At 52.0% G+C, this 116,363-nt stretch overlaps 6 protein-coding genes and 1 non-coding gene across 10 annotated transcripts; 3 read left to right on the top strand and 4 right to left on the bottom strand.

Moving 5' to 3' along the window:
• Positions 1-1,132: 1,132 nt before the first annotated feature.
• On the bottom strand, positions 1,133-13,808 carry LOC148838946 (vacuolar fusion protein MON1 homolog B-like). The gene is made up of 6 exons (XM_088909395.1): positions 13,372-13,808; positions 11,820-11,922; positions 10,361-10,993; positions 8,513-9,305; positions 5,920-6,067; positions 1,133-4,462 (listed from the first exon to the last, which is right to left on the bottom strand). The coding sequence occupies exons 2-6, from the start codon at positions 11,902-11,904 to the stop codon at positions 4,229-4,231; spliced, it is 1,893 nt and encodes a 630-aa protein (XP_088765521.1). The 5' UTR covers positions 11,905-11,922; positions 13,372-13,808; the 3' UTR covers positions 1,133-4,228.
• Positions 13,809-16,789: 2,981 nt separating this feature from the next.
• Positions 16,790-52,567, top strand: ptpn18 (protein tyrosine phosphatase non-receptor type 18). Of its 3 annotated transcripts, XM_088908502.1 has the most exons (17): positions 16,790-17,067; positions 30,950-31,058; positions 32,616-32,692; positions 33,490-33,585; positions 33,937-33,975; positions 34,546-34,614; positions 35,297-35,359; positions 36,101-36,243; positions 37,019-37,085; positions 39,777-39,854; positions 40,494-40,583; positions 42,505-42,596; positions 44,853-45,229; positions 47,414-47,445; positions 48,291-48,321; positions 49,584-49,673; positions 50,692-52,567. In XM_088908502.1, the coding sequence occupies exons 1-17, from the start codon at positions 16,975-16,977 to the stop codon at positions 50,763-50,765; spliced, it is 1,620 nt and encodes a 539-aa protein (XP_088764628.1). In that variant the 5' UTR covers positions 16,790-16,974; the 3' UTR covers positions 50,766-52,567. The 3 variants fall into 3 exon arrangements, with proteins under 3 accessions (XP_088764628.1, XP_088764626.1, XP_088764635.1); XM_088908500.1 differs by lacking the exons at positions 48,291-48,321; positions 49,584-49,673; positions 50,692-52,567 and having other exon boundaries at positions 47,414-47,720; XM_088908509.1 differs by lacking the exons at positions 16,790-17,067; positions 48,291-48,321; positions 49,584-49,673; positions 50,692-52,567 and adding an exon at positions 19,860-19,929 and having other exon boundaries at positions 47,414-47,720.
• Positions 38,779-38,852, top strand: trnar-ccu (transfer RNA arginine (anticodon CCU)). Its single transcript has one exon. It is a non-coding gene; the product is annotated as a tRNA-Arg (tRNA).
• Positions 52,568-54,537: 1,970 nt separating the features above from the next.
• On the top strand, positions 54,538-61,250 carry LOC148838943 (E3 SUMO-protein ligase ZBED1). The gene is made up of 3 exons (XM_088908726.1): positions 54,538-54,988; positions 57,096-59,157; positions 60,911-61,250. Exons 1-2 carry the CDS (start codon positions 54,839-54,841, stop codon positions 58,857-58,859), a joined length of 1,914 nt encoding a protein of 637 aa, XP_088764852.1. The 5' UTR covers positions 54,538-54,838; the 3' UTR covers positions 58,860-59,157; positions 60,911-61,250.
• Positions 60,140-74,538, bottom strand: renbp (renin binding protein). 2 transcript variants are annotated; one of them, XM_088908727.1, is made up of 11 exons: positions 74,485-74,538; positions 72,479-72,582; positions 72,031-72,106; positions 71,353-71,428; positions 70,592-70,770; positions 70,181-70,405; positions 68,564-68,645; positions 67,564-67,739; positions 66,141-66,272; positions 65,044-65,131; positions 60,140-63,481 (listed from the first exon to the last, which is right to left on the bottom strand). In XM_088908727.1, the coding sequence occupies exons 2-11, from the start codon at positions 72,574-72,576 to the stop codon at positions 63,402-63,404; spliced, it is 1,212 nt and encodes a 403-aa protein (XP_088764853.1). In that variant the 5' UTR covers positions 72,577-72,582; positions 74,485-74,538; the 3' UTR covers positions 60,140-63,401. The 2 variants fall into 2 exon arrangements, with proteins under 2 accessions (XP_088764853.1, XP_088764854.1); XM_088908728.1 differs by lacking the exon at positions 60,140-63,481 and adding an exon at positions 63,885-64,069.
• A 720-nt stretch (positions 74,539-75,258) lies between these two features.
• LOC148838941 (protein FAM107B) lies at positions 75,259-81,286 on the bottom strand. Its single transcript, XM_088908170.1, has 4 exons — positions 81,124-81,286; positions 80,141-80,285; positions 77,392-77,533; positions 75,259-76,892 (listed from the first exon to the last, which is right to left on the bottom strand). The coding sequence occupies exons 1-4, from the start codon at positions 81,233-81,235 to the stop codon at positions 76,779-76,781; spliced, it is 513 nt and encodes a 170-aa protein (XP_088764296.1). The 5' UTR covers positions 81,236-81,286; the 3' UTR covers positions 75,259-76,778.
• A 4,739-nt stretch (positions 81,287-86,025) lies between these two features.
• Positions 86,026-115,892, bottom strand: nt5dc2 (5'-nucleotidase domain containing 2). Its single transcript, XM_088934121.1, has 14 exons — positions 115,362-115,892; positions 106,950-107,134; positions 106,609-106,683; positions 105,710-105,765; positions 104,887-104,980; positions 104,037-104,165; positions 100,588-100,648; positions 97,834-97,936; positions 97,045-97,146; positions 96,433-96,514; positions 91,713-91,799; positions 91,131-91,271; positions 90,612-90,676; positions 86,026-90,161 (listed from the first exon to the last, which is right to left on the bottom strand). Exons 1-14 carry the CDS (start codon positions 115,726-115,728, stop codon positions 89,900-89,902), a joined length of 1,809 nt encoding a protein of 602 aa, XP_088790247.1. The 5' UTR covers positions 115,729-115,892; the 3' UTR covers positions 86,026-89,899.
• Positions 115,893-116,363: the final 471 nt, after the last annotated feature.

The following is a 116,363-nucleotide window of genomic DNA, read 5'->3' as shown; positions in this document are numbered from 1 at the left end:
ACCGAATTCTTAAGATTGCTATTTTAAATTAATAATAACGCTGCAGTGTTAGGCAACTTTGATATCGTCTGTAAACTAGCCAAGTGTGTAACTCTGCTCTCCTTTGTTACCTTTAATATTCCTAAAATGGAAATATTTAAAATACATCAGAACATAATAAGGTTAAAAACGAGAGGAGCCCATTCATCCCAACTAGCCCGCCTAGTAGTTTGTGGCTAATTGACCCGGGGATGTTATCCAGTCCTTTCTTGGAAGAATCCGACGTGTCGGTTTCAACAATATGACTGGGGGGCTTGTTCCACACCCCCACCACCCTTAGTGTAAAGAAAAATGTCTCCTGTTCTCATTTTTAAATGCAACGCCGCGTAGCTTCCGCTTGTTTCCTCTGGGTCTTGTGTCCATTTTGATAACAGAAACGAAAAGCATCAGCTCTGTGAGAGAGAGAGTAGCGGTGCAACGGCCATTGTCCGAGGCTGTGACATGTCACTTGGATTGAAGGTGGGCGCTCAGAAGTCAAAAGGCTGTAGGACGGCGCCGACACCAGCCACAGCGTTAAAATCTCGTTTGTGTAACGAGTGTTCCTCTCATTCATAGATACTTAACCTTCCCTCACGTATACAACTCAGATGTGGCGTCATCATAAAATCAAATTATCCGAATCAATAATCGAATGGTTAGTGGGGCACACTGGGGCAGCGGGTGAACGTGTTTCATCTGTTTAAAAAGGCACTATATGGCGGTTTCGTATATTCGCCCATCAGAACCGTCTCCTCGCCCGACTTCAAAAATTCGTTTGTGAAGCACTAAGAGTTGACGATGTACTTCGACAGAAAACGCACCAGCAGTGGGTGTCAGCTGACCCACCCATTTGGAAATGAGAAGCTTGCCGTAAGCCGCGCCTTCACTGGTGAGGAGACTGGCGCACCGCCTTACAGCGGCCGTGGGCGACGGTGGAAACACTCGCGTTTCCCGTGGCGGGATCTGTCACATTGATCACTCTGCTTAAAAACCGCGACCGCACCCCCGCCGTGAAGCCGAGACAGGATCACTGCACACCGGCAACGTTTAGGTTCTGTACGCTGCAAAATCACAAAGCAGATCGCAAAAATACAACACAAACACACACACACTTCGAAATACTTTAACTTTTAATTTAAAAAAGGGGGGGAAAGGGGCAAAATTCACACCTTGTCGTTTACGTTTATGCAGAGCAGATCGCCGGCCGACCCTGGAGACTGTCGCCCCTTGTTAGCACACGGAAAAAGGAAAAAAATGCCCCTCTGGGCGCTGAGAGTCACGCATCACCATGCGGCTGCACACAGCGCGGAGCAGCTGGGAAGAATGATGAACTCTGGAGCAAGCCTGAGAGAGGACAACAGGGCAGGCGAGACTGCAAACGCGTAGAGAGACCAGATCTGGACTGACGGCGTCACCTGGACTGGACACCAGCCCGCGGCTGTCCCTCGGGGTCAGTGACCACTGCGGGTCAAGCGCTGCGGACTGGCCCCTGCTTTGCGCGCTCACACAGCACCCGCGGGAGCGCCAGGATTTAACAACAGTGCTTCGGGCTGGATCTGGCTCGGACTGGACTGGACTGTCCCGCCCATTCTCGCTCCTCCTCTGCAGGTCAGCGCAAATATGGTTTGGCTCTGCCGCGACCCGGAGCATCGCCGACGCCCGTGCGGGACAGCCAGCCGGACCGCGTCTCCGGCAGGCGGGCACCGTGCCGCCGGGACCCCCGCGGACTGGCTGGCTCCTGCCCCGTCAGCGTGACGGCGGAGAGAGCGATGCTCCAGTTGTGCCGCGCCGTCAGGAGTGCGTCGGGAGTGGTGTTACTGCAGCAGGTCCCGGCGCCGGGTACAGGCTGATCCCAGTGTCTGAGGAGTTTCATCCCAGCGGAGCTCCAGGTCACCTGCGCTCAGCGAGCTGCTTCAGTGGTTTAGACTTTCAGTCTCCAGGTTTCGTCACTCAAGTTTTGAGTTTCAGGCATATAGCTTCATAGACAACATCTGCACACAGGTCTATCAGCAGCCTTGCTTACCTGTATTTCTGATTAAACAGCTATCATTAGGTGCTCAATTTATGCTGAGTGGACACAGGTGAGAATAGTTCATGTAACACTCTCCCAGTAAGCAATTGTTTTCCTTCTTACAGGAGTCTAACTGGTTACACTTCAGGCCAAATACCTGAGTGAGGAGAGTCTGACATTCAGAAACTGGGGACAAGGTTGATACCAAAGACAAATCCCATTCAACACTTGAAAAAGTGAAAGCCAATTTCAAAATCGTCCCCAAACAGAAAACTGAAATCGATTCGCTTGTCATACAGAACTCCACAGGGATAAAAAACAGTGGGACAGTGGTTCTCCTGCAACAAGGTTTGGAGTCACCGCATTAAAACACAAAACACTATTATTTCAGAATGCTTCTCCGCTCCCTGCCTGACCCTTCAGACTTCTGTAAAGCAAACTGTTCGTAAATCTAAATTCACACTGCAGCGGGAAAGCAAATGTAACCATAACAGTACATAATCATAGAGCACATAATCATAGAGCACATTAGTTCAATATCAACCTGTATCCTTCCGCTCTCCGGAATCCATTCAAACCTTCAGTCAGCAAATGAGAAGTTAACAGCTGGAGATCTGAACAGAACCAACATGGGTCTATTTTGAATATATATATATACAACTTTTAAAACTATTCAGTGTGTCTGAGGTTCATACATGGAATTAAGACGTGCAGGGAGCGTTTGAAGTTACAGATTAGTTCAATACTGAAGCCGGAGGTTCTGCCTCTTGCATAAATTAGCACGGATTCCAGTGCAAATCTGAAGTCATGGTAACACTGCACTCGCGACAGCATGGAACTGACCTTTTCAAAGGAATTCCCTTCACTTTCATCAGATCTGAAGACACGTGGCTGCTGTTTCAGATCCTGTTTCCTACCACAGAGCCCTCCAAATTCTTTTGTATATATATACACACACACGTAGAACACCGTAACATACTGCATAAAAGGCAAATTTAGAAAGAGATGTAACTGTGCGTGACTGCAAGACTAGGCAACTCTCACACGTTTCAGAGTATTGCTCAAAATCCTAAACCCACCGTTCATGGTAGGCACAGTCTCAAACGCTCCGGGAGAGACTCCTGCCAGCAGTGGCAGTCACAATACACTGGCAATTTCCTCGAGACCCCAGCTGCAGTGTAGTAAACTGCAGCCCAGTCTAAGGACAAGGGCAGCGGACGTACTGACCTGTGAGGCCTGTCTGCACCGAGGGCGGGGTTCAAGAAGCCTGTGCTATAAAACTCCAGGCTGAGAAAGGGCACAGGGACTGCAGGGAGACGGAGGAAACGGGAACGCAGCCAGAGCAGACAGCTGGGGAACTGAGGATTTATTTCAGCACCGGGTTTGCACACGCACGCTTTGAATTTCTGATCTAGAAAACGTCAGCCTTTCTAGAAAAAGGCTAGAAAACCCGATCACGGGACAATCATTCAAAATAACGCTCGGTCTCGCTCGGAGACAGGTTTCTGTTGTTGTCACAGAAAACATGCTCGGGACAGCCCCTGAAGAGCAGCTGACGGGAGACCAGGCCCCCAGCGGGCACTGTGTGGGGTTCGAGTCAGTACCAGCTCCCAGGGCAATGGTCTATAACTTCAAACATTCGCTCCACAGATCTCTAAAGAAACAAAAACAAGCTTCCTTCAGAGTGTCGAGTTTCACAGAGCAATCAGGCATCTCTCCCCAATTTTATGACCAAGACGCCAACGTCCCTGGCTCTTTAAATTAAAACTTAAGTTGCTTCTGCATACGGTGCCTGATAAGGTCTTCATGTTCAAAGACTCCTGATTTGCAGAGCAAGCTCTTCAGCTCCCGGTGTAAACCTTGCCCAAGGTCTGCACACCTGTGCAGCCCAGAGACATCCTGTAACAGACCTTCAAAGACCACACTCCCAGACCCCTCCAGATCCTCGCTGGCTGATATTTCTGAACGACACCTTTCCCTAGATCTGCTTTCCCCCCCCCCCCATCCCCCAAGAAAAAAGAAATGCGTCGCCTAGCAGTACCTGGACGATTAAAAAGAAAAGAACCTGTCTGAGAGGAAAGGGATCTGTAACAATCCAAGCCGCCAGGAGACCAGCAGAGTCAGTCTGCGGGTGTGGCCCTCACATTAGTGCACGCGGCTCCGCGCGCCCCTGTCCCGCACGAGGAAGGACGGGGGCTCCTACAGGAGGGGGAGGAAGCCGTTGTCAGTGGTGTCCTGGCGCTCCGAGCCCCCCTTGCCCCCCCGCGAGCCCTTGCTGGGGTTGGGCGTGGTGGAGTACTTGGGGGGGCAGCGGATGAAGAGGCGGTCCTCCTCCTTCTTGATCCAGCGCAGCAGCTTGGTGATGGCGTTGATGGCCGAGGCCTTGGTCACCAGGGGGCTGAAGCAGGTGTACAGCTCGAACTTACTGGTCACCTGAAGGGAGGGAGGGAGAGGAAGAGCTCAGCTGACGGGGGAGAGTGGAGGTGTACTCCGAGGAAAGCTTCCCCACTCCGCTCCCGTGGAAACTCGAACAGTACAGGTGCGTGATCCAGGTGGAACATAAACCTTCTGGGACACCTTTACTCCGCATTTTAAACTCAAGCATTCTGTATCCTGAACTGATCTGGTAATTATTTATTGTGCACCACTAATCATCTCAATTGATTTTAGTGAACCTTTGAACAGCACAAACCTGAGGTGCTGAGGGCCTGTGCCGAGCTGTGTAATGGGCACGGATTACAACCAGGGAGATTCCTGGATCAGACTCCAGCTCTGCCACCAACCCAGTGATCGGCAACAGTGATTGTTTTTGCCACAGTTCACCCCCTATTCTCTATAAGAATCTGGATGAAAATGTCTAGAAAACAACAAAATATTAGCACTTCAATGGGCATGGTCCCACGCGCTGGCTGGAATAAGAGCAAATTGCTGAGAGTGACTGCAAGAAAATGTGTTAATGCACATCTTCTAGTCTAGGATTTTACTGGGCAAGTCCACCTTCCAGCACAGCGCAACACTCTGATTGAACTACTTATTGGGTAAACTGGGCAGTTAAAACAGATTTTCTCAGCTCTGCAGGTGCTGCGGGTTTAAAGAGACCTGGAAAACCTGCAGGAATGCAGCCTTTTCCAGACTAGATGGGAGATCCCTGCCTTATCCCATTCGGTCAAAGTGAATAAAAGCCTCTCTTAATTACTTATTATTACAAAGAGGTGCGGGGTGGGGGGGGTGCTACATTGGTGTTCAGGCTGCAGAGGAACAGGCAATTCCACACTGAAAAAGGACAAAGAAACAACGTCCGGAGCCTTCTTCGCGTCTGAATTTGAACATTGTTTTTTTTCCTTCTGCTTTGAAGTGCGGAAGCGACCTCTGCTCGCTCTCAATCACCTGCTGAATGGTTATCAAGACTGCAGTCGTGTTCCTGCCACCAGCTCCTCCAGCCCCGCCCCTTCCCTCCCCCTGCCCTGCCCTAGCCCCGCCCCCACCCCCACCCTGCCCAGGCTTGGCCCACCCCACCTTGTCTCTGTTCCAGCACACCCAGAACACAGCCCTGTTCCTGCTCCTGCTCCAGCCCCCTCCCTGTCCAGGCACCCGCCCCCACTCTATCCCAGCCCCTGCTCACACACACCCATTCTGTGCCAGCCCCTCCCAACCTGCCATAGCCCCGCCCCCGTTTATACCCCACCCTCTCCGAGCCCCGCCCCAACCCTACCATAGCCCTGCCCCTGTTCACACCCCCACCCTCTCCCAGCCCCGCCCCCACCCTGCCATAGCCCCGCCCCTGTCCACACCCCCACCCTCTCCCAGCCCTGCCCCCACCCTGCCATAGCCCCGCCCCTGTCCACACCCCCACCCTCTCCCAACCCCGCCCCTACCCCCCAGCCCCATACCCAGGCCAGCAGCGTCTCCCTCTCGGCCACGTGGTAGATGAGCTTGAGCGGCCGGGTGGAGCTGTGGATGCGGCTGTGCAGGTAGCGGTACAGGTCGAGTAGCCGGCGCCTCTCCTCTTCCGTGCTGTAGGGGGCCTCCAGCTCCGGGCTGAAAGCAACAACACCCACACACAGCAGTCAGCCTCCCCAGGCACTACAGCCACTCACAGGCTCGTGTCTTCCTACAGTGCCTGCGCGCCTGGCATTCAGAAACATCTCGGGCCGAAGGGTAGGTGGTACAGGAACAAGTTTAGAAAAACACATTCTACCGAGACGTTATCAGCCCTTCAGAATCCCAGAAGGACCTTTCAATGTTATCTCAAACATGCCTGAGCAGAAAGCAAACACTGGAGGCAGACCAGCGCTTTAGGAGCATTAGGTTCGGCTCCAGTGTACTTAGGAAACCAGGAGCTGGAACAAGCTTCCTCACCGCGTGGTGGAAAGTGGATCTCTGCAGTCCTCCAAGATGCAGCTTGCCGAGTCAATCTGCTCTTTGCTACCAAATGAGCCAAATGGTCACCTACAGTCTGTCACTCTCCTTCCGGCTCTTAGCAGAACAAATTTCAGATTTCCAGCTGGCACAGCTCAGGCAGGGTGTTTCCTCACTCCGTGCACAGAGGACTGTCACCCAGACGCCACTCCTCTGAATTCTCTCTTCTTCTTAATTCTACCCATGGCTGCTAGAGAGGACCAATGCCGATCCCTGGTTTCTGCAGGAGATTTCCCTTAGTAAAGGGAACTAATCAATAGCAATTGTTTTCATAGATATATGAATTTAGATTCTGGATCACAAGGTAGTTTTGATTTAAGTGCAAAACCGCTTTACAAGTACCAGGGTATTAAATAGAGGATTGGAGAGGGCTGCAGGTCTCTCTTTGAATTCCTAAATAAAAAATCTCTCCAGTTCTGGCTGCACACTGAAGAGTTTCTGTGCAATTCATCAGGGAATCAAGAGTCGGTAAAACAAGATCATTGAGGTTAATGGAATAAAGTTACGAAAGTTTCATTCAGCAACCACATTACTAAAGACCTTTCTTATACCTCAGACAATCTGGTATTATATAATGCAATAAACAAAAATATAAATGAAAGTCATGCTAAACACATTAAACATAACTGGAAAAAAATCAGAGCAGATTTTGCAGATATGCAAATGGTGTTTAAGTACAGGCAAAATGGAAAGAACAGAGAGTTCCAATTACTGCAGGCAAACCAAATACCCCTTTCATACTTGGAACTCGGCCAGAGTCATGTTCCTGTGTTCCTGCAGTGCGTTTCTATCAGAGCACATGACATGATAGGTGGTGGGTTGCAGAGCAAGCTGCTGGCATGACTTTGGCTGATGTGCAACGTCGGGGTGTGCGTGTGTCCGTGCGCACAGAGGACTGTCACCCAGAGGCCACGGCAGCCCTTCTAAACAGCGCAAAGAACCACAATCAACAGGGAAGCAAATGACCTGGGTAACCTTGGGGCCTTGAGGACAATCTGGACGCAAGATGAAAACATAACGGCAAAGCAACCAAGTCCCCTGCTACAGCTCTCGGCTCGAAAACGAGTCTTGATCGCCCAAAGGCTGTGAAGACAAGGAGCCGGACCAAGCAAGCAGGTCCAGAGCCGTCAAACGCCATGCAACTCCCAGCTTAAAGAGAGAGGAAACAGCCTGCAGTCCCAAAAAACTGGGGCTCATCCCTGCCTTTTTGCCATTTGATGTGAAAAGAAGTCTGGGGCACATCAAAGAATAAGATAAGAACAGGGCAGAGAGATGCAGATTGTCTTAGGTTCTACATTTCTCACGAGCAGTACAATGTCAAAGAAGTCTCCGCCACTGATCTGCTGCATGATCTGAATGCACTTCCTCGGGAAAGCAGGTGTCAGAGAGCCTGGAAGCATGGACAGAGGTCTCCGACAGCTTGTTGAAAAAAATTTGATTGTTAATCAAGGGAGAAAACACTGACAGGGTAAAGTGAACTCCACATGAAAGGAAAAATCGAAATCGTTAGTGGTTTGACAGCAGATGCTTTCAACTGCACTTGTAGAGATAAACACTCGGTTGAGTGCGACACACTGCGGGCCAGTTGTTACTGAATTCAAAGCAGAAAAAACAGAGCTTATGCAATCCTCCACAACCAAGCTATAAACACTACATGCTTTACTTTCAGCAGTGCTGGAGCAGAGGAAACAAAACCACCCCCCACTTCCGAGCCTCTTCGTTAAACCCGATGCAAACCTCAGACACAGCGTTGCATCAACGTCTGCACCAGACTTTGTGTTGCACTTGTGCTTCATATCACGGCTACTCACTTCAAGTGGCAAGACTCTGCATGGGATGTTTTTGTGAACTATAAACTCTGCGCGCGAAACAGCGGTTCTGGCACACGGCACCAATTTACTTTCAGATGCTGAGTACTGAACTGTAGGGCTCCAGATCTGCTGCGGATAACTGATAACTGCAGTTGCTTCAGACATCTGCGTTCTGTCTGGCAGCCACACGGCCGCTAACCCGCACGCAGACAAGAGCGCCTTCGCCCTCGAGACAAGACGCGCCGGCACCCACCTGGTGAACTGGGTGAGCTGGCGGTGGTTGTCCGGCACGCCGAAGGGCTTGTACATGAAGTGGCGCAGGTCCGAGACGCCCACCTGCGTCACGCTGTAGGGCTGGGCGCCCGCGATGGTGCGCAGCGCGTTCTGAGTCCGCATGCCCTCCTCGATCTTCCTCTTGCACTCGGCCACCGCGTAGAAGGCCTCCTTGTCGGTGGAGAGCAGCAGCAGGCACACCGTGCACTGCGGGGGGTCCAGGTAGGAGATGTAAGCGTAGAAGTAGCAGTCGGGGTTGAAGAGCGGGAGGCAGATAGGGGTCCAGATCTCCCCGGCCTGGAAGGCGGAGGAAGCGCCAATGAGGTTGAGCAGCAGGTGCAGGTCGGCCGGCTCCAGCCTGGTGTCCTCGATGACCGTCTTCTCCTGCACAATGGTGAGGAGCTGGTTCTTGGCGATCAGGATGGAGAAGACCAGGTTGGGGGTGATGGCCTTCTGCAGGATCTGGCTCAGGGAGTCCCGCAGCGAGGACGAGAGGGGCAGGCAGTGGACGGCCGAGAGCAGGAAGCTGGGGTCGGAGTCCACCATGTTGAGGAGCCCGTCCAGGATCTTCTCGGAGCCGGCGAGCAGCCGCCTCAGGTCGTAGTTCTTCTTGCGCTCGAAGATGCGGGTGATGCTGGCCTGCGTGAGCATGCTGACGATCTGGTAGTAGACATAGAGCAGCTCGCGCCGCAGCTGCTGCTCCGACTGGCGGCTGCGCGACACCGACACCAGCACGAGGGGGCCCTGCTGCATGAACACCACCTTGTGGTCATCTGGCGCACCGCCACAGAGGGGAGACAAGAGCACAAAGGCAGGAGCCGGTTAACGAACTGGACAACTGACTTTCCCCGATTCTCAACACGGCACAGATAATGTCTGCTGTTTCACCGGCACATACTCCACGAGTACATGTCACAATCTCTCTCCTAACCTTTGTTCCTTAGGACTTGTCTTTCGCAGGCAGACTGTAAGGAATATTCTAACGAAACAGGAATAACACCACCATCAGATTTTTAAAGCTAGATGATGTGGTTATAAACTCCCTGTAGCCCAGCACTTGCACAATCCAGGAATATGTTCCCAGAAATGAACCGCAGCCTCCAAAAAAAATGAAACCTCTGTGTTTCTGAGCTGATTTAATCGCACTTGTTGGGTTTCTGAGCACCACCCCTGGTGCTCCTCCACATCAGGGACCCCAAAGATTCCCTGAAAGGCGAAAGGCTAAAACTCAGCTGTTTGTTTCAAGAGGAGATTTTAAAGGTCTGTGTCACAGCACAGCACAGACAGGACAAACTAAGAGCACGGTGAAAACACTTTAGTAATAATAAACAAAACGCACACAGAGCCCAGCCGAAGTCAAGTGCGAAGCCTTGACACAGAACGGAATTCCAAACAACAAGAAGCAGTAAAAACTGAAGCAGACCTGAGCAGGTGACAGCTGCACGGCTGCAGATCTATACCACCGGAGAGGAGAACCCGGGGAGTTCCATCACTGTGGGCTAGTGTTTGTTGTAAAGCAGAGGGGCACTACATAACAACAACAGTCATTTCAATAGCTGGTCAGTCCACGCCAGTTTGAACAGAAAACGGGCTTTCTGCGGCCTGACTGCCTCAGGAGTTTTGCGAAGACATCAGCTCTCCGAGCTGAGAAATGTGTTTTTTTTTTCTCTGCAGAAGTTTCTTTACAGACGGTTTTACTTTGGGTTGGCCTAAGGCATTTTTTTTTGTACGGACACCCGCTGCCCCAAAACCACCCCCGCCACGTGAACTCGTCTCCCGCGAGCCGCAAAGCTGTTCACCGCTCTGCGGCCGCAGCAGCGGCCCTCACCGGAGTAGATAGAGCGGATGGCGTTGTCTCCACTCTGCACGAAGGACACCAGCGCCATCATGACCCCCATGGTGGAGGACAGGGCCTCCTCGTTGCCGTGGCGCGAGTAGATGGGCTTGCCGGCCTCGCTCAGCACGAACACGTGCTTCCTGTGCTGCCGCCACCCCTCGGCCGTCACGTCTTCTTCGCGGTGGGCCAGTGAGGAGGGCGGGGGGCTGCCGGGCTCCGACAGCGGGGAGCAGACCCCGGGGACCCCCGCGCCCACCCCGCCCGCCTCCTCCAGCTTCCCCCCGGCCAGCACGGTGACCGGCGGGGGCCCCACGAACTCGCTGGAGTCCTCCAGGGTGTTGTCGGTGGAGGCCGAGTCGGAGAGCTCTTCCCCGGCCACGCAGTTCAGAGCCCCACCCCCGCCGTGGGCGGGCTCTTCTGGCCCCGCCTCCCCATCCGCCCCCAGCAGCGACTCCGAGCCCAGTGCCGGACAGTCTCCCGCTTCCTCGTCCTCCGGGCACGGCCGCTCCAGCGGCGCCGCCTCGGCTGCGCCGTCGATCCCCGCCCCGTCTCCGTCGGAGTCCCCTTCCAGCCGGCAGTCCGGGCCGTGCTGGGACAGGCGACCGAGAGAGGCGTCCGCAGGGCCTGAAACAAGCACACACACAGTCGCCACCTCCCCTCAGGAATCACAAACGCAGGAACACAGCTCTGCCCATCTCGCTCGACTGGGGGCCGGTGACCAGCTGCGTCTCGACGGCTTGAGGGCGGGGCAGGCTGTTCAACACTGCCTTTCTAAAACAAGGCCGTCCTGTTCTCGGCACTGAAGGGTATACGTCTATGCCAGCAATCGCTTCTCCTGGCCCTGGAGAGCCGGTCAGTGTGTCTGCAGGCTTTCTAGGTCTCTGTAAAGCAGCAGCACCTGGACAGGTGGGAGAAGCTCTTACTCTGATCCAGCAAAGTCAATAATGAGCTGATTCATGGTGATCTGCAGCCCTGCGGGACCAGGACTGGGGATCCCTGCTCTCTACACTGTGCAGCCCCGGTCCTCAGTGCTGCTCTGGCCTAAACTCCTAGTCCCCTCCCCAGCAGGAGATCCTAATTCCACCTCTGGTGCTTTCTGAGGTGCCACATCACACACTATTAGACCAGTGGAAGGACATGAACCACTTTAATCAGCCGCGTCAGCACCCCGTTAGCGACTGTCCGCTGTCACTCCGTCACCTGCGCCTGTCGCTCTCCGAGGGCAACTTCGACCGTTTCTCATTTTCCAGCCGAGAAATGACTACAGTGTCCCTGGACGTGTGGGAACCAGCGGAGCAGACAAGTCCTACGCACCAGCACATCAGAGCTCTGTCGGTGACTGAGAGTCTCTCGCACAGTCCTCACTTTCCCTTTTATTTCGCGGAGGCACAGAGAGCTGGAAATCCTGTCCCACGTCCGGGACAGTCCCGCGGGAACTGGGCTGGCGTACCTGTTAGAGACGGGCTGGGGGCAGGGGGCAGCGCGCCGGGCCTCCCCTCCTCAGCCTCCTCAGTCTCTCGCTGCTCCTTCTCCATCTCACCATCCCAGACGCCCTGCACGGGGGGCAGAGAAAGACAGGCCGGCCCGTAAGGAACAGGGAGCCCACTTCATCAGCAGAACACACAACCCAAGCCGACACATACAACCACACAGCAAAGCGGCTGTACAACCGCTCTAACAGGGTCCGTCATTCTGAAACACTGCCAGGCTCCAAGCTCTGCTGATTCAAACTCAGGATTGCAGATCTGATTTGAGGTCCACCTGCGTCAAGAGATGATCCCGTCTTTCTTTAAACCCCTGGCCGCCGGCAGGTCGGGTCTGTGACCGTGTGGTCCGAGCTCTGGACGGGACCAGCAGCACCGCCGCGGACCAGAAACGCAATCAGTGATCATGCGTATGTCATGTGACGTGCCTGGCTAGTCACATCTGAAAGCCTTAGCTTGCGTGACTCACAACCGGCCTAATAACCATGCAGATTACCCGGAGCGACCTCAAAACACAAAGGGCTTTCTGTCGAGATCGTAAAAAAACCCCCACTAAATACGTCAGTTCCAGCAACGATGCAGAGATTTTTAGGTTTTGGGAGACAGCAGACATGTGGCCACTGCGCTGTTCTTTAACAGACCTGTAACCAGCTGTCGCCTCTGAATTTCTAATGCTCATCACCGTGCTTCTGAAAACGCTTGATTTGTGGCGCTCTGGATACGGGCGTCTGCCTCGTTGTTCAAGCATGAGAGAAACGTTTGCTGTGACATTAATGAAAATGAGAAATAGGTGTTTTCAACCCATTATTTTCCACATAGCTGTTCCGAGCTCTTGAGATCGCGGAAACTCAGACCACTGTCAAGAGAAAACAGATTAATCACACCTGCTGCCTTCCAGGGTCACGAACACGCAGCCAGGTCAGTGAAACGCGTCCTGAAGACCACTGGTCTTACGCGGACTCCCCAACACGGCTCGTCATGCTAACGCCACAGAGAGCAGCCCTGCCTGGTGAAGGGCCGTCGTCGATTCCAGGTTGTTTTTCCAAGGAAAGTCACCTGGCGGTTCCCGTCCACAGCTTCCCAGCTGCTCCTGGTCGCTGGGAGACGTCCCGAAACGCCTGCCAGGGAACTGGTTTGCTCCGCCGACTTAAACGGAGGGGTTGCAGAGCGAAGGGCAGGAACGGGCGAACAACGACGCCACGGATTGGAGTCTTTAAAAACGCTTGGGAGAACGCGAAAGAAAACCCCGTCTGATCCCCCCCCCACCCCTCACTGATCAAAACACAATCGTTACTCCACATCACCTTCCAATATCGCACAGCTGTGGACGGCACATACATAAATAACCGCACAATTTCGGAATGCCGAGACTTTCAGCCGCTCCTCAGGACCGCAGTGTTTTTACTGGTTGCCTCGGCTCGGCCAGCCCGTTGCGGTGATCAAACACCCGGGAAGGAGCCTGTCTTGGAAATACAGGCGATTGTAAACACGGCTGCCGCGTTCACCTACAGCACTTACCGAGGAAAGACGAGATTGTTTTCGGCTTTCCGATGCTGTCAGAAGGTCTGTACCCCCGGGAGGACATTCAACTCTTTTAATTGGTTTGCGCTCGGTTTAGCGAGAGCGGCGTTGCCGGACAGTGAAGGCTTGTTCTTTAATTGGATTTATTTTTTTAAATGCATCAGCAGACAGCATTGCAACCCGGCCTACAGCCCATAGCTGCACATAACACAGCCTCCTGCCTCTGGCTCGGCAAATTATTAAAGAAAGAGCTGTCAACTCCGAAATAAATAACATAAATAAATAAATCACAGACTTAAAAAAGTAACAGGTAATAACTATCTAAAACTAAAGAAAGAAAAGAGAAACGAGGAGTATTTAAATAATCAAACTCTACCACCCCCCAACTGAAAAACTAAATAAATAAAGCCAACTGCAGAGGTACATCCGGAATCGGAGACGCCGGCTAAGTGACACCTCGCACCAGCCAATCGGAGGTGCTCTTCCAGGCAGGGAGCGGTGAAGTGGTGAGAGGGCGTCCTGATTGGACGGGATGTCCCGCTGGCCTTCCAAAATCCTCCAGTTACAAGACCATAGACACGGGGTTCTGGCAAGATAGGCCCGCCTTCACTTCCTGTATTCTGCGCGCGTAGGATGAAGGGATACCTATGTACTGTATTGTGGAATTTCATATATGTGGACTTTATATATACACACTATATATGCATATGTGGAATTTCCTCATTTAAAACTGTTGACTGAAACAGACGCTAACCGAGCACGTGGATACTGCATGGACCAAACACTGGTTTTGACAAATCTGCTGTCTTTCCAGCGCATGCCCAGAAATAATAACACTTTAATTGGTCAATCGTATTTTACCTGTTCTGATATACAAAGAGAGGACACACGTCAGATCATTTACGCCTTCAAATCTGAGTTCAACCGTATTTATTTAGTGAAAGGCAAAGTTCCTCAACCCATTGATAGCTTCTGGTCCAGCTGTGTGGAGGGTGAGTAGTCCCCCACTGAGTCTGTGGACAGGACAAGACAGGACAGGACAGGGCTCTAGGATGTGCTGCAGAGTTTGGACCATGAGCAGTGACCAGTCCTAAAGCAGCACAGAGTGGAGAACTGTTTTCCTGGGAGGTGCGGGCCAGGGGGTTACAGGGTAGGGCATGTGATGAGGTCCTTGTTTGCCAAGTCCAGTCATTCCTAAACGTGAGCCCACATGGAGTCTGCATTGAAGTCTTGCTCGGGAGGGGTTTTCCAGACTGGCTTTCCTGAAGACAGACGTGTCTTTGTGCTGTGGCAGGCGAGGAGCATTTCTGGACCCTTTTGAGCACGTTGTGGGTGATTGCGAGTCGCAGGACAGGTGGAGGAGTGGTGTCTGCTAGCACAGGCAGCCAGGGGACTGCGGTGGAGCGAAATTAAGAAACTCTCGACTTCCAGAACACCAGCTGCAATAATAGTAAATATTAATGGATGTATCACTGGTTCATCTATTTTTAAGAAAATGCTTTCAAACGGATCGCATGCTAATAATAATAATTGCTTACACTTATATAGCGCTTTTCTGGACACTCCACTCAAAGCGCTTTACAGGTAATGGGGATCCCCACCACCACCAGTGTGCAGCCCCATCTGGATGATGTGACGGCAGCCATAGTGCACCAGAACACTCACCACACACCAGCTATCAGTGGGGAGGAGAGCAGAGTAATAAAGCCAATTCATATAGGGGGGTTATTAGGCAGCCATGATTGATAAAGGCTGATGGGAAATTTGGCCAGGACACCAGGGTTACACCCCTACTCTTTTCGAGAAACACCCCAGGATTTTTAATGACCACAGAGAGTCAGGGCCTCGGTTTTATGTCTCATCCAAAGGACGGCGCCTGTTTACAGTATAGTGTCCCCGTCACTATACTGGGGCATTAGGACCCACACAAGCTGTAGGGTGAGCGCCCCCTACTGGCCCCACTAACACCTCTTCCAGCAGCAACCTTAGTTTTCCCCATGAGTCTCCCATCCAGGTACTGACCAGGCTCACACCTGCTGAGCTTCAGTAGGTTGCCAGTTGTGAGTTGCAGGGTGATATGGCTGCTGGCCGCTGTCTTTAATTAACCACTCAGATTCCATACATTACAGCAGAGCTAGTCTGTTCCTCTAATGTCATTCCTCACAGAAAGAGGTCGGTTATCCCCACCTTCAGCAAGTGCAACTATCAAGAATGTCCTGAGTTACACGGGCTGTCTTTATTCTTCTTCATGATGTAAACCTGAAATACGGTATATTCTTGTCGTCACTGTTTCCGATAACCTGAGATTGTTCAGGAAACAGCTGTATTAAAGATCATCGGGTCCATCAGCTGCATACACACCACTCAATGCCCTCTGCTCGTTTGTAAACTTTCTTAGCTTTTTCCCTCGGTAAGGAGCCGAATACCTCTTCCTGCTCGTTGGAAACAGGTTTCTGAGATCACACAGGCGGCCACACGGGGGCAGTGTTGATCCTAATACACTACTATAAAAATTGGACTCGTCTAGACTGTAACTCTGTGAGAGCAGCTGGACAAAAGATTATTGTTGACAAATATTAAAAGCATTTTAAAAATAACCCATGAATGCCCTCCTCTATGTGTGCAATTGCATATTATGCCAACAGGCCTCCAGTCCAGTACCAGGCACTTCGGTCTGGACCAGAGACACTGCCCCTTCGGGCTGAGCGCGCTTCCCGGAGACCGAAGTTAGCGTCTCAGGCTCAGGGACTGTAGCCTACAGAATGGCACCCAAATCCACCTGAGGCACAAAGTGCTTGTTGCACGTGCACCACACGTCTAAAAACCCCTGTGCTGATCTGGCCTTGCGCACTGATGCTGACGGATAACGGCGCTGCACGACCACTTCTGACGCGCATAAAATATCGCCATACAATATTTCTTGAATCGTGCGAAGATTTTTTTCTGTCTGTAGAAACAGAGAGCGCTGGTGGAGTTAAAGAGCCTTCAGGGGTTTGACTCCCTGGCGCTAAACGGGGCTCAAGCCGGTCAGTGCGACGGAGGGTGGTGATTTTACAGGTCAGAACTCGCATTTCTTTCAGCGTCGGTTTATTTTGTCGAAGGTGAATATAGCAGCTTGAGCCGAGACCTCGTCTCACAGCCCCGGGTCGCTGTCCGACCGCGGGGAAAGTGCGCTGTCCAGCGGAGGGTCAGCGCGCCGGACACCGGCCGGCTCGACGCCCCGCTCGCGGGAGCAGGCTGCCGCGCCGCCGGCAGTCCGACAGCTCTGGCGCGTTTCCAGTGATTGAAAAAACACTTCCTTGTCCAGTTGTGACCGAGAGCACCTTCACTCTCGCACGCTCCGACAAGAGGAAGAAACGGCTGAGCCCTGAGCTGCACGGAGAGCAGTCTTGACGCGCAGTGGGCTCCAGCGAGCTGGAGGAGAGCACTTTGTCTCTTTGAGGTGAGGAGGTCTGGCTCAGGCGCGCACAAGAGCAGGAGCTCTTCACAGCCCTGCTGACCATGAGGCTGCTTCAGTATCGACTCGTCTGCGCTTAGAAAGCGTCGGGGTTTCCTTATTTCTCGCCGTTTTTGTTTTGTTTTGTTGACTCCGCGACAGCCATGGACCGGCACCTGGCGGCGTTCGTGGAGAAGACGAGGGCCCAGCAGGCGTCCGACCGCGGCGACGAGGACCGACTGGCGGCGGAGTACAGCGTGAGTGCGCGCGCCGTGTTGTCTCCGGTACCGGCGGTCAGGTTATTACCATGGCGTTAACAGCGAACTTTTATTTTGTAGTGCTTTGAGATAAAAGCGTAGCTGTATCTTACGAGGTTGTACCAAGAAGTAGCACTTCAGAAAGTTTTTAACAGGCTCCGTTGTAGCTCGATGTATGTGCACCAATACCAGTAAGTACTGTACTCCGAGAGCTACAGCACTCGGTATCATTTTGCAAAGATAATTATCATACTTTGCCTGACAATAACAGTGTTTGTAGTGCTAGCAGCCTGAAACGCTCTTTGTAAAATGTTGATATGGCAACGGTTTGCTCAGAGCGGTTTCACTTCTGGATTACCGGGGCGAAGCGAAGTGAGTTGTGTAGACTTAGCTGTACGCTCAAAGAAGCTGGAAGGCAGGACTTATTTGACAAGATGGAGAGAAGCCCGGAGTTCCTCTACAGGTGTCCAACAGGGCAGGACAGTGGGCCTGAGCACCATTCACCTGGGGAAGATTTATTGCTCATTCAAATTCTGCGGTTCTCCTTGTCTTGTAATCGTGTTATTCGTCCAGAAAGGCCTTTTGACCGTCCCGTTTTCTACTTGAAAGCCCCGTTCTGGTCAGTGAGTGGACGCTTGCTGAGCTCTGAGGCGTCTGCTCTAGCGCTCGACAGTGTTTGGTTGATTGAGCCACAGATTAGAGGCGCAGGGCCTTGCAGTCTCCTGACTCGAGCTGTTCTGCTTCTGTTGCATTTGTGTTTGAACGCCTGGAGCTCCAGCACTTTCAGTTTATTGTCAGACTGGCCTTTTGGTTTTGTTATGAGACAAAACCAGCGATGCTCAGGATCCCGATAGCAGAAGTCTTGTGTTTGTTTAATTCTGTTCTGATTATCTTTACGCTTGTGAAAGTGTTCGGGGAGGCAGGGGCTGGAGTTCAGTTCCTCTGTCTTGTGCAGGAACGGGTAGTGCCCAGGGGAAGGCCACTCGAGATCCTTTTGCAGTGCCACTCCAACACACTGTACCCTTGGAGTCAATGCAGCTCCACGCCGCCTCAGGAAACATGACAGATCGAGCCAGCAGACAGACAAGTTCCTGACAGGATTCCTGTTTGTTGTAGATCCACGCGTAGCACCAGCAGAGTCCGAGTGAGTTAAAGCCACAGCATTCCTGCTCTCCGCTAGTGCAAGCAGCCTGCATGCCTGCACACACAGTGCCGGAGACCCCGCAGTGCCACTGTGCAGAAGTGCAGGATTGCAATTCCTAGTGCAACGTGTGAGGCATCCTGGGACCAAGGAAGAAGACCCAGCCAGCCAGGTCTGAGCCTAGCAGCACCCCTCCAGCTCTCCTGGAGCTGCCCAGCCATTTCTAGGCTGAATACTCCTTCATCGCGAAGTGAGTCGTGGTCTTTTATGACTTAGACCCGTGGAGCCGACCTGCGGAAGTGGGTGAAGATGGTAGGGAAGAGGTGAAGGTGGGCAGGCCGATTAAAATGCAGCCGCCTTCTGCTACATTCTTAACCCGCAGAGCCCAAGTCTAAGGCTACTGAGAGCGTGTTAGGACAAGAGCGCTGTGCCAGTGAACACGTGCCAGTGAACAGAGTAAGCAATGCTTCTACAGTAAATGTCTCCTGAAAGCTTAGCGTGTGCAGTTGCCTCCTGGGCTCTCACCACTGTCTCAGGCCTCTGTGCATCTCTGTCAGCCCACAGAAGCGCTAGTCTGGGTGGGAGTTGTGGTCCGACTGCTGAGCGCACTCAGATAGCAAGTCACTACAGTCTCGCTTGATGTTTTCCCTCATGTAAGCCTATCAATGAGCTTAAAACAGACCCAAGAAAAAAGTGTTGCAGTGTCCCGTGAACTGTGGTTGTGGTCTCTGCTGTGCCACCAAGTGCAAGGACAGCAGAGGGCCTGAATCTGGTCTTTTCATTCCCCCGGAGACAAGGACGTGTGGCCCTGTGGGCTCTACAGGGACGTGCAGCTAACTCGGAGCAGGAGGACTCCCAGTGAGGAGCTTCAGTCCTCGGTTCCAGATGGCAACAGCCTGTTAACAGGGCACGCAAAATGGGTATTTAATTCAAAGTGCGATTGAATATCTTCTGTCTTCCACTCATCACTCTCGGTATGAGAGCCTCCTGCAGGAGACCTCAAAGCCTCTTCTGCTCTGGGTTCTGGCCCTGGCTCAGAGAAAATCATCCGTTTGCAGAATCATACCGCAGACGCAGTTAACCTCAGTTAGGCTTTTATTTCAAAAAAACTAAAAGCGAAGTTGCTGTAGCAGCTTTCACAGTAAATTCTGCCCTGCTGCCTCAGAGTGAGAAACCCCTGCCTTTCACAGGTCTGACGAAACCTGCAGCACCCTGGGGCTCTGTGCGCTTGTCTGGAGGGTGATGGGGGACATTGCCGCCCACTAAGAGGTTAATCTTGGGGACCAGCCTCTGCATGAAAGGCACCCCTAAATCCCACACAGTGCAAACTGACAAAGACAGCACTGAGAGTGTCTTCTGCTGCTCAGATTACAGATCTGAGCATTACATCTCGATCAAACAATAGGGATTCTCATAAATTAATTGAAGATACAGCACAAAGTGTGGCTCATTGATAAAATTATTTCAGTATGCAAATAATGAACAAGCGATGTTCTCATTGCAGTGTGAGGAAGCAGTGCTTATTGCTGGACTCTTAGGCTGGATTGTGTTTGCTGGCCAGGGAAGAACTGCACAACACAGGACGGGTCACAAACAAGGGAGGCTGTTTGTCCAGTCTGGACTGCTTGGTAGTCAGCAGCTACTGTAGTTGATCTTAGGATTTCATCCAGACACTTCGGAGTTGGGTAACTTGTTCCAGACCCCCACAGCTCTTTGTGGAAGTAAGTGCCTCCAGTCTTGATTGTTGTCATTGTAAGTTACTCACAATAAAAGCACCAGTCAAATGAATTAGTTAGGATCTGCTGTAATCTTGTGCCAAAACTGAAAAAAAATTAGTATGGTGTTATTTCTCTGGAAGGGGTGAACACTAAAGTTCTCAGGAAATTGCAACGTTATTTGAAAAACCGGTGAGCTAGTGGATTCGGACTGTCTTGTGTCTGTACTGGCAGTGTCCCTCATGCTGACCCTCTGGAAGAGCCCAGACAGTGAGAATTTCCATCGCATCTCACAGTTTCCCCCAGTGAGGTCATTTTATTTAGGGGAACTGAAGACTCTGGGCGGCGGGTGATGTGAGGAAGATGAGAACTTTATTTTCCGATCTTTCTCCCTCTGCAGCACTCTCATTAGAGCAGTGGATTAGAGCATGCAGGTCCTGCCTCCTTTCCTTCTGCGTGCTCCTATCCCACAGAGCCCAGCAGGCAGGGAGCAGGATCCCTCTCACAGACAGGAGAAGCTCTGCCTCCTCTCTCTGCTCCTGTCCTTGTTTCACACAGCGGTGAGGGAGTGGAGGACAAGGGCCAAGTACTCTGCCACCAGCATTTCATTTTTTAAAGGAACGTCTTGATCAATCGGCTTTTTGATAGAACCACCAGACTAGTACTAGAGGAGGTAGCAGAGGGGATGTTGAGCAAAACTGCTAGGAAACAGTTAAAATAATTACATTGCCTGAACAACACAGCTCATGCCTTTAACAGCTCTTAAAATAGATCTTTATCTCCATATTAGCGCTGATTGTTACCAGCTGAGAGCCAACAAAAACATCCAGTGAGAGAAAGGAAGAGCTTTTAACCCCAGCCATCACCTCAGCAGGCCTGTTGGGAAAACAACGTGATGTTTTTACCAGCAGCAGGGGTGTTCGTGTTGTTGTTGAAGGACAGGGTGGAGAAGGAGGTGGATCACACAGAGACTGTGACCCACACCAGGGACAGGGGAGGGAGGCCACCCAGTCCTCTTACTGTAACCTTTGGCACAGGAAGAAAACAAACACTCTGCTCTCTGTGGTAAAACTGTTCAAAGGACTTGTGAAATTCTATAAATAAAAAATTCTAAATTATTAGGGCAGAATGGTCAGTTAGCCGGTTAGCGCTGATTTTTTGTAGTCCTTGTGTCCTGTGTTCAACTCCTGCCTGATGAACCTTCTGTGAGGAGTTTGTATGGTCTCTCCTAGACTACGTGGAATTTCCATGGGCTCTCTTGTTTCCTTTGCAAGAAATGCGGGGCTGCTTTGTGCTGTGTGTGTGTCCACGTGGGACCCGTCCAGGGTGTAGTCCCGTCTCCTGCCTTGTGCTTGTGGAATTCGCTGCGGGTGGCTGCGACCATTCCCAGGAATGACGACGGGTACTGTATGTGGGTCGGTTCAATTATTTGACATCGCCTCAGATACCCGGCTGCGTTGCCCCGCTAATTGAGGATTCCACTGGCAGGTGGTCTGTCCTCTGTCTCTGACATGACAGGACGTTTAGACCAAACTCTGCGGAGACGCTCAGGCAGAACTGCACAACCCTTCATCGGCATGGAGGACAGGCTTTAGACTCAGCTTTCCTGAAAATGAGAACTAGCGCGCGTGAAACTGCTACTTAATCATTAAACCGGCTTCACCCCTCCACACACTGTCGGCACCTACAGCCAGAGCGAAGTCACAGGCCTGGGTGGTGCTGTTTTACTCCCGTCTGCGATGTAGGAATTCACCTTGACCACCGGCCAGTCAACCTGTTCGTTGTGTTACAGTGCGTGTGCTAATCACCGTCGTCCTCGGTTCAGCCCTTTGTTTGAATAAACCTCCAACAAGTGAAAAGGGAATTTCTTTTGTTCTTTCTCTGAGTGATATACACGTGCTTCCTTCCTGGTGGCAATGCCACGAGCCATGAGCATCATGGACCTGATCGCTGCTGCCCAGCGCTGATGTCTATAAACACTTTTTTTTTTGCATTTGCTCCTTTTTCCCGGGTTGTTTTCCTGTGTGGTGCCGTTTCCCTCCCCCCTCCACATTCTTCCCCAGCGGAGCCAGTCAGCCCGCTTGAAACCACTTATTAGCGCGGGGCGGTCGGCCTGCGGCGTGACTCTACCGGTAGATGTTTTGAACTTGCACGTTGCTTGAAAAGGGTTTTTGTGTGAGTGTGTGGCTGTTTTATGGCCATGAGAAATAACAGTGTTTAACCTGTTTCATTCTATTTCAAAATGTTTCGTTAGAATCGATCATTTGTGCAACCAATGAGGACTTCTCCCTGATGTCTTCATTTTCCCCTCAGATGTGAAGACGTTTGTTGTGTTAAAATGAAAAAAAAAACTTAAAAAAAGTTTAAAATAGGGCTCTATTTTTGTTTTTTCCTTGTTTGCCGTTATGGAAGAGAAACAGCAACCCTGCAACTGTTTAAGAGTTTACTAAGAAGTTGAATTAAAACTAGAGAGTCTGAATTGATTTTTTATTAGAAAAAGTAATAAAGGATTCTTTACTTGGGAGGCAGGTGTCGAGTGTCGATTATCCGCCCGTCCTCTTTTTTGAAAACCAAAATATGGTCACCCGGGTTGAGCCCAAAGCTTTGACCCGCTTCAGCGCTCTGGCGGCTGGCGCGCTCAAGCCCGGACTAGAGCCGAGGGGTTCAGGCAGGAGACGGTGTACTGTACGTGCCCACCCTTCATTTGGCGGGGCGTGAACTCCTCTACTCCCTGTCATCGTAGGAGCCCTTTCAAAGACTGAGAAGGCAGGGTAAAAAAAAAAAACGATCGCATGCTTTTATAACACTTCAGTTGTTCAGAAGCCTGGAAACATACGCGAGCTGGGGCGTCCAGCGGTCAGCCCGTCCATTTCTGAGTAAGTGGACCAAGCGAGCCGGTGACGGCGAGATCTTCCAAGATGAGTAAACGCGCCACGTTTAGCGCCGTTTTAAGGCCCATGAGGCATACATTTAAGGCTTATAAAGGCTTAAAGCGCAAAAGATTCACCCCTGCGTTTTTCTCGTAATGTGGTGTCTAGAGTGTTGCACATCTTCACTGAAGACTGCTCGTGTGCAGACACCACAACGCAGCGAGGTGCTGGTTATATTTAGCGGTGACTACTGCGCTGGCACGCAGCACTGTCATTTGCACACCCTCCCGCCCCCCGTGTTTGCCGTGTCGGTATTTATAGGCAGGTGAGCGATTATCTGCAAGGGGAACCTGATATAGGCACGTAGACAGAATATGAAATTGAACGCGCGGGGAGCGCTGAAGAAAAGGGCCGGAACGGGCCTCTCGTCCTTTCATAAACAAACAGGATGTGTTAAAAGGGTTTGCTCATTTAGAAATGCGTTCTTGTGAGCTAAATGCGGATCACTTTCGCACGGTGGAGATGAATTGAAAAAAGAGGGCGACAGCAGCACCACTGCTGGCCGTCATTTTGGTCTGTTTTCCTAACGCCTGTAATGTGAGCTTCTCGACTTCGCTGAAGGTTTCGCAGCGCGACCCTGCCTCGCAGAGCTGCAGCAGCACCTTTCGCTCGCTGCCTGGGACCCCCCGCCCAGAGGTGCCAGGGCAGTCCCAGTGACAGCTCTGCCTAGAAGCAGAGTTAAGGCTCTCTGTGCGGGGAAAGGCCTTTAAGCTGTTCTGGCTGAGTCAGGTTTCTTGTGACATTTTACTGGGGACTGGTGTTGCTGTCTGGGGCCGGAGAGGTGCTCTCTTCTGCTGCAGCAGTATGGAGAAGCATGAGGTCACAGCTGCCTCTGACTGGCACTGGTGTCATGTGGCTGGTTCCTTTGCTGTGGTTCATTCTGCCCTTTCTTTATTCAGACCCAGGCTCTTTCGCTACAGAGGGGTCGCTATTTTTTGCTGCCTGAAATGACTTTGATAATTGCTTTCATAAGAGGGGTGATAAGCACACAGCTCCTTGACGTTTGTGTACGGAGCTCATTTTAAAACGGCTCTGTAGGTCACTGATTCTTTTCCAGCAGGTGGTTGGAATGTAAGAGGAGGCCATTTGCACATCCAGCTTATTTGGTTGCTAGTAGCTAATTGATCCAACAACCATCCAACCGTTTTTAAAGAAGCTAGGGGCTTCATTTTCAACAGCAAGGCTTGGGAAGTTTGTTCCATACTCCCACAACCCTTTGTGTAAAGAAGTCTCTCCCCTCCCCCCCCGTTAGATTAAAATGCACCTCTGGTTTCTACTTGTGCTCTCTGGTCTGTGTTTTGGATTCAGTGACATGCTTGTGTAACCTGAGCCTGACGAAAGCTCATTGGTGACCTGACCCAGGCACTGTATTCTAGAATCCCTTCCTACAGCCTGGCCTGATGCCGTTGTGTTGAGGAACAAATGAATCAGCTACTGTAGGCTTCACGTCAGGCTCGTGGAGCTGTGCTGCAGCTTCTCGACGCTCCTGCTTAAGAAGCTCTCTCTCCTTGGTTTCGGATCGGATCGTCTGCGCGTATTACCAAACAGCATCAGCTCAGGACCTGTGACGCCAGTAGTAGACGGCACAGTGCCACGTATGGACTGGCGTCACAGGTCCTGAGCTGATGCTGTTTGGTAATACGCGCAGACGATCCGATCCGAAACCAAGGAGAGAGAGCTTCTTAAGCAGGAGCGTCGAGAAGCTGCAGCACAGCTCCACGAGCCTGACGTGAAGCCTACAGTAGCTGATTCATTTGTTCCTCAACACAACGGCATCAGGCCAGGCTGTAGGAAGGGATTCTAGAATACAGTGCCTGGGTCAGGTCACCAATGAGCTTTCGTCAGGCTCAGGTTACACAAGCATGTCACTGAATCCAAAACACAGACCAGAGAGCACAAGTAGAAACCAGAGGTGCATTTTAATCTAACGGGGGGGGGGAGGGGAGAGACTTCTTTACACAAAGGGTTGTGGGAGTATGGAACAAACTTCCCAAGCCTTGCTGTTGAAAATGAAGCCCCTAGCTGTAAGGGCAGCACCGGGAGAAAACCCCTGCAGACATGGGGAAGCATGCAGACTCCACGCAGAATGTACCCGGGCCCCAAGAGCCTTGGTGCAGCCGAGCTACCCATCATGCCACCGGACTGGTTTCCCACATGGTTAGGAACCAGTGAGGTCCAGGAACAGGCCTGCTGGGCCGTGGCTCTGCGAGCCCAGGGGAGGAACGAGGAGGACAGCCGGTACACAGTGGCTTGGCCTCTGCAGCGTGCTCAGTGTGAGCTGCTACTTGCCTCAGAAGAAGCCCCGACTTTTTCCTTCAGCGGTGGGCTTCTCGAGTGACCCTCTGTATTTATGCAGGTGGTTAGTTTTAGAAAGAAAAAAATCCCGACATTGAGTAACTTATCTACCATGTGTCCCAGCCAAACATCTGCTAACAGGCGGATTTGAACAGGAGGTTTAACTGCTGTCAATTGCAAGTCAGCCACAGTCTGTTTCCAGTGACTGCTGGTTCCTCTTGTCAAGACCGTTAGACAAGCCTGTTAAATGTTTAATCTGGAGTTCCTCTTTCACACCTAAACCATGTTCACAGCCCGGGCTAGCAGAGTTTGTCTTGGCCATTTACACCTGGCATTGTGCTGACAAGTAAAGCACAAACCTACGTCTAAACCAAGAATCAGTTTTTGTTTTTCACAATTTCGCTATGCACAAGTAGTATGCTTTGCAATTCACATTTGCAGTGCACAATTAGATATTGATTAACTAGACTGATATCCAAAGGAATGTCGTCACATGCACACAGTCTCAAAGGTCATTTAATTTCGTAACCAGCATTAGCAATAAGGAAAGAAAAATGTTCTTGCATCTTCAGAAAGCGCAAGAATATGGGTCTATGAATTATTGGGTGTGGGTTCCTCCAGGGTGCTTGTGCCTGTCCCATATGACGTTCTGCTTTGGTTTATTACGCCTTTGCAATGGTGGCTGGTTCACTCAGTGGCCTGAGTCACGCTCTCGTTAGGTTGTGCTCCGGAAGGCGTGTGTTCTGCTGAGGATACTTACATCACGTACACGGGTTTCTCTCATGACAGGGCTCCCCCTCTTGATAGTGTGAAAGCTCTCAAGTGCAGGCCTCTCAGAGCGGACCACTAACACACCTCAGGGTGGAGCGTGCAGCTCAGTTCTGCCCCTGCTGGGCTCTGGTGATCTCCGCTCTCGGGCTCAGGACAGCGGCACGCGCCCAGAGAGTTCTGCACCGTCCCAGCCTCGTGCTCGATGGAGTGATGTCGCTAACGGCAGCATGCTCAGTGTTGCACTGGGGCAGCCTGTTGGGCAGTGACCACTGTTGGAAGGAGGCCATGTTAGCCAACCGTCACGTCTGACATCAGCCCTGGAAAGCGCTTTGAGTGGAGTGTCCAGAGAAGTGCTATATAAGTGTATTATTATTACTACTATATCAGCACAAAGAGCACGCAGTTATCTGTCCAGGAGGCACCAGGGATTCCTCATGCCACAGTGAAGAAGAAGGAACAGAATGGTTCTTTCCCCTGTTTCTCGGAGTGTGCTGAGAGTGCAGGGCCACTCTTTCCCCCCGCCTCGTAACTGGCAGTTTAGTAGAAGAAACAGGGTCGAGGAGGGGGCAGCATGGAGAGGATTGAAGCTGGAGACGCGCGGCGCAGTTCAGAGTGGACCTTCGAGCTGGACAGCTGTCCAAAGGAAACTTGCACATGCACGTTGAAAGCGTCCCCTGGAATCGGAGACGTCGTTGTCCGCAGAGCGTGTGACGTTGTTCAGCGTTCTGGGGGGCTGGTTAAGAAAATGCATGAATAGCATTGCAGTGCTGTGCCTTCCCTGTGGCCGTCCTAGTGTGTGAACTGCAGGACTGCACACACGGACAGGTCCCTTGCATGTGTGAGTGCTGTGTCTGGCTCCTGGCACTGGTTTGCTCAAGCTGAAGTATCTGTGGCCCCACCTGTATCCCTCAGAAACCCCGCGTGGTGCGTGAACGCTGCTGGACTGACTCCAGGACTCTGTAGCTGCGACTCAGCACATCTGCGACAGAGTTGTGTACAGTCTGTTGGTACTGGTAATCTAATATGCTGTGTAGTGGTACAGTTATGTAGAGATATGTCACCTTATGTAGCAGTTATAGCGAATGACTCATTACCTGACTCCCCTGCTGTCTAACTGTCTCTCAGTCAGAGGAAGTTACTTAACGTCTCTGTGTGTCTGTGTTTGTCCTCGACCAGAGACGTAAACGCAGCTCCTGCTGTGGGAGCCTCTGCAGCCAGAGTGCAGGAACGGTTCTGTTGAATCGGTGATTCTCAAACAGGGGCCCAGACAGGCCAGGAGACCCTCTGAGGCTGTCCCAGGGTCCCCCTAATCCAAGGGAGGGCACACTTTGCTCCCCAATCTTCCTGTGTAAAAACACACGGCTTTAAATATCTTCCATTTCATAGTAGTTTAACTTATGGCAATTATCGTGTGCCTTATGATTCTGTGTTTGAATTAGAGATCCTCAATAAAAGCTATTGCTTGAAAATGGTTGAGGGCAAGACCTCCACCTTGCTGTTCATTCATTTTAAAATTCACCCAAAGTTATGAAGCAAGGGATCGGTAAACCGTGTAGCTTCTCGGAGTAGATCGCTGTCAGTCTGAGCCTCTGGAATGAAAACGGTCCAGTATGTGGGTGCTCTGCATGGCGAGGTCGCTGGGCATGAGCTCATGTTTTGAGAAGTGTTGCCCTACCAAGCCAGTACGCTGGCTTCTTCTCTGTCCTTATATCGTTGGCAAAAATGTGCTTTTTGCTTTCTCTCGACGAGCGCTCATGGTGGCCAGCCTGCACTTCTCTAGTGAGAAACTGAGGGCTGGACGCGGCCACAGTCGTGTGTTTTCACTGGTGTGTGTTTCGCTTTGTGTCTGCGAGTCTCGCGGACTGCAGCTCTATATATAACAGGATTTGAATGAGCACCTGCAGATAAGGGCTCTCGTTTCAGGCAGCCGCCCTGCCATGCAAATCCTCCTCTTACCTTGGGGGCTCATGCAGGACCCAGCCCGGCGGCGAGCAGCAGGAAGTGGCTGTGAAGAGCTCCTGGAACAGCGCCGTGCTGATCGGACCCTTTGCACAGTGTGTTCTGAAAAGACACTTTAAAACCTGAGATGTTTTATGTCTCTTTGTAATAAGTGGGGGGAGGGGATAACAGCAGTGAAAATAGAGTATTCACTTAGTGAAGTTAGAGTAAAACTGTAAAGGGGCAAATTTCCGAAGAGACATTCTGTGTGTCTGTGTGTGGAAAAGACCTCATGAGAGGAGCTGATCAGCCCAGCCACCCTGTGTGGTAGGCAGTTGATCCCAAGATCTCATCCAGCTGTTTCCTGAAAGAAGGTTACCGGCACCAGCAATGTGGATGGGTAGCTTGTTCCAGACTTCCACAACCCTTTGTGTAAAGAAGTGCCTCCCGTTGTCACTTATAGATGCACTTCTCTGTAGTTTCCACTTGTGTCCTCTGGTTCATGAAGAGATCTGCTGGGTTAACTTTGTTGATGCCTTTTGGGTATTTTGTGTACTTGAATTCAATCCCCTTGTAGTCTTTTCTGTTCAAGACTAAAAGATTCAGTTTCCTCAGCCTGTCAGTGTGGGACACTCCTTTCAGACTAAACAGACGCAGTTCCTCCAGCCTGTCGGTGTTGGACACTCCCTTCAGACTAAAGAGACTCAGTTCCTTCAACCTGTCAGTATGGGACACTCCCTTCAAACTAAATAGACTCAGTTCCTCCAGCCTGCCGGTGTGGGACACTCCCTTAAGTCCCAGAATGCATCTGGTTCCTCTTCCCTGTACAAAGTCCAGAGCAGCAATACCGTATCTTTTCTATAACTCTGCGACCAAATCTGTACAAAGGATTTTAATGAGTCCTTCAGACAAGGTCTCCATACAATTTTGATAAAACACTATACATTTATGTACAATTTAACCTAGTGCCCCTTGATATAAATTCTACTCGTTTACCTTTATATCCTAACACCCTGTCTGCCTTTCTGATTAGTCCACACAAACACTCCAGTCCTAGCCATGAGCAGACATTGCTGCCTTTGCTGTCTGTAACAGCAGTAGAACTAACAATCATCTTAACAGTAGTAGCTGCTGCAGTGCTTGCAGAAGTAGTAGTATTGGTGAGAGGTACCAGCTGTCCAAGAGGTATTAGAGATATTTGAACAAGTCTGGGTTATCATCAGTGACATGTTTATATCATTTCAGTCTTAAACCTGTGCTTATCAGGGGTTCAGAAGAGCACGCTAGCTGTGGGCAGTGGTTACAGTGGCTCAGGAGTGAGGAGTGTGCTCGGGGAGCGCGGTCACTGTGCAGGCGAGTGCCGCGCCAGCTCTACCACGCCAAGAGCATCTCCGGTGAGATGTGGAGGTCTGTCTCCCCCTGCTGGCCAAGCTGATTATTTGAGAGTCGAAAGCGATGCATGATCGATTAGACGCTATTACCCGGTTTAACAGACTGCTTGGAGGGGAGGGGGTGAAAGTTATTACAGAATGTCCGTTAAATCACGAATGACGTTTTTTCAGTCCAGAAACACACTGCATTATGAAATATATGCACTTTATGCTTTCAGGATGTTTTGACATATTGCTTAACAAATGCAATCAACACAGTCAATGCAAATTGTTCCTGTGCCTTTTTTACCACAAATATACAAGCTCTTCATTTTGTGCAAAGGTATACTGTATAAAGTTCTTAAAGCACACAAGACATAAGCATTGATCTACCTCTATAGGGCACCATTGCTATCCTTAAATTCTAAACTTGTGTAGTATGTATTTTTACCTTGTCTTATTAGTTGTGCATTTTACTGATTTTTTTTACATATTGTTAGCATTTTAGGGTAAATGGGTTGTTTTTAAAAGTGGACTAAAGTGAAAAAAACATGACCATTGTAAACAGTTTATTATTGAGGGGAGAGCTTTGCAGACACCGGAGGAAACCCACTCACACACAGGGAGAACTTGCAGCTCAGAGAGCACCCGGGTCTGGAACTGACCCAGCAGCAGGGCAACAGCGCTGCACACCGGGCCACTGCACCCCCCATTTCTACATCACGAGGGGGTGAAATCAATCAGGCAAAGAGGACGTTGGCCTCTATGGTTAAAAGTAATATTAATGTAAAGGGATGTTATGTTAAAATTGATATATTTAATATACTAGTAAGGCTTCCTGTGCGATATTATGTACACTTTTAAAAACTATGTTACAAAAATGAGGTGGCTGCCTGGAATCGGTGCACAGAAGGGCAACCAGGTATGTTCCAGGGATCTCCGTCACTGACGGGCTGAAGGAAGTGAACCTTTCCAGCCTCTAATCGAGAGGTCTACTCGGGCGCTTGATGCACGTGTTCAATATCCTAAAAGGCAATGACAAGGTCAGTTAAAAATAAAACGCAAACCAGTGAAAACTACAGGGGAGCGCATTTAAAACTGAGAGCAGGGGACACTTCTTTACGCAAAGAGTCGTGGGGGTGTGGAACAAGCTACCCAGCCGTGTTCTTGAAGCTGATACGCTGACTCCTTTAACAAAACAGTGCCTCAGATCCAGGGACCAATTTAGTAATGATTTTCCAAACAGGCTGGAGGGGACAAATGGCCTACTGTCGTTTGTAAACTTTATGGCTTCCCCGGGCTGTAAACTTGATGGCTTCCCTGGGCTGCACTGGAATGAGTATGTGTGGCTGCAATGAGAGGTTTAGTGGTGGTTGCTGATTTCTACACCAGTCCCAGCTGTGGCACATGGGAGTGTTGTCCAGCCTGCACCCTGCAGTAACCCCAGACACGTCATGTAACGTCTGGAGGTGACACTAGGAGCCTTTTACTTAATAATGGAGGCTACATCAGCAGAGAAATCCTATTAGCAACGCAGATCATCTTTAGCTGTAGGGCTTTTGTCAAGTTAGAGAGGTTGTTTAGAGCCCCAGTGCAGGGTTCCTCTATTGGCAGAGTGTTTGAAGTGTGATGTCAAACTCCTCGATTGTGTGCAGTAATCAGAGGCCGAGCAGCTGGTTCAGACTGTATGAAGTCACAGGTCGCCTGCGGTGCTTTCCCCAGGCCATCCGCACCGAAACGGTGGCGATGAAGCTGAGCCTGGGCCTGACGACGGACATGGGAGCGCTGAAGGTGAACCTGAAGAAGAACCGCTACAAGGACATCCTGCCCTGTGAGTGTCCACCGCAGAGCTGCCCCTCGCCATCCCCCCACTAGGAACCACAGGCACCTGCGTACCCCACAAGGTGGTATCGCTGCGCCCCTCCCTGTCCTGGGAAAACTGCTTGGCTAGGTCAACACGCTTGCCTCCATCGACACGACCAGGTGCAGCAAAGACCTGGACAGGAAAGAGCTGCCTCTGGGAAGGACTGAGCCTAGCGTTCTCACAGCATTGCCTTATCCCATCTCTTACCCCTTCCTTCTGAAGATAACTGTACGATAGTGCCCATGCCATCCATCCCCCTTCAAACACTTCTTCCAGTTCCGGGTTGCGGAGGAGCCAGAGCCTATCCCAGCGAGCAAGGCGGGGTACATCCTGGACGGGATGCTAGTCCATTGCACGGCACACGCACACTCACACACTCACACCTAGTGCCAGTTTTCCCAGAAGCCAGTTAAGCTAGCAGCATGTCCAGTATGGACTGTGGGAGCAAACCAGAGCACCTGGAGGAAACCTATTCAAACACGGCGAGAACATGCAGACTCCACGCATATAGCATTCCAGGAACTGAGCCTAGAGCCCCAGTGGTGCAAGGCAGCAATGCTGACCACTGCACCAACGCTAAATGTGGAATCATTGTAAAAATAAAGTCATTCAGATCCAGATACAGCTCATGAAAATGGGGCCAGAATTTACTACCAACAATCAGAGTTGTCAAATAACGGACATTTATTAAGTTACCGTGAAGTCAGTTCAGAGCAGTTTAAAATAGAGATGTTGAGTTAAAAAGAACTGATAGATGGCGCTGTGGCAAGGTTCTGAAGCTCTGGATCCAGGTGAGCACACCTGTCACCTGTGGCTTGTAAGTTGCCATCCAGAAAGGTGCTTCACCTCCTGCTGAGCTCAGCCATGAGGGCAGGTTAGAGTCCTTCATAAAGAACACTTCATGCAAATCCCTTGGGCTCATAGGCTCTGAGCTTCAACCAGTTTCTGCAGCTTTGGCCAAGGTAAGATTAGATAAGATCACTTTATTAGCCCTCTACAACTTCTTGCATCAGGAATTTGTCTTTTCACATACCCCAGCTTGCTCTCCATGAGACACACAGACAGGGAGAGAAGCCTGGGGTCAGAGTGCAGGGTTAGCTGTTGTACGGCGCCCCTGGAGCAGTTGGGGTTAAGGGCCTTGCTCAGGGGCCCAACGGAGTAGGATTCCTCTGCTGGCCACAAGATTTGACCCGGCAACCTTCCAGCCACAGGCGCAGATCCTGAGCCGCAGAGCCACCGCTCCGCCCCTGAACAGGGTGAGAGGTGAGAGTGCCAGCCCGCCCCTGAACAGGGCGCTGGTGTGTCACAGGCGGCACCCTCGACGACGGCTGCTGTTTCTGCCACATGGAGGTTTGGAGTTTGTAAAGCCCCTTGCTTACACGCGTGTCCTGACAGTCTGAAACCACCCTGCCTCCCGCCCTGTCCTGGGAAAACTGCATGCCGGGTAACTCCCATCCTTCTCTGGCCTCCCGTCAGCACAAGCCTGCATGCCTTTAATCTCTGTGTGCTCTTCCCGCTCTGCAGACGACCAGAGCCTCGTACCCCTCAGCCTGCTGGCGGACCAGGGCGCCCCTGACTACATCAACGCCAGTTTCATCCAGGTACCGCGGCCGCCTCTCCGAACCCCTGCTGGCACTGGCGCCGGCTCAGGGCTGACAGGCCTCAGCGATGGCAGCTCCGGACTGCCCGGTCCGCCCGCACACACCCCCGGCTACCCCGTCCACAGAGAGGGGGAGTGCTGCCCCCGCAGTGCCAGCTCGCCCTGTGGGTACTGAGCCAGCACACGGAGGAAACAGACACCATCTCCTTCAGTTTGCACATGTGTTCCTGATTGCAAAACAGGGTTCCGTGGTAAAAAGTCTTATCTGTTGTTTTAGACCTAACGTAAGAAAACATTTATACATTTTCCAATTACACCAATGTGGGCTAGCGCTTATCTCCGATTAAGCCAAAGCTTATATCAATCCTGTTGCCCAAAATGTGAAAGTCGAGACTTTGTTTTGAACTTGTTGACAGAAATTGAGTGATGCCTGTGATAGGGAGATTTAAGTGAAAGTCACTTAAGACTCTTTAAAATAACTTCAGATGGCAGCATAATGACTTCAGCTGCAGTATTGCAAAGAGGGTGATAACACATGCTGGATATACAGTATATGCTTCATCCAGGACCTACAGGTGTGCTGGTTTGCCCTGCCAGTTTTGATTTCTGCAAAACATAATCCTGGGTTGACCAAGCCTGATTTAGCACTACACTATTTCTGTGGGGAAATGTACAGTCCAGCAGGTTTTATGGGTTATAGCCAGTTCTAAAGACAGAACGATTTCATTTGCACCACTTGAGCGGCTGGTTTGTTGAATGAAGCAGGTGAGAGATCCTTGAACTGTGTTTATCATCCAGGGTGCAGTTGAACACAGGAGCTACATCGCCACTCAAGGCCCCCTGCTCAACACGCTGGGAGATTTCTGGAGGATGATCTGGCAGTACAGAGTGAAGGTACAGACACTCAGAACCACACTCCTGGCTCCTGACAGCAGCCAGACTGGCATTTCAGAGCTCTGTGCGGAAACACATTGTAGCCCAGCCGTCTGACACTGATACTCTGACTCTGACACCTGACAGTAGGCCAGGCTGACATTTCAGCAGCACTGTGAGGAAACTGGCATTTTGTTGAACATTTAGCACAGAGAACTCAAAGATTCAGTATCGGACTTTTAACTTCGTTTTTTTTAATTTATTTACAAAGCAGGAAAAAGGTCATATTGATTGTAAATGCTAAGCATGATAAAAGTAAAGCTTGCAAGATTATATCTGACCAAATTCTAACTTCTTCTTTTTCTGTTTCAGGTTATTGTCATGGCCTGCAGAGAATTTGAGATGGGAAAGGTAAAAATCTCACACTCTCCACTGCGCCATACTGAACACACAGCAGGGCAGCACTGACACTGAACACACAGCAGGGCAGCACTGACACTGAACACACAGCAGGGCAGCACTGACACTAAACACACTGCAGGGCAGCACTGACACTGAACACACTGCAGGGCAGCACTGACATTGAACACACAGCAGCCCAGCACTGACACTGAACACACTGCAGCCCAGCACTGACACAGACACCGAACACACTGCAGCCCAGCACTGACACTGAGCTCCTGAATGCACTGCTGCCCAGCACTGACACTGAGACACCGAACACACTGCAGCCCAGCACTGACACTGAGCTCCTGAACACACTGCTGCCCAGCACTGACACTGAGACACTGAACGCACTCCACTCACCTATTGAACACACTGCAGCGCAGCAATGTAGCACTGAGATACTGATCAGACTGCAGCCCATGACTCTGACAGATTGAAAACGTAGCAGCCCAATATTGACACTGAGCACGCTGATTTCATTGGTATACGATTTTATCTAACTACTGTGTCTTCTTGATCTTTTGTTTGTCAAAGAAAAAATGTGAGCGTTACTGGCCAGAGCTCAATGAGACATCCACGTTTGACCCTTTTCTTGTGTCATGCGTAAGTGTAACTACTGGTGTTTGTGTCTACTCTGTTTTGTGCTAGGTGTTCTGTAATACAGGTGTTATGCCATACATACTTTTGTTTCCATGTGCATGTGCTAGTATAAAATGGCATCCTTGTTATTTTGGTACCAGCTTTATAGCTCATTTTCACTGGTTTCTGATTCAGACTCATGAGCGGCAGGAGTGTCAATAGTGGACAAGAGTTCCCCCTAGTTGTAACTGTTCAGTGGGATCTGGTGAAACTCAGTTTTACAAGTTGGAAATACGTCCATTGATGATGCTGAACAAAATGTTTGCAACCATTTCGGCGCAAATAATTCAATTTTAAACCAAACATTACTGATTATCCCCTAATGAAGACCGCATGATGACACTGCTTACAGATCAATATATATGGCGTCCCCTACAATTTGTCCCGTAGACTGTCATATTTTTATTTCTTTTTATCACTCATATGAGTATGAATGTTGCCAAGTTGGATGTCTGGAGTTTAGAATTCCTTATGCAGCCAGTAAAGTACTCAGATGCACCACTGTACCCAGGCAGCTCTTTGCAGTACTGAAAGCTGTTCACGCCGAGAAGTAACTCAGCAAGCGCTGGCACTGTCAGCATGAAGCCAGGGGGATGCGTCTCCCTCACAGCAGACCAGCCCCTCACTCGCAGTCTTTGTTTCCCAGCTGGAGGAATCGTCGCCGAACAAGGAGGTGGTTGTGCGCACCCTGTATGTGCAGTTTCAGGAGGTGAGTACAAACGGCCTCGTGCTGCTGTAGCCAGTGTATCTCCGCCAGCCTCTGGGCTGCATTCCAGCCCACCTCTCACTTGATTGCACCAATTATTGTATTGATTGGTGAGATGGATCTGAGCTCAGGCCTCTTGGTGAAGACTCTTCTGAGTCCATTGGTACTAGGATTGCAATGCAGCAAAATATCATTCAGATTCTAGAGCTGCCTGTAGTCAGTAGTCACCTATAGTCAGGTGTGGACCCCATCTCAAGACAGATGAGGGCCCTAGCTTGATTAGAACATCAGCCCCTTAGTGAATTCCAAACCTTCAGCAAGAAGAAAACAGTTCTGATTGAATTCAGGCAACAGCCTGCATCAGCAGGAGAGAAGTACCAGCCAAGCCGGTACGCAGCTGGATGAAGGGCACAGTGTATTCAGAGTTGGAATTTGTATTTGTAGGGCAGTGAGTCTTAGAAAAAGGAATCAATTCAACAGTCACAAAGCTGTAGTTGTAAGATATTGAATATTTAAGTAAAGCTAAAATGCATAAAAACTAATCCATAGCTAGTAAGGAGAAGAGTGTAAGAGATCAGGAGGATGCAGTTTGAAGGCACGGACAGCAGGTTAAGGGTTAAGGGAGCAGAGAGGTTGTATCATGGCGATACCTTAAGGCCTTCAAAGGCAGCTGGGTTTCAAAAGAGGAAGCAGCTACCTACGTTACCCTGTTCTGAGTGTATTGGTGCACACATTCCTCTCCAGGTCACACACAGCGTCTCGCAGTTCCAGTACACGGCCTGGCCAGACCATGGCATCCCAAACTCAGCAGACAGCATCCTGGGAATGATGAAGATGGCCCATTCCAAGCAAGGGAACGACACCGCCCCCATTCTGGTTCACTGCAGGTCCGTTCCGAGCCTGGGCACGCGTGTCGCTTGTGTCATGTGTCAGAACACAGGCGTGTTTGGACACCTGTCAGATATTTAACCCCGGTGCCGGATTAAATCAAACTTGATCCCCTTGGTGATGCCAGGTTAGAAGCTCAGTACTTTACAGGTTTTGTCCATCTAGACGGGATAAATGCAAGCCTGCCGTCACACACTGGGTCATTCTCAGATGGGATGAAATTGTGATTTAATCCTGGCCTTAGATTAGCAAATGTGGGGTTCATTTCTGATCCTGGTCTACCAAGTGTCTCCCCTAACCTTTCAGTTTTAACCTATCAGGGGGCAGGCGTACATAATTTATTGTGGTTCACTGTGCCATTTTACAAATGAAGAAGTAGTGTGTTTATCTGATTGAACTTTCCTTGAAACTACCACTTCTGGGTACAAGTTATTTCAAGATGAAACTATCCACCTTTGTATCAGAAGGCATTTTTGTGTTGTTTGCGTTTTACTGATCTTTTCCACAAATCGCTCTCTGTACTACAGTGATGTAGTGTCATGACCACTTGACAACACATATGAGGATCTGTCCACACCAGCCAGCTGCCTGTACAGAAAGGCTTAGTGACACTTTACACCTGTATTGTGTGTTTTGAATTGTGTATGGTGTGTTGTGTCTTTTACACCTGTATTGAATATTGGGAAAAGACCCAGGTGCATGAGTCCAGCCCAGCACTGCTGCAGAGCTGCAGGAGTGTGAAGTGAACTGCGATATTCTTTGTGTCTCTTGCAGCGCTGGATGTGGCAGAACTGGGGTGATCTGCACCATCGATTACATCCACGACCTCCTGCAGACTCGGGTACAGTGAGAAACCCTCAGGGGTCTGTTCAATAAGGAACTGCAGTGTAGCTGGGCCCCACCCACAGCAACATCACTGGGGCACTCTGCATCATGATACAGTATTCCACACTGTCACTGGGGCGATCTGCATCATGATACAGTATTCCACACTGTCACTGGGGCGATCTGCATCATGATACAGTATTCCACACTGTCACTGGGACGATCTGCATCATGATACAGTATACCAGACTATCACTGGGGCGATCTGCATCATGATACAGTATACCAGACTATCACTGGGACGATCTGCATCATGATACAGTATACCAGACTATCACTGGGACGATCTGCATCATGATACAGTATTCCACACTGTCACTGGGGCGATCTGCATCATGATACAGTATTCCACACTGTCACTGGGGCGATCTGCATCATGATACAGTATACCAGACTATCACTGGGGCGATCTGCATCATGATACAGTATACCAGACTATCACTGGGGCGATCTGCATCATGATACAGTATTCCACACTGTCACTGGGGCGATCTGCATCATGATACAGTATACCACCTGTATCACTGGATCGTGGTGCACCCCACCATCTCTGGGGCTATTGGCACTCTGCACCCCACCATGACTGGGGCAATCAGCACCATGATGCAGCCCACCATCACTGGGGTGATATGTACCGTCTGGTATGTCCCTTTATGAAGGACAAGAGAAGCATAGCTGTCTCGAGTCCACAGCACAAGCTATTTGAACATCAGTGGTACACTGCATCAGTGCATTTAGAGCAATGACCAGCACATACTGCAGGGTGTGGATCGCAGTCAGGTGGCCAGTCTAGTAGATGCAGGACTGTGGCTGAAGTGCCTGAGACAGACCCTTGTGTAATAGATGGGTAGGTCACAGGCAGACTGTGAGGTGTTACTACAGAGAGCTCTTTATGACACCATCTGTAAGTGGCAGGCCAAGCACGTGTCTGTTAGTGCGACGTGTAGCTCCTAACTCGTGTTCCTATGGGCGTCGTGAAGGCCGCTCGGCGCCGGCCCAGACAGAGCTGTGGGCCCAGCCGGGCCGGTCTTCCTGCTTCATTTCCAGGGCTGTGGTGCACGGACCCATCCTCGTCACACAGCTCACTGGGAAATCTCTCCCTCCTCCAGGGACAAACACTCACCATGATTCCTTCCGTTCAGATTTAGGATTTGGGGAAGACTTCTCTGGTCCCCAACTCCCAGCAGCAATCTGACTTTCACCTTTACACCTTCATTAGCTGCAATTTTAAACAAAAGGCTTTCTCTATCTGCTCAGCCACCAGAGAGTCCAGATTCGTTAAACTTTCTGCTCGTTTTTTTTAAAACACGCACACACGGGCTCAAGCCCTGCGTGACAAAACAGTTGCAAAGAAGACCAGTCACACAATACAGATCCTTACAGAGAGGCCTTCCCAGGTCACAGCAGGGCTCATCAGAGAGACCCTGGAAGAATGCCAGTCTTATCAACGAGAAAACGCGCAATTGATAAGACACTCTGTGAGCAGGGTCTTCAGGAAGTCAGAAGTAAATTACACAGCTAAAAGGAAAGTCGTGCGAGGGAAAGTGCTGGTATGCACTATATTTGAGTAATTTGGGTTGAATGATTTAATTGCATTGTACTGCGATTTGAGATTGATTCTTTTAAAGTGCATTATAAATAAAATGTGGGCCCTGACTAGCTCAGCTGGTAGAGCATGAGACCCCTAATCTCAGGCTCGTGGGTTCGTGTCCCACGTCAGGCACCTGGTCCTCCATGTTGGAGGTTGGGCCCAAGGCTCACAGCCCTGTCCCGTAAAAAACTAATGTTATAGAAACAGGATGTTGCTGCCCCTATGTGCCAGAAGGCAAACATCCATCCATAAATAAGATGGATTATTTTTATAATTGGTGTAGAGAGCGAATTGAACCTGCGACCAGGGCTCAGCGATGGGTGCTTCCAGGTTTGGGTGGGACTGAGTTAACTAGGACGTCCTCAGTGCGCAGTGCTGGCAGTTAAAACCCATCTCAACCACATCCTTCATTCAGCTTCAGCTGTGCTGTGGGTGCAGGGTGAGAGGCCTGTGTGCAGATGAACAGATCGCTCGACTGTGTGCTGTTTTCTTCTCTCTGGGGCTGAGATGACACTAGTGCAAGCTCTGAAGCTGGGCCTGGGCAGTACTGGGAGGGGAGACCTATAAGAAAAATCGTTGGTGCTGATGGACCAGTAGGTGGCGCTCTTGCATATTTTATGCACTGCAATGGGGGATGAAGTGGGTCCCTTCCTGTATGTAAAGTATTTTTTGGATACTTCAAGAAGAAATGTTCTTTACGAAATGCAAGGAATAATTGTTGTTGTTGTTGTTGTTGTTGTTAGGTGGGCTGTAGTTGTAAAGTTCAGTTATTTCATAAAATGGTGATTTCAACTTGGCAGTGTTGTGGAAAGCAAAATAAGCGGGTGTTCCAAATAAAGACAAGGGGGGCGATATATATCCTACTTGGAAAACTGAAGGAGAAGTGGGCTTTTAAAGCAACTCTGTAAAGGGAAAGGCTTTGTTAGAAGGAGCATAGAGGCACTGCGGATGAGAGCAGGGTAACCTCACTCTGTCTGCGTCGGGGCCCCTCGGTACGAGGTGCCCCTTCCGCAGTGACGCCCGTTCGCCGTCTGACGCCGCTTTCCTCTCCCACAGCGGATCACCGCGGACTTCAGCATCAAGGACATCGTGCTGGACATGAGGCGGCAGAGACCCGCGGCTGTGCAGACCAAGGTGCCCCCCCCTCCGCTGTAGCCCAGCAGCAGTTTAACCAGGGCGAGCTCGCTTCTGTGCAAAAAAGCGAAGGAAGGGTTAGGGTGATTTAAAACAGACTTTAAGGGAACTGTCAGATCATTACTTTCGAAATAAGCAGTCTCTGACGGCCAGACTCAGTCAAGAGACAGCACCCACCGGCGGACCTGCAGCTACTGTAATCGATCACTTCCTGCAGTTCTTGGCAGTGCAAACTGTAGGGATTGGTGGCAGTTTTCTACCAGTGCAACCCACAGATTTCATACGGTACCTTTCTTTCACCCTGTCCTCAGACGTAAATCTGCTCCTGCATGCTAGTGTGGGACTGTAAAACAGACATACAGTCCATTATTTTTAGAAACTTTTTAGAAAAATTTGCACTGTTCTTATTTGTAGAAGTGAGGAAAGGATAAGTTTGTTTTTCTAAAAAACAAAAGAGATCTGTGGATGATGAAGAAGAACAGAAGAAAAGATCTCAGACCCCCTGGTTCAGCGTTCCTGTTGAAGACAGTAAATCGACACAATATTGTTTCTCTTGTGATGGTTTTCACTGTCCTCTGTGACTGGGACACTAGCAATGAGGGGGTGCCTGTGCCCATGCTTGTGTCCTTCTTCTCCCAGGAGCAGTATGAGTTTTTACACAGTACTGTGGCCCAGATGTTTGAAAAGACCTTGGAGTCCAATAGCTGTAACTACAAGAACCAGACCGAGGTAAGAGACCAGCAGAGTCATGGGCTGCTCAGCATTATAGCCTCTCTGTTCTGGACAACTGTATGATAGGATACAAATGCCTCTAGTCCCGGTATGTTTATCAATATTTAATCAGTGGACATTGGATTATTAAATGATCTAATTGTACTGTTTCACAAAAGAAACACAACACTCAGGTAAGAAGGATCTAATCAAATATTTTAAATATAAGTGTCAAATTGTGCTCAGAGTGTGTATGAGCACAGTCCTGTTTCAAGTTTTCTGGTAATGTGACAGAGTATAAAATTGAAACCATTTATACAGGGCTGGCGGTGCTGACTCACAGTCCTGATCAGCCTCTGGACAGACAGCTGTGGGATGCTTCCGGCTCTTCCTGCTGCTGCAGGCCGGTCACAGCTGGCAAGCTGGTCCCACAGATGTTCTGTCAGACCGCAGGCGGGAGAGAAGCACGGCCATGACAAAGCCTCGACATGAGGAGGGCTTCCAGGACCTTGTGTCATTGTAATCCCAGCACTGGGTCTCACATTGTCCTGCAAAAAATGTTGGCTCGAGGACTTTGTCGGCATAATGCTGAGCATTAAGGCTTCCCTCAAACGATAAGACACTCCATTGCACTGAGCTTTGCCACTTCCAGTGTTCTCAGGCCCACAAAAGTCAGGGAGGTCCTCTTGTCAGATGTGAAAGCAGTCCCTGAGTGTCCTCCAAGCAGGCAGGACATATTCATGCTGAGCTGCAGCAGGTCTACTGATGTGCAGATGATTTCTTGCCATAGCCACTGAAAATGACCACACAGCTGGGTCAGATGGATGGATTTGCTGGGACTGGGCAGCGTAGCGACCCTCTGCCTTCCAGGCCAGGGCCTGTCTTTCCCAGAGCCAGCTGCTCTGGACTGGTCAGCCAACTGATGAAGCAGAGCAGCTCGCTCAACAGGCAACGTCTCTCCCTGTCTGCCTGGCAGCCAGACCATCTTCATTACTGGAGCAGTTTTAACTACTCAAATGCCAAACATCGTGCATCCGATGTTTTTTATGAAATCATATGACTTGAGTATTTAATGAAATCTTGTGGCTTGATCAGTAATTATTATACATCTGAGTGAAGTACCCTTCTCAAGAGTACACACACACTACTGCTCCCAGCCAGAATTTGCACCCACAACCTGCTGGTTATCAGTCCAGAGTTCTAACCACAACTACACTCTGCGGCCTCTAGCCAAACTACTGAAGAAAACCTTGTGGAGTGACCACAAACCCATTGTTCTGCAATGTCTCTTCTAGGTAATTTCAGAGAAAAATGATAAACCCTTCAGCACTGCCGCTTAGAAGAGCCTGACTTACTATCAAGTCTACAATCTAATTTGGTGATAAGATCATTTTCCTGCTAATGTTCTTGTAGTTGTGGCCTCTATATCTGCCCTGTACGAAACTCTGCATTATCCACTTTTGAACGGGGCAAAAAGACGTCGAGTGTTAAAAGATGCCTGGCCCAAATACGGAAGGCTAGACACTTGCAGATGCGAGCGGCAGCAGGTTACAGCTCCAGCCAGTCCGAAACCGGTGGTGCTGAGAGAGAAATCAGTCTGTCTGCCGGAAGGTAGAAATCTGAAGTAGACGTGTCTGTCTGGGCACGAGTTCCAGGCTGATTCTTGCTGACCCGTCTTTTTAAACTTTGTGCCTAACTTCCCCTTCTGTGCTTAAAAAAACCCCCCACCAAAAGCCTCATAGTAGCGGGATGAGCAGCCCAGACTGAGATCAGGCAGGAAATGAGCAGAGCCGCCAGCTTCCTCTATGCAAAGCAGCTGCAGGTTTTACAGCAGACTAAGAGCTACAGGGGAGGGTTCAGATCTGACTTTTCCTCCTCGGTCGCAGAGAAAGAAGCTCGTCAGTCTGCGGGGTCTTAACAGAATGCCCTGTGCCCTCAGGACAGAGCCCCCCTGTACGACAATGTGGACTCAGTGACGAAGGTGCAGAAAGGCAGCTCACCCATCAGGAACAACGGCCTGCAAGCCCCAAGGTAGGAGAACCTGTGCCGCACGGTGGCTGCCGTGACTCTGCTCCGCTGAGGCAGGTGGACTTGCTCCTCATGGCCACTCCTGCAGTGTCCGCAAGGGCTAGACCCCGGCAGCAAAACACCAAGCTCACAGAGGAGCACGCACACACACTGGCACCCTGCCTTGTACCTCGCACCGGCAGGGCATGGTGCAGAAGCGTCGGGAGACAGTTGAACGGTGTGCAAGAAGGGTGTGTGCTAGCAGAGGGGAGGAGGCTGTAATGGCAGAGCACAGCTGCATTGCCGCTTGCTGGTAGTGGAGCTCTGTGGTTGCTCAGGTATCCCACAGCTATGGACAGTCCTTCGTCTAGCTAGTATAATCAGTGGAGTCGACTAACGCGTAATTACTGCACTCCGGTAAGAGTCTGGGGTTGTTTTGCAGGGTTGTTTTCACCTTCCTGTTCGTAAGATTACACGCTCTCTGCCTGCGTGGGTATGTTTCAGTCAAACTAGACATATGGGCTCAACTGTGATAAAATAATGGCAATGGTGCTCACACAGTGGAGGGATTGATAACTGAGAACGCTGTTTAAAATAAAGAGCAAGAAATGTAGTGTAACGTGTGGTTGTAATGAGGGAAGGGATTCACAATACAGATAAAACCGCCTCTTTATTTCCTCCTTCACAGCTCGTGCCAGGCAGTACCGACACAGGTGCAGCAGCCTGAGGAGCACGGGGCTGTCCTTGTACAGCACACTACAGTTCCTTTTCTTAATGAAATAATCACGTTTATCGCCTGAGATTGAGAGGAGAAACTCGGGGCTGCGTCTGTTTTCTCTGAATAAGACCGAATGATGCCTGAACACAAAGAAAAGCTGGGTCACACTGCATCTTGTCGCGCAGAATTCGTTTTCCATATGAGAGGTAGAGGAGTCATCACAAAACAAGAAGCTGACCCTCTAAAAACAGCAATTCATCTATTTTTATATAAATCAGACCAGGCTGACTGTGATGAGCTCAGCCGTCTTGTCTTCAAGTGAAATGAAATGTCTGGAGCATACGGAGTTCGACTACGCTTAGAATAGTGTAGAATGCATTTTTGTGGATGGTGCTTTTAGCATAGATTGCCCCATTGCATCTCTTTCTCATCTGTGTTGACAAAACCAATAGTAAACGCAAACTGCACACTGAGACTGTGGCCGTGTTCAAGTGCCATGCGACTGTCGCCCTGCGGGGCATGATGGGATGTCCAGGTGAGAACCAAACTGAGGTGGCGTAATTAGTGGGGTTCCACAGGGATCTGTACTACGACCACTGCTCTTCTTAATTTACTCAAACAAAAACTAGATTTTAGTATAGTTAGCAAACTAGCCAGGTTTTCAGACAATAGCAAAGAGGATTAGTAATCACTGCAAAAAATTCAAAAAGATTTTAATAAAAGTCAGGACTGGGCAAGCACCTGGTAGGTGATGTTTAATGTAGACAAGTGCAGGGTTTGACAGATAAATACACTAGATTGTTTCCAAAACAGGAAACAATGTGCTGGGAGAGGCTGCTTATGAAAAGACAGGTGTTCGCAGTGATGCATCATTTACATCTCCTAGACAATGTGGTGAAGCAATAAAAAAGTCAAACAGGATGTTAGGATGAAAGTTAAATGGACAGAATTTTAATCAGGGGACTTTCCTTTAAAATTGTACATAACTGTACAGTGCACTAGTAAGACACCAGTTAGATTGCTGTGTACGGTTTGGGCCACCAGAATAAAGACATTCTGCTCAGGAATCAGTCCAGGGAAGGGCAGCCAGATACATCCTGGGCCTTGAAGGGAACGGCAGTCAGGTCCTGGTCTGCATTGCTGTCGCTGGTCTTGCTGCTGTTTCTGATGCAGAGCAGATTCTTAGGTGGTGAGTGCAGGGCCTCCCTCAGGCAACACTATCACCTTATAATCCATTTCATGATCAGGGGTTGAATTGATACTCTCTCCAGAATTATTTCACTGTAATAGAGAATCTGCGGAATGTTTAAGCTTCTCCAGTTTCACAGCGGCGATGAGGTTAGGCCAGGGTACGCATCATCACTCTGTTGTCTGTAGAACCTCCGTTAAATGCAAACTTATCAATAGTGGAATATAGATGTTGATAGAAGATTATAATTGGACATCAAGAGCTCGTGCGGAACCAGGAACTGTCACCCAGGTGGTTTTCTTCTGTGGTTCCCAAGATGGTATTGCGCAGCGTCTTTGACTTGAATTCCACTCATGCGTTTGACCCTTCGCAGAAAAGCTCCTGTGAAGCCTCAGACTTCGGCACCCCCCAAGGGTCAGAACATGAACGACACCTACGCCGTGGTCAACAAGCGCAAGCCCCCCCAGCCCAGGGACCCTGCTGCCCAGCCCCCCAGTCCCTCGGACGGCCTTCCCATGGTGCACCACTACGACAACGAGCCGCTGGGCTCGCTCAGACCCAAGAGCGCCCCCGCGAATGTCCTCTACAGCACCGTCAAGCCCAAGCCCAAGGCCAGGTTCGCCGGCTCGCCGACCACACTGCCCACGCCCCTCTACGACACAGCGGCGCCATCCAGTCAGAGACAGGCGGGCGGGGCTTTCCTCCTGGCCTCCCCCGTCTCGGACCCGGGCTGCTACGACTTCCCTGGGGGTGAGTGTGCCCGCTCGGGGCCAGACCCACTGCCGGGGTTCCAGCCGGGCCTGGATACTGTGCTCGAAACACCACGCAGCTCCAGCACCCCTCCCCCGCCTGCTGTGTGTTTGCACCTGTGCCGTGCTGCCCGATCCGAGAATTCCTCTCCCCCGGTCTCTCCTCTCCGTCCTCTCCCCACGTCCTGCAGCCAGAGGGCTGCTCCCCAGCTGAGCGGGCTGAGCAGGACCTCACCTAAATACCCACTGTAACATCCTCAGAGGCATCTGCTGTTTTGGGTATTATTTTGTGAAATAAGAAATAAGCGACGGGTAGGAAAAGCCTGTAGAATGAAAAGGCCCGTGACGGTTCTGTTAGCTCGTCTTCCCCTGGGTCCAGAGGTGCAAAGAAAAGCTCTGTGCAGCAGTGTGCAGCTGTGTGCAGCTCAGTACAGCTGCGTGCAGCTACGTGCAGGTCTGTGCAGCAGTGTGCAGCTCAGTACAGCTGCATGCAGGTCTGTGTGCAGGTCTGTGCAGCTGCGTGCAGCTCAGTACAGCTGCGTGCAGCTACGTGCAGTTCTGTGCAGCTGGCTTCACTGCAGATCTGGCACGAGCTGGGTGCAAACTTCTGAGGCTCCCTCCTCTCTCTTGCACCACCCTGCTGTGTGACAGTTAGTTAGCATAAAAGTGCCTACGAAATGGCCTCCTGCGTCACTTCTCAAACTGGGTGAAATCTGACAAGTGCTTCACAATAAAGTGGCAGCTGCTGGAGGCAGGGAAAAAGCCACAAACACGTTCTTACTGCTTTGCCACAGACAGTGCTCATACCGCAGGTGGTCAGAGGGTGTCTGGTTACGTCATCTTCATGTACAGCACAGCTTCCTGGCACTCCAATGGGACCTTATTGTACAGCAACCTCAGCCTAGTTAAAGCCGATTGCTTCTGTTTATCACCAAACTCATTTGTTTTTCGGGGTAAACGGAGGAGGATCTGGCACCTGTAGGGACTGGCTAGCTGCTAGGACCTCCGGATTAACAGTACACCTTGGCCAGGCCATCAGGGCCACAGCAGTAGACACTGAGCCCTGCCTGGTGCTGTCTTGTAGTTCGTACCGTGTCCTCCCTCATCTCAGCGGTGCAGCAGTGTGAATGGCCCGACAGACACATGCCTGGTCCCCACCTCTCCTTCTGAGAGTCAAGCTGATTGCAGTGCAGCTCCATTCAGCTGGGAGCAGATGAAGAAATAGAAAAGGCCCAAATATCTATTTTTTAAAATGCTCAAGATTCATGCTTTAGCTATTTTATTACTAGTTTATCCAGGAGGCTAAAGAGTAACATATATATATCTGTATCTATAACACACAGAACAGCCATATGAGTCATTCAGCCCATCTAGGTTGTTCAGCTGGTAGTAGCCATTTCTTTAAAGAAACCAGGATATCAGCTTCAACAACATGGCTGGGTAACTTAACATTCTTTTGTGTAAAGAATTACCTCCCGGTCTCCGGTACTGGGGGTAAGTGAAGCTATTTCTTGAAATAAGCCTGGGTATCGGCTTCAACAGCATGGCTGAGTAGCTTGTTCCACACTCCCACCGGCCTGTGCGTAAAGAATCATTTCTAAATGCGCGTCCCCACCCAGGATACCAGGGCCCCCGGCCTTCAGCAGCTGTGTGTGGTGTGATCACACTCTGCACAGCTTGTTTACTGCGAGAGATCTCGCTTCTCTTCCTCTGACTGTTTTTCACTTCCCTCTGAAACCTGCTGGCCTTATCTACGGAGTCGCTGCGCATTGCAGGCTGCAGAAACCTGAGCCGTCTTTTATCTCAAAGCATGCCGGTTACATCTGGGCCGCAGGTCATCCAAACCAACTCACCCAAACAAGCACGAGCTGACGGGTTTGCTTCCAGCCCGGTGACACACATTTAAAAATGGGAGCAGGAGGTTTTTGCATAATGCGGAACATTTCGTTCTTGCTTTGAAATTTCCAGTTTGTTTTGCTGCCCTGGCTTTGAGAAATAAACAGGAAGCTGGACTGAAAATGAAGGGTCTATTTTGAAACACAGGGTGCAAAGAGGGGAATGAGTGAGTCAGCGTGGTACTGGCTCTGTCCCTGAAGTCACCGGGCCAAGACGTGTGTGTGCAAAGAAGATATTCATTTTCAAGTTGGTCACTTTTTTTCTTTCCTTCTTCTTTCCTGTCCTACAGGTGTATCTGAAAGCCTGAGAAGGGATCAGAAGGTAAGTGCCGATCTCACCTGTGTTTTATGTCACATGAGTGTTTTAGCGCTGAAGACCAGTGAAGTCTGCCCAGGTATTGCATGTTCGTATTTTCTTTTCGAAACTGCAAACTCAGTTAAACTGCAACTGCTAGCATCCTGTGCACGTATTTCTCAAGCTTTCTTTCTCAGCTCGTTTCCCTGCCTCTGCAGAGCCCCGGCACCCTTTTAAGTCAACAGCAGCAATGACGTGTGTAACATTAAGATATTGCCACAAACCCGAGATGCTCTGGCTGTTCTGTTGTTTTTCTCATGTGCAAGAATCCTCCTGGTGTCCGGAGTGGTGCTGTGAGGTCTCTCGTGATGTTTGCCTCGGGCTTCTTTAATGTGGTCTGGCGCTTGGGTGTGAGAGAGGCTGGCCTTTCTTTCTCTTGAGAAGTTCTGTTTTTTTATTTTCTCCAGGGATTATAATCCGCTGTTGTATCTTCTCGTACGTCCTACCACAATTCTGTGTGCTGAGTACATCCCAGTTTGACTTCCTCAATAATATTCACTGATCCCAAGGGAGAACAGCCCAGTGGTCAAAGCTACTGTATGATCAAATCACCTGCAGGATAAAATGACAGAATAACTTGTATTTTACCACCACTGATGGAGACAAAGTGTAGACCCTGAACTGAAAATCTTTATAGTTACATTTACCGTTTGGCTGACAAATGGCTGATCTCATCCCTTGGCTGTGAAGTGGAAATATGAATGAAGTGTGAGACAGTGTGTTCTCACTGCTCCCTCGGCCTAAATTTGATTTCATTCCACTCCAGGGCTGCAGCATCGCTATAATCTCATTTTATTTTGTCTTCCTTTCAGGCACTTAGCTCCTACACACCAAAAAAGAACTGTAAGTTTACATTTCCTTTCATTGTTTTGTATGAACTGGTTGTGCGCCTGGCCCTTGTTCTTCTAATTACTGTTCGTTAGTAGTAGTATATTATGTCTCATGTAATCAACTGTCAGAAACCTTAAGAGACATTCTATGTATGTCTAATTTTGAAACTGTTAGGTTACTTGTTTAGTTGACTATTCGGGTTGGACCAAAAAGCAGGAGAAAGAAGGTCCCCCAGGGACTGAGTTTGACACCCCTGATCAACACTATCAAGTTAATCAGTAACAACCCTGACGAGCTGTTGTGTTGAGACACAGGTTAAATCTGTATAATCTCATTTTAAACAAAACATTTTAAAAATATGGAGAAGGAAGCCAGCTTGAGGAGCGTTGAGCTGGGTGCTCATGGAGGGATGCAGGCGGTCACAGCGCAGGCCAGTGAAGGTTTGAGATGAGTTTAATTGCAACGAAAATAGACGCTTCCGGAGAACACCGAAGGAGACACACATGAGGTGCACAGTATTTCCCACAGTGCCCTGATTGCAACAGTGCTACAGAGTCCAGCCGTGTTATTACATGAATGGGGGTTTAAGAGTCCACATTCTACTCTTGGTCCAGCAGCTGTTCTTGATGATATTGTCCTGACTTTCAGCTATTGCTGTGGTGTCGTGTGCAACAGCAGGTGCCTGTTCAAAATTCGCTCAAGCCAGGTCAGGAGCAACGACCCCAGGCCCAGATTTCTACAGTCTCCATCCTTTCAGAGAACCAAAAAAAAAACAGTGTTTCAGCTCTGTAGCCATTCCTGCATGGCTGGACAGTTCTTTCACTGTCCCGTCTTCTCGAGAGCCCTCTCTGGCTGTCCCTGTGTGCCTCCGTCAGGCTGACCGCTGGACTGGCCTGTGATGTGTTTGACAGCCTGCAGCCCCTTGGCCCTGTCACTGTGTGTTGATGAGCAGCACGCTGCTGCGGGCCTGCAGTGCCACAGTCCCACAGGTCTGCATCCCCAGCCAAATAGCCTGTGCAGAGTTTCAGTGGGTCTGACTACATTAGAGTGCAGTTAAGTAAATACAGTCAGCGGACAGAGGGACAGTCTGACAGCACTGCACTGTGGCCCTGCAGGAGTGTGAACGGGTGCAGATTTGGCCCGGGACAGGAGCTGTGTGGTACCGTGTGCAGAGAGATCCAGCCTCACTCCTGCTCAGTCTCTGCCAGGCAGCGTCCTCAAGCCCGGCCTCCACAGGGGGCCCTTCCTGACGTCCTTCTTGTTTATCTTCCCAGTGGAAAGCCCTGCGTCCACAGATGACGACTACGAGTACGTGTCCAATACCAGGAAAGAGGACACGGACTACTGCACCGCCAACGGCCTGGGTATTGCGTTCCTCTCCGCAGTTCTGACAGCGTTAAGTCGCAGAATATGGTTAGACGTGTCGTGGGAGGTGTTGAAGGTGTAGAAGTGTTCTAGTTTTCTAGTGAAAACTCCACACAGGAGTGCTGTCTGATTCTGTGTGGCATTGCCGAGTCATGGGAGTCCGACAGTGCTGACTCACGAGTGGCTTGGGTCAGGGCATTGGAAAGCGCAGAGACGAGAGGAAGCTGTCCCGCACATCTTGCTCAACTCATTGATGTCGGAGTCCCATCGGGATTCTCGCTGAGTGACTCGGCACTCTGAGCATGACGCGGCCCTTCACTGTATTTTCACCCCGCCCACTGGCCCTCGCTGTCAGCAGGATCTCAGGCTTCCCATGCTCAGGGCGTCTGAACGCTTTGCTCACCCAAGAGTGCACAGCTTGGCTCCCCAGTTAGCCTCAGACTAGCCTGCATCGCCATTATCAGGTGAGCGTGATAATGAAACAAAACACAAAAAGGGTCAGAGCGCCCTCTAGAGGAGGGATGATGATCGTGACACCCAGCTTCTTTCTTAAAACAGAAGGCTGTAAAATGGGCTGAATTGCCTCCTCTTGTTTATAATCTGTGTTAGGGTTTTACACCCCCGACAAACACTGAATCAGTGTAATCAGTTCATTCCAATCCCCTTCGAACACACTTCCTGTTAAGATCAGGAAGTGAGCATTAGCAACATTCAGTTTAAATGACAGCTGCCGATCTTCTGAAAGTCTCCGTCGAGAGGAACTAATCTGTGTGCAGAAGGCTTCTGGGGTTGATGCAGCGAAGGGCAGTGGGAATTGTGTTTTAATCCCAGCCTTGATCGCTGAAACAGTTTGCACGTGCTGGGGCTGCTCACAGAAGGAGGGAGAGTGTGCGGGTGAGAGGGTGTTCTGTGAGATTTTTTCTGACACTTCCCAAGTGGTTTAAGAGAGCAACTGCCAGGCCAGTGGCACTGATGGGCTTCCTGATTAAAGCTGCTCCCACCTCTCTGTCCCTTCAGGGTTCAACTACCGGATCAAGAAGCCCAAGGGACCCCGAGACCCTCCGGCCGAGTGGGGCCGGGCAGAGCGATAGACATTCCTGCACTCGGGACTTCGGAGTCGGAGGGGAGGAGCTGCTGAAGTCCCGGAGATTTCATGCCACGCCTCGTGACTCTCCTTCCTCCAGGAACAGCGCAGCGTGGACCTCCGATAGCCCACAGCATCTCCCTCTGATCCCGGGAGCCAGAGCCCACTGGCCCGTCCTGCTGACACAAATGGGATGCACGGCCTGTTGGGCCCTCTGTTCCAGCAACAGCTAGATGGGGAAGATTTAGCCACGCCACCTTGAACAGCCAGTAGCACGTCTCCTCAGGGAGAGCGATACAACAGCGTGAGCGCACCCTGCATTCAGCTGCACAGCTGGAAGACCTGTCTGAGACATGCAGGAGCTCTGCGACAGTCCTCAGACTCTCACGTGTACCAGGACAGAGGAAGGGTGTGCAATTAGGGCAGATTCATTTTACATTCATTTTCTAGCTCAGTGTGGCTACAAACATACACGAGTGCCGGGGTGCGTGTTCTCGATCTTCAGGAGCACAGCGTGTGGTGTGGCTCATTCACAGAACCCCCTTCCGTAGTTTCCAGAGTTCTGGGAGCACTGGAGGGGAGAGCGTGCTCCGATTCTGTCCTATCCGCCAGGACCACGTGGCGGGACTCTGGACTCCGGAGAGGAAGATGGTGCGTGATTACTGCAGGGGCTGGGGCTGAAAAACACACTGCTCGTGTGCTGGCTCAAGTCTCCCGCTCAGTCCCGCGTCAGAGCTCTGTGTGGATCAGGAAGGCACGCTGGGAGAATGCATGATGTAGTGGGTTGCGAGACAGTGGCCGGGGGAAGAGGCACGGTCAGTGCTGAGAGAGAGAGGAAGTGAGGACATGTTGCAAGCCTGTTGCTTGCATTAGCTTCCGAGCAACATACAGACAAAACTCAAAATCTGATCAGCTGTTTCTACAGCGTCAGGCTCTGCAGTTGCTGAACACCACGTGCATATGCCAATCACCCCTCATACTCAGTGAACACCCCCGTTTCTCTCCGGCCTCTGACTATCACTAACCCCAGAAGCACTCTCAATCAACGCTGTCTTCCTTTAGTGTTGCTGTACAAGTGAGGATCTTCATGCTTGGCACAGCATATCGGAATAGAAGCAAGACAGTTTAAACAAGGAAAGCTGAATCCACCTCTATTTATTTTTATCTTAAATGTATTAAACTGAAGTTCAGACAGAATATAGGAATGCTTTTACTATATGGCCACAAGAGTCAGTGTGTGTACTGTAGAGTGTGTTAGTTTGCATACCCGTGTGTATGTATAGATTCAGACATTAACGTCAGCAGCGTCCAGCCGTACGAGAGCCGGCCTGTGGACGAGCTGGAGAGAGAGAGAGGGTGAAAGATGGAGAAGGGGGGGAAAATACAGGGGTGACAGACAGATGAAGAAACGGCAGGGAGGGAGGATGAGAGGGGTGAGGGGGGGGGGGGGGGAGCACGTGCTGAATTGTTGAGCACAAAGAGACGCGACATCAAATCAAATGTGACCCAGTGTGGCAGAGTGAGCTTTACTATCGCCACCCCCCACGTCCTGAACCTGCGGTCAGCTAGAATCTTGGCTGAAATTCTCCTTTAGGCTAAAAGGGTCTATTTTAGAGTGATGAAGAATTTTGCTGTGATCCCAGGAGTCTCGCTCGTGGCGTTCAAAGCCTTTTGCAGCGTCGCCTGCAGAGGGATTAAAAAAACACATGTGGGCTGTAGTCATTATTTTTGTTTGGGGAAATGTTTCTGTAAATAGTTCTGGTGTCATTTTAACTTGTGTCAACTGTGAAATATATTGTTAATGAAAAACTAGTGATGCTGTAAGTCAATTGTCTCATCTAAGACACGCCTGAATCACTGAGGTGAGCTAGAGAGCCGCACGGGCATGAAATTGAAGCCCGTACCTGAGACCTTGAGACCCGACCGGACCAAGCCCGAATGGTACTGCCAGATTTGAAACCCGAACCCGAAATCGGTCCCTCTCTTTTCCTCTCGGGGCGAGTAGACACACCTGCACGCACAGAGACAGGTTCCCACAGACGCAGTTTTACAATGCTTTGCTCGGCTGCTGTGCGCTTGAGTTGATAGACAAGGCCGTGCGCTGAGACAAACTGGTATTTTATAAACCTGTAATCCTTTTGAAAGTGGGGGACGGCTGATAACCGTGATAGGCCTACTAAAAGAGCAGGCGCTGTAAGCAAGGTGAATATGCGTGCAGGCAGTACTGGTTTCAGCCACCTCCCGCGTCATAACGTCATGCAAGCCAACACAGCCGACCCGGCCCGAGCCCGATACTTTGTCGCGTACCAGACCTCTAATGTGAGCCCTGCCCTGCCCAGTCTGATAGCGGGCAGTAGAGAATGTGTTGCAGTGGAACAGCATGGCTGATAGGTTACACGACTCTTATTCCTTCTGGCCCAATTGTGATTGAACTTGGGAAATAACGTTATTGTTATTGGTCACAGTTCAAAGCCTATAAAAATCAATAATCTGCCAAACCAGTCTGGACAGGTCAGATTTAAGACTGCAGTCTGTCTCCTGTTTCACACTGAATTGCAAGACAGTTAAATTTGTTACCGCTTTTTAATCCTGTGTTGCACCTCGTTCAGCAGAACGTGCTGCTAGGCTATTTTACTGGTGACGAACCCTGCTCTGTTTTGCAATGGCAGTGCCTCACCCAGGATTCAAGCCTGCGGCCCAATCTGAAGTCCGGAGCCCGGACCGCTGGGCCAGGCGCCACTAGTGTCCCGAGGGAGAACATGGCACCTGACCCTCGGCAGGTGAAGATGCTGAACCACCACAGCAGGCCTGACGAGCTGTTTCCCGTTTCATCCACTAGAGGGAGCAGTCAGCACCTCAGCACTGTGTACTTCACAGCCAGCAGCAGAGTGCTTCCAAAGGCAGTGAAGCCCCTAGTTCCAGGGCTTTCGTGTGAAATGGCCACTGCTCCTAAGGGAGGCTTTAACATTTACAATGAGACAATTACTTTCTCGACTTTACTATCAGCTGTGTGTCTGAGGTCTTCGGAAAGCAATCGATCGATCACATCAATCAATGATGCACCTACAGATAGGGAACAAGCCAGTGTCTCGGCTGCAGGCGCGATCAGGGAGGCCGACCAGATGAGGGTCCTCTCTCGTGCGCCCGCTCCGTGTGGCCGACAGCGCCGGAACCGGAACCGGAACCGGAATGGGGAAGGAAGCCTGGCGCAGTCTGGGGGCGCAGGGGCGCAGCCGCAGGAGGGGCAGCTCGAGTGGGAGGGGGCTGGCTCAGCGCACGGGCACGCTCCGAGCGGCCAGGAGTGCGTGCCCACGCTGCTGACACCTTTCACACCCGCGTTATTTGAGTCAGCTCCGTGTTTAAAGTCCCCAACCTTATCTGCAACCCCCCCCCCCCCCCGACAGCTGCTCCCGGGGGAACCCCAGTCCACCAGGGGGTCAGGGGTCACTCCCCCAGGTGGAAACAACGCTGAACAATTTCGAAGTGGTCACCTGAGGGCCATTAATGGGTTAAATTGAGTCATCGGCAGATCATTTGGGTATAAAATGTGTTAGGGGACATCCAGGAGACTGGCCTTCAAGGACCAGGGTTGTCTGTGCGGAAAGGACACGTACAGGTGCCCCCCCTCTCAGACTGGACCGGGGCTCCGCAGGGCCGGCGAGTGACGCGCTCGGGGAGCTCGCTGCCGACGAAAGGGGGCGGAAATTACCGAAGGCGAGAGCCGAGCACAACAGCTGTTGACTTCCTGGTCGCGATTTGCATCCTAGCAGCCTAGCGGAGAGGGGTTTTGTATGTGGCTCCCGGCCGCAGACGTCGAAGCCGTGAAGGGGAGAGCGCAGACAGGTGTTGGGGCTTTTAAAACAGCTGACGAGCACACCCCCGATCCCGGCAGCGCAGCGGGGATTAGGAGCTGGGAGGCTCTGTGCCGGAGCGCTATGCACCATCCCTGCTGTCGCGTCTAATTGCATCCCGGCGACGGAGCTGGGGCGCTGAAGGGGCAGCAGTCGTCACCGGGCTGGGAAAGCGAGGCAGAAGGGGTACCATCCGATTTACTTCCGAGTGAAGGTCTCAGCCTCGTAGATGGCGTCACATTCGAGGGTGTCTATCCTGGATTACTTCAACATCGTCTTCGAGGGGGAAAATGGCAAAATCGAGTCCAACTGCAAGGCGTGCGGCACCAGGATCCAGGCGAAAAGAACAGTAACGTCCAACTTCGTGACCCATCTCAAGGTAAGGGCGGGAGGGGGGGGACGGCTGCGTGGCAGGGCTGCGCCCCGAGTGCTCGAAAGGGTTAAAAAATCCCGTGGAGATATCGACCACCTGAGGAGAAAAAAAAAGCATTTTCCGCGCAAGGAAGGCTGTCTCTCTCCCAGCCCCGAGGAGATGGCCGAACCACACAGCCAGCCCGCAGTTCAACAGATCACACCCGCTGTGAAATGTCCATTAGCAGGAATATTTCGGCAGTAAAGCGAGCGACTGGAACTTGAAAGCCGGCCGGGATCCATCCTGCTATCTGTGATGAATGAAATAACGGGCTCACCCCCTTTACCGCACGCACACTAGACGTGTAGGTGTGAAACAGTCATTTGTGTCCGCGAATCGGCCGTGATATGATTCCTACACAGCTATCAAGAACGAACAGTATCGCATTACTGATGTATGATTAGAAAGAACAGTGCGTCGAGGTTAAATTTGGATAAATAACAATTAGTCGTATTTGGAAAGGGATTCCATTTTTGAATAGTGCGTCTCTAAACTCAAAATGCTGAACGGGGCAGCGCGTTGTGCATCTGATTCATACTCAAAAGAACGGATTTCATGAGAAGCGCAATAGCTGTTCAGTTGGGCTTTGAACTGGCTGTTGCGATGAAGTTTTCTTCCTGCAATCTGCAGTGCGTGTTCGGTTATTTCTTCTTTTTTACATATTTGAAGAACAGGTTTGCCAGGACAGCCTTCCTGGGGGGGGGGGGAATAACGTGAATCGGGTTTTTTTTATTACTGCCAAAACATGTCATAGCGAGTGTATTTCTGTTCACCGAACACCAGCAGGAACGCGGTGAGGAAAGGCTGGGAAACAGCCCGGGCTGTGTCCGCTGCCGGCGAGAGCGCCTGAGAAACGCGTTACAGCGACAACGGGACGCAGACGGATGTGCGGATTGTAAGGACGGTGCAGAGAGAGACATACATATGGTTATATATTTAAAAAAGATCTGCGTATCCTCCATTGGCGCACGGACAGTGCGGGGCGGAGGTGTACTGGAGAGGTTCACCAGTTCGCTGGCCGCAGTCCTGGTCTCCACCGGAGGAGTTAAACCCGCCTTTCAGTCGTCTGGACTGAGACTGGAGCTGTGCGACTGCCCGGCTCCGACTGCTAAGCAATGGGAGTTGTTTTTTTTGAGCGGTGCTATCCGACCCGATCAGCCGTTTATCAGCGAGAATCGACTGACTAACAACGTTGTACGAAATAAAAAGACAGCTGTTCAGTTGCCTGGGATACCGGTCTTGGCTAAATAATTCACATTCAAATAACGACGCTGCCGCACGCAAAACTGGGTAGATCAGACGTTCCTTTTACACTGTGGTAATTATAAAAACAGAGGGCATTTCCATCTGACCGACGGTTGTTCACTGATATGAAAATGTTTGTTTGAATCAAAACGAATCATTTTCTTTCAGGCTACAGTACCAACTCACCACTCCCTGCTGACTGACCTTCTGTACAAAACCCCGCTTCTTTTCATACGCTGTGGCCGCAGATAATCAAACCTATTTTGAAACGGCAGAAGTAGATCAATTGTGTAAATGTTTTAAACACACTGCACATGCCATGAAAGGTATGTCTTGTTCTGGTGGCTCTTTGGAGGAAAGGGAATGTCTCGGCTCACCGGGAAGCGCTTCAGCACCAGGACAAGTATTTTCAGTCAGGCTGTCGCGTCTCCATTCACTGCACATTACGTGTTTGTTTCTCGAACAATGACCATGACCTCGGCAGCCTGTCCGGGGTCCGGCCCAGACGGCTCCGGTTCGGTTCTGAATTCGCCAGCCGCAGAGCGCACACTGTTTTGACCCGGTGCCTGGCAACTGGACCGACACGGCAGCGCACTTCGTGGATTCGGACAGTTTATTCCCGAGTGGGGAGGGGGGGGTCAGACCGTTTTGTCCCAAATCGTTAACGCGTCATCGAGGCTGACGCAGCACGACTGCAAACCCGTGTTCCGCTGTGATGCTTCAGTTCTCCAAAAAGTAGCTCAGGAGATGTTAGGGCGCTTGATTCCGCTGCCGCCGCCCGAAGAGTCCGGGCGTGAGCTAACTCGGGTCTGTTCTGCCCCCGTTCCAGCGCAAACACCAGGCCATGTACGACGAGTTCGTCAAGAAGAAGGACATCAAGCGGGAGGCCTACAGCTCGGGGGGCGTGCACCTGGCCCCCAGCGCCCGGGCGGAGCCGCCGGCCCGGCCCTCCCACTCCCACACCCACTCCCACTCCCACTCGCTCTCGCTCTCGCTCGGGACCGGCGGCGGCGGCGGCGGAGGAGGCGTGGCCAAGTTCGAGCGCGGCGACCCCCGGCAGGCGATCATCTCCGAAGCCATCGCCAAGATGATCATCCGGGACCTGCAGCCCGTGCGCATCGTGGAGAGCGAGGGCTTCCGGGAGCTGCTGCGCCTGCTGGAGCCGCGCTACACGCCGGAGTCGCGCAAGTACGTCCAGCAGCAGCTGCTCCCGGGGTACGCCTACCAGGTGCAGCTGGCCAGCAAGCAGGCGCTGCAGGCGGCCGAGTCCTGCAGCGTCACGCTGGACGTGTGGCGGAGCGGCCCGGCCAGCGGCTACCTGGGCGTCACCTGCCACTTCATCACCAGCGACTGGCAGATCAAGTCGGCTCTGCTGGCCTGCCTGCGCCTGTCCGGCCCGCGCACGGCCGAGCGCATCCTCTCGGAGTACGACGAGATCTCCCGCGCCCACGGCATCGCGGGGAAGGTCTTCCGGGTGGTGGCGGACGGCGGCTCGGACAGCAGGGCCTCCTTCCGCCTGCCCGGCTTCTGCCTGCAGAGCGGGGACGAGGAGGAGGAGGACGAGGACGAGGACGAGGAGGGCAGCGGGGACGAGGAAGGGGGCAGCGAGGGCCTGTGCCTGGGCCCGCGGCGGGTCGCGTGCTTCGCGCGCTCGCTGGCGCGCTGCGTGCGGGACGGCCTGCGGGCCTCGCCGCCGCTGGCGCTGGCGCTCACCAAGGCCGCCTGCTTCCTCAACTACGTGAGGGCCACCGTGGCCCCCGAGAAGCTGCAGCCGGCGCTGGGCCGGGCCCCGGCAGGCGAGCGCCGCTGGAACGCGCAGCTCAAGGCCGTGCGCCGGCTGCTGGAGGCGGCCGACTTCCTGGAGGACGTGGCGGGCCGGCGCGACCTGGCGCTCGGCGGCTTCGAGAAGGCCGTGCTGCGCGAGCTGGTGGAGCTGCTGGAGCCCTTCGAGGAGGCCACCGACATGGTGGAGGGCGACAAGCACGTGCCCGTCAGCCTGGCCCTGCCCTGCGTGCTGGGCCTGCGCAAGCACCTGGCCGAGAGCGCGCCGCGCCAGTGCACGGGCGTGCTGGGCAGCCTGGCGCAGGCCCTGGACCGCCGGCTGGCCGGCCTGCTGGAGGACCCCCTGCACGTGACAGCCACCACGCTGGACCCGCAGTTCAAGCTGTCGTGGAGCAGCAGCAGGGAGCAGCACCGGCAGGTGGTGCTGGAGGAGGTGTCCCGGCACGGCCCCAGCCCCCCCCCCAGCGAGGCGCCCCGGCCGCCCCCCTGCAAGCGCAGCAAGCTCTTCTCCTTCATGAGGCCGCGGCCCGCCGCCCCGGCCCGCAGCCTGGAGCAGGAGCTGGCCGCCTACCTGCACGAGGACCCCACCGACGAGGACCCCCTGCACTACTGGAGGAGGAAGGCCGCCGACTTCCCGCAGCTCGCCCAGGTGGCCCAGCGCGTCTTCACCGTGCCTGCCACCTCCACCCCCGTGGAGAGGATCTTCGGCACCGTGGGCAAGATCGTGCGGCCGGAGAGGTGCCAGCTGCTGCCCAAGAACCTGGAGACGCTCATCTACCTGAAGGCAAACTACAGGCTGCTGTGGACTTAAGGGCACATCAAGGCCTGTGTGTTCATGCTTTAATAGTTATATATATATATGAATACACACTTTTTTTTTCCGTTGAATTAGACTGTTGAAAACGCAACACTAGTGCATCGCCTCAAAGACTTGACTTTAATCCGTGCACTTCGTAATGAAATCAACCCAAACTCTGCCATGGCCACTATACATACTTTTGCATTCTTAATGCTAATAAATGTCCTGCCCTGCTGTACGGGATGGGGTTTGCTCACTGACTGCCATCTCGAGGGAAGGTTCTGGAAAGAAGAGGCGGCCACTGGGGCAGGTGGGTGAGATGCTGACCCGCCCACTGGTGTGTCGTGGACCCCTGGGAGTGGGCTTTTCACAGCAGGCAGGGCTGAGGGCCTGTGGGCACTCTGGGACGTGTGTTCGGGGCTGAGAGTAACGTACACCCAGGGGAAAACTGCACCCCTCTGAACCCCAACTCTCTGGGAGCCTGTGCTGGTACAGGGGTCACCTGGAACACGGCAGCTGAATTAACACACTGATAGAGGAGGAAAGAAATAATAATAAGGATCAGTTCCCTATTAAAGAACAGAAAATCTTAGAAAGATTACAAACGAGAGGAGGCCACTTGGCCCGTCACCCTTGTTTTTGTAGCTAAATCAGCAGAGGATCTTATCCACACAATGCCTAGGCAGCTTGTTCCAGACCTCTACAACTCTAAGTGGAAAGGACTGACTTGTTCTCTGCTTCAAATGCAATTTTCCAGTTTCCACTTGTTTCTAAGCTCTCCTTTGTTACAAAAAGGGCCTTTTCGCCTGCAGTGCGAGCGAAATTAAACCAGTGTGATTATTAAACCTGAAGCGTCAGCAGATCACGCTGGATTCTTCATGGGGGGGGGGTGTTTGCGTCTCCTCCCGCGGGGGAATAAAGAGGTGTCTTGCTCAGCAGCCTGGAGGGGAGCTCAGGTGCTGCTCACCTGTGCTTTCCTCTGCTGTGTGGCTTCAGTCAGCCCCTGCAGAGAAACCCTCAGCTTGTTGGCCACATCAAAGAAATACAAAAAGGCTTTTGATGTAAATAATTCAGGCACAGTCATCATCATCAACAACAACAACAACAACCTCTTAATGGCAAATTGGAGTCACTGAATAAATTAGGGTGAATACACTCACTCTGCTTTCTTACATTACTCAACACGGCGACCTCATAGGCCGAGCATAATCTTCATCACCATCAACAGAGGAGGAGTAAAATGGCACCATGCACACAGGGCTCAACACATTATAGTGGGGAGAGCAGAGGGTGAAGTGAACAGTTTATTAAAAACAGAACCCTTGAGAACAATACAGAAATGCAATCATGCCCACAACCCCAGTAGCGATTCCCTGCCTAGACACTGATGCTGAAATGAAAAACAGGAGAACACTGCATATAAAGTGCTTTGATTATTTTCACTGACTTTATCACTCAGATCATCTGTGACAAAAGACACTTGGTAAAACAGTGACAATATGGAATTATAATGTCCCAAAACATCACTAACCAGTCTTCACTGAAATGATCAGCTCACAGCATGATTACAGGTTTTTAATACTAGTTTTAGTCCCATCTCAAGTCCCGATTTATCCTCGATTTGTTTTATATTGTAAGATATTGTAAGTTTCCCTCAGTTTTCCCTTTTGATTTAGCTTTGAATATTTACATACAACAAAAGAGATTTTTAGTTTTCATGTATAGCCTCTATATTCAAGTAAATCGCATTCCATATTAATATGGAATATTTAAATGACTTGCTCAAGACTCAAGATGTGTATAAGACTCCAGTGTCAGTGGTGTGGGCAAAGAATAGCATTTATTTTTCTAGTCATACTGTCCAGAACTTCAAAACAACACGAATCCAGAAGGTTACAGATGGGGAAGGCAAACACTCTTGATCAAAGATCAAAGATACAGTGTCTGTACTTCACTTAATACTCCAGCTCCAGTAACACAGAAAATCATTCATTATTGGGCATTTATTTGTGTGGGTGTGACCCAAACCAACTTACATTTTGTCATTTGTTCTGTTTACACAGCTGGGTATTTTACTGGGTCATTCTGAGGGTAGTCCAGGGATCTGAACTCACAGCACTGCTCCAGCCTGCTGCCTGCTGCACAAATGCGGGTTACATATGCAGGCTACAGCCTTCTGAGAGCCACGTGAACAGGAGTCCCACAGCTGCTGCACAGCAACGCAATGCTTTCTGCAGGGCCTGAGACCAGGGGACACCCAGAATGTGAGGACTTCACTCTCTGTAAAGATGCTTTACTCATTGAGACTGACGTCGGACCAAGAGAGAATCTGCTTGGAAGAACATCCTCAATAAACAGTGAAAATCAGACATTTCTCACTGAAATAAAGAGCCAAACACTAAACGGCTGTTGTTGTGACTTTTTCCTACAAAAAGGTTGTTTTTTTAGTCTCTCCAGTCCCACTCTGTTAGACCCGACTCAGCTACATAGCACCTTTAAATGCTGAAATGCACAATTACCTCTGAGGGTTTTGTCTGAAGGCATGCACAAGCCGACTTGGGCAGAAATGACCAAGGTGCATTTCACAATAGATTGAGTTCTCTTACCATATAATTCAGGCTCATGCTCCAGGAGATAATGAACATCAACAGCAGCTATAATGGTGCATTATCTGCAGTCAGCACAGACAGCTCATTCTGTACACACCTCACCTGGCCACCAATCCAGGTCTCCTTACTCTGGTCTTATCAAAAATCAAATGCACGGTCCGCTTACAGTAAAAAAAATCGGTGTATGGACTGAGGTGTATGTGCTCGTGGTTCTCAAAAGTACAAATGATAGAGATACAAACATCTGTCCACAGGAACAGCATACAAACTGGTTCCCATAAGAACCAATAGAAGTTTCTCAAATTGCTCTGAAAAGAAGGAAGCAGCAGCCTCATGGGAGCATGGCTCAGGGTGACTGTGTACAGTGTGTCACCCAGTGTGGTCAAGTTTATATTAGTTTGCTCTGTGATTTCACGGGTTGTTGTTTTTAGTGTTAAGAGAATGTATGATAAAAGGAAAGTTACAAGGATGTGTTAAATCCTAATCAGAAGGTCAACAGCCTTTGAAATGAAAGGGGAACAGTAAAAAGTCATGAAAGTGAGTGTAGCAGTGTGAGGAGTGAGGATGCAGGCAGTGTGAGGAGTGAGGATGCAGGCAGTGTGAGGGGTGAGGATGGAGTCAGTGTGAGGGGTGAGGATGGAGTCAGTGTGAGGAGTGAGGATGGAGTGTAGCAGTGTGAGGAGTGAGGATGGAGTCAGTGTGAGGAGTGAGGATGGAGTGTAGCAGTGTGAGGAGTGAGGATGCAGGCAGTGTGAGGGGTGAGGATGGAGTGTAGCAGTGTGAGGGGTGAGGATGGAGTGTAGCAGCGTGAGGGGTGAGGATGGAGTCAGTGTGAGGAGTGAGGATGGAGTCAGTGTGAGGAGTGAGGATGGAGTGTAGCAGTGTGAGGAGTGAGGATGGAGTCAGTGTGAGGAGTGAGGATGGAGTGTAGCAGTGTGAGGAGTGAGGATGGAGTCAGTGTGAGGGGTGAGGATGGAGTGTAGCAGTGTGAGGAGTGAGGATGGAGTCAGTGTGAGGGGTGAGGATGGAGTGTAGCAGTGTGAGGAGTGAGGATGGAGTGTAGCAGTGTGAGGAGTGAGGATGGAGTGTAGCAGTGTGAGGAGTGAGGATGGAGTCAGTGTGAGGAGTGAGGATGGAGTCAGTGTGAGGAGTGAGGATGCAGGCAGTGTGAGGAGTGAGGATGGAGTGTAGCAGTGTGAGGAGTGAGGATGGAGTGTAGCAGTGTGAGGAGTGAGGATGGAGTGTAGCAGTGTGAGGATGGAGTCAGTGTGAGGAGTGAGGAGGATGAAGCCAACAGGTTTCCTGGTTCAGGAACATGCAGGACAGGGAGTGTTGAGGTGGCACTGAGCTGGATGACAGCAGGTGTTCAGGGGGGTGTTAAGTAATCGAAATGTTCAGTTCCAGGGCAGGGGGACTGCAGCTGCCCCGCTGGAGTTCAGGGACAGAAGAAAGCCAGGGTTCCAGTTCAGGTACTGTATATATTACAGTAAGATGTGTGTTCCAGCCTAAACCTACGGGCTCTCAACACGAGATAGGATTAATCTTTCAAATGATATTGATCAGCAAAAACCAGCCCAGCAGGTTCAGGGCTGTGAAATCAAATATGACTGAGTGGTTTTAATAATGCACAAGAACTTCAGTTCAAGGTCCCTGTTTCATGCCCATCAAATACAACTGGATGGCTGCCCACATGTTGGAATGATTCCAAAAGCCCAGCTGAGGCTATTATATGACAGACATGATGTTGCCAGAGGATGCTTCGACAACAACAAAGTTCATCTGGGTAAGTGAAATTAATCAGAGACCCTCCCCCAGCCCGTAACGCACAGATATAGTGCTCTTCTAATACCTCTGCAAGCTTGTGTCACCCTGGAAGGAGACCTGAAGCAGGAAGCATCCTCCGGTTCCATGTCCATGACTTCTGCTGCTGAGGCCTGCTCTTTCCTCACGGAGCCTGGGATTTTCCTAACAGGCCATCCAGGAGTTGCTCGCACATGTAGAGGCAGCGTGGCACGTGGAAGCACCCTGCAAGAGCGTGACGTCTTTAGTTCCTCAGGGAGCTCTTATTTCACCTCCACAGAAAGGAAAAGCTCTTGACACCTCGCAAGCTTTTGTACAAAGTGGTTGAAAATGGAAAATGAAATGCAGTGGAGAGTGAACTGCAACACTCATTAAAATCTCAGCCTGGAGAATTGTGAAAAAGTGCAGGACGGTTTGAAATACAAAACTGATACATTGAGATGAGAACCCTTCACCCTAAAACAGCCAAATTTTCCATTTCATATATTCGTTATTCTGCACGCCCAGTAAACATCCAGCTTTCTGCCTGAACATCTGCTTCAGACTCTGCATGAAGCACAACTTCGTGGAAGTGCATTTAGAACTGAGAACAGCAGGCACTTCTGCACACAGAGTGGGCTGTGGGAGTGTGCAACAAGCTCTATAGCTTCTTTCAGGAAACAGCTGGATGAGATCCTTGGATCAATAAGGTAATAACTAACCAACAGGCTGGACGGGCTAATTGGTCTCCTCTCATATGTAACTATTCTTATCTTCTTAAGTTCAGCTTCTCCCAGATATGATTCTTCTCTCTCCTGTTCAGCACTTCATTCTCTGTCACATGCACAAAATATCCATTACAAGGGCTGTACAAACAGTAGGATGATAATATTTGAATTATACAATATATCCAGATAATGGGGTTTTGGCACAGTGGTGGAAAGTAGATTTGCTGCCTCACAGCGTTGGGGCCCCAGGGTTCAATTACAGCGGTGCTATCTGTGTGGAGTTTGCATGTTCTACTCGTGTTCACATGGGTTTCTTCCAGCTGCTCCAGTTACCCCCACAGTCCAAACACATGCTGGTAGCTAAATTGGCCCTGGTGTGAGTCAGTGTGTGTCTGCGTCTGTCTGCCCTGTGTGTGTCCTGTGATGGACTGGTGTCCTGTCCAGGGTGTATGAGTGTGTGTGTCCTGTGACGGACTGGTGTCCTGTCCAGGGTGTGTGAGTGTGTGTGTCCTGTGACAGACTGGTGTCCTGTCCAGGGTGTGTGAGTGTGTGTGTCCTGTGACAGACTGGTTTCCTGTCCAGGGTGTGTGAGTGTGTGTCCTGTGACGGACTGGTGTCCTGTACAGGGTGTGTGAGTGTGTGTCCTGTGATGGATTGGTGTCCTGTCCAGGGTGTGTGAGTGTGTGTGTGTCCTGTGATGGATTGGTGTCCTGTCCAGGGTGTGTGAGTGTGTGTGTGTCCTGTGATGGATTGGTGTCCTGTCCAGGGTGTGTGAGTGTGTGTGTGTCCTGTGATGGACTGGTGTCCTGTCCAGGGTGTGTGAGTGTGTGTGTGTCCTGTGATGGACTGGTGTCCTGTCCAGGGTGTGTGAGTGTGTGTGTGTCCTGTGATGGACTGGTGTCCTGTCCAGGGTGTGTGAGTGTGTGTGTGTCCTGTGATGGACTGGTGTCCTGTCCAGGGTGTACCCTGCCTTGCACCTGTTGCTTGCTGGACAGGCTCCAGCTCCCCTGCGCCCCTGCACTGGATGAAGAGGTTAGAGGATGGACGGGTTCAGTTAGTGCATTCTGCAGAAAAGCTGACCTTTGAAAGGCCCTCCCTTGAGATCCAGAGCCAGCGAGCCCTGCTGGGTCAGATAGCCGAACCACTCGCCGTGCTCCGCGTCTGGAAACTGCAGCACAGCGGGGAAGGCGGAAGCAGAGTTAGACACACGCAGTTCCAAAGACTGGCAAGAAGGACAAGGAAACACTCAAGAGGAACGGACAACGCCATTTACAAATAAAAAAGGGCAGGAAAACGAAAATAGGGAAAGAACTCTGTCAACGTATCGGGGGGTAACAGTCACCGGAGAAAACGGGATTCGATTTGTTTTACACAAGCCACCATCCTGTTCCTGTTTGCTCCAGAAATAAGTTCACAGTCTTGGAGAGACTTCTGTTGGAAGAATTTGACCCGTTTTTTTATCGGCCCTAAAATTCAAGCCAAACTAAAAGGCAGCAGTCCCCAATGTTGGAGACTCTGTGGAGAGCAAGTTCACACATATTCTGGTGCCCCAGAGTACACCAATACTGGAAATCCATACACATAGCTCTGAATGATTTAGTCAATCTGAATATACCATTTGAATTTTCTGTTATATACTCGGCCAATTTCGACTTTGATGATTTTGAAGTAAAGGATAGATGTATATTAGGGATTCTTCTAGCAGTTAGTAAAAAAGTTATTACAGGAAAATGGCTTATAAAAGAACCTCCAACACATGAACAATGGGTTAATGTTTTCAATGAGATCTATATAATTGAAAAAAAACTTTTTCTCTCAGATTGCAGGCAGAGAGGTTTAGCAAATACTGGGAAAGATTTGGTTAAATGCATCACCCTACAGGAACCTGATTTTAGTTTAAGAGAAAATATGCAGTGATATCTGTGTGGACTTTTTTGTTGTTTGTTGTGTTTCTGATCAAACAATTGTATTTTTTAATAGTTCTCCATACCTGCTGGCAGAGTGTAAATAGTTCATTTTATATATACACAACGGAACAAAACCGTAAGATGAAGGCAAGTGTTGATTCTGCTGTTTTGGTTATGCTCTGTTTGTAAATCCTTTCATCGCTAAATAAAAAAGAAATAAGCAGCAGCAGGCGGGGGGGGGGGGGGGGGGGGGATGGCCGACAGACTCACGTGGCTGAAGGTGTAGTCGTACACCTGGGAGAACCTGTCCAGCAGAGCGGGGTCCCTGGTCTGGCAGTATGCCATGAGGAAGGCGATCAGAGCCTCACAGTGTGGCCACCACAGCTTCATGCTCCACTCCAGCTGTGGGACAGCGCAGGGGTCACTGAGGACGCCCGCCCCAGCCGCGGGACAGCGCGGGGGTCACTGGGGACGCCCGTCCCACCCGCGGGACAGCGCGGGAGTCACTGAGGACGCCCGCCCCAGCCGCGGGACAGCGCGGGGGTCACTGAGGACGCCCGCCCCAGCCGCGGGACAGCGCGGGGGTCACTGAGGACGCCCGCCCCAGCCGCGGGACAGCGCGGGGGTCACTGGGGACGCCCGCCCCACCCGCGGGACAGCGCGGGGGTCACTGGGGACGCCCGCCCCAGCCGCGGGACAGCGCGGGGGTCACTGGGGACGCCCGTCCCACCCGCGGGACAGTGCGGGGGTCACTGGGGACGCCCGCCCCAGCCGCAGGACAGCGCGGGGGTCACTGAGGACGCCCGCCCCAGCCGCGGGACAGCGCAGGGGTCACTGAGGACGCCCGCCCCAGCCGCGGGACAGCGCAGGGGTCACTGGGGACACCCGTCCCAGCCGCGGGACAGCGCAGGGGTCACTGGGGACACCCGCCCCAGCCGCGGGACAGCGCAGGGGTCACGGCCGGCCCCGGAGTGGACGCCCACTCCAGCCCCTGCAGAGCCCACGCAGGACCAAATCTCGCGCAGTGATCTACACTCGCCAAAACACACTCCTGGCCTCCACGACTTTCCTCCAGGAGCAGGAAGTCTACCGGTACCAATTCGAAGGTGCTGTTGAGACAATACTGGTTAAGGGTGCTTTTGATGAACAAGTGGGTTTCTTTTGTTTAACACACCTAACTGGTGATTATCCCTTAATCCCATAATTGCATATATGTCCGACAGAATACACTAAGTTCAGACTTCAAAACACAGACAAGACCCAAAGCAGCCAACGTAAAAGCCAGGCAAAGATTTTCATTTTGCTAGCGTGCACCACAATCCAGCTCAAATAACACACAAACCGTGGAACTGCATCTAAAACCAAGAACAGGAGGCACGTCCTTACCCAAAGGGTGGTGGGAGTGTGGAACAAGCTTCCCACCCAAGTTGTTGAGCCCGATATCCTGGCTTCTTTCAAGAAAGAGCTGGATCAGATCCCTGGATCAATTAACTACTATCAAACGGGCCGGACAGAGGGAATGGCCTCCTCTTGTCTGTAACGTTTCCAATGTGGAGACAGCAGCACGTGATTCAAGCTTTGTGGCACTCACTCTGGGCTCAGTGTGTTCCACCCCTGTCTACAGTGTAAATGTGCTACACCTGCGTGCCTGGCGCTGGCGCAGTGCAGGCACCCCTCTGTCTCTGGGACGTACCTGCGTGGGGCAGCAGCCATCAACATCCTGGAAATACAACAGGCCCCCGTGCTGCTGGTCCCAGCCTGTCTGGAATGGAAGCAGCATGAACTTCTCCACCGCCGTCTTCTTCAGCTCCTCGTCCCCCTGGCGGACCGCGTGCTGCAGCAGGAACCAGCCGGCCTCCAGAGCATGGCCTGCAGAGCCAGACTCACGTCAGGGACCAGAGCACAGCCGGCCTCCAGAGCACAGCCTGCCTCCAGAGCAAGGCCTGCCTCCAGAGCACAGCCTGCCTCCAGAGCACAGCCTTCCTCCAGAGCACAGCCTGCCTCCAGAGCACAGCCTGCCTCCAGAGCACAGCCGGCCTCCAGAGCACAGCCTGCCTCCAGAGCAAGGCCTGCCTCCAGAGCACAGCCTGCCTCCAGAGCAAGGCCTGCCTCCAGAGCAAGGCCTGCCTCCAGAGCACAGCCTTCCTCCAGAGCAAGGCCTGCCTCCAGAGCAAGGCCTGCACAGCCGGCCTCCAGAGCACAGCCTGCCTCCAGAGCGAGGCCTGCCACCAGAGCAAGGCCTGCAGTTCTGGGCTCTGGGCTCTGGGCTCTGGGCTCTGGGCCCACACAGAGCATGAGAGATGTGAATGCTGGGGGCTGGCTGGCTAGAGCTCATTCAGAAACACCCCCTTTGCTCATCTGAAGATGTGAATGGAAGAAAGCAAAAGGTTTGCTTTCCGTTTTCTTCCCTCATCGCCGAATTTTAGAGTTGCAAACAGGCGTTAAAAGCCGAATGAAAAACAAGAACTGTGTCTTTCAGGCCGAGAGAGAAGCAGAGAACAACTGCCCGCGCTCACTCCAGCAGCCACCCGAGAGGAAGAGCCTGGCCTGCGCCCGGTGGTTGAAAATAATCCCAGGCAGAGTTGGGGGTGGGGAGGATGTAACCGGTCACGTTCCGGCAGCCTGAGACGGAGACACGCCAGCGCCCGGCGGAGCCTGGAGAGAGGGACCTGCCGCCCTCACAGCCTCCTCACCTGGGTTCTGGTGTCGCCCCTGGCAACCGGGCAGCTCCTCCCCTTCCTCCGACACATGTTCCAAGATGGCCGCCCCGTCTCTCTGCAGAAACGAGAATATACTCATCTGCTCCCGGCGATGTCCATCAGAACAAAACTACCGGTTTTCCTGGTATAGTGAACGAGACACTGAAATTGCCTGCTGTCCCTGAAAGAAGTTTCTGTTATTGCTGCCCGCTATTTTGATGGCAGTGTGTTCAACTTATCTTATCAGAAATATACCTACATCTCTTTGGAGGCATCCCTGCGGGTTGCTAACAATTCCCAGCACGCACACACAAGCCCGCCTCCTGAAACAACGCCAAGTAATTTATTTCAATTAGAACAGGCAGCTAACAGAGAGCTGGGCCAGTAATTGGTATTGAAATGAATTACTTGGCAGAGCAGTAGAATGGTAATTGGATACATTCCCCTCCCCCAGTCATCTCCTCCGAGCTGCAGCTCCCCACTGCTAACAGGCCCACACCAACACAGCAGGCAATTTCACACCCCAAGTCATCAGTTCAATAAGCACTCGCACACGTGCACACACCTGCGCATACACACTCACATACACACACACCTGCGCATACACACAGACACGCGCAAACACACACATACACACACACCTGCACATACACACTCACATACACACACACACACCTGCGCATACACACTCACATACACACACACGCATACACACACAAGCATGCACATATATAAACACATACACACACATGCGCATATACACACCCGTGCACACATATACACACAGACACACTCGAACACACAAGCCCATACACACAAACTCATCGTACAGTATGGAAGAAATAAAAAGGGCAGATATAAAAGCTTCATTAATTATCCAACACCGTTATGAGATTGCTCCTCTGTCTGGAAGTGGTGATAGTAACATTGGTAAGAGTGTTTTCTTGGAAGCTGAGCCTGCCCCTCGCCTACCTGAGCCCTGGGTAAGAGCTGGCCTCTCCCCATGCTGAGGCCTGTGCCCGATCTGTTCTCCTTTATCTCCTCGTCAGCATCTCCTCCATCTCTCATCTCCGTGCAGCTGCTTGCAGCTCGGAGGCCCCCATCTATAATCAGGCTTCCACCTTTTAAACCTCAAGTCTCGGCTATAAGGATTTCTGCTGTGCTTTATTAATTTGTAACAAGGCTCTTAGCAACACTGATTTTAATTTCCTAGCAAGATGTTTGACAAAATACTCCTGGTCTCAAAGAGCTCTTTACATTTTTATACAACGGGAGCAATAGAATAATGCAAAAAAACGATTGTAGAAAGATTAATCATGTGATCATGTAAATATAATATTTTGAGTTTCATAAATCTTTGGAACAATGAGGGCAAAGCAATCGCTATTGAGTAATGTGGAATGCATCGAGGGGAAAAATAGCTTCCTTACATCATCTGCAGTGCCTGTGATGATGATGTGGCTTAACAACACTAATTATATAAATTCACAAGCAGGCAGAGAGGAGAGAATTAAATGCTTGATCCTGGCATCTCTGTCTTCACAAGTTAAGCAGTTGCATCTACACAGCGATGTGGTAGTGAGGTAGGTGTGAAAGGGCCTCACAGCTCACCTGGATGTGCTGTAGGGTCCTCTGCACACACCAGCGCCCCAGTTCACTGTACTTCTCTGCCAGGCCAGCTCGGCCCTCCGTCAGCTGCTCCACCAGGCACAGGAGCATCATGGGGACAGCCATGCTGTTGACGGGGATGTCCCCAGGCATCTCGGGACGGCCCAGGCCAGAGGGGTCCACTCGGGCCCAGTGGACTATCAGATCCATCACACGCTCAGCCTCCACCTGCCAATGAACGAGAGGAGTGCCTGCCCGTCAGCACCAGAGCTGAATCTTCCCGACTCCCTGTCAGGACACCAGCGCTGAGAGGAGGTCGAGCAATCAGACCGTCACTAACGAGCTGGGCCCAGGCCACCGCAGGCAGGAGTGGGATTAATCAGCCGGGGCTCTCTCAGGGTAGAGCTGCCCCACCTGGTGCCTCTGTTCCCCAGTGACCCTGGCCAGCTCGTCCATGGCCAGGACGTAGAAGCACTCGCTGAAGATGGTCCTCTGCACTTTCACTGCTCGGCCGTCCCGGGTCAGGCAGAAGGCGCACTTCTGTGAGCCACCCAGAGGGGGCGCCCACGCGTGGGACTGCAAGAACTCCCCACCTACCACAAGAAGACAAAGACGTGAGGAGTGGTTTCAACAACAAAACATTTCCTTACGCAAGTCAAACAATGTCTTCACGGACAAATTCATACTTATTTCAAAATGCTTTTAAGATGATACCTATAACTAATGGGATTTCTTAACAAACACACAAACTATAGGCACCGCACCACAGTGATAAACACACAGGATATAGTTTATTTATAAACATAAAAAGTTACAAATGAGCGAAGGGCATGTTAGCTTCAACAAAATGGCTGTGTATCTTGTTCCACAACCTGGGAGACTCCAACAACCATTCGTGTAAAAAAGTATCTTCTGTTCTGAGTTCGAAATGTGCTTTCACATAGCTCCTCTCCCACTCCTGGGTCCCGATCCCACAGTGGATAAAGTGTTGCCCACATGGCTCTGTGCCGAAGTCCACATCCTCCCAGGTTGCGCCACCTTCAGGAGGCCTGAGGGTCAGCAGCTAGACTGACTGTAGGATGCGTCCAGCCCCCTCACGCAGTGAACTAAGACGAGGACGAATCTGCTGTGACGCTGGTCTGAGCCCTATTCCCTTTCCTAACCACGCGGCTCACCTGCCACAGCGGCCTCCAGGATCTCCGGCCTGCGAAACCGCTCCACCGTCCTGTACAGCCGGCAGTACATCCACACCTGCAGGGGCCGGAAAGGCAATGTGAGGCTCACGGGCTCGGGAGACGCTCGGGAGATGCTTGGCAAGCGCATGGCAGGTGCTCGGGGAGACGCTCGGGGAGACGCTCGGGGAGACGCTCAGGGAGGAGCTGGGGAGACGCTCGGGGAGACGCTCGGGGAGACGCTCGGGGAGGAGCTGGGGAGACGCTCGGGGAGACGCTCGGGGAGACGCTCGGGGAGGAGCTGGGGAGACGCTCGGGGAGACGCTCGGGGAGACGCTCGGGGAGGAGCTGGGGAGACGCTCGGGGAGACGCTCGGGGAGGAGCTCGGGGAGGAGGTGTGTCTTGAGGGGAGAGTCTCCCGGCACTCGGGAGGCGCTGGCAGTCTGGGGGGTTTTCTGGACTCTTGCACACCTGTGCTTACTTCTTGTTTCAGCTCTCGATCTCTTACTGCCCCCATCTCACTCCTGCTCAGCCCGCTTTTCTGTTTTGGCCGAACTCTGTGTCTCCCTGCTTTTTCCTCATCTCTGTTTTCCTATTTCTTGTCTTTCTCTCCTTGAAAGATCTCCGAGCTCAGCAGGCCGTGGGGACTGCAGCAGCAGGACAGGGACCAGCCGCATTTACCTGTCTTCCCTGGAGCCACACGTACTTCAGCTCATCGTACACCTGCCCCTCTCTTCCCAGGCAGGTGAAGAATCCCCTGGAGGAAACAGCACACAGGTCGTCTCAATGAGAGGGACGGGAGGGCAGTGCATTCCTGTTTTTCACAGCAACAAGTCATTCCCAGTTTCCGAGTTTGCTTTCAATCAATCCCGGGAGCAACTCCCATTCTTTTCACTGCATGGGCTTTCCTGGAAATGAGCACATGAATCACAGATGGGAATTGTAACAAGAATGGAAACTGATTAAACGGGAACGGGAGATTGATTTTAACCAGCAGCCTGGACTGACAAGCAGGAAAGAACCGCCCAGTGCGCTGCCTTCATCGCAGACACCTCCCAGCCTCCCCAGACCAGGACGTCCAGCTCGGTCCCTGGAGGGCCCGGCGCCCCGAGCAGCCGGTATACAGTACCCGTATTCCTTATCGTGGGAATGCTTCAGCCAGAATTCCACCACCCGGTCGAGCTCCGCGGCAATCTGGTCCCGAAAGCGCTCCAGCTTTCCCAGCATGGTGTTCTGCCAGAGAGGCACAGCCACGGTCCCAGAACGGATGGACAGGGGGAAGACGATGGAGAAGGTTAGGTAGGGAATCTGCGAGGGAGACGACAGCACCTCAACCAAGAAGCTATGCCAGCCTCAGTTCGTTTCGCCCCCTCCGTCTCTCTAACAGACGGATTGCGGCCGAGTCTCCGAGTCTGTGGGTCTTTCGTCTTACGATGCCTCCGAGTCTTTCGTGCATATAGGGATAAAGGGACAGCGTGTTCTAGTACAAGAGGCCCAACACGTCTCTGCTGTACCAAACAGGCAGAAAATGCTGAAGATCTCCGTACTGTGAATCTGTGATCTGCTGTAGACTGAAGGGGTGGATGAGCCCAGTGGCTGTCTCTCATTTCCAACTCTTCTAGTGTTCCCAGATCAAATGAAACACTGTTTGCTACGGAAGCACATTGCTGCCACCAAGCAAAAAACATTCGCCCCCTTATCTCGTAATTACGAGATAGCAATGCTGACGTCAGTGTATGAACATCCGTTATGTTGTGCACTGAACGCATGGAGGAGCTACCGCGAGCTTGGCTGGCACTTTCGGTTTAATGGTCGTGTCAGTGTCCAGCGCTGCAGGATTTGCACAGATCTACTTCTGACTGGGGTTCAGCCATAATGAACTCTTCAGCCATTTTTAGCAAATGTGAACAGAGTCATTACAAGCACGAGGACCAGTTTAGAGATCAAAGCCATGATGGGTCCGTTATGAACAGTCATACGTGCGATCACTTCCACCGCTTAAAACTGTAAGTGCGTACATAGCGATATGGGTATTAAAGGAACAGCTTAAAGGTTTATTCCAGGCTGAAAAGAGAAGAAACACAACGTTTTGTTTGTGTGGGTTTGGTTGGTTTTGTCTCTTTTCAGCAGGAATAAACCTTTAACTTGTTCCTCTGCAGCCTGCGCACGCTGACGCAGCTGCCCACTTGAGATGGGTATTATATGACAACTGTGCTATCGCATGGTCACATAAAGTACGCGAGAATTACTATCTCATAATTACGAGACACTTCCTCATCCCGTAATGATAACTTTCTCGTAAAGACGAGATAAGGGCGAGGATTTTTTTTCCCTTGGTGGCAGCCATGCGCTTCCGTAGTCTGCCGATGCCTTTCAGGGAACTTCTTAAGCGTGTTCAGACAGTAATACGTGTTTTCATCACATTTCCACTCGCAGAAAGGGCGCACGCTGACTACTGCGCCGGCGAGTTCACTCTGCGGCAGTACTGCAAAAGGACAGCAGAGGGCAGTGATCCACACAGCCGCGGATCCCTTGTCAAAGATCCTGTATCTTCAGCCAAAACCCGTCTGCTATTTCCTGAATGACATTAAAACTTAGTCTTCATCTGTTTATCTAGTACTGCCACAACAGGCACTACTGCTCTTTTGCAATGCACAAGTGCATCTAACTTGTTAAGCAGTGTGGAATTTAAGGATGATTTTACTGTTCTCACGTCAGGAAATAGCCATTACTATTATTATATTACTACCGCGCACGAATCTTCAATATAATTATAATAATTATATTGAATAATGATATAATTATTACTATTACTGTACTTCAAATATCATCATTTGAATTAGCTGTCAAACGGATTATCATGACCAGTATATTTGAGCTCATAATTTAAAAAACTGAACTCACTCCGAAATGCAGGGTTGGAGTGTTTTCTACCGAAAGTTTACGAAGGGGAATGCAAGCTCAGCAACTATTATAACACCCCATGAACAATAAAACTATACCGGGAATGGATTTTCTTTATAATCGTTAGCAACCCTAGTAAAAAAAACAACAACAAAACAGCACTGAAGGTACTATTTCTTTGCATACTGTCGTTAAAGGAACAGCATAGTTAATAACATTCAATTTACAAACCTGTCTTGTTATTTGTGTCTAGCTGAAGCAGTTCAGACTTGATCCAGACTTGATTCAGATCATGTGATCCGATCCGGTCATAAGACTCCCCTCCGTCACGTGTGGAGGTTGCTGAGAGCGGCGGCACGTGGAGGAGACTATAGTACCTTCCTGCGCTGCCCGCGAGTTCAGGGGGAGAAGTGGTGCTTACAGCCTAGAGAAGTGTTATCAGGGATGAGGCTGTGGAAAAGCCCCTTTTAATCATTTCAGACGTTGTTGCTCTTCCGTCTGTCCCATTATTATGTAAACCAATACGCAAGTATGATGATCAGGGACAGGAATGCTGAGCAATAGGAGTTTCCATCCTCCAGGAGACACATTACAATGACTTCCTGATTGCTGAATCGTTAAAGACACGGCACGGCACGTCACGGCACTGTGGCACCACAAGGAAACGTGGGGATGTTTATCCTGGTGGCTTGGTTCTGATTGCACCATTTGGACTCCCCAAGCTCCCACTTGATCCCACTGCTGCAGCAGTCAATTCAATTCAAGGTGCTTTGTTAGCACGGCCGATGGGTACAATCAGTGCTGCCGCCTCTCAGGGCAGAGCAGTCTCTCTGCTGTCCTCACCATGCTGTCCTTTCATATGGTGGGCAGTGAGCACATAGAGGACTGTGTTGATTATTTAATTAAACAATCAGAGTGCGTCAACAAAATGGATCCCCTACCATCACACACATCCTATTTACGTGAAATAAAATAGCTGAAAAAGTTCAAACTCAAGACATATTTGCATGGTTCACAGATTTTATTTCTTAAGGCCAGCTAACAGACACCTGTCAGGAGCTGTAACGTTCAACAAGAACTCTTAACCTGAGGTTGATGAAGTAAGAAGAATTAAGCACTGAGTGCTGTTGGGAACTCAGCTGACAAGTCTGCCATGCTTTAACAAGTGATCCATACTGAGGTAAATATCGGGGTTCCCACTGTTGTTTTGTGTTTTATTCGGACATTTGAACACAAAAACACTGCTCAGAGGAGCACAGTGAAACACACTCATTTCAGACAGCAGAAATAGATCATCCACAACATAGTTCAGTCTAGGCTGGGATACTGTATGAAACACACAAGGACTTGAGATTATAACAACAATAAATACTCTCAGTTCAAATACTATCTTGGAAGAATTTTGTTTTCAGAGTACGGAAGATCTATACAAACAGTGAGAAGCTTTGTTCAGTAATGACCATATAGCATTGATGCAACACCCTGAGATACACTAGTCCACTGCACAGAAAACACAGAAAAAGCTTCAGCAGAAAACTAAGAAAGCTGATCACACACTAAGTCATGTGAAAATAGACTGTTTGGCAAAAACTCTTCCCCCCCCCTTCCTTCCAGCCATTTTCCCTCTGTTCAGTGCTGGTTGTTTCCTGAAATTGTCTTAAATTCCTTCAGCTTGGAAGAAGGGGGTCCATATCGTCACAAGACAGCATGAGCGTGTCTCCCACTCTCCCCTGCCCTGAGGGATCGTGAGTCTGTGCGTCCCTGAGTCCCTGAGTCCGTGTGTCCGAGAGTCCGAGAGTCCGAGCGTCCGAGCGTCCGAGCGTCCGTGAGTCTGTGTGTCCCAGTCTGTGAGTCTGTGAGTCCGTGAGTCTGTGTGTCCCAGTCTGTGAGTCTGTGTGTCCCAGTCTGTGAGTCTGTGAGTCTGTGAGTCTGTGTGTCTGTGTGTCCCAGTCTGTGAGTCTGTGAGTCCGTGAGTCTGGGTGTCCCAATCTGTGAGTCTGTGAGTCTGTGAGTCTGGGTGTCCCAGTCTGTGAGTCTGTGAGTCTGTGAGTCTGGGTGTCCCAGTCTGTGAGTCTGTGAGTCCGTGAGTCTGGGTGTCCCAGTCTGTGAGTCTGTGAGTCTGTGAGTCTGTGAGTCTGGGTGTCCCAGTCTGTGAGTCTGTGAGTCTGTGAGTCTGGGTGTCCCAGTCTGTGAGTCTGTGAGTCTGTGAGTCTGTGAGTCTGTGTGTCCCAGTCTGTGAGTCTGTGAGTCCGTGAGTCTGTGTGTCCCAGTCTGTGAGTCTGTGAGTCTGTGAGTCTGTGAGTCTGTGAGTCTGTGAGTCTGTGAGTCTGTGAGTCTGTGAGTCTGTGAGTCTGTGAGTCTGTGAGTCTGTGAGTCTGTGTGTCCCAGTCTGTGAGTCTGTGAGTCTGTGAGTCTGTGAGTCTGTGTGTCCCAGTCTGTGAGTCTGTGAGTCCGTGAGTCTGAGCTCAGACTAGCCAGGCTGGGCCGGGAGATTCTGCGCCAGTGCATGGCTGGCGGGCGGCTCTTCAGGCCTGGGTGCCTGGGGGCTCCTTGGGACCGGTTTTCCTCAGGTTCTGTCTCACTTTCACAAGCTCGGGGACCTGGCTGTCGTCTCGCTCATTCTCGCGCTGCCGTTCCACCTGCGGTCAGAAGGACAGCGAGGCCGCTGAGTAACTGCAGCATCTGAGGACAACAGGCTGTGAGGCTCAAGTCCTCCATGACACTGTCTCTGTCTCTCCCACTGAGGTTTATTTGCAACCTGCTTGTGCTGAGTTTTATTAAAGTTGAGAGTTATTTAACTTTGTTGTTGTCGCTGCTGTTGTTCTGTTTTTAAGTTGGCGTTTCCTTCCATCTTTGTACTGGAGCACACACACATACACACATATATATGGTGCAAATAAGCATTTAATTGCACTTGTGCATGAGACATAAACTGAACTCTGAACGCTGAGACAGAGGACTCGAAGCTCTGAGCCCTGGCCAGCTTTTTCTGTCCTGTCTGCTAACCTCTCTAGAGCCGCTTCTGCCCTTAAATCTGGCTTCTTTCTCTTCCTTTCATGAGCTGAGACACCACTAGGGAAGCTGAAATTCCCCTCTAGGACAAAGCCGTGCAGATGAGGCAGAGCCCTGTTGCCTCACCTCCTGCTGCCTCTGCTGCCTCCTCAGCAGCTCCAGCTCCAGAGGGGTCCGACCCTGCTCTCCCGCCTCTCTCTGCGTCCTCTCTCGCTGGCGCCTCTCCAGCACCAGCTGCAGCTCCGGCTTGCTGCTCACCCCCAGACCCCTGAGACTCGGACAGGGAGAGACAGGGCTGAGTCCGTGCTTCTCTCTGTCCAGGTGGCAACGTGCTGTCCTGGCTAGATGCTCTCACACAGCAATTTGATTAAGAAAAATCAGAAAGGAGAGTGCACACATTCATATAACCAAGCCCCACAGCCAAAATGTTGCGTTTCTTTTCAGCATGGAATGAACCTTTACTTGTTCCTTTGCAGCCTACACATGCTGATGCAGCTGCCTACTTGAACTACTTCAGAAGAGGATTTAATCAGAAGGCATGTCAGCCGATGCATTCTCCTGCATTTCTCTGGACAGAATCATCGGTGCAAAGCGCAGATCAGAGCAGAGGTTTCATCAACACTCCACACCCCTGTTGCAGCAGCTGCTGGTTTTATTCAAGCTGCATACAAACCGGAGACACGAGTCGTCTGCAAGCTCTCAGCAGGAGCAGGGTATGGCTTCTCATTACAGAATCCACTTAAGAGCACTCTTCATTAATTTTAATAGCAATCCCATTAACTTATAGAGCGCCTGTACAAAGCATGTCACAATGCTTCTCTTAGAGGAGGGGGCCCACTTTATCCACCAGTGAAGTGCAGCCCCTCCAGAGTGATGTGGGGCAGCCATTCTCCACCAGCAGCTCAGGGGGGAGGAGTGAGGAACTGCATCACCAGGTGAGTAAAGGGAACCTTCAGGGAAGCCCAGAGTGGAGTTTAGGCTGGACTCTGGGATTAACACCCTTACTCTTACAACTATGCCCGGGGATCTTTAATGTCCAAGGAGTCCAGTCCAGTCCCTCGCCATAATATTTCATCTGAAGGACAGCACCTTCTAAGGCAGTGTCCCCTGTCAACATACTGGGACACGGGTTCAGAAATGTTTGTCCAGAGGGGAAGAGCACCACCTATTGGTCCACTAACACAACTTGGAACAGCAACTTTTTGTCCAGCTCGATCCGGGTTTGAAGCCAACTGACCCACAAGCCCAGCTCTGGCGGGCACTCTGAGCCCTGGGCCTCGTCAGGAGAGCCAGTCCCAGCCCTGCAGAGGCAGCGGGGAGGCAGCAGAGACTTGTCAAAGCCAAGCAGGCAGCGGGGGGGGGGGGGGGGGGGGAAGCTGAGCTGGAGGAATAGAGAGGGAGACAACGAGACTGGAGGGGAGAGACCAGATCAAACGGAAGGAGGAACAGATGAAAACAGAGAGAAGAGGTGAGCGAGGGGTGCAGAGACCAGAGGAAACAAGATGGAGACGCAGAGAGGGAACAGGACATGCACAGAGGGGGCCAGGGATGGACAGAGAGAGAGGGCTGTGGCTCCAGAGGAGGCAGGTGCAAGGGGGGGGTGGAGAGATGGAGAATATATGCAGCCCGAGCATGGCGGTGAGTGAAAGGCTAGATCAGAAGTGACAGAATAAACAGGAGGGTGCAGAGGACATCATCACTCTTTAATGGTGACATGAGGATTTAGACACTAAACTCCAACGCCACTGACTGGGTGCCACTGTCCACATCTCACTCAGGGCTGCCAGCCACGGTGCCCTGCTACAGTATGTATACCTCACAGGTTCAGGGAGGCAGGGGCAGTAAGAGCAGGTGTTACGTTTCAGTCAGCAAGAGCAGACTCCACACAGGAGTTTTTTCTCTGTTCTGTCTCTGTATGAAAGAATGGCTTCTGTCACCTGATGGCCCGAGACCGAGGTGCATTCATTTTTAATAACTTGGAAAGGAAGAGAGCAAGAGAGAGAGGGAATTTTCCATTCTGGAGGCGACCCGCACCCCATGTACACACAGGGCTGGACAAGCCAGGAGGGGTGGAGAAAGAGAGAAGGAGGAGACAGCAGCTGAAAGAAAGATGGAGAGAGAAGGGAAGAGGGAACTTGGAAACTGGGGAAGGGATTATTATTTCTAATAATAACTTAAAGTGTCTTTACAAACCCAAGAATGCTGTACATAGTGACAAATAAGAGATAAAAAAGTAACAAAAAGTAAAAAAAAAATGAAACAAGAACATACAGGATAAACTGTAGGGAAATCAGACACAAGCCCTAGTAAAAAGCTGAGTTATGACTTTAGATATGAAAAGAGTCAAAGAATTTGTCTTAAAATGTCAGAGGATGGACATTCCTTAACAATGGAGCAGCAACAGAAGAGATCTGGTCACCAGAATTCGGAGATTAAGTCCCAGGTACAGTGAGCACAAGGACCAGCCTCAGCTTCAGAGTTCAGAGGTGTATGATGGAGACAGATTACTTGTCTTACGTGTCTTAAAAGTCAGTGACAAGACCTTCTATTGAATATGAGGTTTTTCAGGCCGCCGATGAAGAGGTGAAAGTGTAGGAGTGATATGAAAAGAAGACATGGCCACTGCCTGTAGTGACATCATCAGCAAAACATGTGGGTAATGTGAAAACAGAAACTGAAGACGAGAAAGTAAAAGAGACAGAGTACACCACATGAGGCACAAGGCATGTGATACTGGCATACTGGCATACTGTCAGTCCAGGTTAAAGAACACTGTCCCAACACACTGATTGCCCAGGGAGGCCTCTGGTTTCTCTTCACAAGCTCACACGGCATGAGACTTAACGAAGTCCCACAATGCCCCTCTCCCTCTTACTTCCTGTGCGCCATGAGGAGCTCCTTGTGGAGTTCCTGGTGGGTCCTGGAGGCCTTGACGGGATTGGCGGGTTTGGTAGGCGTGATCGGGCCGAGAGAGCCGATGGGTCCTGCGGCACCAACACCTTCCTCTTTAGTGGCGCAAACTGCAAGACAGACAGGTGTTCCAAACTGCTGCTGCCTGTTCTAGATTAACATGTTTTTGGATTACTTTTAATTATAAATTGTAACAAATCCTTGATGATGCAAATGTAGTATTATTGTCATTATTTACTCACTGGCATGTAAAGTGTCTTACAGTTAGTAAGACTACATAATACATAAGTGACCATTATAAATTCATAGATGCAGTAATTATATTGGCCTGCGTTCCTAAGGTTTTTTTAGAAAAGCAAAAGGTTCATGAATGAGCCCTTGTCCCCCAGAAAGAGAGCACCGACTCAGCATGAGGGATTAATAAAAACACTCATGAGAACAAGAGAAAGGTCACGAGACGAGAGGGGGTTGTTCCACCCATCCTGCACGTTTTTGTTCGTGGTTAATTTATGATCCGTGCATGATCTGACACTAGGAGCACATTGTTTTCTGACCGTGCAGAAACAGCTGATTTCCAGTGTCGGGGAGCACCCAGGGCGAGGAAGGGGGGAACGGTGAGTCTGGGAGGGAGGCGTATTAAATTTAATTTGTTTGTGTATCCTTTTGCAACCGTAGCGCTTGTACCGGGTTCAACACTGAAACGCGGGGAAGCTGTCCTCCCAGCTGCTCCTCTCTGGTACAGCGTCAAGGAAGAGCCTAGCGCCTGACAGGGTGGCCAGGCAGTCGAGGCCTTCTGGCGAAGCCGCAAAGTATTCTGGGTCTCAGGAAGTGCTGGTTTCATTGCCTTCTCCTCCGGTGCTACAGCGCGGCCCAAGAGGTGGAGGAGGAGAAGGTGGGGTGCCCCCGGATAGTGTACCCCCCGTGTGCAAGGGCAGGGAAGGGGCTCACCGCTGGCGTCCCCCGTGCTGTCGGGATTGCTGGAGGCGGCTCTCATCCCGTTGACCGGCTTCAGGGAGGCCAGGATCTGCAGCTTCGCTTTCAGCCACAGCTCGTGCTGCATTCTGGGGCCGCGGGAGACATGCAGCGAGCGACAGACCGCAGCGCGGGCTCTTCCCTCGGCGAGGTCTGCAGCGTGTCGGGAAGCTCCCAGCTCCTTCAGGGACACAGGGAGACCACAGGACAAGCACCAGCAGGGTCTGTGTGAGGACACAGGGGTATAGGACGCATGTGGGCAGAAATGAGAAGACCCTCATTTCTTTGAAACGGATCTTAGGTAACAACCGCAGGAAAAACAGGCCTGCGATTTAAAGGCAAAGTTCATCCTACAAAGAATAAAACCCACTCTGAGTCCAGGCAGACATTATCTGCCCCCCAGGGGACATAACCCATTAACAAACAGATCTGAGGGCGAGATAAACACAGTGTGCTGGACAGAATCATTATACAGTGCAGAAATATAGCCGTGACAAGAGGTCCGCCCCTGAGTCTCAAGAGCAGGCGCCTCATCCCCTCCACATCAGACTGTTACCAGGATGAGACAGGGAGGCAGTGAAGAGCAAGGTGTCCAGCATTCCTCGGTCTCCTGTCAAATTCAAGTGCCATTTCAAAGAGCTTAATTGGCATGACTGATGAAGTGCCAAAGCAATAACAATTAGCAAGACATTCACAAAAAAAAACATATCGCACACTGTATTATTATTATTGAGAGACAGGCTCACTGTTCCTCAGGCTGGGACAGGAGATCGCACACTGTATTATTATTATTGAGAGACAGGCTCACTGTCTGTTCCTCAGGCTGGGACAGGAGATCACACACTGTATTATTATTATTGAGAGACAGGCTCACTGTCTGTTCCTCAGGCTGGGACAGGAGATCACACACTGTATTATTATTATTAAGTGACAGGCTCACTGTCTGTTCCTCAGGCTGGGACAGGAGATCACACACTGTATTATTATTATTATTATTATTATTATTATTATTATTATTGAGAGACAGGCTCAATTCTGGGATTAGATCCTGTTCCTTCTCTCAGTGCAGGATCAGTAATATAGTTTACACAGACGTAACTCTCTTACAAGGTTTCAAGATGGCTTAAGTCAAATAGGAAAGTCTTAGAAGCCCTGGAGACTCACCTGAACTGTGGATCTAGGCTCAGTCGTCCCAGATGTCCAAAGGGAGAGCTTTCTCTGGACCTGAGGGAGGAGTTCAAGTACCATACCATGAAAAATTCATCCCCTGTATTAATATTTGATTTTCTACTGCTAGCTGTCCCCAGGACTGCTGAAAACATCTTTTAACTCACATGTTCGCAAACTCTACAGCTCCCTGCTCTTTGTATTTGCATGTGTATTTATATCCCGTTTAAGACCGATTCTTTCCTTCACTGCTGCGGAGAAATCAGTTCATGTTTCTGACTCCTCAGGGTTAGATTATTGCAATGCCTTGTTTGCTGGTTCATCAAAGAAATGTCTACAGAAACGACAGTTTGTCAAGATAAGCGCTGCTCGAGTGCTGAGCCGTTCTTATGAACCTACACTGGCGACCAGTCTCTTTCAGGACAGACGTTTAAATTCTCTTGCTGGCCTGTCTGTGTCCTGTGTGCCAGCAGGAGCTGCTGTCGCCACACGTCCCAGCCTGCTCTCGGTGTCCCCCCACATGACCCTGGACTCCTTCACAAAACCCCTTCGTCCACAGACACAATTAACCACAGACAGATATAAAACTCGACAGACCGTCCGACTCTGCAGAAAGAGGCTCAGCTCGGCTCCTTGGGCCCGGGGACATGTAACGAGTCGGGCTGCCCGCGGCTCCGGCGCTAAACGGAACAGAAACCCAGCGGCAGAACCGAGCCGTCGTCCCGTGAGGAGGAGGAGGAGGAGGAGGAGGAGGAGGACGGGACCCCGGGAGGACGTGTCGTCAGTCTTACCTGGTCGGCCCCCCTGCACGGGAGCGCGGGACACCTGAGCCAGGTGCGCACAGGTGGGGTGGGGGCGCGCTCCCCGGCAGGCTCGTTCACAGCTCGCTCCAGAACTTCCAAATTGCACGAGACATTTCAGTCGCTAGACAAGCGACTGCGATACCTTTGGCGATCCACTCTCTTTTCGGTTTTATGGTTGTTGTTGTTGTTGTTGTTACTGCAGCAGACGTTTTTGGCTTCGTGCGCTCACGGCTGCAGTGATGCGGAGAGCCCCGGCTGGTTTCCCACACTGCACTCTTAGAGAGGCGGGTGCATTTCCCCGAACCGGCCACCAGGGGGCAGAGCACTACACACCGGTGGCAATCCTGTGTTCTGTGCAGGGGGTCACGATTAGTGCCGCAGCTGCTGCGCCGCTCCAGGGCCCTGTGTGCACCTCCTGTGTGGAGTCTGCACGTTCTCCCCTCGTGGGCTTGGGTGTCCACAGCTGGCTGCGATCATACAGAGGGCAGCACTCCCTGTTGTGTCTGAATCCTGGTCACAGCGTGAGAAATAACACTTCCCACTGAGTGGGACAGGAGTCTGGGCCCAGTCAGGGGTGGAGACCTGCCTTGCGCCCTGTGCTTCTGGGAAAAAGCGGCTTTCTAAAAATGGCATTCCGACTGTCAGGTCGCTTCAAACAAGATCACCCTGCCCTAGTCCCTCACACGCTCATAGTAGTTAATTGATCCCAGGATCTCATCCAGCTGTTTCCTGAAAGAAGTCAGGACATTGATTTCAACCATGTGGCTGGGCAGCTTGTTCCACACTCCCACAGCCCTTTGTGTAAAGCAGTGCCTCCTGTTCTGGGTTTTAAATGCTCTTCCCTTCAGTCTCCACTCGTGGCCTCTGGTCCGTGCTTCACTGCAGATTCTGCAGTCTGCAGGAGTGACTCTGAAGTGCTGTCTCTTGAGCAGGGAGTCAGTCAGCCTGGCAGACAAGCTAACCGGCGCTGATCTCTGCACTCATTAAGGCAGGCAACTGAAAAATGAGAATACAGCCTAAGAACTGGCCTGCAGACTCTCCACATTCCAGGCAGGGCTCTCTGAGGACCGCGGCAAGCAGTGACAGCAGGTGATGGATTGGTCAAGATTAAAGAGACACCTGGTCTCATTTATATGGGGAGTGAGACTGCCTCACAGCCTGTCCTTGCCCCCTGCTGTGGAGACAGCAAATTCCCTACAGAAGCTTGCAGGTCTTGGCCTAGGACACCTGCTTTTTCAACTCACTTATTATCAGCCTCACAGCCCAGTTTCTGTGAAGTCATGAGCTCACTTCTCCAGCTCTGCCTCCTCAGCACCAGCAGAGAGGCGCAAAGGTCAGAGGTCGAGGGCCCAGGGCACTCCCAACACCCCACACCTCCTCCCTGTCAGATCACAGCCCTGCGGGCCAGAGGCAGAGTGAAGTCAAATTCTGCCAACTGCCTTAGCAGCGAAAAAACAAACCCTCGTTTCTCAGAGTTGCTAACCATCCAACAGAAACAAACCAGTAAGAACTATAGGAGGGTTCCTAGCCGGAGATCCATGGATCAAGTAAATAGATCTTCTGTTTTTCAGTGGCGGATAATGTTGTATATCATTTTCAAACTGTATCTTAGTCATTAAACTGGTACGGGTCCAAATGCAATCTGCTTTTTTATTAAACAAGCTGTAGTACAGTCTGCTGTACAGCCCTGTTTCTGCAAAACTGTACTTCAAACACGTATGTAGTTTTTTAAGGTTCTTTTAAAAAAACTGTACAGTTTTACAGTATGTAGTTTTTACCCCGTACTTTATAACATTATACCGTAAACAAATTCAAAACGCTTAAAATACACGTACACAACACCCCCAAAGCACAATGTATAACACATTGGGGAATATTAAGCTACTATGAAAAAGTTTTAATGCAATTATCCAGCTTTTTTTTTAACATCGGCATCGGGCGCCAGATTTTTTTAATCGCTTATTTGATTATAGTTTTCTTGTTAGAAAACTGTTTTAAAAAAAAACAAAAACAAGCCCTGAAATGTTCATTCACGTCTGGATGGGACTAATTTGGAGCAAGCACCGGCGGGTACACGTCATTCTGCCCCGAACAGCTGTAACCATTTACTGTAATGGTTTGTCTTTTTTTTTTAAACGTTAATTCACGGGAATTTTCAACACTCTCTGATCGACTCCCTTCCAAGAAATCCACCCTCGGCAGTCAAAATACACAATAGCATGAAAACACAGGGTCCCCTGTCAGACCTGGATGATCGGAGTCACGAACTCCAGCCCACTTACTGAGGATTCAGTGAACAGTCCTGCAGGGCTTCTGGGGGTCTCAGACTCTGCAAGGGTCTGATCTCATCGTGGTTATAAGACGAACCACACTGAGTGCAGGCCTTCACTCCCAGGTCTTGAAGAGCATGCAGTAACATGTGACATCTGTATGTTGCTCCAGTTTGTTAATATAAAACGCTGCCCCTTTCTCAACCAGTGGGGCCAGACGATGAGTTCCAGACTCCTGCAGCCCTCCGTGTCCCTACGTTTCTGACGGCTGGCTTTAGGCATTGTTGGCGATCTTGGCAAGGGCCCCAGACTGGACTCGGCCACTGCGTTAAGAACATTAAAATACTCAAATCAACCAACTACGCCTCCTTCTCAGGCAGCAGGAGTTGAGCTGCTCTGGTGACCCCCACAGCTTCAAGACTGAGATGTAACCAACACGCGTCCAGCACCAAATTCTACAGGGACGGCTGCAAAACATGCCGAAGCCTCTAAAAAAAAAAAAATCAAGACCACACATTCCGAAACAGGCAGTTCAAACTTTTTTAATCTGCAAACCAGAGAGCTGATTATCATGGCAGAGCTGTGCTGCTGCAGCTGAAGTCTGATGAAAATGGAAAAAAAAAGCAATACTCCAGAGGTTTATTACCCTGTTTTCAATTTTTATTTTAATTAAAATTCCAACTTTTTCTTTAACATACACAGACCACTTGTCTACATAATGACCTACGCACGCCTACGTTTATAAAAAGCCCCTCCTCTCGTACGCAGGAGGGGGGGCAGCAGAGACAGCAAGCAGAGAGGAAGAGGAGGGCTGAGTTAATGAAGGACCCAGGCGATTTCGGGGACACAACTAAACAGCAGGACATTTAAAATCTGTTGGATGGCAATAATTCTGGACATCAGTGTCGTGGGGAAGACAACAAATTGTTACCAAAACAGTCCTGTGAGAAGCAGTTTGAGAAGACTTGCTGGTAACAAGGCTTTTACCAATCCAGAGTTATCCCAGCGGTGACCGACCCTGGGCGGAGAGCCAACACCCTTCTCCTCCAAAGACCCACAACCCAGCAATCTCCGGAGGCTTGGAACATGTGGGCGTAACTGGAGCTCAGCCGGGAATGGTCACCCGTGATCGAGAGCAACAGGGTGCTGGCATTTTCGCTTCAAAGATCTCGACAGTAAACATGGTCTTCGCAAGCCGGTAAGAAGGAAGAGCTGGTCCAAGCGTTCCGAGATTGCCGGCTGGAGGGTGCTCGGGCGTGGCTCTCCGAGATCAGGATCGGACCCATAGAAAGGGGCTTAAAAACCTGCTTAGAACGTAACTGAATAAAAAAAACAAACGGATGAAGCGATCAGATCCAAGACTGGTCCAGAAACCGCCTGAAATCCCTCGCAGGAAGACCACAGTCAATTGTGCGGATTAGGGAACGGCCTCCTCCTCCGCCCTCCAAGACCCCCTGTGTCACAAGCAGCGGGTGTGTCCCCCTAACAGGCCCCCCGGACCCCCGCGGCGCCCGAGGAGCGGTTCCCGGCCGTCTCCGTCTGGGGAGGCGCGCCGGGGCGGCGGGCGCAGGGGGACTTTTCTACATCAGCTTATTAAAGACAACGAAGGAGAATGGAAAAGGTGGCGGCTCTCCTTTCAGCCGAACGCACAGCAGGCAACGCCACTCGGGAAGCGCCGACACCGGACGCCCGCCGTCCTGGAGCAGCCCGAGGCTCGGCGCTCCCAGCCTCTGCTCCAAGTAACCGGACGGGCTCCGGCTTGGTTCTGGAGAGCCTCCATCCAGCAGGATTTGTACCTCACGGGAAAAATCGCCAAACTCTAAAGACCCGGAGAAGTTTTCACATGATCAATTACGCATGTGATCTGAGTAATTCAGAGATCACTTGGGACCACAGCCTAAGGTCTCATGATCAATCGGATCACTTGGTTAAATAATCAGTCAGTAACAGGCCTTCTCGATCGTCAGAAACCAACCGACCTACAGAGACCTAGAGGACCTGCCGGACTGGGGCGCCCCAGGACCTGGAGAGAAGGGGGGCATCACGGGGCCCCTGCGCTTTGATCACAAGAAAAGCCCCGTAGCGTTCTCGAGTCACACAAAAGTTTGTAGGGTTCTGTCAAAAGCAGATCATTCCGAACCCGTGCTTCATTTCGGCCAGCGTTGCCTGCTCAGAGCTGGGAGAGTGGGAATTTTCACAGCAGGTAAGAAAAATCTGCTGCCTTTGTCACATCTGCCAGATCTCTGGCTTAACACAGCAGCGGGGCCGGACTGCTGCACCGTGGACGCTGGGATCGGGAAGAGAACGGGATATGTCTCCAGGTACAATCCCTGGCAGGGCTGCCCCGCGTGCACGAGAAGGGGAGGGAAAGGAGAGCCGCGTTGTGCGTTTAGCAGTTAAACATAACAAAAACAGTAACGTGTTAATGGAAACAGCTAACGGCGACGAGGACGACGGCGGCTCAGCGTCTTACAGAGCCGAGACGACAGGCTCCCCGACCGCGGGCGAGCGCCGCGCGGGGGAGACAGTGCAGCCGGCGGAGACAGGCAGGAGACGCACGCGAGCAGCAGCAGAAAAAAAGTGCCCACAAAATGCCAATCAGTCTGCCCCACCCAGCAGGACAGCGCAGGTGGCCTGGCTCCAGCCGCACTTCAGCCCACACGGCCAGCCGGGTGCGGCCGGGGGTCACTCTGAAGTAAGGGGCAGCCCAGCCCGTGTCGGGAACCCCTCTCCGCCCCAGGGATCGGGACGGCGGCTGGAGCCGGGCCGCCCACAAGGCCGAGAAGTAGAGGCTCCCCCCGACACTCGCGAAGCGCTCAAGCCCCCCGGGGCTACGATTCAAGCGCAAGACTTTCCGATCAGCCCGGCTCGGACCACCACTCCCGAACGGCACCAGACCCGCCCGGCGCGGGGAGCAGAGGCGGCGTGTCGGGGGGCGTGATGTTCTTGGGGTCCCCAGTCTGACTTCAGGAACACACCCGGTCCGAGTTCTCACCCCTGTGGGCCGAGCAACTTTCCAGCTTTCCAGGGCTCCAGCGGGATCTACAAGCCTCTTCCGCCCGGCCGACTGAGCCTGGAGAGGCGTCTGAAGTTTACGTGAGGACCCTCTCGCTATCGGAGCTCAATGGCTTTGGCGCAGAAAACCAGCGACTTGCTTGTCTGCAATTAAATACACCTCTGCTTCACATGCAGTGTTCCTCCTTGAATCCTCCCAATATTCCTCCTTACATCCAACCCCCCTCCCCCAGTGACCCCCCACATCGCTCCCGAGAGACACGGGCCGGGTCTCGAGCTCTCGGCCGGCCCGGGAAGATCGCTCGGCTCACACGAGTGGGGGAAAATAAGGCACATCGACGAAGGCCGCAGAACATCGGACACTCCTGGCGCCTCTCCGCCAGATGCCAGCAGCCGTAACCCGTGCGCGAGCCGACCGATCTCCCCCGTGGGAAGAGGACGAAAACGAGTCCCGTTTCCGTTCTGTGCCGCAGCTTCTCCAGCAGTCCCGGTGGTCCTCGAAAGTTTCAAGATAAAAAGGAAGTTTGTCAGTTTAGCACCTTAGACGAGAGCCTCTCCCCCTGTTCCCAGCCTCTCCCTGGAAACAAGCCAGGTCCTCCCAGGTCTCGTTCCTGTGTTGCCTGCTCTTCGGCGGCCGATCCCAGGTCGCGCTCAGCTTCGCCCTGGAACACAGCCGCCTCCAGCAAAACCACAAACAGGGGAATAAAAAGCACGGATTCCCGGCGTCCCGGCGGAGACCTGGCTGTGCTGAGCCCGGGAGTCTGGGGCACGGGGCCCCCCTCCGCGCCACGAGCCAACCCGAAAGCAGGGATAAAAAGCCAATCCAAGCAGGGAGCTGGGAACGATCCACTCGGCTTTAGGTCTCCTTCGCTCCATCAGCCAGAACCAAAAGGAGAAAAAGACTGGAGCTGGGCCTCGAAAGTAAAAACATTCCTGTTCCAAAGCTTCAAACGCTGTCGTTCAGTCACACTAGCTTTCCAGTTCTCTCCCCAGAAAGAAAAACAACATCAGTTTCTGGTCTAGTGGCAGCTAAGTCCCCCGTCAGAAGTGCAATTTTCGGAGTGTACAGAGGAGCGCCGTTTCATCACACCATTCGTCTCACTACAAAACCAGCCTGTACCCCCGAAGACCGCTGCTACTGCCTGCTCTTCTTGTTCCAGGTGTGGACTGGCGCGGAGCACGACAGGCAGTGCTCGTCTCCACTCCTCTTTGTAACAGAAGCTCCCACCTCTCGACCTTTTTGACACCAAATTGCTGCAGATTAAAAAAAAAAAGAGAGAGAGAATGCAGTTCCAAAGGTCAGCCAACACCATTTTACACACTGGGTGCCAAAAAAAAGTGTACTTTTTTTCTGCCCTCATATGTAGAGTATTTTGTTGTGTTTTTTTTCCCTTTAACATTTGTGTTCCAAAAAGCAAAAAAATAAAAATGATGAGAGAACTGCAATCCTTGAAGTGCCCAGCAGGGCGGCGCTGCTCCACACAGCAGAAGCGCCGTTTAGCGGATGTGGGCCATCTCCTCCAGGAAGGGGGTCTTCATGCAGCCCGTGCAGAGCTGGTCCATCCAGAGGGGCGCCTCGTGCTGCAGGGGCGTGCGGCGGGGGTAGAAGGTGTAGCAGAGGTCGTAGTTCAGCAGGCAGCTGATGGAGGCCATGTAGAGGTCGGAGAAGCGGCACAGGCGGCGCGAGAAGTAGGTGGGGTTGTGGCAGGTGCGGAAGATGCTGCCGAACTGGGGGTTGAACAGGTTCTTGGTGACGGCCCTGGGAGGAGAGGGAAGCACAGGGAGGGTCAGCGCGGCGCCCGCCCACAGCGATCCAGAAGCCCCTGCTGCTGCTGCTCTGGCCCTCCTGCAGCGGGCTCGGTGCCGAGGCAGCGCTGCAGACTCGCGGCTCGCGGGCCCTGGGTTCACTTCTGGCCCGGGGGACCCTCACCGGCCCCCCCACTGCCTGGGTTTTCACCGGGTGACCCTCCCACCTGTCTGGGACGAGCCGCCTGGGGGAGCAGGCACCTCCGAACTGTCCCTGCGCCCCGCAGAGGAGTGGGAACCCCCCCCAGGGTGCCATCCTGTCGCGTGCCCCACCCAGCTTTCAGACGGACAGACAGGTAGCGCAACGATACAAGCGTCTCTCGGGCAAAACGAGGTCGAGCTTCGAGCCCCAGGACAGGCCGCGCTGCCCCGGCCCCGGCCCCCGCGCCAAGCGGGCGGTTACCTGAGCTCCTCCCGCTCCTTCAGCCAGTCCTGCAGGACCTTCTGCGACTCCGCGTCACGATGCATCTGAGGGCGAGGGAGAGAGGAGACGCCATGAGAAAGAGGACACAACCCTGTGGGAGATCGGGGCCCCACAAAAGCGGACGAAACCTGGGGCTGAAGGAAACCCAGCAGGCATGTTGGGGACGCCAGCGGGGCTCCACTGCCCACCCTGCAGGACTAAGAGCTGGGGAACGCCGAGCCTGCAGCTCCAGCTCGGAGGTCTGAAAGGCTTGTCATCTGCATCCCCCCTTCACCACAGTAATAATCCTGTTAGAACCCAGAACCCAGAACCCAGGCTCTGCTCACTGAGCCACACGCCCCCAAGCAGCTCCCAGCGATTGCTAACCCTGTGTTTGTGGGCGCTGGTTTAGTCTGGGTGAGAACTAAGGGGTGCAAACGCACTTCGGTTCACAAAAGGCACATCAGGGCAAGACCCCGCCGAAGACTGGGAAGCCCTCTGCGTGCACCGCCGGCTCACCTGCATGCGCTCCAGCAGGCCGGTCAGGGCCTGCAGCCAGGTGAGGCTCTGAGCGTACTGCTCCGTGTTCACCACCTTCGTCTCCACCTCCAGCTCCGGCACGATGGCGCCCGTCCTCCAGCCGTGACGCAGCATCAGGTCCTGCAGGAGAGGCACGGGGTTAGGATGACATCATGGACCTCTGACCCCCGACCCCCGACCCCCGAGCCTGCTGCCCCACCAGAGGGGAGCACACACACGAACATGAAAACACAGCCCACACGGCCCACGAGAGAACACACACACAGCCACACGGGACACGAGGGAAGACGCACACAGAACACGAGCAAACACACACATTCATACACGTACACACACACAATTGCTTGTATGTTGACAGGTTTCAAGGGCACCCAGGCAGAGAGGACAGGCTAATCAAACTACAACACAGCCACACGCACACATCACACCACAGGGCCTGGAGAAACAGAGCGGTGAAGTGAGCAACACACTGGGCTCTCTCCTTTATTTGTGTCTGCGCTACCGGTCATAGCAAGCCCACAGGTGACGAGCAAGGACAAAACAAACACCAGATTCACTTACTGCCAAGTCACTGTACAGGTGGTCTCCAAAATAAAGCACCTTGGATCCCCTCCATCCTGTCAGCCTCAGGAAGTCGAAGAGATTACCCTGCAAAGCACAACAAGACAAGACAACAAGACTGTGAGCTCCAGGTCTCTCCTGTCTGCTCCCACACTCAGGATTCTTAGAAGCACAGAAAAGGGAACCTGTCTGCCAGTAAAAAGCAGGACCTGCTCAGGAGGTTTCAATCAAGGAGTTTAAAATGGCTTCAAGGTGTGCATTCCGTTTCCTGACCTCTGCATCACCTTTCACACAGGTGTGCCCAAGAAAACACCGCAGTGAACAGATATCTGGACTGCAAATACCCAACTTCTGCATCCAAAGCACACACCTGCTGGCCGAGCAGGGGGTCTCTCGCATTCCTAATAAACAGGACTCTTCCGCCTGAAGTTCAAATAGTGAGGGGAAAAAAAGACATTAATAGTGTCAGAAGTGCGGCTGAAATGAAAGATCGTGTCCACTGCCTTTCAGACAGTAAATAAAAGCCTAGGTCTGTACTGTTTGCAAACTCGAGGAATAGCCGAGAAGGCTGCACATACTGTGTCAACGCGCGAGACATGTATACTGCTGATAAACTGGACACACAGAGCCTACTCCTTTCTTCAGTCCACTGGCCCTGACGAGGGACACAGTGTGCACAAAGCCACATGACTACATTCTGGAGAGATACGCCAGTCCACCAACTGGGCTTCTTCCCAGGAAAGAGAGCTCCACCGCCCTCCGACTGGACACCGAGCCCTGGCTGAGCCAAATGCCGTTTCTCACGCAGGGCCAAGACCTGTCTCCTGGAAACTTTGTGAAATAACGTATTTTCCCAGAGACGCCTGACTGCAGGAGACATTGCATGACTGCAGTATGTAATTACAGAAAAGCAACTTCAGATAGAGGCTTGTGCTTGGAGTGAGTGGATTTTGGTAAAGAAAACAAAAAAAACTTTCCCCAGATGCAGCACCCAAGACTGACCACTAGCTGGAGCCCAACCATACACCCCACGTGCTTGTCTCTGCTCCCACTTGAGCCATAGCAACAGCCACGGGATTGGCTCAGCCTCCTGTCCCGAGACAGCCAATCAGGGGCCAGCCTGAGAGCCGAGCGTGGGCCTCTCTCATTAGCAGGGACACGATGTTCTCCGTCGCCAGGGCAACCGAGCCAGCTCTGGCCCGGCGCTCCGTCGAGCCCTCGAGATCCCTGCCCAGGCAGGCTTTCACCCAGGGACGAACAAAACCCCACGTTTTCCCTTCTGCCCAAGGGGAACGCCAAGCCGGGACTCGCGCATAACCACGTCCAAAACGCCAACAGAGGCCAAGAGTCATGCATTTTCAAAAACCAAGAGGTTTCAGCTTCTAGGGATCAAACCAAATAAAATGCAGCTGCCAACTTGAAAATGCTTCAAAGAGTTTTCTTTAACAAATTTAAACATTTTTTAAAAAATAAAACATAAAAAATGCGAAAACGGCAGCAAGCTGTCGGGCAGTGGACTGTTTTTTTTTTAAACCCTTGTGGAACAAGCCAGACTATCTTGCTTATATCTCCAAGCTGGTCATATCTGAGCCAAGCCGCACGACAATCTAACTTTATCAACTGTTTTCTGGGTAAAGCTGCTGCGTGGAAAAGGGTCTCGCTGCCAAGATTTTCCAGTTTACCAGCAGCTGTGTAAGCCGCTCGGCTCTCCCCTGCCTGGTAATAGGGACTTCTGCAAAAATCTTCGTCTTCTGCCTCAGGAGTGAGACACGCATTAGCTGGATGGCCTAAAGCAGATTCCAGCTAAATGAGATAGATGTTTATCTTGTGTGGGGTCCCATGAAAGCATGAAAGTTGAGCCTTTGAAAACGGAGTTTTGGAGAAAAAAAATTAAGAGGTCACAGCTGAGGCACTGGGAGAGAGAGAGGGAGGCAGTGTGGGCTAGTGGTTAGAGCTGAGGCACTGGGGGAGAGAGAGAGAGGCAGTGTGGGCTAGTGGTTAGAGCTGAGATACTGGGAGAGAGAGAGAGAGGGAGGCAGTGTGGGCTAGTGGTTAGAGCTGAGGCACTGGGAGAGAGAGAGGGAGGCAGTGTGGGCTAGTGGTTAGAGCTGAGGCACTGGGAGAGAAAGAGAGGGAGGTAGTGTGGGTTAGTGGTTAGAGCTGAGGCACTGGGAGAGAGAGAGAGGGAGGCAGTGTGGGCTAGTGGTTAGAGCTGAGGCACTGGGAGATGGGGGAATAAGGCACTGAAATGTTTAAAATGTGTAAAACAAATCTGCTTAGTGACTTCAGTGAAGATCACTCTGCTGTTTTCTGCAAAAATCATGCTTTTCAAATCCGCATGCCTACACCTGACCTGGTCAAAGGTCAAAGTTGAACATCACAGCAGGGTTTCAGATCACATGAATTCCTGTTCACACTGCTCAATAATTACAACTCGCACAGCATCAGTTGTACACAGACCCTGATTGTCTGAGGGTTCAGACAGAGAGACAGCTCAGCCTCTGCCTGTCTAACACAGTCCACCCAAGCAGCTTCCAGTCCCCACGGTCAACCCAGCAACAGCTCACCACACATCCCAGGACATGGAGCAAGTGTGCAAGTGTGTGTGTGTGTGAGAGAAGGGAGGCCAGATGCAGAGACCCCCCCATCCTGCTGCGCGTCAAGAGAGGCAGGAGAGGGGCACGGCTCTCAGCCTACTCTTCGTCTCAGCATGATCGATGAAAACCCCATTTTCCCCTGCATCCCCGGAGACACCCCCCTGCCCGCTGTCGGAGAGCTAATGAGAGTTAACACATCCCGCCCCATCAGTGCGCTCGGGGACGCCAAGAGCTCTCCCCACACTCCGCGTCAGAGCGCGGACCCCAGCCGAGCAGGAGCCAAGGGCGACGTGCAGAACGGGGCGACGCCGTGGCAGTGGGCCGCGTTAGTATGCGGGTCCGGACCCCGAACCCCCCCGCCTGGCCCGCCCGTTTCCTTTGTGTGGCCCTGCGCTTGCTCCCCTCTGCCCCAGTAAGGGCTTTGTGATCCCAGCAGCGCCTCAGCCAGGAGGCAGAAACTGCACAGCTGCCTGCCCAGACTAAAACAGGCCTCACAGCACGGGCCTCACGAGACACAAACGTGTTTGTTTGCTGAATGAATGCGGTCAGGAGACTGAAGTTTTCAGACAGTCACTCCCTGCTCGTTAATCTCAGTGCAGGCAGGTCCGCCGTTTTAACAGAACCACCCTCGGCTCTCCTGGGAAAAAGGAAGCGTTCGATCATTGAAAGTTTCTGGGAGACCCAAATGTTCCCTCTGGCCACTGTTCCTGGAATTGTTGCTTCTTGCCCACCAGAGGAACGAATCCCAGCGGAGAGGCTGCACTTTCGCGCGAACGGTTCAGGCCGTGTGGCATGAGTAACGATCTGACTGATGTTCCCACAGTCTGAGTCAGCCGGATTTTTTATGCCGGTCTCCACAGACTGTGCGTTCGCTCACGTAGGCACTGCGCTCCCCTGTGCTGCTGTTCTCCACCCCGGCGCCCGAATCGCACGGACACGACCGCGGTCCCGATCGCGGACGAGCACGTCACCCGAGGGAGCGCGCGCGGGCCTGGCCTCTCCCGGAAGCCTCCCGAAGAGGCGCGAGGACTGAACACAGTCGTTTCGGAACTGCTGATGGGTCGCACCAAAGTCTGGCCGCCCGCAGCAGGAAAAAAAAATGCTTTCATTCCTGCTGCGCAATCCCAGACTGCCTCTCTGCCCGCGCCAGGAGAAGACCCAGATGATCCGGGCAGATTCCCAGGGTCGGCTCCGAGTGAGAACGGATTCAACACACCAACATGTTCTGCGCTGCAGGACGAGTCCTGTAAAGGGAACTTTACAGAACTCGCATGCTTGCACGGGGCTGAAGTGCCCTGTCAAGACACCGATTCACTAGTGAAAGGCCATCTGTCCCGGCGAGAGCACGGTAAACTCTCAGGAAACTACAGCCACACACACCAGTGACATGAAAAGTCTCCAACTATATAAAGTGGGACTGATTCTCAGGGCTTGACAACAGCTACCCAGCAGCAGATAAACCCTTCCTGCCCGCCCTTTCACTGTGAGCAGAGACCAGTGCAAAACGCTGAGGACGCTCAGCGACACTGTTGTCCTCAACAATGGGAAAACCTAATCCCTATAAACTCCTGTCCTTCTACTCTTCTATCCCTCTTAACCAGCTCGCGGATAAAGCATTTCACTGCCGACAACACCGCTGTCTGCTGTGCTGTTCGTGCACTGATCAATAAACCTTGACTGATTGACTCTTTGCAAACACTTCCAGCCTGTAGTAAAGATGTGCGCGTTTTCCTCCAGCGATCCTCGACTCAGCGTTGCGCTCGCACTGGTGTCAGACGTTGTCCTGGTTTTAAAGCCCGACTGTGGCGAAGCGCAGGCCTGCCCCACTGGGCAGAGCTCCTGCTGCAGCGGATTAACGCCGCCCTCGCTGCCAAGACCAACACGGGCACCTGTGCCAGGCTTCGGAGCGATCAGCACCGACACTGACCGACTGGACGAGGCAGCCGGCACCGTGCCGAGCGCCAGACAGAGTCATCTCTTGGCTCGACCGCTGCTGCACGGTATCGACTTAACACACACGCACGCACACACAGCGTGTCCTCTGGTGCCGAGAGGGGAGGTCAAGGGCTGACCACACAGCGAGAGAGAGCTGGGAACCGGGGGAGAGTCGCCTGCCGACTGACCTGTTTGTAGATCTGGCCCTTGTCCAGGCTGGTGATCCTGTCCCACTGCAGGTCTCCATTGCAGTCCAATCGCCGGAAAGGCCTGCAAGTTCAAAACCCCCACATTTGATTAACATGCACGGCTTAATTATCCACTCACCCATGCTCTAACTGCTTTATCCAGTACAGGGTCGCAGGGGAGCCAGGCCTATCCCAGCAAGCAATGGGGGCAAGGTGGGGTACGCCCTGGCTGGGACACCAGCACGGCACAGGGCAGAAAGACACACACAGACACACAACTAGGACAATTTTCCCAGATGCCAATTAACCTCCTGTACGCCTGGACTGTGGGAGAAATCCCACATGCACACCGGGAGAACATACCAGCTCCACACAGACAGCAGCCCAGGTCTGGAACTGCAAGGCAGCTATGCTGACCACTGTGCCACAGTGCCACCGCACTTAATTTTCACTTTAATTGAGTTATTTGCTGCGTGTTTGTCTTTACAAAGCGAGTTCAGGTGCGCCAATCCTGTGGGGCCTGGCTTCGTCAGAGGGGCAGAACTACCTCCCAGAGCTCATGGAGCCTCTCGGCAGACACCCCGCCCGGACACGCAGGCCGAAGACACTCACTTGACGCAGTCGTTGAAGAAGTGCGGCTTGTCCGCCTGGACGATGACCACATCGAAGAAGTCCCTCCAGTCCTTCCCCACCATGTACCTCATGCCCTTGTCCCTGAAACACATGCCGAAGAGCCGGGTCACAGCTCGCCTGAGCAGCTGGGCTTATCAAACTATTGCTGATGGTTTAAGAAAACAGATTAAATGGGCCAGCTAATCCAAAAACTAGACCACACTCTCTCCCAGTGCCTCAGCTCTAACCACTAGCCCACACTACCTCCCTCTCTCTCTCCCAGTGCCTCAGCTCTAACCACTAACCCACACTGCCTCCCTCTCTCTCTCCCAGTGCTTCAGCTCTAACCACTAACCCACACTGCCTCCCTCTCTCTCTCCCAGTGCCTCAGCTCTAACCACTAACCCACACTGCCTCCCTCTCTCTCTCCCAGTGCCTCAGCTCTAACCACTAGCCCACACTACCTCCCTCTCTCTCTCTCCCTCCCTCCCAGTGCCTCAGCTCTAACCACTAACCCACACTGCCTCCCTCTCTCTCTCCCAGTGCTTCAGCTCTAACCACTAACCCACACTGCCTCCCTCTCTCTCTCCCAGTGCCTCAGCTCTAACCACTAACCCACACTGCCTCCCTCTCTCTCTCCCAGTGCTTCAGCTCTAACCACTAACCCACACTGCCTCCCTCTCTCTCTCCCAATGCCTCAGCTCTAACCACTAGCCCACACTGCCTCCCTCTCTCTCTCCCAGTGCCTCAGCTCTGAGCTCTGCTGGTCTGTTAGAGTAAGACACTCACACGAAGCTGAAGGGACTGTTGGTGATGAGAAAGAGCTTTTTGCCGCTGCTTGCCAGGCGATGAAGGACAGCGTAGGTCTCGTCTCCTCGCAGGATGTACTTTTCTGTTTGGCGGAAGAGAGAGGAGAGGGAGAACTACTACAGGAAGCTCAGGTCAGCACAGACAGCGAGAACAAGGATGAGCAGGAATACCTTCACACTACTGAACCATTAGGTCCCCCTTATTTACAGGAGAACTGATGCCATGATTACCCCACCCCAGATTCTGAAGGTAAAAACCAAGTTTAAAAGGCTTCTCTGGTCCTGCTGTATAAAAAGTATGAAAAACCCAGGATTTCATTATAGTTTTGCAAGGTGTGACTCATAAACCTCCCCTTCAGACAACACCGATTCAGCACCGATACACACTCAGGTCTCCCTCTGTGTTGCAAGGAGAAGATTTACAATAAGGGAATTTTTTAAAAAGAGCAATAAAATGACTTTTCTCCCACTTAAAACAGTGCTTGGGAGGGTCTGCTGTTGTTTTGTCCACTACAAACTGATTCCCTCTCGCGTGGTCTGGAAGTCGGCCCAGACAGTCTCTCCTCCCCCACCCAGCTCAAGTCTTCGCCAGGACTGGCAAGCACCAGCTCACCCGGCCTCTCTCCCAGCATGCCCGGCTGTGCCGCTCTCCGCGGCTCACCGAACGCCCCAGAACAAGTCTGGCCAGGTCTTCCACACCCCGAGAAACCCGTCTCAGACGGATCCCTCCTGGCCCAGGCCGAGACAATGGCAGCACAGCTGTGAGTCTGTGCTGGCGCCGCTACGATCGCCCCCAGCCTGCAAGCAGGCAGCGAGAGAGGAGCACCGGGCAGGCCGGCATCCTGCAAGGGCACGGACACTGGGGGTCTGCAAGGGCACGGACACTGGGGGTCTGGCTCAGTGGTTTCCTACGATGTGGATTAGCATGTAGAGGAAAAAAATGGAGTTTGTCCTGAACAAAAGTAATTATGTAACTTGTGGGTTTTTTTTAACCTTAACGAGATGTGTTCATATATATTGTTTTAGATATATATATTATTGTAAAGTTTTCTGTATTGAGATTCTCTGTATTTATTTGTGAAAAGAAAAAGTTCTTTAAAATCTAAAATCGGTTTCCAGAAAACTGGTTTCCCTAAATCACGGCTTCTGAAATCGCTGTACAAATCCGTGTCGGCTTCCCATTTCCTGCCCTGTGCTGCTTCCTTTCCCCCTGCGGGACAGGCAGGTAGACGCTGAAGATTAGGAGCACAAGAACTGCAGACCTGCTGCTGCTGAGCCCAGACACACACACACATACTTCAGCCATCACCTCCCCCCCGTGTCCTCCCCTCCGTCCCACGGGACCCCGAGAGAGGTTACAAAGGAGAGGAGGCCGTGCGGCTGACTGACCCAAGGATCTCATCCAGCTTGGCTGGGAGAAGCCAGGGTATTGGCTTCAGCACAGTGTGTGGCTCTTCGCCCTCCTCTCCTCTCCCCTCGCCTTGCCCTGTCCTACGAAGCGTGCCTCGCTCCCCTGCGCAACACCAGCTGTCTCCCCTCTGGACAGGGAGCGTGTGCTGGGCAGGCTACCCACAGCACAAGAACCCGCACAGCACCTCCTCCCTTTCAAAGGCTCCGAGCAAATGATCTACCTCACGTTCACTGGGTTTGATCTCTACATGCTGTTCCCACACTTTGTGGATCATAAAAATAAAACGAAGGAGAATAATACAAGATAGGAACAGTTCCAAACAAAGAGGCCGTTTGACCCATCCAGCCCATTTCGTAGTTAGGAGTTAATTAATCGGAGCATCTCGCCCAGCTGCTTCTTGAAAGAATCCAGGGTTACTGCAATACACGATTGGGCAGAAATGCCAAATCCATGGCATTTTATTCTCTCACACCTTGACATCTCATAAAACCGCCTACTTTTCCCGACTCTTGCCTCGCCTCGTAACTGCAGTGATTCGGCCCACAGAACAGGACAGGGGGATTCACTCGGCTCGCCCAGTCTCCAGCTGCAGGCCTCCCCAGCTCCCCACGTGCCGGACAGGTCTCCGAGGGGGGATAGCGGACTGATCCGGAGGGTCGAGGCTTGTGGAGGTGCAGGACATCCCTGAACAGACATCTTGTAGCACAGGCCACCACTCTGCTTTCTAATGGCATGCACGGCCAGCAAGGCTGCATATAAACTGCATCTCCTACCTAAACAATTCATTTCTTCTAGATAATTCAGCGTTTCTACAGACATACCATGCCGCGTGGTGCTGTACTGGATCTACATTTGACGAAGCCATTAGCAGTTTTGACTTCCATTATAAACAGACATTTCTAACTGAAACTGCCCGAGCGGCAAACTTGGGAACTGGGACATGACTGCTCTTCCCACTGCAGGGGGCACTGGTCCTGCTGAATCGAGCCTCTCTGCCCGTTCCTTACCAACCCCTGTGCTATGAGCACGGCAATACATGACTCCTTCTGACGCTGGACAAACAAGTTCCACTGGACCCAGCAAATGCCCAGCTGTTCAAATGGGCACAGATGAAGGAGCACCCTCCCTCCCTCACCTGGAATATAAACCATCTCACTGGGCTCCCTGCGCTGACTCAGCTAAGCCTGCAGGTGAGGAGTCACAGGGACTGTACCAGAACTGACACACATGTGCCTCCTGCCAGCTGGAACAGGCGCGATTTCTCTTGCTTTGCAAATCTCAAGGGAGGAGGAGGAGGAGGAGGAGTAGTTCGGTCATGCTCACCCAAATCCTGCATGATCCACTTGTACATGTAGCCTTTGATGTGCACCATCCCAATGGCCTCCTGCGTGGGACAGGGAGGGAGAGAGGTCAGAGACAGTGGTGGCAGACTCAGACAAGCCCAGACACGCTGCTCGAAGCTGCTCTTGCTCTTATTCAAGGTTTGAGAGACAAAACTTAACAGCTGCCGCCACTGAAAAAGTTAAGCACATTTCTGGAGCCGGAGAAAGCCGGATAATTGACTTGTAGGATGTGGCTGCTGGTGTTTTCTCCTGCATTAGCCTCACACGTTTGCAACAACTCCACCCCAGCCTCTAGACACAGCAGTGTTAATAAAGGTTTAAACTGTAAATCCAAATTATTAGTCACCTGAGAGACACAGACCATTTAGCTCTCTTATCGGGAACGAACAGTGAATTTAAAAGGGCGGTAAACTGCTCCTGAGCAGCACAGCTCTGTCTGGACCGCAGCTACATTAGATTAGCAGATGGACTGTATGCGACTCCAGGACAGGACAGAGGCGCTACTGCTGATGGTGGACTGGAAATAACTGCAGAAAGGAATCGTTGAATCACTGCTGCGATGCACGCAATAAGGTCAAACAAGACTCAAAGAGACTGAAACGCCAAGCACACCCTGCTCTGATACAGTACTGTAAAGAGGCAGTCAGACACAGAGGGTGTGGGTTTCAAGACCTCCGTCTGTTTCTGATAATGCCAGGAAGAGGCAGGCATGCAGGCAGAGAGAGGCTGAAACAGGAAAACACTGAATTCTAGATCTTCTCTCCCCTGGGACAGACTGCACTACTCTTCCTGCCTTCTCCAACACGCACAGTCGTTTGGGGAAAGGATGACTCACAGGACACCGTTTCAGAAGGTTGTTTCAGAAGCATGAGGGATACGACACTGTTGGGGCAGACGCTTCGAAGGGACGTTTGCCCTTTTGCCTTATACAGCGAAAGATCAGTCCTCAGCCAGATTTCACACAGGCGTCTCTTGGCAAGGAACAACGACCTGCTGTTCATTCACCGATCAGCTTCCAGAAACTGAAACTGTGCAGCAATATTTTTTATAATTTAAGCCATTTCAATAAATAAACAAACAATAACAGGCTTTGTAAGACACAGGGTAAGATTATCCCCTTGGCCAGGTCACCTTGCACTCCACGGTAGACACCCCACCTGCGCAAGTGTTCACACTCACAATAACAAAGACAAAACACCTCCAGAGAAAAAAAAAAAACTTTCTTTCAACTGAAAACAGGGTTCATGACCCGGCAGTACATCATCAGAAACGGCAGAAGCAGGGATCAAACCCGATGCAGGATAAAGCCTCTGGGCTGCAGGTAAGCAAGAGAATCTGATTTAAAGGGGCTCGTGGTCTGTGCAAGAGGGGATGGAGCTGCGTGCAGCCGCCCCAGCGTGCCGAAACCCGAGCCCATGTGCCCAACACCGTCTGTGGCTTTCAGAGCACAAGAGGTCCTCAGTCCCCGAGAGGGAACAGGCTGTACCAATAACACGGAAACCACACTGGCAGGGAGGCGGGGAGAGAGACCAGGGGTCGGGCTGCCCGGGGATCAGGGTGAAAGTGTACGTCTGAGGAACTCCGAAAAACACAGTGTGGGCGCCGCCCGGGTGTTAATCACACATGGAGGTTTCTGACGCGCCCGAACAGCAGGTGCACACTGCAAGAACAAAAACAAAACGTGCAAAACACGTGCTTCTGTGTTCTCGGGCTCTGAAGAGAAATTCCAGCACGTCTGCTCCCGATGATGGAGGAGCTCACAGTGCTGAATGACGGGACCTCAAAACAGGTCTGATCTTCGCTAAATACACACTGCAGGGGTTTCAGCACTGCTGGGGGATCATATGTCGATCCTTCTGAACACACTAAAAAAAAACAGCAGAACTATTTCAAAAACACTGAAAATCAGCACAACCCCAAGAACTGTAAAATGGACCGTTTTTTTCACAGCACCTCCACTCCCGACCACAGTAAAGATCTGAAAGGCCCCCATCAGGGCCTGGTCTGCAGTGCACACTGATCCCAGGTGGGGTTGGACTTGTGTTGGCGTCTCTCTCTCTTGTGAGACGCACCAGTCACTGGACTGGTCAGAGAGACCAGCAACAACACAACAGTCACAAAATCTTCTCCAGATTCAGCGCCTCGTAGAAATGCACGACTGTGACGCACACGACTCAAGAAGAACTAAACAAAATCACACTTCAAAACAACTCTCTCCTGCGCGGCCTTCATCAGCTGCACGGTGGTGAAAACCCCCCACAGCACTAAAAGAGGTACAGACGCATCTACTCGAACTTTAGTTTCGACACCCGCCGCACAAGCCACAGGAACGGCCACCCGCGTGGGCGCTGACGTTTCAGCGGGAGGAAGGAAGTGGCAAGCTCGGCACACCGAGATCCGAGGGGCTGCAGGATGACGGCAGCTGGATGCCCTTTCACCTAGATCTGAGCGCAGCAAGGAGCCCGGCTGTGCTGCTCTGGCATAGCTGGAATTCCTGCACTCAAGAGGATTAGGAGCAGCAAGAAAGAACAGTAGTCTCAGCTCCTGTGACTTACTTGGCTTGGTTGCGTCAAAGCAAAAAAAAAATGAAAACAAAAAAACACTGAAGCCAACAAAGGGATTTCTGCTCTCCAGCCTGGCAGCTGTTTACTGGAGAAATGAACTGCAGCCTGGCCTCAAGAGAAGAGCGAACGAGCACTCTGGACGCAAACAAGCGCAGCGGTCTGAATCACTCCCAAGCCAAGGGAGAGGAGGCCTAAGAGAAACGGTCTGCGTCAGATCACTGCAGTCCAGACCACTTCGAGTTTCACTTCCCTTCAGAGCTTTTCAGCTCAGCTGAAGCATCTCCTGCGCTTTTTTTAACCCTCTGTCCACAACCAAAGAGGGATTGGATTCCCACTAAGTGTTGTGGCAAAGCAAATCTCAACCCAGAAGCATGCTGGGGTCACACACGGAGCTCACACCAGTCCACCACAGTAACGCACACACGTGCGACCGCACACACACACTAGTTAACTGCGTCAGCAAGGCTTCGGAAAGAGAAGGAAACCTGAGCACACAGTAAAAATCACAAGCGAACACGCAAACTGTGTGCAAACCTAGAGCTGTGATAACACTGACCGGCCCCTGCAGGAGCAGGACTGGACAGCCCTGCTGCAGGCACACTGACCGGCCCCTGCAGGAGCAGGACTGGACAGCCCTGCTGCAGGCACACTGACCGGCCCCTGCAGGAGCAGGACTGGACAGCCCTGCTGCAGGCACACTGACCGGCCCCTGCAGGAGCAGGACTGGACAGCCCTGCTGCAGGCACACTGACCGGCCCCTGCAGGAGCAGGACTGGACAGCCCTGCTGCAGGCACACTGACCGGCCCCTGCTGCACCATGCCAACGCCCAGAGCCTCATCTGTCACCCTGGGCAGGAACACTCACCGACACGTCCTTGTAGAGGTGCACGGGGTCGTACTCAATGTCGTTGGAGATGAAGAAGTCGTTGGCGGCGGCCAGCAGGGTCATCTCAGGGATGGAGAAGACATCCATGAACTGCTTCATCTTGGGCCCCTGCGGTGGAGAAGAGAGGAGACGCGCTCACTGTGGGCATCCCGTCAGCTCCGCGCTGGGAAACTGGGGGACTGGGGGGACTGGGGGGCTTTCAGCTCTTGTTTTACAGAGAACTGCAGAACACTGATGCACTTCCCAAGTCTCTGTGCTTCGAAAGAGACAAAGAAAAATTATACCGAGAATCTACAGGGATTCTTAGAAAATCACATATTAAATCACATTGTTTTGTTTAAGTGCATATTTGTATAATACTGCAAGATGAAAGGCTCATACTGACTAATTGATGTGCCTGATGCTATTATCCAACAGCAGGGGGGCAGACTCCCTGTTCCCACATTCCCGAGACTCCACCGGGAGCCATCATTACAACACAAGGGATTTGAACACAAACAGCGGCCATTTTCCTGTTTAACTTGAAAGCCGGCCCAATTAAGGGGAGTTCAAACTGTAACAATAACATGAAGGATCCCACACTCACGTCTGAAGCTGCTCCCAGCTCTCGAAAACAAAGACCCCGATGCCTTTCCGAGACTGGAGCGGGGTCAGCATAGGGGGAACTGTAACTGGGGAATTTTAACAAACTCAGCCCAGTAACTGGGCACCAAGCTTAGCCACGCTGCGCAAGTTTCAATGGCATTGTGGGTCAAAAGGGGAAGCGGGCCCCCGCGCCCTTCGCCTCGAGCGGAGCTGGCCCGGAGGCGGGAGACGGGCGCCGGCTCACCTTGCCGTAGAAGCCGCTGACTTGGTGCAGGGGCACGTGGTTCGTCCCCTCGTACAGCCGCAGCACCTCCTCGTCGGGGACGGGCTTCAGGCCCCTGGGGGGACACGGGAGATCGGTTATCACCTTCGCGGCCCGCCGGGGGCGCAGCCGAGGGGCCGAGTCACCCATCGATACGCCACCCATTCCGGGCCAGGGCCGCGGCCGCCTGGAGCCTATCCCAGCAGGACTGGGCGCGAGGCGGGACCACACCCGGAGCAGACGTCATCCCCCGCTGGGCACACAACCACGCACTTGCACTGACCGCTACGGGACCACCTGGAACCCCAGCTCGAGCCTGGGAGGTGGAGAGGACGGAGGAAACTGGGGAGAACATGCGAACTCCACACAGCTATCTGCTATCTTTAAGGATGGGGACACAGAAGTCCCGGTGAGCAACTCAACTGTATTTTTTTTCCCCAAGTTTAGCTTGCAAAAATGCAGGCGTCAAGACTGACTGTAAAACAGAGGGTTTGTATTAAAGCAGAAGCATACAGTCCTGAACACAGAAAAGTGCAGTAGGGAGGGAGGGGGGCGCCAGTGCCAACGTCTGCAGAAGGTGCCCAGGCGCCCCCCCCAAAAGAACAGGCTACTGCTAATGGTCCCTCCGGCGTGAACCCCTCCCCCTAGTCTGCAGCCACTGCTGGAACCCTGGCCCCGAGCGAGCCGACTGGGCGAGGAGGGGTGTCAGCACCAAGGGTTTGGGGTCCAAGCCCCGCCCGCGCGGACAGCAGGGTCCAGCGGGAGGAAGGCCAGGTCACAAGGTCACTCCCCCATGCGGCCTCACCTGTACACCGTGCCCAGCTGGATGTAATGGAAGGCATCGATCTTCATCAGCAGCCCCTGCCGGAAACAGGAAACGGATCTGTTGAGTTCGCACATTCGAAGCCCAGGCACCAGCAGCCAGCGCCTGGTGGGACTGTCTGGACCAGAGCGGTCTTTAAAGACTGACTCGGGGGCGCAGTTCCTATTTCAGGGCTGCCCGGTTGAGCAGCTGACCCAGGAGAGGAGTACAGGTCCGAATGTCTGTACTGACCCAGAACCAGAACACTAAAGGCTGGATTTGCTGGCTGTCAGCATCGGCAAAACTCAGGCATTTAGTTTTTTTTTCCCCCAGTGTATGATTTTTCCTTTAGTTTAGTTTGCTTAGTTTGTCCTGCCCTCACATGTGATCAATCTTTAATCCATCAATACCGACACTGATCAATGCCGAGTGCAGTGTCCCAGAACACGGAGCGTCTCATCTATTTTAGTCCCATCGCTGACGCGGCTACAACTGAGCTGGAACACGTCAGGATCTGAGAAGAGGGGTCCTGTTTGGGAATTCTGGGGAAAAAGCCTAGAGGAACACGCATCAGTCAGATATACGCCCGAGCAGGTGTGGGGGCATGTCCTGTACTGGCGCTCGCTGAACCCGACCCGAATGCTGAAGAGAACCGGCGACACGACCGCACAGCACGGGCCTCTTCAGCCAGCAAGACGTTTTGTGAACTTGCAGCTGCGGGGATCCGTGTGACAAAGGTCACAGTTCGCCAGCTCCCGGAAATGTAGACAAACCAGTCTCCTTGCAAAAAAACAAACACCTGAAATACAGGCTTCATCCCCGAAGCACTGCCGTTGTTTTGTCCATTCTCCACGTTAATCAGACCGTGATGTCGCGGAGAGAGACGGGACAGGGCACCTCACCTTCTGGATGTCGTAGTGCAGGCCTCGGCAGGCGAAGTTCGGGATGTAATCATACTTGCGGATTCCCTCGGGATACTGCGGGAAATGGGGAAGGAATGAAGAGGATTATTGACATACTAACACATTACAAAATAACTCTAAAGAGGAAATGCCGTGGGGAAGCCTATCGGTGTCGGACTGTAACCATTTAAGGAGCAGTAAAGGGGGGTGCAGGGTCTACCTCCCCTGGGGACCCCATGACATCGGGTCAGAAGCTCTGCTCCCACAAGAAGCCTCAGGGATCTAAGTGGATGAAAGAGCCGAGAGAATCCCGCCGGAACGGCGGACGAGCACGGGCGGACCTTGTAGTGCTCGATGAGGAAGTCCCGAGCCGTGTTGTAAATCATGGAGTTCAGGGCGTTGGAGTAGAGCGCCAGCGTGTAGTCGTAGTCGAAGCCGTAGATGTCCACCTCGGCCAGGTTCACCTCGTTGTTGGCGTAGATGGTGGAGGGGTTCAGGAGGTTGCACACCCCAGGAGGGATCAGGTCTGGAAACAGAGGTGGGGGGGGGGGAGGGAAGGTTATTACACTGGCCATGCCCATGCAGCACCAGCACCCCCTGGCTGCAGAGGAGCCACACCCGCCAAGGGCACCCTCAGACCCGTCACGGGTTCAAGAGGGTTTCAGATCTCCGCATTTCATCTTCAATCTCCGCTGCGTCTGGCACACCCACGAGCTGAAAAGCCTAAAAGCTGGGGATTCAGGTCAAAACAAGAACAAAATCCACTTCGTAAACCGTGTCTATGCACCCGTTTCATCTTGGGACTTATTCGCTGCTGCTGATCTGAATGGAAACCTAAACCGGCAAGTTTTACAGGAAGCATCCAGGGACCCATTAGATCAAGTTGATGGAAGCATTACAACCCGAGGTGTCCACTAGATCACAGCCTGAAGCTGGTGTTTAAATGGAGGGCAGTCGAGGTGACCGCCGTTGCCAGACGGGAAGGTACAGAGAACAACCGATTCAAGTCAAGTCCTCCAGGGTCTCCTGGCTCTCAGGTGACCATGAGCAGAGCAGCCGTCCAGGAGCAGGAGAGAATATCGCAGGTGTTAGGATTGCCAGAAACACAACAGGAGATAAGTAGCCCTAATTTATTAAAGGTTTCTAAAACAAGAGGAACAGCCACACACAAACAGGTTTCTCGTGCTCAGCTCAGGCCTGCCCGAAGGGGCTCCTGAATCAGTGTCCTAGAAGGGTCATGGGATGATGGGGAAATGAGCAGGTGTGAACTCTGCCTGGAGGGGAGGCTGGGTTTTGTAAACAGAGCAGAGTTTCCCGCTGAGATTAGACTCTCCCACCTGGGTGCTGGACGGACCGCACAGCCCACAGCCACAAACCTCCTTCCAGAGGGAAACGGCACAACTGCCCAGGAAGTCAGACAGCCACGTTTAGAGACACAGACTCCGGCTCACCATCTCATACTCTGCTGTGACGTGTGGGGCGATCCAAAACGAACGCACCTTCACTGTGTCCATGCTGGGGAGAACAGCACACACACAGTGCGAAATAACGATCATGCACACCACAGGGTGTGGGAGAACACGTATCCCACTGCTGCTTAATTCTGATTCAGCTGATCTGTCCTTTAATGAAATGTTGCAACGAAATCGCAATCACAACTGACGTTTGATCTGAATAAAAGTACACACAGAGGGGGGGCCACTGCTCACGAGCAAACGTGAAAGGAAATAGACACGTTAGTAATCCTAAAAATCAGCCACACAGAGGAAAAAAAACAGAACAACAAAATCTGCAGCAAGTCGGATTTCTGGTTTTGAAAGCACAGACAACCAGTCGCTGTGGAGCTGCTTGCCAAGTGATCATCAAGCAGGACTGGTCGGCACTTATTTCTCCCAAACATAATGAAAAGCGTGTCGGGGCCTCATGGTCGTATTTGTGGAGATTCTGCTCCACTGGACATTGAAGAGGCTGTAAAGAACAGTGTGAAGCCTCATTAATCCTTCGCTGTTTCTTACCTGGAACAAAGATAAAGGAAGGGGAGCACAGAAAAGCTTTGTTAATGTGAAAATATTTCAAGACTTCAATGGAAAGAGATTAGAGCTCCGGGATACAGAGGTTATGCAACGTTTGCACTGAGCTCAGTGACGTTTGGAGCACACAGAACCCAAGAGTGGGAGGAAGGAGCCGCAGATACAGCAGCCTGATCATTCACCGCTGTGTAAACACCACATCTGCACCAGTGACCAGTGTGGCACCATCAGGACAGGAAGTCATTCCACAGGTCCAACATGCCTGCCGACTGGAGAGACCAGCCAGTCGCTCACTGACGTCCTGGCCCCCGACACCAGCATCACACGCTCTATGCACGGAGTGACACGGCTTGAACACGGACACAAAAATCAGGCGGGGCAACTGAGCGGTGAAACGGACCATTTGCAACCGCTGCTCCACTTCCCCGAGGCGTCAGAGAAAAGAGGAGCTCTCCGATTCACATCCTGGTGCGAGCACAGCCTTGGGGATCCAGGCTCCATGATGGAACCGCCGACTTTTCTCCTGTCCGTATTCCAAGGCAAATGGCCGATCCGCACGGCTCAGCCTGAACCGCAAAGTGCGGCAGCAGGTTCCTCGGGCACAGGCCAGACAGGGCTGCGATCAGGCTCGTCCACCACAGACTTCCAGAGATAAGGGCCCTGAAGCCGACAAGGCCAAACCGCCCCCCCGCCAGGACCAGCACGGACCGCCCACACCCCCTGCGAAGCTGCAGCTGGGGAGCTAGCTTTCAGGTGGCCAGCTGTCAACGAGCTGCACAGCCATGTTGTTGAAGATGATATCCAGTTGTTGACCGAAAGAAACCAGGGCAAGAGCTAGTAGTTAACGAGTACTTAATTAACTAGTACTAGTTAATTAACTAGTAAGTAACAAATGAGCCGAGGGGCCACCTTTCCTCCGTTCTTGTGTAACTCCTGCCTTTTTCCCCTGCGGCTCTGGGAAACTGGCAGTGTTTCAGCCCCTTGGGACCACAGAAGGATGCCGGGGGCGCTCAGTGTCAGGGCGCAGGCTCCCGCCCGGAATCAAAGCGAGGGGCGCCGTCCCAGTCCGGGAGGGGGAGAAGCGACAGGGGAGCTCGACAGGATTGCGAAGGCCGGCAGGGCTGGAGCTGCACAGACTCTGCAGAGCCGGTGTGGCCAGTCACACAGCCTGCAGCCCCCCGCGCGCTCGGCTGTCCAGCCCCCCCTCCAGCCCCGTGTGCCTGGGGGAGGGGGAGGTGCTCCTGCGTGTGGGGAGAGGGGGGAGGGGAGAGAGCCAAGCTGCCCCTGGGGCTGTTACCCTCAGAGATCCCCCCACGCCAGGCCAGACGAGTGCCGAAACCCGGGATCGAGGGCTCTGGAGCTGGGCAGGTCGAGTACAGCTCCAGGGTCACGTCTCACAGGGGACGGTGTCAGAGCGGGTGTTGTGGGGAAACGGAGGAGTGACGCTCCAGTTACATCAAACGATATTGTTAAAGGGATTGCAACACCTGAGGCAAGAACGGAAATTTAAATTAGCCCACAGAGGTGGGCATTACTCCACGTTCATTTCAAGGGTGATAAGAGCTGTAATTAGGGGTAAAGGCACACTGTTATTTACACCTGCCTCACACACTGAGGTGTGAAAACAGAAATAGCCTGTTTCACCTGGAGCTATTTACAGTAAGCTTATATCCTATAATCAAAGCCCCATTTAAATATCACCAATTACTGACCATTGGATTGTAATTGTCAGACCATTACAAACACAGCACCTGCTTTCCTCTGGTACAAACACCAGCCCTCTGAGGCTCGGACAAAGCTCAGCCATGTCAGGAAGCTAGTGCTTCGAGGGAAAATTAATCTAATCGCCTGTGTCACCTCGTCAATACACCTCGTCAATAACCCCACAGCTCCTCCTGAGACAAAGGCTGAAGGGCTGTGCAGATGAATTTTTTTATAGATAACAGTAGAAAGCATAAACTCTGACCCATAAAGAAACTTATTTACCCTTTTTTTTCCTTTTAATAAAAACATTTCTAAACCAATTTCCCCTTGACCTTTAATTATTTACTTATTTTTCTTGTAAACTGTTGCTTGTCATACTGGATGTTCTGTTGTTTTGATCTACACAAGCGTCTGACAGTGCAGCAGTGCTCTGGAAGCACAGAAACAGGGCTTGTGGTGTTCCCAGATCTGAGCGCTGGGTTTCTGCTGCCACGTCTGCAGAAACATCTGGCCCCGGCGCTGGCTCTCTCGCGCACACACACACACACCCTGCCATACCGCAGGACTCTCTGTGGGAGAGCTGCAGGCTTGTTTGTCCAGAACACGTGGGCCTGTGCTCACAGAGCCATGCGACTCTCATGAGGGGAGACCACACGCGCCTCTCTCTGGGCCCCAGAGCTGCAGGCTGGGACACTGCAGACGAGCTGCAGGAGCTCCAGCGCTCCGCCATCCAGGACAGGGACAGCGCCCAGATTCACACGCACAGCCTTCTTTGCGCTGACATGTCGGAACAAGAGTAACACAGCAGAGAAGGCGGTGACGTTTTCCTTTTGTCCCTGCTTCAGTTATCTGGTGGCAGAGGGGAAAATAAACTCCAGAAACTGGAGAACTGGAGTTCAGCCCCTCTCGTGAGGACGCCTTCAATTCTGAAGATCCAGAACGAGACCCCTCTCTCATCACTGCCCTGAGGTTCTGCTGCCTGCTGCTTCTGCTCAGGACAGCCGAGGGTTTCTCTGTATTAGAGCTCCAGCTCAAGAGTGCAGCAGTGGAGAAACTGGAGCAGCGTGGCACTGGGGAAACCTGCTTGTGTGCACAGCCAGTCTGCACAAGGACGGGTAACGGCAAGAAACTATCAATCTGCAAAGGGTGCAAGAGCCACGGCCCATAAGCACATCAAGCCCCCGCCAAAATACAGGCCTGTATACTACTGGAGCAAAGATATGGAATTGCATTAAACTATTGCCAGCAAGATCTCTTTAACAAGCCAGGATTCCAGGGCCATTAACAATGGAAACCAGGATAGTCAGTGTGCGTTTGGCCTGACAAGCAGCACAGCCTCTGGATTTGAAAGTTCCTGTGTTTCACAATCTTGCACAATTCTCTGTGTGCTGCCCTGCTCAGCCTCGTGCGCGAGAGGGACTTGCCCAATGGCACCGCACGGCAGCGGCCCGCAGTGACGCACAGAGCAGGGCGGCGAAACGAGCCGGCAGCGACGCCAGGGAAACCCCCTGGCGACACCGGGGCAGCTGCTGGGCGTGGCGCCAAGCCGCACGAGGGGCACGGAGGCGCTGCGGAGAAGACCGCCGATCGGCTAAACGCACCCGCGCGTGCGAGATGATAAGGACACTGACGGAGAGGAAGCCGGGAGCACAGGCGCGCACCGCCGGACCACGCCCCTGTGCCAGAATAGATTAGGAAGCCACACGCGTGAAGAACACTCACTGAAGCTCAAACCGTCTCCGAGTCCAGCTGGGCACAGGAAGGAACGATGGGACTGGCAGCCGGTCGTTCACGAGTCCTGTGATACAGTCAATTTTTCACTGTGTGTGCGTGTGCGTGTGCGTGGCCTGGACACCCACTATTCATGAGCACCAGACATGTGAAAGCCTGCTGTGATCTCAGGACAGCAGGGTGCTGCAGTGCCCACCAGTCCACAGCAAACTCAAACCAGACACACCAGCCTGGAGCTCGACATTAAAACTCACGACTCTGCACAGGAGACTCCAGACAGGCACAAGTCTCCCTGCTGGTCTCCAGGAACAGCTGAGCAGGTTCTCCGACGTCTAGAGGAGAACTCAGCACCTGGCTAGCAGACCAAAAAAAATGTGACACCCTGGGTGAATCAGGGACACCCAGGACACTGAATACAGGGGCTTCCACACAGCAAATAATAATCCCAGCATGCATAGGGTCACATGTAAGAACAGACAGGCCTGGTTGCCTATAGTTACAACTGCAGGAGCAGACCCAGTGACTCAGACCCAGTGAAAGAGGGGTGATTGTTGGGGTGCATTTTGCAGGTCCCGCAGTGACCAAAACCATCTTTCCTCAAAATAAAAAAGGAAGGGCTCGTTAGGTCCAAGCACTTCGAGACAGCGAGCCGGACCCCTGTCCGAGAGACGGTGCCCATGTGCTGGGAGCACAGCCCTGCCTGCGTGAGGAATGCCGTCGGCATGCAGGGCCTTCTGGGAGGGCTGGCAAACCGATGACACCGATGCCGGAGAGCAGCTGAGCCGCCGGGACACCCCAGTGCTTGTTAGCCCCAGCTGCATGTCCGGGCTGGGGGTCGGGTTTCGGACAAAGTGGCTGTCGAAACTTCAGTCCACATTCCTAAGCAACGCCTTCCTGTAGCTCCTGTCAGTCTTGACCGGACAGAGGGCTGGAGCTGAGTCAAGAACCAGCCTGACAGCACAGAGACTGACACCCCCCCACCCTCACCGGACAGTATAGAGGCCGCAATCCCCCCCCCACCCCCCAGACAGTACAGAGGCTGTGCGCACTGAGCTGCATGCAGTTCAAGAAGAGAAACTGCATTCTAGCTGACGAAGAATCACCTTGTGTTTCAGCACAGGGGAACTCAGTTTAACCGATTACTTCTAAACATCTGCTGAGTGGCCCATCCCCTGCAGATCCTGGTGCAACACTGGGACACATTATCACACCATTGTCACAATTTCAACAGGTCAATACCGCGCTCCCGATCCGAATAACATTCACAACCAAAATCTTAAAGAACCCTGGAACTCGTTATCTTAAGAAAGTGCTTTGCATGCCAAAATCTATCTACACTGTTCACATTATCATAAAGGAAAGAGGTTACACACACCAGGGATTAGTCCTATCGGCCAGCACATTAAAACAAACAGGTTGTGGAATCAGCAATGTGCTGATTTAAAGACCAGCTTCCTACAGGATCCTGGCCGAGTCCACTCACACTGGGCAACTGTCATTCCAACAACACCAGCTTCCATCTCCTGTCACCTGGGAAAACAACACTCTACATTCTTCCACTTTTCCCCACAAAGAAAACACTTAAACCCTGTTATTTACCAAATCAAAGGTTTGGCGATTCAAACGCCATGCAGTTTTGGTGACCGCACATCAAAGCAGCTCCGGAATTTAATTTGGGTCTGTTCCACATTCATTTTTATAGTAAGAAAACAAACTGCATCTTTAACGGTTATTTGACGCAACATTCCTGGCTTTAAACGAGTCGGGCTACCCTGTGGCGAGCTTGTCGCTTTGCTCGATCTGAGCAGGACTTTGACGTCTTGTTTACTTCGGGGATGCGAATAGTGCGCCAGTCTCGCAATTTGGAGCTTTTATATTTATATTTTTTTTTCGTGAAAACTTTGTGGGCGTGCTCTCATTTCCAGTTCTTCCCTCTCACACACACTGGAAACGCTCTCTCGGGCCGGATTTCCAGCTCCTGACGGCAATGACTGCCGCAGTGAGAAACGTTTGAAGCGATCGCGCTGGGCTCTGAAGAAGCCCCATTCGGGGGCCCCACTCTACACTTCGAAAGACCAGTCCTCCGGAAACCGTGGATACTTTCGGACTTTCGGAAGGTGTCTGTGATCTTTGTGATGTTTGTGCAGCCGGTGCACCCGGCTGTCGCGAGGAGGCGCGCTGTGCCCCCCCCCCCAGTCTAAACGGGGGTGACACCGGGGAGCGCGAGCCGGGCTCGGGTGCACCCCCCGGTTTCCCCGCCGCACGCAGATCTGCAGAACCGACAGACCCAGGATGATGCCCGACACGGAGCTGCCAGCTGCGCCTCCTTTCCAACGTGCGCTCACAGCTCCCCGCCGGCCCAGCTACGTGCGGGACATCATGTAGCGACACACACGAGTCCCCGAGCGAGAGACACGGCCTTTGTGCCACAGCAAGGATGCTCATCGTGTGCTCCAGCGGGCGGTGTCCTGCGCCTTGCTGGGGTCCGCAAGCCTCCGCTCCGGACCTGTGATTGAACACTAGACAACTGCCCGACCGATGTTACCCAAAGCGAATATAACGTTTCTGCAGCCATCTGCACAGGTGGGCATGAAAAGGCAGGAGCCCCTCTGCGTCAGTGACCCGTCTCCTCCTCGCCGCCCCAGGAGTCAGACGGGGGTCCGGGGGTACCGTCACCTCGCATCCCGAGCGCAACGCGACAGCTACACAGACGTGCGAATTTCATTCCCAAAACGGCTTTAAAATTAAGACTTTTTTTTTAACTAGACAGTTATAACCAGACTTTACTTTTTTTCCCCCTATCAGATGGGGGATTGCTGAAACACATCAAAAGGGGATTCTTCAGATAAACGGGTGATAGATCCCGCACCGAGCGCCGCCTGCCAGAACAGCACAATGTACACACAAGCTTCGCTCGGGGTAACCAGACAGCGGCTCGACCCCCAAAAAACACCGATCAGCCTGCGGGTCGGCACGGTCTTCCCGTCTCCGCAGCCAAGCCAACCGGCTCCCGAGTGAGCGGGGGCGGTTTAATAAGGGATTATTGGGATCGATTCGCACTGCCCCTGTGAAAATGACCTAAGGATTAGCGTGACACGAAGGCATGTCTACAGTCCACCCCCCCGCATCGCGGACACCCCAACTCTGCGGCACGACTCCCGAAAGCAGGCGGCTGAGCGAGTTCACCTCCTAATCCTCAAGTCAGCGCAGGATGCCATCGCTCCAAGACGCCAAACGCACGACCATCAAAGCTGGTTTAAAACCCAAAACAAACCCCGAGGCACGTACCGTGCACAAGCCGTTTCATCTCGTTGTACCGGGCCCACAGGTAGGTGCGGGGGTCCACCTGGGGGGCCGTGGAGGAGTAGGACCGGCCGGACACAGTCACCGACTCCTCGCCCCGCTTCTTGCCGCCGACCTGGTGTCTGTGAGCCGCGGAGGGGGCCGGGGCGGGGCCGGGAGCGGCTGCCGGCCCGGGGTTCGGGTGGCCGGAGACCCTGGCCCCGCTGTCGCGGCTGGCCTTGCCCTCCCAGCCGCCGGACACGGCGCTCCCGCAGGCCAGGCCCTGCAGCTGCACCGCCCGCCAGAGGGGTGCCCTGCCCGCACCCCTCCGCCACACCGCACGGCTCAGGCCGCCCAGCGCGCTGCACGCCATCCTCCTGCGATTCCTCCGACCGAGAACCAGCCCTCAGGTACAGATGGTGCAAGTATCTCTGTATCACCCCCCCCTTCGAAATCGTGCACAAATGTCAATGCAAACTCTCATCCACGGTGCTTAGACAATGCAACAGCACAGACTGAGCCACTGTGCCCAAAACAACAATACTTCACCCCTTGCCGGGAGGAGGGAGGGGGGAGGGGAGGGGCCCGGGACTACGTGATCCAATCCCAGCCCGGAGCTGATGAGCGATGGCCCCGCTGGCCAATAGGAGCCGCCGAAACCATCCCGCTGCTCCGAGGGGCATTCGACTTGCCGAAGGAACGTGTTTACAAGCCGCCTCCGCCAATGGGCGCAGGGCATGCAAATTAAATGCCCGCTTCCGAGGCGGCGATTGGCCGAGGCGGCGTGTGCACGAGGGCGCCCCGCATGTGCTACGTGACGACCCGGAGGCGAGCCGCGGTTTTGCTGCGGAGGGAACACGTTGTCCGCGCCGGGGCGCTTCTGAAAATCACACAGAAAAACAGCCCAGAAAGCGCTGTCATATGTGGTGCACACGGTACGGGCTTGGAACAGGCGATAGCATCAGGAACATACGCTCCCACAAGTACAAGGCTGTGAGTTCATGTCTG

The sequence above is a fragment of the Atractosteus spatula genome, chromosome 2 (assembly GCF_055471065.1).
Source record: "Atractosteus spatula isolate fAtrSpa1 chromosome 2, fAtrSpa1.hap1, whole genome shotgun sequence".
Classification (NCBI taxonomy): Eukaryota; Metazoa; Chordata; class Actinopteri; order Semionotiformes; family Lepisosteidae; genus Atractosteus; species Atractosteus spatula.
Note: the sequence above shows the minus strand (reverse complement) of the source record. Positions and strands in the feature narration are given on the sequence as shown.

Bases quoted from the DNA above. Each gene is read 5' to 3' on its own strand.
- LOC148838943 (XM_088908726.1), top strand. From the start codon at position 54,839: ATGGCGTCACATTCGAGGGTGTCTATCCTGGATTACTTCAACATCGTC. The intron at 54,989-57,095 runs GTAAGGGCGGGA...CCCCCGTTCCAG, and splicing joins ACTTCGTGACCCATCTCAAG to CGCAAACACCAGGCCATGTA.
- LOC148838946 (XM_088909395.1), bottom strand. From the start codon at position 11,904: ATGGAGAAGGAGCAGCGAGAGACTGAGGAGGCTGAGGAGGGGAGGCCC. The intron at 10,994-11,819 runs GTACGCCAGCCC...TGCTTGTTTCAG, and splicing joins CCCCAGCCCGTCTCTAACAG to GCCCTGCGGACGCCTCTCTC. The intron at 4,463-5,919 runs GTATGGGGCTGG...CCCTCCCTTCAG, and splicing joins GGGAGACGCTGCTGGCCTGG to GTGACCAGTAAGTTCGAGCT.
- nt5dc2 (XM_088934121.1), bottom strand. From the start codon at position 115,728: ATGGCGTGCAGCGCGCTGGGCGGCCTGAGCCGTGCGGTGTGGCGGAGG. The intron at 105,766-106,608 runs GTGAGGTGCCCT...TGTTTCCGGCAG, and splicing joins TGCACTACGACATCCAGAAG to GGGCTGCTGATGAAGATCGA. The intron at 100,649-104,036 runs GTGAGTGTTCCT...TGTCCCACGCAG, and splicing joins ACCTCTACAAGGACGTGTCG to GAGGCCATTGGGATGGTGCA.
- ptpn18 (XM_088908500.1), top strand. From the start codon at position 16,975: ATGGACCGGCACCTGGCGGCGTTCGTGGAGAAGACGAGGGCCCAGCAG. The intron at 17,068-30,949 runs GTGAGTGCGCGC...TGCTTTCCCCAG, and splicing joins GACTGGCGGCGGAGTACAGC to GCCATCCGCACCGAAACGGT. The intron at 37,086-39,776 runs GTACAGTGAGAA...CCTCTCCCACAG, and splicing joins ACGACCTCCTGCAGACTCGG to CGGATCACCGCGGACTTCAG.
- renbp (XM_088908727.1), bottom strand. From the start codon at position 72,576: ATGCTGGGAAAGCTGGAGCGCTTTCGGGACCAGATTGCCGCGGAGCTC. The intron at 72,107-72,478 runs GTACTGTATACC...TGTTTCCTCCAG, and splicing joins TCCCACGATAAGGAATACGG to GGGATTCTTCACCTGCCTGG. The intron at 71,429-72,030 runs GTAAATGCGGCT...CGGCCCCTGCAG, and splicing joins TGTGGCTCCAGGGAAGACAG to GTGTGGATGTACTGCCGGCT.
- LOC148838941 (XM_088908170.1), bottom strand. From the start codon at position 81,235: ATGCAGCACGAGCTGTGGCTGAAAGCGAAGCTGCAGATCCTGGCCTCC. The intron at 80,286-81,123 runs GTGAGCCCCTTC...TCTGTCTTGCAG, and splicing joins CAGCACGGGGGACGCCAGCG to TTTGCGCCACTAAAGAGGAA. The intron at 77,534-80,140 runs GTAAGAGGGAGA...TCCGAGTCTCAG, and splicing joins CTCCTCATGGCGCACAGGAA to GGGTCTGGGGGTGAGCAGCA.